Genomic DNA, 142977 nt, shown 5'->3' with positions numbered 1-142977 from the left:
CTTGTCTTTAACAGGAAATCCTGGGGCCCGAGGCCTGCCAGTTTGGTCAGTGGCAGCCAGAGGTTTTGACATCCAGTGACAGCAGTTATCCCACCTTGGAGAACTGGAACGACCTCGGATATGAGCCACGGCAGCTTCTCTCAGATTGATGATTCTGTGGTAAGAAATGTTTCTTTCCTTAGTAATGTTTTGGTCACAGTCACGAAGAACTTACCTACACAGAGCAGATAAGCAGGCACTTCTTTTATTCCAGTGCTGGGGAACACAGGGGATCGCTGCGCCAAAGACCTGTTCACCCACAGGGACAACACAACACATTTACACCATTTGTTAGCACTGGTCAAAGTTGCACAGAATGCTGCTTCCTAATTCTACCTTTGCAATCACTGGCTTCCAGTTGTCTCACTTGATCTATATTCCTACTCTAAGGAAATCGTTGGTTCACTTCACTGACTTCTTGGACTACAAAGAGGGGAGGGTTACTGTTAGCATAGGGATGCTATTTCCTGGAAGTCATTATCATGTCCCCAGCCCACGCGGAGTGATGCTGAGCGGGTTCCTCTGGTGGCCGTCGATACTCTTCCTCACTGTGTCCCAGGACTGAACCCCATTCCTGCGCGTGCTCATCTCATCTTCGGCTGATCTTTCCTAACCCTTTCCTCACTGCCCTGTTCTCCTGTTTCTGAACAATTGCTGCCAACCAGATAATCTCCACACTGTGCATCTCTTCAAGGCTGTAAATAGCGATGGAGTATTTTTGTGCTGATTCTGTCTATGTGCCATTATCTCCAGCAGTCTCTAGACATTTTTTAATCCTCGTGGGGGATTTTCTGTAGAAGTGAAGGAGCAATAACTTTGAACATCTAGTGCACATTTATTCTCTGTGTTATAAAACAGGACTCCTATGAATGGCACGTATTAACTGGGCGGTGTAAATACGGATTTGCTGCAATTTGATCATTCTCTGGCTTTCTGCATTTTCTGTCATACCCAACAAAGTAAGATAGAAATTGCAGCCAAGTGTTGGATGGCTTTACATTAGCCAAGGCTATTCATAGTGATCCTGCTTCCTGCTTCTCTCCCTGTCAGGAAAGTGATGCTTGAACCTTGCCACCACAGTCTCTGTTTCCAGTGACTTGAAGTACAGTGTGACCTAAACCAGGACATGGGGAGAGCTGTGCACCTCTTCAAGGCTGGAAATAGTAATCACTGGCAAATGGCAGCCTTGAAGAGATGCAGAGCTTGTAACAGTGCCCGCGTGGCTGAAACCGTGCTGCCAGACAGCACCCACACTGACATGGCTGCCAGACAGCACCCACAGTGACATGGCTGCCAGACAGCACCCACACTGACATCACTGCCAGACAGCACCCACACTGACATGGCTGCCAGGCAGCACCCACACTAACATGGCTGCCAGGCAGCACCCACACTGACATGGCTGCCAGACAGCACCCACACTGACACGGCTGCCAGACAGCACCCTCACTAACATGGCTGCCACACCCCCTGTCTCGGGCTGTGCTGCTGCTCCTCGGGCTCTCACAGCTCCGCTCCCACCAGCACAGGGTGTCTCCTTTCCCGGGCGGCTGTTCCATTCCCCACAGGAGGGGGGAGTTTCTCACCCTCCAGCCTCTCCCCACCCCCGGCACCCCCTCTCCCTGCAGCTCCGCTACCCCGCCCAGCCGGGGCTTTTGGTATCTGCCACAGCCTGGGCAGCAAGTCCCTGCCGGAGCCATCTTGGCCTCGTGTGGAGCTGGCAGCCCCAGAGCTTCAGGCCCTCAGTCCCTGGTAAGTTCACCCCTCTTTTCCACCCCCTTTTCTTTGTGATGGCAAATTTTTGTGCAAATTTCATGCTGCAACGGAGAGAGACGAGACACAGCTTGATGCAAGAAAGAGTTCACAGCCTAAAGGCTCCATCCCATTATCTGTTAACCTGGCAGCGCTTGAGGCTTTGATTCTCAAACAGCATGCCACAACTCACAATACTTTTACCTAACAATCCTCTTACCTCACAATCCCTTTACCTCACAATTCCCTTACCTCACAATGCATTTACCTCACAACACCCTTACCTCAAAATCCCCTTAATTTACAATCTCCTTGCCTCACAATCCCCTTGCCTCACATTCCCCTTACCTCACAATCCCCTTGCCTCACAATCCCCTTGCCTCACAATCCCTTTACCTCACAATCCCCTCACCTCACAATACCATTTACCTCACAATCCCCTTGCCTCACAATCCTCTTACCTTACAATCCCCTTACCTGACAATCCCTTTACATCACAATCCCCTTACCTCACATTCCCCTTACCACACAATCCCCTTACCTCACATTCCCTTGCCCTCACAATCCTCTTAACTCAAAATCCTCTTAAATCACAATCCCTTAACCTCACAATCCCCTTACCTCACAATCCCATCACCTCACAATCCCCTAACAGCAAAATCCCAATACCTCACAATTCCGTTACGTCACAATCCCTCTACCTCACAATCCTCTCACCTCACAATCCCCTTGCCTCACAATACCTTTACCTCACAATCCCCTTCCCTCACAATCCCCTCACCTCACAATCCCCTTACCTCACAATCGCTTTGCCTCACAATCCCCTTACCTCACAATCCCTTTACCTGAAAATCCCCTTGCCTAATAATCCCCTCAACTCACAATCCCATTACCTCACAATCCCTTTACCTCACAATCCATTTACCTCACAATCCCCGTAACCTCACAACGCCTTTACCTCACAATCCCCTTTCCTGACAATCCCTTTACCTCACTGTCCCCTCAACTCACAATCTCTTTACCTCACAATCCTGTTGCCTTTCACAAGGCGCGGTGACCTGGTTCAGGAATGGCAACGGCGCCACACTCTGGCAGCACGGTCCATCAGCTCACAGACACCAATGTGCTGGACGGCAAATGGTGTTTATTAGCCAGAGGCACGGGGCTTTATACCCCAGGGCTGTGATGCCACTCCCATCCTCTCACCTTACCAGCTACTTGCTATTGGTTACCTGTGGAGGGGAGAGGTCCTACCTTTCCGTACAGCGCGACATCTTCCGACCGCAAAGCCCTATCTATCGACATTTCCCCCCTCCCTATGCCTACTAAAACTACTTACAGTGCGAGTAAGATTTTGGTTGGATTGATCTAGTAATCAGAAAGTAACATTTAACAAAAATATTTACGACTATTCTTTGGAGTATTTTGTGATCCTGACATCTCCCTAACACCCATTCCCACGGTCGATGTTCGTACAAACCCGTAGACGGCACGACAAACCCTAAAAGTAAAATCATACAGAGACATTGTGGCCCTTTGCCACGGGGGCTGTTTTGCCGTTGTTTGGATTCCTCTTGTTTAGGAGTCTTGAATGCAGACAGGATGCTTGCTGACTTGTCGTCCTCCTCGGCCACCTGGGTGTATCGGTCACGGGGGCGCCCGATGATCTGATCCTGTGGATAAAAACTCACAGTTTCCATTAGTTTAATTCCGGAGGTCTGGCTGAATGGATTTAAGTGGACACCATTTAATTCTGCCGTCTTTTTTAACAGCAGCATACCCTCGTCCCGTAAGGAACAACCTCCACCCCTGTTCCCATTCTCCCAGATCATTCCTGACTACAACTGGTGGGCCTTCTTCAAGTGCCCGAGTGGCCCAATGCTTTTGGGTAGGACTGTTTACCTCCTCTCCTCTGGGGAACAGATTCAGTGCTAACAGAGCAGTTGCCAACAGGCGTGCTTGGTCTCCTGTAGGAATGGCATTGGTGAAACCCTCTGCCTTTGCTAACACTTCTAATTTAGATTTTACTGTTTGGTTCGCTCGCTCGACCATGGCTTGCCCTGTGCTATTATACGGGATTCCGTACGTTAAGGTAGTGCCCCATTTCTGAGTACCCTGTCTTTCAATAGGGCTAAAGCGTCCCTTCCCAACAAGGGTAGGGCTCCTGACATGACATATGGAAAGAGGGTGATGGTTTTTTCTGGTCCCTTTTCAGTATGGAGTGTGATTGCTATCAATTGAGCACTCTTTCTGGCTTGAGTTAATCCCCCAACTCCTCCCACCATGGGGGCATTTTCCAGTTTCCAGTGTGGGGGCCAGTGCGTTTCGGGGATGACTGTGACGTCTGCTCCAGTATCAATTAAAAAGGGAACACTGATGGTGGTGTCATTTAAAGTATTGTAAAGGGAGCAGACTCCCCACACCACCGACGGGTCATCACATTTTACAGCCAGGGCCACCCTGGGGTCCCGACCCCAGAGGGTAGTCCCTGCTGTCCCTGAGGCAAAGGTAGGTCTGCCTGCAATGTTGGTTGGGCTATATAATTGGCCGCTTCTTGAGGGGGCAACAAGTTCAGAATCGCCTTGCCCCATTGGTGGCTGATATAATTGGGCCGCCTCATGTCCCACTCGGGAGAGAACTGGGTGCGACCCGAAAGTCCCCTCCCTTTGAAGTTTCCCTGATTGTTACCCCTGCAATCCTTGGCAAAATGTCCCCTCCTCCCACAAGACCAACATGGTCCTCAGTTTGGCGTGGGGGGAGCGCTATTGGCGGATTTCCAGACTGAGGGCAATTTCTCCCGATGTGACCTGCCTGACCACATTTAAAACACACCACTGCCTTGGCTACTAGGGCGTGAACAGCTGCCTGGATTGGCACTAAATGTTCTTTCCTCGCAACATGCTTAATCATGTCCGCAATATTTGACCCTGCTGGTAGTGATCGGAGAATTTCTCTGGTTGCCGAATTACACTGCTGACGTCAGCATTCTGCTACGACCGGGCCTTTTGCTTCTGGAGGCAGCGCTGACGAGTGTACTGCTGCTTGGAGGCGATCCACAAATTGTGTGAAGCTTTCGCTTTCACTCTGCTTTATTGTGGCCCATGGTGATGGCCTAGCGATGGCTCTAGAGACTGCGCGAATAGCTTCTCTGGCAGCACGAGTAGTTGTCACGACCTCAGAGGCCCGTAAGCCCTGTACTTGTGCCTGAGGGGTAAGCATTGCTGGATCTGTACCCAGTAGCCGCTGCAGGCTAGAGTTACGCAGAACATGATCGTCCCCAACTGCTTGGGCCAGTAGCCTCGCACAGTTCTCCTCCCATTCTTGTTTAAAAACGATCATTCCTGCCCCGTCAAAAATCAGTCTACAAGTTTGTTTTATATCAAAGGGAAGTAGGTCATCTCCTCCAAAAACCCCATCTATGAGAGTGGAGACCATGGCCGAATTAAGCCCCTTATCCGCAATTGCTGTAACGATCGCTTGTGTATCCTTAGGGTTTAGTGGCGAGTGAGCCCTCTGTCTCCCGGGCATCACCCGGACCGGGAACGCTGACGCGGCAGATGGTGCCCAGTCGGCACAGGCAATTTGTATCTTTTTCCAATCCGTAAGAGGAATATTTTCTCCTAATGATTCTTTTTTAATTTGGATGGGAATATTTTTGCTTTTGATTTTGCCTATTCTGATTTCCTCCTCCTCTTCTGAGCTGGAATTGGTTACGAGCTGCTCGCCCTGACTAGTATCTGACTCTGAGCCAGAACTCGACTGACCGGCCACTTCCTGTTTTCCCCTCCTTTTTGTCGGGCTCCAACCCCGCCCACCAGCTTTGTGGGTGGGTCTTTGTTCCCGACCCCTCGACACGCCCCTCCTCCTCGGCGGGTTCTGATTGGCTCTCAGCCTGTCACTCAGTCTTTTGTCCTTCTCTATTTCTACCGCCCTTCTCTTCCCCTTCCCTTTCATGGGAGCTCACCAGCTCTGGAATTTCCTCCCTTTTCGCGCCAAAAGTATTTTTGTCCCTCCCTTCTTTTCCGCCGGCGCCTTCTTGGGGAGCACGTGGCGGCGGACATTTTTCCTGAGATTCTGATCTTTTAGCGGCAGCCCTGGCCTCCTCGGCTAGCCCACCCCAGAGAGATTTTGCTCGCTCCTGCCCCTCCATAGGCAGATCGGTGTTCGGGGATGGAGGAGGCTTATCGCCCTTTCAATCTTTGTGCTCGGCAGGCTTATCACTGTCTGGAGGCTGCAAAGTTTGTGTAGCCGCCCTCCAAGTGTCCTGCTCTTGTATAGCCTTCCGGAGGGCCTGTACGACCCTCCCCCACGATTTCAGATTTTTCCCACTACCTGAGGACATAGTTTCCTCAGCCAAAGCATTAGTACACTTTCCCCACACCTCAGGATGGAGAATATCAACTGGCTGGTCAATGACCCTGATTTCTAAAAGTCTTGCAATGATGAGAGTAAAAGCTTTAGCCTTACACTCAATACCCCACTGTGTACGCAATCCCAATACGACCTTCACAAGGGCTTCCGTCCTCCTTGTGGGTCCGAGGGCGTTCCCTGCACCGGGCTGGTCCTGCCGCTCCGGCCGCCATTCACCTGAGGCAGGCGAGTTTCCCGGGTTTCGGCACCTCTTGTTGCCTTTCACAAGGCGCAGCGACCTGGTTCAGGAACGGCAACGGCGCCACACTCTGGCAGCACGGTCCATCAGCTCACAGACACCAATGTGGTGGACGGCAAATGGTGTTTATTAGCCAGAGACACGGGGCTTTAAACCCCAGGGCTGTGATGCCACTCCCATCCTCTCACCTTACTGGCTACTTGCTATTGGTTACCTGTGGAGGGGAGGGGTCCTACCTTTCTGTACAGCGTGACATCTTCTTACCACAAAGTCCTATCTACCGACAGTCCCCTGTCCCCAGGCCTATCTTTAGAAAATGAAATTGGACTTTTCTGGGGGATTATTTTCAGTCAAATTAAAATGTTTGTTGATGCTGAAAATATTAGTTAGTTAGGACTGTGAAAGAAATGGACTTGTGCTCTATCCTGTGTTAGCTGACATCATCACATTAGTAAAACTCTTTCTAGAAGACAGTGTCTGCTTAAAAGTCCCTCTGCATCTGTACAGAAGTTGAGAGGCAAGAATAAACTGATGATAGTGGCTGCACACTAACAAGCTTCCAGGGCAAAGTCACTGAGTGTGGAGGCCCATGGCAGGAAGGAAGATTCCTGGAGGTTTAGTAGAGGCTCCTCAGGGCTGTGGATGATGAAACTCGTTCAGAACATTGACACGTGCCTCCCTGAATGCTGATTGGAGCAGGAAATCAGGGAGCAATTTCAGGATGACGAAGTGAGAAGATACAGACGTGCTGTGTCATGGAGCCACTTGCATGTGTCCTGTCACACCACAGGGCCCAGTGGTCCTCCAATGCCCAGTGAAATGGGGAGGCTTTTGGTCACCAGCTGAAGTTAGTCTCTGGTCACCGTGAGGGTGGAAGCTTGCAGAGTGCCTACACACCCTGTCTCTTCAACCTGGCACTGCCCAGAGTACCCTCCACCTTTTCCTGTATCCTAATCCTGGAGCACTCACCTATCACCCTACTCTAAATGCCAACACCATAGTTGAAACCCTCACCAGATGCCTGAAGCTTAACCCATCCCTAATGCTGAAGCCACCCTCCCCACATCTTCAACCCTTCTCCAAAATGTTTCCTAAAGAGCTACAATGAGGGCAGGGATTGTGAAGGAAAGGCCAGGGAGATGAGGTTTGGGGCAAGAGGAAGAAGGTGGCATTGCTGGTGATGATACTTCTGCTGGAGGAAGCTGGTCGGTGAGGAGCAACATTGTGAGGTGCTTGAGATGCCTGAGAGCTTCATCCAAGAGCGAAGGGACCGTGGGGAAGGACAAGGAAGCAGAACATGAAAGGGACAGCACTTGATCCCTACTCTTGACATGCCAGCCTTGATCTTGGCCCTTCCTTCTAGCCCTAACCCAATCCCCTAAGCCACAAAGCTGAGCAGCCCTGAAATCACTTTCAAGTAGCACTAAGCAGAAACACAAATCCTCACCCTGAGCCTCACCCAAACTGTAAAGGGGGAACCCTGATGCTTAGCCCTGTGAGGTCATTGAACCCTTGGAGGAGAAAGGTGAGGTGGCATCTATCTTTGAAGGGCTTGTAGGACACAAGGGGAGTGGTGGGTGGGGAAGGGACTTTTATTTCATCTGTGCCTCAGAATCTGAATAGTGACAGCCTGATTGCAGAAAGCTCATGTCTTGGGTTGTGACATTGCTTCTTCCTGACATCTCACAGGATGGGTCACTCTTGCAGGTTCTCCTCCTGCTGGTGGATTTCAATCACCTTGTAAAAGGAGAGTGGGGACTGGTAGCAATCCAGGAGTATCCTGGGTTTCATCAAAGATGACTCCTGAGGTAACAGACCTACGAGAGAGTAGATCTATTGGTTACCAGTTAGTCAGTAGGACCCCCAAGGAAACTGCCCTCAGCACCAAAGAAGCAGAGAAGAGCTGGCAGATGTTTTAAGATGCTGTCATGGTTTTACCCCAGCTGAGGGCCAAGATCCACGCAGCTGCCTGCTCCTTAAATGAAAAGAGCAGGGAAAGAGAGAAGAGGGGGTGGGGGCGTGGGTGTGTATGAGAGGCAAAGGAAGGGAAAAGGAAGGGGCAAATAACCCCAAAACCAAGAAACTAAGAGGCCCGTGGGTTGGGATAAGGATAGTTTACTAAGATAGCAGAAAGATAAAATATAACAATGCTAACAGGACTTTAGAGCAAAAATATATGAAGCTGTTGATACACAATGCAGTTTCTCACTGAACCCACAGCTCAGGCCGTGCCACCCAGAGCCGTCCCAGAACCCGACCGTCCCACAAGAACCGCGCGTCCCGGAGCCGCCCCAGGCCTTCCTCCTGTCAGCCCCCCGATATCCTGGTCAGGATGTAATTGGCATGGAATACTCTCTTTGGTCAGCTCGGTCACCTGTCCTGGCTTTGCCCCTCCTTTCCCATGAATAGAGAAATACGAAGAGCTGAGAAATTTCTTGACTGTCTGACAGCAACTAAAAACATCAGGGTGTTACCAGCACTGCTTTCATTTTAACTCTCAAACACAGCATCCCATCCCCTGCTACAAAAGAAGTTAACTCCATCCTGACCAAAACCAGGACAGCTATATAACACTGTGCCACTCACTAATAAACGCCATTTGCCGTCCACCACATTGGTGTCTGTGAGCTGATGGACCGTGAGGCCAGAGTGTGGCGTCGTTGCCGTTCCTGAACTGGGTTGCCACGCCACAAAAGGCAACAGGAGGCCCAAGGTCAGTCTCTGGGGTTTTGGAGTCGGGGCTACAGAGGATCCAGACACTCTAACAGAAAGGTAAATACTGGCAGCACATGAAGGGGTTCGAGCCACTTCAGAAGTGATTGGGACTGAAGCCCAGCTCCTCCTGGCACCCAACTGCCAGTGCTGGGCTGGATGTTCAAAGGGAAGTCCCCTCCTACACAGCATGCCACTCATGCTACGTGGAGCAAGTGGGTCACACTTATCACACAGCAAGATTGAATAAGAAACCCCAATCACCCAGGAACCCTGGAAGTGATCACAGACTGGCCAGAGGGAAAGATTTTGGAATATTACCAGAGGAGCAGGTGACACGTGCTGAAGAGGCTTCAGTGTACAGTGAACTGACAGAAAATGAGAAGAAAAATGCCCTGTTCACCAATGGGTCCTGTCACATTTCTGGTAAACATCAGAGGTGGAAGGCTGCTGTATGGAGTCCTACACAACCAGTTGCAGAAGCTGCCTATGGAGAAGGCAAATCCAGCCAGTTTGCAGAGGTGAAAGCCATCCAGCTGGCTTTAGACATTGCCAAAGGAGAAAAAAGGCCAAATATTACATATTTCTCTATACTATTTCCTGGATGGTGGTCCAGAGTAGATGGTCTAAATAATAAATGATGTCATGAACCTCCCCAGGACTCTGAAAACATAAGATCTGCGCATGGTGTAGATGGTGTGGAAACAGGAGTGGATAATGTCCTGGTTCTGGCCAGGCCAGAGCTCACCTCCCCTGGCAGCCAGCACAGGTGACCTGAGTTTGCCTGGGCTGTTTTTCACACCACCTGAAATCACTTCCCCATCCAAGGTACTGGCTGAGGAGGGGTGGTCATGGCATGCTGCAGCACTCTGTTATTGATGGGTTTGTAATGTACTCTGTGCTGTCACTGGGCGTGAGTGCAATTGGGGCTGTTATTGTTCCCCTTTTATGGTGCTTTTGTCAGTAAACTGTCCTTATCCCAACCCACAGAGGGTCTGTCTGTTTTCAGGCAGACCTAATGCAAAGAGAGCACAGGTCTGGGTCACACAAGTTCAGGAGAAGCTGCATTAGGAATGGGATGGAGGTGCACTATTTTATTATAGATTAGACAGAAAAGAAGGAAAAAACCTTCCACAACGTGGTGCAGTTTATTGCTGCTTAGAAACACCAGACACACTAGTAATCAGTTTCCACAAAGCATCCTTGAGCTCCTGGTTCCTCATGCTGTAGATGAGGGGGTTCACTGCTGGTGGAACCACCGAGTAAAGAAATGCCACTACCATATCCAGCACAAGGGAGGAGATGGAGGGGGGCTTCAGGTAGGCAAACAGGACACTGCTGACAAACAGGGAGACCACAGCCAGGTGAGGGAGGCAGGTGGAAAAGGCTTTGTGCCGTCCCTGCTGCGAGGGGTTCCTCAGCACAGCCCTGAAGATCTGCACATAGGACACCACAATGAACACAAAACACCCAAAACCTAAACAGATACTGACGACAATGATTCCAATTTCCCTGAGGTAGGCATCTGAGCAGGAGAGCTTGAGGATCTGGGGGATTTCACAGAAGAACTGGTCAAGGGCATTGCCATGGCAGAGGGGCAGTGAAAATGTATTGGCTGTGTGCAGAATGGAATAGAGAAACCCACTGGCCCAGGCAGCTGCTGCCATGTAGACACAAGCTCTGCTGCCCAGGAGGGTCCCGTAGTGCAGGGGGTGGCAGATGGCAACATAGCGGTCATAGGCCATGACAGTGAGAAGACAGAGCTCTGTTGCAATCAAAAAAAAAAAAGAAAAAGAGTTGAGCCACACATCCTGTATAGGAAATGGCCCTGGTGTCCCACAAGGAATTGGCCATGGATTTGGGAACAATGGTGGAGATGCAGCCAAGGTCAGTAACAGCGAGGTTGAGGAGGAAGAAGTACATGGGTGTGTGGAGGTGGTGGTCACAGGCTATGGTGATGATGATGAGGCCATTGCCCAGGAGAGCAGCCAGGTAGATGCCCAGGAAGAGGCAGAAGTGCAGGAGCTGCAGCTCCCGTGTGTCTGCAAAGGGCAGGAGGAGGAACTGGTTGATGGAGCTGCTGTTGGACATCAGCTGCTGTCAAGAGTGGAGACCTGTCCAAGGAGGAAAAGACACAGTGAAAAGTGATGGAACACTTCTTTTAGGAAAACATCTTCTAATTCTTAGGGAATGCCCTCAGATTGACTCCCTGCATTCAGGAGGACTTTTGTCAGGTCCCTTTTGGGAGGTCTGCTTTGTGCTGGCATGAGCGTGCCACTGCTGGGAAGAGGGTCAGCTGTGGGCTCTGGAGAACTCAGTCCTGCCTGGCAGCAGTCAGTAAATAGAAGGATGGTGTGATCTCAGACTAAATGCCCTGTGGATAGGAATGAGCTTTTCAGCACTGTCACTCCTATTTCACCTGAGGGCAGAGCAGAGCTTTGGTAATGGTGGGACAAAGGCAGCAAGGACAGGAAGGGAAACAGTGAGAAATAGTCCAGCCAGGGCTGCAAGGACAGGGACAGACAGACAGGTACTCGCAGGTTTCTCAGACTGAAAACGTGGAAGTCTTGTCTCAGAGTCTGTGCTGGGTGGCAGAAACCAGGGGGTTGCTGTGGGAAAGTATCAGCACACTGTGTGATGTCAGGTAGGTACCAAATCCCACTGCCAGGGCAATGCTGGGAGCAGCTCACTCTTCCTCCTTGCCAATGTATCTGCTAACTGCAGCTGTCCCTGCAGATGCTTCTCTTTGCCCATGTCACCTCTGCTCTGTGCTCACAGACCTCATCCAAATTACCCTGTGCTCAGCTCTGCTCTGCAGACCCCTCCTGGTATCAGGGCACTGCCCTGTGGAACCTCTGTGTGTGCAGGGCTCAGGAGATGCTCTGACAAGTCCTAATGACCAATGAGTTTGCACTGCCTGATGCAAAGTTATCAGGAAAAGTTCAGCTCCCACTTCCCATCCAGTCCACAAGAGCAGAAAATTCAAAGTAAAGTCTCTTTACCTGGAGTGGAAAATTCATCCTTGGTGTTCTTGAAAAGTCCCTGGGAAGTTGCCAGGGATCCGCTGGAGCTGGGAGCAAACCTGTCCTACACAGCACACTGACAGCAGAAGGACCCTACACTGTCTTTCCATGGGTCACACTTTAAACTCACAGCTTCTTTCTGCACTGCTGATAGAAGTCCAGCAGGCAGGCTGAGTTCTGACCCTGGCAGCAGCAGAGTCCCTGCCACAGCACACAGACCCTGGGGTGCAGGGACCCTGCTCACTAGGACAGCCCTGGGCATCCCTGGGTGCACACGCTGCTTCACACCTCTGCAGCCATGCCCAGGAGAAGACAGCTGTCCTGCCCTGGTCCTCTGATGGGGCAGAAGGACATCCCTTCCAGGCAGCACTTTCTGCTCCTAGAGAGAACCTGTCCTCCTGACAGACCCCACACACTGCCCCATGTCCCAGCTTTAGGAGATCCCTCCAGGAACAGAACCTGCATTGCCCTGCACCCACAGACATACCAGGCAGAGTGCTTTGGAGATTTCTCCTGCAGTGAGCTCTCAGTATCCATCACCTCTCTAAGCCTCACAGGTCTCCCCTCGATGCCTACAGGCAGTGTCCCCAGCCCTGTGTGCTTGGTAGAGGAGCTGCTCCTGGGCAGAGCTGTCTCTCTGGAGCACTGCTGGGTTGCAGTGAGCTCCCTCCATCCCAGGAGCCTGGCCAGCTCAGCAGAAGACCAGTTCTTCTAGGCTCCCTCCTGGTGCCTCAGGCCTCATGGGGATCGCTCTGTGATCTCATCTCTGATGTTCCCTCCCTCAGCTGGGGAGAAATCCTTCTGTCCAGCAGAGTTCTTTCTCCTGATCAAACCAGAGCTGGGCAGGACAATCACTTTTCCTTGTCTCCCCATGAGACAGGACCTCCAGGCAGGGACAAGCAGGGGTGTCTGACCCCCTGCAAAGGTTAAGGAGCATGGCTGCCTGGGAGCTGCTGGTCCCAGTGCCCATGGGAATTACTGAGAGTGGAGGCCAGGAAAGAGTTGCTAAGACACCAACCCCTGTTGTCACCTGAAGGGCCAGAGGTGAAGCCAGGTCCAATCAAAACTCACAGCGACTCTAGAGGGGGATAAAGTCCCTGTAGTGTGCATTAAAACCAGTTGGCAAAACAGTCCAGGTTATTCCTGATACAGGCAAAGACAAACCCATTTGTGGGATTGCTTTAACTCAGGGACCTGAGTGCACTTGGTGGGTGATGAGAAAGGATGAGGAAGTCCAGTGTGTACCCCAAGGGGTTTTAGTTCTAGGTGAGGACAGCCACTAAATTGTTGGTGTATAACAAAATCGCTCAATGGCAGATGGTCTAAATAATGGATAAATAATGTTATAAACCTCCCCAGGACTCCGAAAAAGTGAGATCCAGGCATGATGTCGATGGTGTGGAAACAGGGGTGGATAATGTCCTGGTTCTGGCCAGGCCAGAGCTCACCGCCCCAGGCAGCCAGCACAGGTGAGATGAGTTTGCCTGGGTTGTTTTCCACAACCCCTGACATCACTTCCCCAACAAAGGAAATTGGGCTGGTTGGAGAGGGGTGCTTGTGGCATGGTGCAGCACTCTGTTATTGTTGGGTTTGTAAGGTACTCTGTGCTATCACTGGGTGTGAGTGCAATTGGGGCTGTTATTGTTCCCCCTTTTATGGTGCTTTTGTCAGTAAACTGTCCTTATCCCAGCCCACAGAGGCTCTGTTTGTTTGTCCTCCAGGAGTGAGCAAACAGCATGTGTTGCTCAGCCATTGTTTGGGGCTGAACCACCACAGTTTCCAAGCCACAAACAGTGAGCTTCTGTAAGAGAAAGTTCTGGAAATCTGTGCCCAAGGCCTGGCTAAAGTCAAGGTAGACAACATCCAGAGCCCTTCCCTTGTCCAAGAAGCAGGTCACTCTGTCATAGAGGGAGATTCAGTGGGTCAAACAGGAGCTGCCCTTATGAACCTAAGCTGACTGGGCCTGATCACCTGGGGGTGCTTCATCAAACCAACCTAGGGCTTGCTCAGCATCTCAGCTGCTTGTACATTGCCTTTGCCTACCAGCCAACATGGCCTCCAGTTACCTGTTCTAACGAGTCCCTGGGGAGGCTCAGCCAGCAATGGCTCTCAGCGGGACTCATTAATACTTCAGGGTACTTTGGCTTCTGCTTTTGACATGGAGATTTTTGTGTAATTTCCTCTCAGTACCTGAGCTTCAAGGACTCAGCACCAAATGCACCACAGGGATCATTAAAAGTAAAAAGCAAACCCTGACGAGCTATGTCAAGTCTTCAAGAGATGTACAGATCATTGAAGCTGTTTCAAAGGGAGCTCAGAATAAAACTGATTTCTTTTTAAAGGTGTAGGATATTATTTTCACTTCAGAGGACAGGTGATAACCCCTGACTGAGATAGATTCAGGGTGCCTCCTAAGGAGGTCTGGGCTGGTCTGAAAAAAGGTCCCTTGAGGCAGTGGGGACAACCTTGCTGCACATCTCCACAAGCCCACCATGACTCTCACCAGCCAACTGGGACTTGCATCCCTTGTCCTTACATCAGGTCTCTCTGCTGCACTCCACAGTGGGGCATTACAGCCCCTCTGTACCAGCTCCCCTGCTTTCCTTAGAGAACTGGCTGCACACAGGCAGCACACAGGGAGTTATGTTCCCACCAACAGAAGAAACCTGAGAAGATCCACCATTAAATTAAACACTCCTCACTCTGTGCCAAGTGCAATCTGCCACCAGTGAGGTTCACCTGCCACAAAGCTTAACCAGGTGAGAAATGTTTTTGTGAGGAAGGAGACTGTGAAATCACCACAACTCAAGAGCTGGCTAAAGACAGAATGAGTCAGACAACTGCCAGGAAGGCAAGGGTTTAACTCCCTGAAACTCAGAGCAGCAGCTGGATGGTTGAGAGGTGTCTGAATGGTCCAAGGGGAAGGGGAAGGGAAATCTAGAGAGCAACCAGAAGCACTGGTGTGCAGATCCACTGTTGGAACAATGGTCAATTGACTTTGGACAGGTAGAACTATGTGACAGACAGGGGAGATTAAATGCACAGCGGTCCTGTTTCAGGCCAGGCAAGAGTTCACCTCCCCAAGCAGCCAGCAGAGGTGAGCTAAGTGAGCAGGGGTGACCTGAGTTAGCACAGCTGAGCTGAGTTAGTCCAGGCTGTTTTCCACACCACCTGACATCTCTGCCCCATAAAAGGGGCTGGTTGGGGAGGGACACTCATGGCTTCCTTAACGACAATCTGAATATGGCTGGGGCATTTGGTTGGTCCTTGCACTGTGCAGTACCTTGTGATCCTTTGGTCAGTAAAGTACTCTGTGTTATCACTGGATGTGAGTGTAGTTTGTGATGTGCTGTTATCATTTGTTCACAGTGATTTTGTCAGTAAACTGTCCTCCTCCCAGCCCACAGAGTGTCTGTCTGTTTCTCCTCCGGGAGTGAGCATTATAACCTGACCCTTGTACATGACTACCAAGGGAACGGTCCTAAAATTACCTGATGCCATTTTAGGACTCTACCAGTGTCCACCTTCAAACACACTGAACATCCAGAAATATCTCCCAAACAAAACGTGCGAGGGATGAAAGATGGGTCTGGACTACAGCCTCCCCAGGTAGCACACTAGCAGCACCAGGAACCTTGGGGCTCAGGGCTTTCCTTAGAAAGGGAACAATCCTGACAGTGCCTGATGTCACTTTTGGGCTCTACCAGTATACACTTTCCAACTGCTAAACGAACAGCAGTAGATCCTTAAAAAAAGCTTTGAGGGATGAAAGATGTTCCTGGATTGAAAGCTCCTGAGATAATCCACAAGCAGCCCCAGTACCCTTAGGGCTCAGGGCTTTCATAGACAACAGAATCTTCCTGGCAGTGCTTGACATCATTTTTCGGGCTCTAACAACGTCCAGGTTTGAAACTGCAAAACGTCCAGCAATAAATCCCCCAAAAGAAAATCAAGGGCTGAGAGATTGTCCTGCCTTGAAACCTCACTAGGTAGCCCACTATCAGCTCCAGTTATACTTGGACTCAGGTCAGTCCTTATGAAGGGAATGGTTGTAACAGTTCCTGATGTCATTTCCAGGCTCTACCAGCATCCAAATTGGAAACTGCTAAACGTCCAGCAATATCTCCCAAAGAAAAAGTGAGAGGGTTGAAAAAAGTTGCTTGGAATGGAACATGCCCAGATAGCCAACTAGCAGCCCTAGTAACCTTGGGGCTCAGAGATTTGCTTGCTAGGAGAACAGTCCTAAGGCGGGATTCCAGTCACTTCCAGGCTCTGCTACCATCCAGCTTCAAAACTACTAAAGCTCCAGCAATAACTCCATCCTAAATAAAATTTGAGGGATGAAAGATGTTCGCTGGCTGAAACCTCCACTGTGAGAGGCGAGTAGCCCCAGTAACCCTTGAGATCAGGGCATTCCTTGCCATGGGAACAATCCTAACAGAGTCTGATGTCATTTTCAAGCTCTACCAGCGACACCCTTAAAATATTCTAAATGTAGAGCAATAGTTCCCCAACCAAAGGTGTGAGGAATTGAAGAGGTTCCTGACCTGAAACTCCCCCAGGTAGCCCATGAGGAACCCCATTAATCTTGAGGCTCAGGGCATTCCCAGACAGGGAACAGTACTAACAGGGCCTGATGTCAATTTACAGATCTACCTGCATCCACATTCAAAACTTCTACATGTAACACAATAGCACCAAAGCAAAAGGTGTGGGGACTGAATCCTCCCCAGGCACTGCACTAGGAGCACTGGTAAGCTTGGAGCTCAGGGCATTCCTAGCCACGAGAATGGTCCTAAAAAACCCTGATTTCATTTTCGGCATCTACCTTCATCGACCTTCAAACATGCTGAACGTCCAGCCATAGGGTCCCAGGTTCTTTAACACCAATTGCTGTCATTTTGTTAGAGGGAACACAATTTGGAGAGATACCTGCATGCACACATGTGCACTGTTAACAAAATGGAGCTGCACTTCAAACTGACCTTGACAAACTCCAGGATTTCCAGACCAGAAAGATCAAGAAGGTTTCCAACCAGAAGAGATCATCTCCTGCTGACCATATTTTGTCTGGGCTGGAATTAATTCTCATGTTTGCAGCCCCCAGAGTTCTGTGGGGTGGATTTGTAAGCAAAAAAGTCTAACTAAATGGATTTGTTCCTTGCTGAGCAGGGCTTGCACAGCATCAAGGGCTTTGGACTAATTTTGCTCCAGAAATGAGTCAACTGGGAGTGCCCAAGTGCCGGGAAGGGGACAGAACAGGCCCAGCTGACCATAACTGACCAAAGGAATTCTCCATACTGTATGACTACAAGAGTGAGCCCACTGTTGTGTTGCACTTGTTGTCTGCAAAGGTGGCCTGGTTTCAGCCAGGATAGAGTTGATTTTCTTTCTGACAGTGGGTGTAATGCCGTGTTTGGGAGTTCAGGTGAGAGCAATGCTGATAACACAGGGATGGTCGAGTTGTGTCCAAGCAGTCAGGGACTTGTCAGGTTTTTATGCTGCCCTGTTTCCAAGAACACGAGTTGCACCCAGGGAGCTGGGCGGGGACACAGCCAGGACACAGCCAGGTGACCCAAACTGGCCAAAGAGCGTATTCCATTCAATTGTGTCATGCTCAGATGATGGCTGGAGGGGAGAGGATCGTACAGATCCAGGACATGCAGTTTTGGGGACTGTCCAGGTTCAGGACAGCTCTGAGCTGCTCCCCCTGAGCTGTGCGGTTCAGTGAGAAACTGCACTGTGCAGCCCCAGTTTGTATATTGTGCTACAAAGTCCTGTTGTTGTTGTCAGTCTCTCTCTGCTGGCCCAGTAGACTGTCCTTATCCCAACCCACGATGTTTTGGGTGTTTTGGTTTCCTTTTTATTCCCTTCATCCCAGCCACAATCCACCCCCACACCCTGTTAAAGAGAGAGAGTAGCTGTGTGGTACCCGGCCCTCAGCTGGGATGAAACCATGACCAAAGGTTCCAGCACAACACCCCCACATCAAGGCAGCTCAGACATGATGGGTGGAGAACCGGGCACAAGAAGAATTTGGTCATTCCAGGGGATGCCATAGCAGTCAGAGGTGCTGAACAGGGATCTGGCCATGAGCACATTGGGCTGCACTGGGAGGAGCATGGCCACACAGACAAGGGCCCTTCTTGTCCATCTGGATGCAGCACTTGTGAGGCCACTTCTGGAGCAGTCAGTCCCAGTATGGGGCTCCCCAGTCTGGAGAAATGGGGAGGAACACTCGTGCGGGCAGTAAAAGTCTGCCAAGTTACAATTAGGTGTCTTGTGTGCAGGGGCTGAGTGACCATTGCTTCTTTAGGTCAGGGAAGGGGACGCTAAAGGAAGCCCTGTCTGTGGTATGTGGAAAGAATATAGGTTATCAAATACACAGAAACAGCAGCTTTGAAGGTCAGAGTGGACATGAGGATAAAGAAATGTCATTCTGAGGGCAGTGCTGTGGTGCAAGAAGTCACTCAGTGAAACTGTGGATGAGCTGGTGGCTTTGTGATTAGGGAAACAGCTGGTGAAGGGGAAACAGCAGCATAGGCAGGGACATCATAGGGTGAGAATGAGGATGGGAAGGACAATGCTTGCCTGCAGCATGCAGTGAAACAGGTATAGCCTAAGAGCAGTGTGGGATGGGCCGTGGTGCAGATGGCCAAGGGTGCCAGCCAGGCTAAAAAGGGCCTGATAGAAATCAGGTCTCTGCCACATTCTCTATGGCTGATGGCCCTGCCACAGAGGCCTCAGAGGAGACACATTGTCCTCATGGCCACGGAGCATCGTTACATCCTTGAACCCACCACACGAGAGGACACCATGTGTCATACCCCTGTCCTTCCCTTGGCATCGCACTCCCCACATCAAATGGATGAGCTCTGAGACACAGGTGAGGGTCAGGATTTCCCTGCCCAAAAGCTAGAGGTCAGTGCTTGGCATTTCTGGTTCATCAGACCAAGCCAGGGTGTCCTCAGCATCAGAGCTGCCTGTGCTTTGCCTGGGTTTGTCCTCATGGCCTCCAGTTGTCTGCTCTAATGAGCCCCTGGGGAGCCTTTGTCAGGAATGGCTCCTACTGGGGTTCCAGAATGCTTCAGTGTACTTTGGGCATTACTCCTGACTTAACTTCTGGAGAGGTTTCATCATTCTCTGCTTGGTATCTGAGTCTGTAGAGTCAGAAGAAAAGACACCATGGGGCATCTTAGCATCCAGAAAGCCCTTACAAGCGTAACTCTTCCAGTCATTTTCATTAAAGAACTCAAGACTTCTACAACTACTTGGATTTTAGTTGGGTCCTTAGTGATGAAGATTTCAAAGGAATTTCCCATGAAGGACCTTTTTCAGTCACGGGTATTTTCTGTCCTGGCTCAGTTGATAGAAGCAGTGACAGCAGCATTATGGGATGGATATGGGTCTGCTAAGGAGATCTGGACAGGCAGGAAAAGCAGTCTCTGGAGATCTAACCCTGCCTGGAGACCCTTGCTCTTCCCCAAGCCCAGCAGGTCCTTCACTGGCTTCCTGGGACACCCAACGCTTTTCCTCACATAATCTGTGCTCACAGGCACAGACAGATTTCTCTGACAACAAACAGCAGTTCAACATGACACAGTTTAATACCCATGAAATCTCTCTCCTCAGCTGCTGCCACGGCCAAGCAGCGTGTGAAGGGGCTCAGCTTTCAGAGGAGATTCTCTCCCAGAACAGTTTTATTCATATATATATTTATATAAAGGTTACTTATTAACAGAGAAGAAGATCAGTTGGTTGTTGCTGAGAAACATCCAGTCATCAGTTTCCACATGGCATCCTTGAGCTCCTGGTTCCTCATGCTGTAGATGAGGGGGTTCACGGCTGGTGGAAACACCGAGTAAAGGAATGCCAATATCAGGTCCAGAAACAGAGAGGAGATGAAGGGGGGCTTCAGGGAGGCAAAAATGGCAGTGCTGACAAACAGGGAGACCACGGCCATGTGAGGGATGCACGTGGAAAAGGCTTTGTGCCGTCCCTGCTGCGAGGGGATCCTCAGCACAGCCCTGAAGATCTGCACATAGGACACCACAATGAACACAAAACACCCAAAAGATAAACAGGCACTGACCACAATGATTCCAATTTCCCTGAAGTAGGCATCTGAGCAGGAGAGCTTGAGGATCTGGGGGATTTCACAGAAGAACTGGTCAAGGGCATTGCCATGGCACAGGGGGAGTGAAAATGTATTGGCTGTGTGCAGCACAGCATGGAGAAACCCACTGGCCCAGGCAGCTGCTGCCATGTGGACACAAGCTCTGCTGCCCAGCAGGGTCCTGTAGTGCAGGGGGTGGCAGATGGCAATGTAGCGGTCATAGGCCATGACAGTGAGAAGACAGAACTCTGTGGAGATAAAAAAGGAAAAGAAAAAAATTTGAGCCACACATCCTGTGTAGGAAATGGCCCTGGTGTCCCACAAGGAATTGGCCATGGATTTGGGAACAGTGGTGGAGATGAAGCCAAGGTCAGTAAGAGAGAGGTTGAGGAGGAAGAAGTACATGGGGGTGTGGAGGTGGTGGTCACAGGCTATGGTGATGATGATGAGGCCATTGCCCAGGAGAGCAGCCAGGTAGATGCCCAGGAAGAGGCAGAAGTGCAGGAGCTGCAGCTCCCGTGTGTCTGCAAAGGGCAGGAGGAGGAACTGGCTGATGGAGCTGCTGCTGTTGGACATCTGCTGCCATCAAGTGTGGAGACCTGTCCAAGGAAGAAAAGGCAGTAAGAAGTTAGGGAATAATTCTTTGAGGAAAACCTCTTGTAACTCTTAGGGAATACCCTGAGATTCACTCTCTGTTTTAAGAAAGACTCTTGGCAGGTCCCTTTTGTGCTGCCTCTAGTGTGCTACTACTGGGAGGAGGGTCAGCTGTAGCTCTCAAGATCTCAGTCCTGCCTGGCAGCAGTCAGGAAATAGAATCACAGAATCACAGAATCACAGAATCTTAGGGGTTGGAAGGGACCTCAAGAGATCATCGGGTCCAACCCCCCTGCCAAAGCAGGCTCCCTATCTCATATTACACAGATAGGCATCCAGACGAGACTTGAATATCTCCAGAGAAGGAGACTCAACCACCTCCCTGGGCAGCCTATTCCACTGCTCCATCACCCTCACTGTGAAAAAGTTCTTCCGCATGTTGGTGCGGAACTTCCTATGCTCCAGCTTGCAGCCATTGCCCCTAGTCCTGTCCCCACAGACCACTGAAAAGGGGCTGGCCAGATCCCCCTGCGTCCCAAGTCTAAGATATTTATAAACACTAATTAGGTCTCCCCTAAGCCTTCTTTTCTCCAGGCTGAACAGACCCAGCTTACTCAGCCTTTCCTCATATGGGAGATGTTCCAGGCCCTTAATCATCTTCGTGGCCCTTCTCTGGACTCTCTCCAGGAGATCCCTGTCTTTTTTATACCATGGAGCCCAGAACTGGACACAGTACTCCAGGTGGGGCCTGACCAACGCAGAGTAGAGGGGGAGGATCACTTCCTTCGACCTGCTGGACATACTCTTCCTGATGCATCCCAGGACCCCATTGGCTCTCTTCGCCACCAGTGCGCACTGCTGGCTCATAGCCAACCTGTCATCAACCAGGACCCCCAGGTCCTTCTCCACAGAGCTCCTTTCCAGCAGGTCATCCCCCAGCCTGTACTGATACAGTCGGTTGTTCCTCCCCAGGTGCAAGACTTTACACTTGCTCTTGTTGAACCTCATCTGGTTTCTCCCAGCCCAGCTCTCCAGCCTGTCAAGGTCTCGCTGGATGGCAGCGCAGTGTTCCTGTGTGTCAGCCAATCCTCCCAGCTTTGTATCATCGGCGTACTTGCTGAGGGTGGATGCTATACCCTCATCAAGATCGTCAATGAAGATATTAAACAGGACTGGACCCAACACCGAGCCCTGGGGAACACCGCTAGTCACAGGCCTCCATTCAGATTCTACTCCACTGATCACAACCCTCTGAGCCCGGTCCGACAGCCAGTTCTCGACCCACCTCACTGTCCACTCATCTAACCCTTGTTCCCTCAGCTTCTCTATCAGGATGTCGTGGGAGACAGTATCGAAAGCTTTGCTAAAGTCAAGGTAGACGACATCCACTGCTCTCCCTCCGTCCACCCAGTTGGTGATGACATCATAGAAGGCTATGAGATTGGTCGAGCACGATTTCCCCTTGGTGAATCCATGCTGACTACTCCTCATAACCTTCTTCTCTTCCAGTTGTTTGGAGATGGCATCCAAAACAAACTGTTCCATCACCTTTCCAGGGACAGAAGTGAGGCTGACTGGCCTGTAGTTACTGGGATCCTCCTTCTTGCCTTTTTTAAAGACTGGAGTCACATTGGCTATTCTCCAATCTTCAGGCACTTCTCCTGTAGTCCAGGACCTATTGAAGATGATAGAGAGTGGCTCCGCAATCACCTCCGCCAGTTCTCTCAGCACACGTGGGTGTATCCCATCTGGACCCATGGATTTGTGTGCATCCAATCCTTTGAGTCGCTCCTGGACTACCCCTACCTCAACTAGAGGTGAGCCGTTCATTCCCCAACCACTGCTACTTTCGTCTGGTATCTGTGGGTCCCGAGAAGCCTTCGGAGTAAAGACCGAGGCAAAGAAGGCATTCAGTATCTCCACCTTCTCATCATCTCCCGTTACCAAGACACCCGCCTCATTCAACAAGGGACCTACATTATCCCTGGTCATCCTTTTACTATTCACATACCTGAAAAAACTCTTTTTATTATCTTTTATGTCCCTTGCCAGCTTAATTTCTAAGCAGGCTTTAGCCCTCCTAGTTGCATCCCTGCAGGCCCTGGCAACATCCTTATATTCATCCCATGATCCCAGACCCTGTTTCCACAGTTTATAGGTCTTCTGCTTCCCTTTGAGTTTACTCAAAAGCTCCCTGCTTATCCACGCAGGTCTTCTACCTCTCCTTCCCGATTTCTTACTCAAAGGGATGCACCTATTCTGTGCTTGGAAGAAGTGCTGTTTGAATGTTAGCCAGCTCTCGCAGGCTCCCATTCCTTCAAACAGAGCAGCCCAAGGGATAGCTCCTATTTAATTTCGGAGGAGATCAAAGTTAGCTCTTCCAAAATTCAGGGTAGCTGTCCTACTTTTTGGCTTGCCTCTTCCACTCAGGATCTTGAACTCGATCATTTCATGGTCACTTTGTCCTAAGCTGCCCCCGACCTTCACCTCCCTAACGAGCCCATCCTTGTTAGTGAAAACAAGGTCCAGCACCCGCCCTCTCCTCGTAGGTTCCTGCACCATCTGTATCAGGAAGTTGTCTTCCATATGCTGCAGAAATTGCCTGGACTGCATACGACTGGCCGTATTGCTTGCCCAGCAAATATCTGGGTAATTGAAATCCCCCATAATGACCAGCGCCTGCGATCTTGAAGCTACTTCCAATTGCTTGAAAAATGCACTGTCAACCCACTCCTCTTGATCAGGGGGCCTGTAGTACACACCCACGACTACATCACACATACTGGCCTGCCTTTTAATTCTTACCCACAAGCTCTCGACAAGTGGTTCGTCCCTACCCAGCTGGAGGTCAATACACTCTAGGTGCTCTCTAACATAAAGAGCAACTCCTCCACCTCGTCTCCCTAGCCTATCTTTCCTAAAAAGCACGTAGCCATCCATGGTAGCATGCCAGTCATCCAGGCTGTCCCACCACGTCTCAGTGATTGCAATGAGATCGTGGCCCTGTGACCGCACAAAGATCTCCAATTCTTCTTGTTTGTTCCCCATGCTACGTGCGTTTGTATAAAGGCATTTTAGTGGGGCAGCAGATGCAGATATCCCCAATAGCTCACAGCGAGTTTTTCGATAGGGGATGGGCAAAAGCGGCTCCACTGAGGAGTTCACGGGGTAATCCACAGAGTTATCCCTACTCTCATGTGGAGCAACATCCCCAAGTCTGCCATTGTGTTGTTGGCATTTATCTATTTCCTCCATCAACTCGTGCTGTGACTCCCAAAGCACCTGCCTTACCCCAGCGGCCTTTGTAATATCCCCTTCCCCCTTCCTAACTAGTTTAAAGCCCTATCAATGAGCCCTGCCATCTCCTGAGCTAGGATCCGCTTTCCTCTATGGGACAGGCGAGCCCCATTAGCAGTACTCATGTCCGGAGCAGAGTACACCATCCCCTGGTCAAAAAACCCAAACTTCTTGTGCAGGCACCAGCCTTTCAACCACTGATTCAATTCATGTGTTCTCCTGACCCACTCTGAACCCCACCTCCCACAAGTGGGGATAGAAGAAAATATTATTTGGGCACCCGTCCCCCCAACAAAGCGCCCTAGGTCACGAAATTCACTCTTGATAGTGCGCAGGCTACACTTTGTGATTGCATCCCTGCCTGCTTGAACTATCCACAGTGGGTAATAATCAGAGTGACTCACCAGCCCTGGGAGCCTTCTGGTAATATCCCTGACCCTGGCTCCAGGAAGGCAGCACACCTCCCTACGTGTAGGGTCTGGTCTACATATGGGGCCCTCCGTCCCACTGAGGAGGGAATCCCCAACCACAACTACCCTTCTTTCTTCTTGCTTTGCTGAGGCAGTCACAAGGCGTGCAGATACTCGCCTCGCTCTGGGCTTTCGCTTCCTCTGAGGTAGAGGGACTGTATTCATCTCCTCACATACCTCCTCTTCAACTTCCAGGGCTCCAAACCTATTGCATATGGGGACCTGGGGGAGCGGGGTAGGTAGGCGGGGGGAGTGCCTATGGCAGCGAGTAGGGACTGCCTTCCAGACCTCCACAGGGTTTGGGTCACTCCCATTTACCTGGCTAGGGCTGGGCAGGGGGACCGCCTTCAGTAGTGTGGAATCTACCTGGCACTCTTCCCTCTTGGATGCCAGGGAGCTACACCACCAATCAATCTCCATCTTGCATTCCCGAATGGATGGTGTGGTCTCAGACTAAATCCCCTGTGGATAGGAATGAGCTGAGGAGTGCTTCTTCTGTCAGAACTCCCTGACATTGCTGCTGCAGTGCCAGTGAAACCTTCCCTTCAGTGCAGACTAGGAAGAGCAGGTCTGCCAATCAGCCCTCTTCGGAGCTGCCCAGTGCCGGACACTCTGTGATCACTCCCGGGTGTTCCCTGTAGAATATTATTGTCTGTACTCTCAGGGAGTTACCAAATCTTTTCTGTCATGGCATTTCTTGGAGCAGCTCCTTCTCCCTCCCTGACAATGTCTCTGCTGCCTGGAGCTGTCCCTGCAGCTGCTTCTCTTTGCCCATGTCACCTCCTGCTCTGTGCTCACAGACCTCATCCAACCTGCCCTGCGCTCAGCTCTGCTCTGCAGACCCCTCCTGGCATCAGGGCACTGCCCCGAGGAACCTCTGTGTGTGCAGGGCTCAGGAGATGCTCTGACAAGTTCTAATGACAAATAAGTTTGCACTGCCTTCTTAAAAGTTACCAGTTAAAGCTCTGCTCCCACTTCTCACCGAGTCCACAAGAGCAGAAAAATTCAACGCAAAGTCTCTTTCCCTGGAGAAGAAAATGCATCCTTGATGTTACTGAAAAGTCCCCAGGAAGTTCCCAGAGATCAGCTGGAGCTGGGACCAAATCTGACCTGCACAGCACAAGACCCAACACTGTCCTTCCATGGGTGACACTTGCCACTCACAGCTTCTTTCTCTGGTGATGCTGATGGAAGCCCACCAGGCACCTGTGTGTGCAGGGCTCAGGTGACGCTGGAATGTGTAATGAGTTTTCATTTTATGTTCTTGAGTGGGGAAATAAGTTCTCATCTCCCACAGTCAGCACAGCCCACAGGAGAGAAAAAGTCAAAGCAAAGACTCTGTCTACAGGAAAATGCTTCATTGATATTGTTCTTCAAAGTCCCTGAAGAATTTCTCAAGGATCATCTGGAGCTGGGAGCAAAGCTGACCCATGGAGCTTTTTCTTACAGCAGAAGGACCTTCCCTGGGTCCCTCCTCCCACCCAGAGCTGCTGTCTGTGGTTTGAAGCCCATGAGCCAGGCTGAGTGCTGACCCTGGCAGTAGGAGCATTTCTTCCCCAGCACACAGCCCCTGGGGTGCAGGGACCCTGCTCTCAAGGACAGCTCTGGGCACCCCTGGGTGCACACGCTGCTTCACACCTCTGCAGCCATGCCCAGGAGAAGACAGCTGTCCTGCCCTCTCCCTCTGATGGGGCACAAGGGCATCCCTTCCAGGCAGCACCTTCTGGTCCTATAGAGAACCTGTCCTCCTGACAGACCCCACACACTGCCCCATGTCCCAGCTTTAGGAGATCCCTCCAGGAACAGAACCTGCATTGCCCTGCACCCACAGACATACCAGGCAGAGTGCTGTGGAGATTTCTCCTTCAGTGAGCTCTCAGCATCCATCAGCTCTCTCAGCCTCACAGGTCTCCCCTCAGTGCCTACAGGCAGTGTCCCCAGCCCTGTGTGCTTGGCAGAGGAGCTGCTCCTGGCCAGAGCTGTCTCTTTTCAGGAGCTGCTGGGTTGCAGTGAGCTCTCTCCATCCCAGGAGCCCAGCCCAGCTCACAGCAGAGGATCAGGCAAATACGTCACATACTCCATTCCCCAGAGTCTCCTGTGAGGTGTCCCTGGAGCTCCAAGGAAACTACTTGGAAAGACACTAAGTCTTTACTGACTTTCTCTTCCTTGGGTGGGGAGAAACCCTTCTGTCCAGCAGAGTGGTTTCTCCTGATCAAACCAGAGCTGGGCAGGACAATCACTTTTCCTGGTTCTCTTGTAAGACACGATCCCCATGTCGCAACTCTTTCCCCCTCTTGGAGTCACTCTAGACCCCTCATCCTTGCTTTACAGCCCTGGGGCTGGAAGGGGATGCAGCTCTGACCTATGGCTGTCACAAACCCACCTGTGCTGGGATTCCTCTTGTCACAGTTCTGGTGGCAAAAATAGGCTCCTTCTGTCTGGGAGCTGCTGTTCCCAGCTCCCATGGGAATTACTGGGGGCAGAGACAAGTTTCCAAGATCCCCTTCTCCATGAGAGTGGACTTGATCTGATGGAAACTGTGTGTCACCCCCATTCGCCTGTACCCAAAACTGAAGACCAGGAATGACTCTTTGGGAGCCCATGACAGAGGCTTCTGCTCCTCGTGCACACCTGGGAGTTTGTGAGATAAATCAAGATTGTAGTTTTCCATGTTATAAATCTCTCCTCACTCCTGTCTTTTACTTCTGAAAACACTTTTCCATACCCAGAGGCAGCAGATGTCCAACAGCAGCTCCATCAGCCAGTTCCTCCTCCTGCCCTTTGCAGACACACGGGAGCTGCAGCTCCTGCACTTCTGGCTCTTCCTGGGCATCTACCTGGCTGCTCTCCTGGGCAAGAATTTAATGATCAATACTATAGCCTATGACCATTGACTCCACATGCCCATGTACTTCTTTCTCTTCAACCTCTTGTAGAAGGGAGTTGACCCAGGTGCTCACCAAAGCTGCTCTATCACTCCCCTTCCTCTGCTGCATAAGGGAGAGAAGATGTAACAAAAGGTCAAGATAAGGACAGGGAGAAATCATGCAGAGGTCATTCACCAGAGTTACTCTCAATAAACCCATCTAATTCATTACCCAATCAAAGAGAGCAGAGGAATGGGAAAGATAAATAAATTAAAACACCCACTCACATCCCTCCCTGTTTTTCCCAGTGTCCCCTTCACTCTCCAATTCTCTCCTTCCTCTAACTGAGCAGCACAGGAGGATGGGGAATGGGCATTGGGGTCAGTTCATCACACATTGTCTCAGCTGCTCCTTCCCCCTCATGGGAGGACTCCTCACAGTCTCCCCGTGCTCCAGCATTGGGTCCCACCCACAGGAGACAGTCCTGCATGAACCCCTCCAAGTTCTTCCCACATGGCTTCAGATCATCACCAACTGCTCCAGGGTGGGTCACTTGAATGGGCTGCCCTCCTTCAGCACCAGACTGCTCCAGCCTGGGTCCTCCACATCCCTGCCAGCAAACCTGCTCCAGCACAGGCTTCCTATGAGGTCACAGCCTCCTTCAGGTGTCTGCACCTGCCTAAGCGTGGTGACGTCTACAGGCTGCATGTAGAATCACTGTTCCACATCATGTAGCATGGGCTGAGGGGGAACAGCCTCATTCACCATGGTCTTCTGCATGGGATGCAAGGGTATCTCTGCAATGAGGCTGGGAGGACCTTCTCCCCCTACTTCACCGACCTTGTTATCTGCAAAGTTCCTTACACTTTCTCTCTCCTTTCTCTGACAGCAAAAAGACAGATAATTTTTAATTTCTTATTAAATATATTGTCACAGCAAATATATTTTCACTGCCCCTCTGCCATGGCAATGCTGCTGACCAGTTCTTCTGTGAAATCCCCCAGATCCTCAAACTCTCTTGCTCACTGGCCACGCTCAGGGAAATTGTGGCCAGAGCTTGTTTGGCTTTTGGGTGTTTTTGTGTTCATCGTGGTGTCCTATGTGCAGATCTTCAGGGCTGTGCTGAGGATCCCCTCGGAGCAGGGATGGCACAAAGCCTTTTCCACATGCCTTCCTTACATGTGAGTAGACTCCTCCTTTGTCAGCACTGCCATGTTTGCCTACCTGAAGAGCCCCTCTAAATATCCTCCCTATTTACAGATTAACAGATTCACAGAATTGGAGTTGGAAGGGACCTCCAGAGATCATCAAGTCCAAGCCCCCCCTTCAAAAGCAGAGTCCTCGGACGGGTCGGACAGGTCGGCATCCAGATGGGTCTTGAATATCTCCAGAGAAGGATACTCGACTACCAACTCAGGAGACTGTCCCGGGGCTCTGTCACCTTTCCTTTGTTCCAACTTGGAGCCGTTGGCCCCTGTCCAGTCTCCAGAGACCACTTAACCTGGTAGAGGTATTTCTTTACATGGTGGTTCCACTGGCAGTGAACCCCCTCATCTACAGCATGAGGATCCAGGAGCTCAAAGATGCCGTGTGGAAACTGAGGACTGGATGTTTCTAAGCAGCAATAAACTGATCATTTTCTTCATTGTATTGTTGGCCCTGTCGATTTAATGAAATGTAATCATGCTGAATAGATTGATGGAGATGCAGCTTAAGAGACAATTAATATAATTTTAATATAAGAATTATCGTGTTTTTAAGAATAGATTTGTTTTGGATTTTAGTAGATGTGGTTTTGCCCCAGCTGAGAGCTGAGCACCAGACAGTTCCTTGTTCTTTAAAAGGAAGAAGGTGGGGGGACAAGTTGGAAGGGAGGGAGAGGAAAGGGAGAGGGAAAAAACCCAAATCCAAGGAAACAAAACCTCACAGGTTGGGATAAGGATAGTTTACTAGAATAGCAGAAAGAGAGATATAACAATTATAACAGGATTTTGTAGCAAAATATATGAAACTGATGATACACAATGGAGTTTCTCACTGAACCACACAACTCAGGCCGTGCAGCCCAGAGCTGTCCTGAAAACTGGACCATACCAAAAAAACTGCATGTCCTGGAGCTGTCTCCTTCTCCTCCCACCAGCCCCCCTTTTATGCTGAGCATGATGTAATTGGCATGGAATACACCCTTTGGCCAGTTCGGGTCACCTGTCCTGGCTGTGTCCCCTTCCTTCTCCTTAGTAGGGAAATAGGAACAACTGAAAAGTCCTTGATTGCTTGGCAACAACCAGAAACATCAGGGTGTTATCAGCACTGCTCTCATCCCAACTCCCAAACACGGCATTCCACCCGTTATTAGAAAAGAAATTAACTCGATCCCAGCTGAAACCAGCACACTGACATAATTTCCCTGACAAAGGCGCTGGTTGGGGAGGGGTGGTCATGGCATGGTGCAGCACTCTGTTATTGTTGGGTTTGTAAGGTACTCTCTGTGCTATCACTGGGTGTGAGTGCAATTTGGGCTGATATTGCTCCCTTTTTATGGTGCTTTTGTCAGTAAACTGTCCTCATCCCAACCCACAGAGGCTCTGTCTGCTTCTCCTCCAGGAGTGAGCGAGCACCATGTGGTGCTCAGCCATTGCTTTGGGCTCAACCACCACAGTTTCCAAGCCGCAAGCAGTGAGCTTCTCTAAGAGAAAGTTCTAGAAAACTGTGTCTAAGGCCTTGCTAAAGTCAGGTAAACAACATGCACAGCCCTTCCCTTGTCCAGGAAGCAGGTCACCCTCTCATAGAGGGAGATCCAGTGTGACAAACAGGACCTGCCCTTAGGAACCCAAGCTGACTGGGCCTGATCACCTGGGGGTTCTTCATGAACTGGTTAATGCCTCTCAGGATGATCTGCTCCATCAGCTTCTCTGGGACTGAAGTCAAACCATCAGGCCTGTAATTTCCCTGATCATCCTTCTGTTCCTTCTTATATAGGGGGTTACATCGACTGATTTCCAGTCTTCTGGTACCTCTCCAGTCAGCCAGGACTGATGGAAAGTGGCTTGGTGAACCTCCCTTGCTAGTTTTTTCAGCACCCTTGGCTGCATCCCATACAGCCCCACAGATCTGTGCACATCTCTGTGGTGCAGCAGGACCATCTCCTCCTGGATTGAGGTGGGCTCATTCTGCTCCCTGTCCCTGTCTCCTAGCTCAGGGAATTGGATTCTCTCTGTACAACTGCTCCTATTACTAAAGACAGTGGCAAAGATTTCATTAAGCACCTCAGCCTTGGCCTCATCTTTCAACAATGTTTCCTCCTGAATCTGATAGATGATGGAGGGTCTCCCTGGTCTTTCTTTTATTTAAATGGAGGACAGATGAATTTCTAGCTGGGCTTTGGACCAACAATGAGGAGAAACTCTCATCCTGTTGTTCTTCCTTCAGTGTTACACACCCCACAATGCCCCAGGAAGAGCCTGAGCAATGCCTGAGGGGCAGGACCTGTCTTCCCTGGGGCTGGGGGTCAGGGCTTGGCCTTTCTGCTTCACCAAACCAACCCAGGGCTTACTCAGAATCTCAGCTGCTTGTACATTGCCTTTGCCTACCAGCCAACATGGCCTCCAATTACCTGTGCTAACGAGTCCCTGGGGAGGCTCAGCCAGCAATGGCTCTCAGCGGGACTCATTAATACTTCAGGGTACTTTGGCTTCTACTTTTGACATGGAGTTTTTTGTGTGATTTCCTCTCAGTACCTGAGCTTCAAGGACTCAGCACCAAATGCACCCCAGGGCTCATTAAAAATAAAAAAGAAGACCTAACGAGCTATGTCTCTTGATGAAATTATCTTCAAATCTTCAAGAGATGTGCATACCATTGAAGCTGTTTCAAAGGGAGTTCATAGGAAAATTGATTTCTTTTTAAGGTTGTAGGTTATTATTTTCACTGTAGAGGAGAGATGATAACCTCTGACTGAGATTGATGCATGTTGTCTCCTAAAGAGGTCTGGACTGCTCAAAAAAAAGGTCCCCTGATGTCTGGAACAGTGGTGACAACCTTGCTGCACATCTCCACAAGCCCACCATGACTCTCACCAGCCAACTGGGACTTGCATCCCTTGTCCTTACATCAGGTCTCTCTCTGCATTCCACAGTGGGGCATTACAGCCCCTCTGTACCAGCTCCCCCTGCTTTCCTTAGAGAACTGGCTGCACACAGGCAGCACACAGGGAGTTATTTTCCCACCAACAGAAGAAACCTGACAAGATTCACCATTAAATTCAACACTCCTCACTCTATGCCAAGTGCATTCTGCCACCAGTGAGGTTCACCTGCCACAAAGCTTAACCATGTGAGAAATGTTTTTGTAAGAGGAAGCAGACTGTGAAATCACTGCAGCTCAAGAGCTGGCTAAAGACAGAATGAGTCAGACAACTGCCAGAAAGGCAAGGGTTTAACTCCCTGAAACTCAGAGCAGCAGCTGGATGTTTGAGAGGTGTCTGAACGGTCAAAGGGGAAGGGGAAGGGAAATCTAGAGACCAACCACAAGTGCTGGTGTGCAGATCCACTGCTAAATGGTGATTTCAGACAGAGTCAAAGAATCTCCTGAGTTGGAAGGGACCCATAAGGATCATAAAGTCCAACTCCTGGCTCCACACAGGGCCAGCCAAGTCAGAGCACGGAACTGAGCGCATCATCCAGATGCTTCTTGAACTTGGTCAAGCTCAGTGCTGTGACCCCTTCCCTGGGCAGCCTGTTCCAGGGCCTGACCACCCTCTCAGTAAAGAACCTCTCCCTCATATCTAGCCTAAACCTCCCCTGTCACAGCTTCATGCTGTTCCCTCAGGTTCTATCCCTGGCTACGAAAGAGATATCAGTGCCTGCCCCCTCTCTCCCCCTCCTCAGGATGCCACAGACTGCAATGAGGTCTCTCCTCAGTCTCCTTTTCTCCAGACTGAAAAAGCAAGGGACTTGTCGTGGTTTCACCCCGGCTGAGGGCCAAGATCCACGCAGCTGCCTGCTCCTTAAAGGAAAAGAGCAGGTTAAAGGGAAGGGGGGGGTGGGGGGGGTGGGTGAGAAGTAAGGGAAGGGAAAAGTACAACCAGGTCCTTGAGCAAAAGCAATCCCAGACATGGGTTTACCTTTGCCCGAAGCAGGGATGACCCAAACCGTCTTCCCTAATATACTCTTCATATGCACCACTGGGACTCTGTCTCCTTCCACAGTACGTGGAAATTTTGACTGGGCAGGACCAGCTCGATTGGTGGATCCCCTAGAGTTAACTAACCACGTGGCTTTGGCTAAATGTGTATCCCAGTGTTTGAATGTTCCACCACCCATCGCTTTCAGGGTAGTCTTTAAGAGCCCATTATATCGTTCAATTTTCCCAGAGGCTGGTGCATGATAAGGAATGTGGTACACCCACTCAATGCCATGCTCTTTGGCCCAGATGTCTATGAGAGTGTTTCGGAAATGAGTCCCGTTGTCTGACTCAATTCTTTCTGGGGTGCCGTGTCGCCACAGGACTTGCCTTTCCAGACCCAGGATTGTATTCCGGGCAGTGGCATGGGGTACGGGATATGTTTCTAGCCAGCCGGTGGTCGCCTCCACCATCGTAAGCACGCAACATTTCCATGGCGGGTTCATGGGAGGGTGATGTAATCAATCTGTCAGGCCTCCCCATATCTGTATTTCATCCACCGGCCTCCATACCAAAGGGGCTTCAAGCGCTTCGCTTGCTTGATTGCGGCACACATCTCACACTCATGGATAACTTGTGCAATAGCATCCATGGTTAAGTCCACCCCTCGATCCTGAGCCCATCTATATGTTTCATCTCTCCCTTGATGACCTGAGGAATCATGAACCCATCGAGCTATGAACAATTCACCTTTGCGTTGCCAGTCTAGATCTACCTGAGCCACTTCAATCCTAGCAGCCGTATCTACCTGATGGTTGTTTTGATGTTCCTCCATGGCCCGACTCTTAGGCACATGGGCATCAACATGACGTACCTTTACAACGAGCTTCTCTAACCGGGCAGCAGTATCTTGCCATAAGTCAGCAGCCCATATGGGTTTGCCTCTACACTGCCAGTTGTTCTTTTTCCACTGCTGCAACCAACCCCACAGGGCATTGGCTACCATCCATGAATCAGTATAAAGGTAGAGCATTGGCCACTTTTCTCTCTCAGCAATGTCCAGGGCTAACTGGATGGCTTTCACCTCAGCAAACTGGCTTGATTCACCTTTTCCTTCAGTGGCTTCTGCTACTCGTCTTGTAGGACTCCATACAGCAGCTTTCCATCTTCGATGCGTTCCCACAAGGTGACAGGAGCCATCAGTGAAAAGGGCATATTGCTTCTCATTCTCTGGCAGTTTATTGTAAGGTGGGGCTTCTTCAGCCCGTGTTACCTCCTCATCCTCTGGTGACATCCCAAAATCTTTGCCTTCAGGCCAGTCTGTGATCACTTCCACAATTCCTGGGTGATTAGGGTTTCCTATTCGAGCCTGCTGAGTAATCAGTGCAACCCACTTGCTCCACGTAGCATCAGTGGCATGATGTGTAGAAGGGACCTTCCCTTTGAACATCCAGCCCAACACTGGCAGTCGGGGTGCCAGGAGGAGCTGGGCTTCAGTTCCAATCACTTCTGAAGCAGCTCGAACCCCTTCATAGGCGGCCAGTATTTCCTTTTCTGTTGGAGTATAATTGGCCTCAGAGCCTTTGTAGGCCCGACTACAAAACCCCAGCGGTCGACCTCGAGTCTCCCCTTGTGCTTTCTGCCAGAGACTCCAGGTGGGTCCATTCTCCCCGGCCGCAGTGTAAAGCACATTTTTAACATCTGTCCCTGTCCGGACAGGCCCAAGGGCCACTGCATGGACTATCTCACGTTTGATCTGCTCAAAGGCTTGTTGCTGCTCAGGGCCCCTTTGGAAATCATTCTTCTTCCGAGTTACGTGGTAAAGTGGGCTCACAATGAGACTGCAGTTTGGGACATGCATTCGCCAAAAACCTATGACACCTAAGAAAGCTTGTGTTTCCTTTTTGTTGCTTGGTGGAGACATAGCTGCTATTTTATTGATAATGTCCATTGGGATCTGACGACGCCCATCCTGCCATTTTATTCCTAAAAACTGGATTTCTTGCGCAGGCCCCTTGACTTTACTTTGTTTTATAGCAAAACCAGCTTCTAAAAGGATTTCAATTATCCTTTTTCCTTTCTCAAATACTTCCTCTGCTGTATTGCCCCATACAATGATGTCATCAATATACTGCAGGTGCTCTGGGGCTTCACCCTTTTCCAGTGTAGTCTGAATCAGTCCATGGCAGATGGTGGGACTGTGTTTCCACCCCTGGGGCAGACGATTCCACGTGTATTGGATGCCCCTCCAGGTGAAAGCAAAATGTGGCCTGCACTCTGGCGCCAGTGGTATTGAGAAGAAAGCATTTGCAATATCAATTGTGGCATACCACTTGGCTGCCTTTGACTCCAGTTCATACTGCAGTTCCAGCATGTCCGGTACAGCAGCACTCATACCTGGAGTGACTTCATTTAGGCCACGATAATCCACTGTCAGCCTCCACTCTCCATCAGACTTCCACACTGGCCATATGGGACTGTTAAAGGGTGAGCGGGTTCGACTGATCACTCCTTGACTCTCCAGTTGACGAATCAGCTTATGGATGGGGATCAGGGAATCCCGGTTAGTACAGTATTGTCTCCTGTGCACTGTCGTTGTAGCAATTGGTACTTGCTGTTCTTTAACCTTCAACAACCCCACAACAGAAGGATTGTCCGAGAGTCCAGGCAAGGCACGCAATTGTTCAATTTCTTCTGTCTCCAAAGCAGCTATTCCAAAAGCCCATCGGTACCCTTTTGGGTCTTTAAAATACCCTCTACGGAGATAATCCATACCTAAAATGCATGGAGCTTCTGGGCCAGTCACAATTGGGTGTTTCTCCCAGTCCTTCCCAGTTAAGCTCATTTCAGCCTCTAACACAGTCAATTGTTGGGATCCCCCTGTCACTCCAAAAATGCTAACAGGTTCTGTCCCAACATGATTCGATGGCATTACCATACACTGGGCACCAGTATCCACCAGAGCCTTGTACTCTTGTGGGTCTGACGTGCCAGGCCGTCGGATCCACACAGTCCAATAAACACGGTTATCCCTCTCCTCCACCTGGCTGGAGGCAGGGCACCTCTATTGTTGCTGACTGTGTTGGCTGTTCACTGGTGCAACGTTCTTCCTGTCAGAATCACGTTGTGCAATTCTTTTACCTCGCAGCTCATTCACTCGTGCTTGAAGGGCTGAGGTGGGCTGCATACCCCACTTCATCATGTCCTCACCATGGTCACGCAGGTAAAACCACAGCGTCTCTCGCGGTGTGTACCTACTGTATCCTCCCTTCTGGGACGATGGACGCTTTCTCCCAATAGCTGCAACATGGCTGCATACGGGTTTGGAGATGGACACATTTTCGTCAAGTCGTTTGACCAGTTTCTCTACTGCTGCAATGACAGAGAGAGAAACATTGTCCTGATATCTCCGAAGGTGGCCGGACACCTCAGATACGGTTGGTGGATATGTATCACTCCAGTCCATTGTTGCCAATGAATTGGTGTGCCCTGCTGGTGCACTTCGTACAACCTTACGCCACATATCTGGGGTGCATAGGATGTCATCAGGATCAGAGGGAAGCTGTGAGTTGTCCAGATCATAATAAATTACCTCCCGTACAGCTAATTCTCTCAGGTGCTGGATAACTGCCTCTAGGTTGTTACACTTGGGTGTTTGACATGTAATGTATTCCTTTATGGGATACCTTTCCCTCACACTTGACAGTAGTCGACTCCAGAGGCTGAGGATTTCAGGCTTTTCCCCAATTGCCTTATCAATGCCTCCTTCTCTAGCTAGGGATGCCAACTGCTTGGCCTCCCTGCCATCTAATTCCAGACTACTGGCTCCGTGATCCCAGGATCGGAGCAACCAAGTGATGATGTGCTCACCTGGGCGGCGGCTGAAATCTTTTCGAATTTCACGCAGTTCACTCAGGGACAGGGATCTTGTGACAACAACCTCACCCTGAGATGGTTGAGATGGAACAACCTTATCCCGGGATGGTTGAGATGGCTTTTCCTTATCCTGAGATGGTTTGGATGGCTTTGCCTTATCCTGAGATGGTTTGGATGGCCTTACTTCATCCTGACATTCATCGGATGACTCAGCTTTATCCTGACATTCATCAGATGACCCCACTTTATCCTGACCTTCATCAGGTGGCCCTGATTCAATTTCATCCTCATCCTCATCCTTCACTACAGGAACAACTCTCTTTGTGTATTTCCTCTTTAGTACGGGAGCAACAGACACTGATGTGTGGTGATTTTTTGTTTTACCAGCAGTATCTGCTGTAGGGGCAGCGGTAGCTGCAGCATCAGTTGGGCAGGTTGCAGTAGCCACAGTGCTAGTCACAGAAGTTACAGTGGCCTCAGTGTTAGTCCCAGTGATTACAGTAGCTGCAGTTTCTGCTGGTCTGTTTTCCTTCCTTTCCCTCTGCCAGTGCTGACTGCTGTCAAGCAGTGTTTGGTAAATAGTGGCCAGGGCCCAGCACAGTGCAGTAAGCTGTGCATCTCTGGGAAACTTACGGCAATTTCTTTTCAGATATGCAGTCACTTTATCAGGGTCCTGTAACTGTTCGGGAGTGAAACTCCAAACCATCGGGCGTGAGACAGTGCCTAGGTAGTTGCCCATACTCTGCCACATGCCCTGCCACTCGTGATTATCTGGCCTCGCAGAACACTCTTGAGTGGTATTCATAACCCTGTGCTTAATATTGAACAAAAGCAGAACCATATTCACCAAACATAACAACAGCAAAATGCTAGTTTGAATATTACAGGGATATTGGAAATTTTCAAAAGCTGTTACCAGAGCTGTTGTATTGAGCCCAAAGGAAGAGAAAGCAGAGTAGATATTTCTTTCTCTACTCCCACCATACCAGCTGCCGTTACTAACTCCTCCCTGTCCAAAGAATGGACAGGGCAGCAAAATTTCATACAAGTACCAGAACAAGTTCACAATCATCGATATCACTGCATCATAGACTGCTGTCATAAAGTACACCAAAAGGAGGTACGGGAACGAAAACAGGAGCCGCAGCCCCAAGATTTTAAAAGATCCTGCTAGGATTGCATACAGCAGACGGTGGTTTTGCTGCCACAGCTGTGAGCACAGCCTTGTGAGTAAATACCAGAGCATCGTGACCAGAGACTGCTTAAACCAAAGTGCTTATCACAACTTTGTCTTAATTACAATAGGGTCAGGGTCAGATCTACCGTTATCTCAACCTTTCGGGCCCGACGTTGGGAAGCAAAAAGACTGTTGTGGTTTCACCCCGGCTGAAGTGATCTCTGAAGCCGAGATCCACGCAGCTGCAGAGAAAAGGGAACGGTGTTTGTGTGTGTGAGAGAGAGGTAAGGGAAGGGCAAAGGAAGAGGAAAGGGCAAATAACCCCAAAACCAAGAAATAAGAGGCCCATGGGTTGGGATAAGGATAGTTTACTAAGATAACAGAAAGATACAATATAACAATGCTAACAGGACCTTAGAGCAAAAATAAATGAAGCTGTTGATACACAATGCAGTTTCTCACCAAACCACACAACTCAGGCCGTGCCACCCAGAGCGTCCCGGAGCCGCCCTAGGCCTTCCTCCTGTCAGCCCCCCAATATCCTGGGCAGGATGTAAGTGGCATGGAATACTCTCTTTGGCCAGTTGGGTCACCTGTCCTGGCTTTGCCCCTCCTTTCCCATGAATGGAGAAATACGAAGAGCTGAGAAAGTCCTTGACTGTCTGACAGCAACTAAAAACATCAGGGTGTTACCAGCACTGCTTTCATTTTAACTCTCAAACACAGCATTCCATCCGCTGCTACAAAAGAAGTTAACTCCATCCTGACCAAAACCAGGACAGCTATATAACACTGTGCCACTCACTAATAAACGCCATTTGCCGTCCACCACATTGGTGTCTGTGAGCTGATGGACCGTGAGGCCAGAGTGTGGCGTCATTGCCGTTCCTGAACTGGGTCGCCACGCCACAAAAGGCAACAGGAGGCCCAAGGTCAGTCTCTGGGGTTTTGGAGTCGGGGCTACAGATGATCCAGACACTCTAACAGAAAGGTAAATACTGGCAGCACATGAAGGGGTTTGAGCCACTTAAGAAGTGATTGGGACTGAAGCCCAGCTCCTCCTGGCACCCCGACTGCCAGTGCTGGGCTGGATGTTCAAAGGGAAGGCCCCTCCAACACAACATGCCACTCATGCTACATGGAGCAAGTGGGTCACACTTATCACACAGCGGGATTGAATAAGAAACCCCAATCACCCAGGAACTCTGGAAGTGATCACAGACTGGCCAGATAGAAAGATTTTGGAATATCACCACAGGAACAGGTGACATGTGGTGAAGAGGCTTCAGTGTACACTGAATTTCCAGAAAATGAGAAGAAAAATGCCCTGTTCACCAATGGGTCCTGTCACATTTCTGGTAAACATCAGAGGTGGAAGGCTGATGTATGGAGTCCTACACAACCAGTTGCAGAAGCTGCCTATGGAGAAGGCAAATCCAGCCAGTTTGCAGAGGTGAAAGCCATCCAGCTGGCTTTAGACATTGTCAAAGGAGAAAAAATGCCAAATATTACATATTTCTCTATACTATTTCCTGGATGGTGGTCCAGGGTAGATGGTCTAAATAATAAATGATGTTATGAACCTCCCCAGGACTCTGAAAATGTAAGATCTGGGCATGATGTAGATGGTGTGGAAACCGGAGTGGATAATGTCCTGGTTCTGGCCAGGCCAGAGCTCACCTCCCCTAGCAGCCAGCACAGGTGACCTGAGTTTGCCTGGGCTGTTTTTCACACCACCTGGCATCACTTCCCCATCCAAGGGACTGGCTGAGGAGAGGTAGTCATACCATGCTGCAGCACTCTGTTATTGATGGGTTTGTAATGTACTCTGTGCTGTCACTGGGTGTGAGTGCAATTGGGGCTGTTATTGTTCCCGTTTTATGGTGCTTTTGTCAGTAAACTGTCCTTATCCCAACCCACAGAGGCTCTGTCTGTTTTCAGGCAGACTTAATTCAAAGAGAGCACAGGTCTGGGTCACACAAGTTCAGGAGAAGCTGCATTAGGAATGGGATGGAGGTGCACTATTTTATTATAGATTAGACAGAAAAGAAGGAAAAATCCTTCCACAACGTGGAGCAGTTTATTGCTGCTTAGAAACACCAGGCACACTAGTAATCAGTTTCCACAAAGCATCCTTGAGCTCCTGGTTCCTCATGCTGTAGATGAGGGGGTTCACTGCTGGTGGAACCACCGAGTAAAGAAACGCCACTACCATATCCAGCACAAGGGAGGAGATGGAGGGGGGCTTCAGGTAGGCAAACAGGACACTGCTGACAAACAGGGAGACCACGGCCAGGTGAGGGAGGCAGGTGGAAAAGGCTTTGTGCCGTCCCTGCTCAGAGGGGATCCTCAGCACAGCCCTGAAGATCTGCACATAGGACACCACAATGAACACAAAACACCCAAAACCTAAACAGATACTGACCACAATGAGTCCAATTTCCCTGAGGTAGGCATCTGAGCAGGAGATCTTGAGGATCTGGGGGATTTCACAGAAGAACTGGTAAAGAGCATTGCCATGGCAGAGGGGCACTGAAAATGTACTGGCCGTGTGCAGCACAGCATGGAGAAACCCACTGCCCCAGGCAGCTGCTGCCATGTGGACACAAGCTCTGCTGCCCAGGAGGGTCCCGTAGTGCAGGGGGTGGCAGATGGCAACGTAGCGGTCATAGGCCATGACAGTGAGAAGATAGAGCTCTGTTGTGATCAAAAATAAAAAGGAAAATAGTTGAGCCACACATCCTGTGTAGGAAATGGCCCTGGTGTCCCACAAGGAGTTGGCCAGGGATTTGGGAACAGTGGTGGAGATGCAGCCAAGGTCAGTAACAGCGAGGTTGAGGAGGAAGAATTACATGGGGGTGTGGAGGTGGTGGTCACAGGCTATGGTGATGATGATGAGGCCATTGCCCAGGAGAGCAGCCAGGTAGATGCCCAGGAAGAGGCAGAAGTGCAGGAGCTGCAGCTCCCGTGTTTCTGCAAAGGGCAGGAGGAGGAACTGGCTGATGGAGCTGCTTCTGTTGGACATCTGCTGCCGTCAAGAGTGGAGACCTGTCCAAGGAGGAAAAGACACAGTGAAAAGTGATGGAACACTTCTTTTAGGAAAACATCTTCTAATTCTTAGGGAATGCCCTCAGATTGACTCCCTGCATTCAGGACTTTTTTCAGCTCCCTTTTGGGAGGTCTGCTTTGTGCTGGCTTGAGCGTGCCACTGCTGGGAGGAGGGTCAGCTGTGGGCTCTGGAGAACTCAGTCCTGCCTTGCAGCAGTCAGTAAATTGAAGGATGGTGGGATCTCAGACTAAATGCCCTGTGGATAGGAATGAGCTTTTCAGCACTGTCACTCCAGTTTCACCTGAGGGCAGAGCAGAGCTTTGGTAATGGTGGGACAAAGGGAGCAAGGAAAGGAATGGAAACAGTGAGAATCAGTCCAGCCAGGGCTGCAAGGACAGGGACAGACAGACAGGTACTCACAGGTTTCTCAGACTGAAAACATGGAAGTCTTGTCTCAGAGTCTGTGCTGGGTGGCAGAAACCAGGGGGTTGCTGTGGGAAAGTATCAGCACGTTGGGTGATGTCAGGGAGGTACCAAATCCCCACTGCCAGGGCAATGCTGGGAGCAGCTCACTCTTCCTCCTTGCCAATGTATCTGCTAACTGCAGCTGTCCCTGCAGATGCTTCTCTTTGCCCATGTCACCTCTGCTCTGTGCTCACAGACCTCATCCAAATTACCCTGTGCTCAGCTCTGATCTGCAGACACCTCCTGGCATCAGGGCACTGCCCCGTGGAACCTCTGTGTGTGCAGGGCTCAGGAGATGCTCTGACAAGTCCTAATGACCAATGAGTTTGCACTGCCTGCTGCAAAGTTATCAGGAAAAGTTCAGCTCCAACTTCACAGCTAGTCCACAAGAGCAGAAAATTCAAAGTAAAGTCTCTTTACCTGGAGTGGAAAATTCATCCTTGGTGTTCTTGAAAAGTCCCTGGGAAGTTGCCAGGGATCCGCTGGAGCTGGGAGCAAACCTGTCCTACACAACACACTGACAGCAGGAGGACCCTACACTGTCCTTCCATGGGTCACACTTTAAACTCACAGCTTCTTTCTGCACTGCTGATAGAAGTCCAGCAGGCAGGCTGAGTTCTGACCCTGGCAGCAGCAGAGTCCCTGCCACAGCACACAGACCCTGGGGTGCAGGGACCCTGCTCACTAGGACAGCCCTGGGCATCCCTGGGTGCACACGCTGCTTCACACCTCTGCAGCCATGCCCAGGAGAAGACAGCTGTCCTGCCCTGTCCCTCTGATGCAGCAGAAGGGCATCCCTTCCAGGCAGCACTTTCTGGTCCTAGAGAGAACCTGTCCTCCTGACAGACCCCACACACTGCCCCATGTCACAGCTTTAGGAGATCCCTCCAGGAACAGAACCTGCATTGCCCTGCACCCACAGACATACCATGCAGAGTGCTGTGGGGATTTCTTCTCCAGTGAGCTCTCAGTATCCATCACCACTCTCAGCCTCACAGGTGTCCCCTCGATGCCTACAGGCAGTGTCCCCAGCCCTGTGTGCTTGGCAGAGGAGCTGCTCCTGGCCAGAGCTGTCTCTCTGGAGCACTGCTGGGTTGCAGTGAGCTCCCTTCATCCCAGGAGCCTGGCCAGCTCAGCAGAAGACCAGTTCTTCTAGGCTCCCTCCTGGTGCCTCAGGCCTCATGGGGATCGCTCTGTGATCTCATCTCTGATGTTCCCTCCCTCAGCTGGGGAGAAATCCTTCTGTCCAGCAGAGTTCTTTCTCCTGATCAAACCAGAGCTGGGCAGGACAATCACCTTTCCTTGTCTCCCCATGAGACAGGACCTCCAGGCAGGGACAAGCAGGGGTGTCTGACCCCCTGCAATGTTTAAGGAGCATGGCTGCCTGGGACCTGCTGGTCCCCGTGCCCATGGGAATTACTGAGAGTGGAGGCCAGGAAAGAGTTGCTAAGACACCAACCCCTGTTGTCACCTGAAGGGCCAGAGGTGAAGCCATGTCCAATCGAAACTCCCAGCGACTCTAGAGGGGGATGAAGTCCCTGTAGTGTGCATTAAAACCAGTTGGCAAAACAGTCCAGGTTATTCCTGCTACAGGCAAAGACGAACCCATTTGTGGGATTGCTTTAACTCAGGGACCTGAGTGCACTTGGTGGGTGATGAGAAAGGATGAGGAAGTCCAGTGTGTACCCCAAGGGGTTTTAGTTCTAGGTGAGGACAGCCACTAAATTGTTGGTGTATAACAAAATCGCTCAATGGCAGATGGTCTAAATAATGGATAAATGATGTTATGAACCTCCCCAGGACTCTGAAAAAGTGAGATCCAGGCATGATGTCAATGGTGTGGAAACAGGGGTGGATAATGTCCTGGTTCTGGCCAGGCCAGAGCTCACCGCCCCAGGCAGCCAGCACAGGTGAGATGAGTTTGCCTGGGCTGTTTTCCACACCACCTGACATCACTTCCCCATCAAAGGAAATTGGGCTGGTTGGAGAGGGGTGCTTGTGGCATGGTGCAGCACTCTGTTATTGTTGGGTTTGTAAGGTACTCTGTGCTATCACTGGGTGTGAGTGCAATTTGGGCTACTGTTCCGCTTTTATGGTGCTTTTGTCAGTAAACTGCCCTTATCCCAACCCACAGAGGCTCTGTCTGTTTCTCCTCGGGGAGTGAGCGAGCAGCATGTGGTGCTCAAGCATTGCTTGGGGCTGAACCACCACAGCTTCCAAGCCACAAGCAGTGAGCTTCTCTAAGAGCAAGTTCTGGAAAACTGTGTCCAAGGCCTTGCTAAAGTCAGGTAGACAATAAACACAGCCCTTACCTTGTCAAAGAAGCAGGTCACCCTCTTATGGAGGGAGATTCAGTGGGTCAAACAGGACCTGCCCTTATGAACCCAAGCTGACTGGGCCTGATCACCTGGGGGTTCTTCATGAACTGGATAATGCTGCTCAGGATGATCTGCTCCACCAGCTTCTCTGGGACTGAAGTCAAACTATCAGGCCTGTAATTTCCCTGATCAGCCTCCTGTTCCTTCTTATATAGGGGATTACACTGACTGATCCAGTCAGCCAGGACTGATGGGAAGTGGCTTGGTGGCTCTTTCAGAACCCTTGGGTGCATCCCATTCAGCCCCACAGATCTGTGCACATCTCTGTGGTGCAGCAGGACCATCTCCTCCTGGATTGAGGTGGGGTCATTCTGCTCCCTGTCCCTGTCTCCTAGCTCAGGAAATTGGATTATCTCTCTACAACTGCTCCTATTACTAAAGACAGTGGCAAAGATTTCATTAAGCACCTCAGCCTTGGCCTCATCTATCCACAATGTTTCCTCCTGAATGTGATAGGGGATGGAGGGTCTCCCTGCTCTTTCTTTTATTTAAATGGAAGACAGATGAATTTCTCGCTGGGCTTTGGACCAACAATGAGGAGAAACTCTCATCCTGTTGTTCGTCTCCCAGCATTATACAACCCATGATGCCACAGGAAGAGCCCAGAGTAATTCCTGAGGGACAGGACCTGTCTTCCCTGGGGCTGGGGGTTAGGGATTGGCCTTTATACTTCATCAAACCAACCCAGGGCTTGCTCAGCATCTCAGCTGCTTGTAATTTGCCTTTGCCTACCAGCCAACATGGCCTCCAGTTACCTGTTCTAACGAGTCCCTGGGGAGGCTCAGCCAGCAATGGCTCTCAGTGGGACTCATTAATACTTCAGGTACTTTGGCTTCTACTTTTAACATGAACGTTTTTCTGTAATTTCCTCTCAGTACCTGAGCTTCAAGGACTCAGCACCAAATGCACCGGAGGGCTAATTAAACTAAAAAGCAAGCCCTAACGATCTATGTCTCTTCATGTAATTATCTTCAAGTCTTTAACAGATGTACAGATCATTGAAGCTGTTTCAAAGGGAGCTCAGAATAAAACTGATTTCTTTTTAAGGGTGTAGGTTATTATTTTCACTGTCGAAGAGAGATGACAACCTCTGACTGAGATTGATCCAGGGTGCCTCCTAAGGAGGTCTGGACTGGTCTGAAAAAGGGTCCCTTGAGGTCCGGCACAGTGGGGACAACCTTGCTGCACATCTCCACAAGCCCACCATGACTCTCACCAGCCAACTGGGACTTGCATCCCTTGTCCTTACATCAGGTCTCTCTGCTGCACTCCACAGTGGGGCATTACAGCCCCTCTGTACCAGCTCCCCTGCTTTCCTTCGAGAACTGGCTGCACACAGGGAGTTATTTTCCCAACAACAAATAGAACCTGACAAGATTCACCATTAAATTAAACACATCTCACTCTATTCCAAGTGCAATCTGCCACCAATGAGGTTCACCTGCCACAAAGCTTAACCATGTGAGAAATGTTTTTGTGAGAGGAAGGAGACTGTGAAATCACAGCAACTCAAGAAAACATGTCCTTAGGCATGGCTGTGTCATCAGGAGAGGGTGAAACACCTGCCTGACCAGGGACATGAAAGAGCCAGACTGGTGGTGATGCAGGTACAGGGAAAGGGGAGTTTTTGTATGCAGCCCAGTAGCAGCCCCAGTATCCCTGAGGCTCAAGGTTTTCCTTAGAAAGGGAACAGTCCTAAATTTGACAAATGCTGCTTTTGGGCTGCTCTTCCCTGTCCTTATTCAATCTCCTGAGCCTCTTAATGTATATTTTCTGCCCTGTCCAACTAAGAAGGGGAGTAATAGACTGACTTTGGTGGGTGTCTGCCCTCCAGCCAGGACTAAACCACGAGAACATTAATAACAGAAGGAGCACCAGGGCGGATCTCCCACCTTTATTGAATGGGGGGGGGAACCGTTGTGGTGGAGGATGAAGAAAAAAGGCTGATGTCTACATAGTAAAGCCTTCATCACTGTCTCCACAGCATCCTCCTGGAGAAATCTGAGCACCTTACCAGGGAGACATAATGCAAAGAGAGCACAGCTTTTTGTTACAGAATGTCTGCATCACACAAGACCATGAGATCCTGGGTTAGCAATGGGATAAATGTGAACCATGTTAGTATAGAAGAGATTCCCTTGAAGCCCCTGGTGAAGTCCATGGTCAGTGAGGTTGTTCCTCCACCGCCCATTCTGGATGATGTGGAACACTGATTCTACCTGCAGCATGTAGACATCCCCACACTAGAGCGTGTGGAGACACCTGAAGGAGGCTGTGACCTCATAGGAAGCCTGTGCTGGAGCAGGTTTGCTGGCAGGGCTGAGAGGACCCAGGCTGGAGCAGTCTGTTGCTGAAGGAGGGCAGCCCATTAAAGTGACCCACCCTGGAGCAGTTGGTGATGATCTGAAGCCATGTGGGAAGGACTCACATTGGAGGAGTTCATGGAGGACTGTGTCCTGTGGGAGGGACCCAAAGCTGTAGCAAGGGGAGACTGTGAGGAGTCCTCCCATGAGGGGGAAGGAGCGGCTGAGACAATGTGTGATGAACTGACCCCAATGCCCATTGGTGGGGGGTGTTTTAATTTATTTTTCTTTCCCATTCCTCTGCTCTCTTTGATTGGGTAATGAATTAGATGGGTTTATTGAGAGTAACTCAGGAGAGTGACCGCTGCATGATCTCTCCCTGTCCTTATGTTGACCTTTTGTTACATCTCCTCTCCCCTATGCAGCTGAAGAAGGGGAGTGATAGAGCAGCTTTGGTGAGCACCTGGGTCCACCCACTTCAACAAGAGGTTGAAGAGGAAGAAGTACATGGGCATGTGGAGTCAATGGTCATAGGCTACAATAATGATCATGAAACTCTTGCCCAGGAAGAGGCAGAAGTGCAGCAGCTGCAGCTCCCATGTGTCTGCAAAGGGCAGGAGGAGGAACTGGCTGATGGAGCTGCTGTTGGACATCTGCTGACTCTGGGTATGGAAAAGTGTTTTCCGAAGTAAAAGACAGGATTGAGGAGAGATTTATAACAAGGAAAACAAAAATACTTGATTTGCCTCTCAAATACCCAGGGAGAGCAGAAGCCTCACCCATGGGGTCCTAAAGAGTCATTCCTGGTCTTCAGTTTTGAGTACAGCAAATGTGTGTGACATGCACTTTCCATCTGATGAGGCTCACTCTAATGGAGAAGAGTTAATGACAACTTGCCTCCACCACCAGTAATTCCTAAGGGAGCTGGGATCAGCAGCTCCCATACAGAAGGTGCCTATATGTGCCACCAGAACTGGGGCAAGTGGAATGGAAACTCCAATGGGTTTGTGGCAGCCATAGGTCAGAGCAGTAAGTCCTTCCAGCCCCAGGGCTGCAAAGCAAGGATGAAGGGTCTGGAGTTACTCGACTGACTCCCTTCCATTCACAGGGGGAAAGAGACCCCTCCTTGTCCCTTCCTGTGGGTCGTGTCTCATAGAGAGACAAGGCAAGGTGATTCTTCTGCCCAACTCTGGTTTGACCAGGAGAAAGGACTCTGACAGACAGAAGGATTGCTCCCCAGACAAGGGAGGGAACATTACAAAGGACTTCAGTATATTTCCAAGTTAGTTACTTGGACCTCCAGAGACACAACGGAGGACAGAGGGGATGGAGAATATGATGTCTTCACCTGCTCCTCTGGTGGGAGCTGGGCTGGGCTCCTGGGATGGAGAGTAGGAGCTCAGAAATATTGCAGTGCTGAAGAGAGACAGCTCTGCCCAGGAGCAGCTCCTCTGCCAAGCACACAGGGCTGGGGACACTGCCTGTAGGCACCAAGGGGAGACCTGTGAGGCTGAGAGAGCTGATGGATGCTGAGAGCTCACTGGAGGAGAAATCTCCACAGCACTCTGCCTGGTATGTCTGTGGGTGCAGGGCAATGCAGGTTCTGTTCCTGGAGGGATCTCCTAAAGCTGGGACATGGGGCAGTGTGTGGGGTCTGTCAGGAGGACAGGTTCTCTATAGGACCAGAAAGTGCTGCCTGGAAGGGATGCCCTTCTGCTGCATCAGAGGGACAGGGCAGGACAGCTGTCTTCTCCTGGGCATGGCTGCAGAGGTGTGAAGCAGCGTGTGCACCCAGGGGTGCCCAGGGCTGTCCTAGTGAGCAGGGTCCCTGCACCCTGCGGCTGTGATCATGGGAGGGACTCTGCTGCTGCCAGGGTCAGCACTCAGCCTGCCTGGTGGGCTTTACACAAGCATAGAGACAGCAACTATGGGTTATAGGAGTGACCCAGGGAAGGTCATCATAAGGTCCATCTGCTACAAGAAAAGGCTGCCTGGGTCAGCTTTGCTCCCAGCTGCAGCTGATCCTTGAGAAATTCCAAAGGGAACTTCAAGAACAACATCAAGGAAGCATTTTCTTGCCAGGCAGAGTCTTTGCTTTGACTTTTCCTCTCCTGTGGGCTGTGCTGAGTGTGGTGTATTAGAACTTATTTCTCCTCTCAAGAATGTCCACATCAGAGGATTTCCTGATCTCTGCACACACAGAGGTTCCCAGGGCAGTGCAATGATGCCAGGAGGGGGTTGCAGAGCAGAGGTGAGCACAGGGCAGACTGGATCAGTTCTGTGAGCACAGAGCAGGATGTGATATGGGCAGAGAGGGACAGCTCCAGGGACAGCTCCAGGCAGCAGAGACATTGTCAGGGAGGGAGAATAAAGGAGCTGCTCAACAAAATGCTCTGGCAGTGCGGATTTGGGACGTCCCTGATATACCCCACTGTGCAGACACTGATGTTGATCAGGGAACACCAGGGTGTGATCAGAGAGCACCCAGCACAGGGCAGTTGAGACCAGGGCTGATGGACAGACCAGCTCTCCCCACTCTGCATTCAGGGGAAGGTTTCACTGGCACTGCAGCAGCAATGTCAGGGAGTTCTGACAGGAGAAACACTCTCAGGTACAGGCACGTGAAAAAAAGCTCCAAAGCTCTGCTCTGCCCTTGGGTGAAACTGGAGTGAAAGTGCTGAAAAGCTCCTTCCTATCCACAGGGGATTTAGTCTAAGATCACACCATCCTTCAATTTACTGACTGCTGCCAGGCAGGACTGAGTTCTCCAGAGCCCACAGCTGACCCTCCTCCCAGCAGTGGCACGCTCGAGCCAGCACATTGCAGACCTCCCAAAAGGGACCTGACAAAATTCTCCCTGAATACAGAGAGTCAACCTGAGGGCATTCCATAAGCAGTGGAAGGGATTTTCCTCAAGGAAAGATTCCCTAATTTCTCTTTGCCTTTTCCTCCTTGGACAGGTCTCCAAACTTGATAGCAGCAGAAGTCCAACAGCAGCTCCATCAGCCAGTTCCTCCTGCTGCCCTTTGCAGACACACGGGAGCTGCAGCTCCTGCACTTCTGCCTCTTCCTGGGCATCTACCTGGCTGCTCTCCTGGGCAATGGTCTCATCATCATCACCATAGCCTGTGACCACCACCTCCACACCCCCATGTACTTCTTCCTCCTCAACCTCCCTGTTACTGACCTTGGCTGCATCTCCACCACTGTTCCCAAATCCATGGCCAATTCCTTGTGGGACACCAGGGCGATTTCCTACACAGGATGTGTGGCTCAACTATTTTCCTTTTTATTTTTGATCACAACAGAGTACTGTCTTCTCACTGTCATGGCCTATGACCGCTACGTTGCCATCTGCCAGCCCCTGCACTACGGGACCCTCCTGGGCAGCAGAGCTTGTGTCCACATGGCAGCAGCTGCCTGGGCCAGTGGGTTTCTCTATTCTGTGCTGCACACAGCCAATACATTTTCAGTGCCCCTCTGCCATGGCAATGCTGTTGACCAGTTCTTCTGTGAAATCCCTCATATACTGAAGCTCTCCTGCTCAGATGCCTACCTCAGGGAAATTGGAGTCATTCTCTTCAATGTGTGTTTAGTTTTTGGCTGTTTTGTGTTCATTGTGGTGTCCTATGTGCAGATCTTCAGGGCTGTGCTGAGGATCCCCTCGCAGCAAGGACGGCACAAAGCCTTTTCCACCTGCCTCCCTCACCTGGCCGTCGTCTCCCTGTTTCTCAGCACTGCCCTTTTTACCTACCTGAAGCCCTCCTCCATCTCCTCCCTTTTTTTGGACCTGGTATTGGCATTTCTTTACACAGTGGTTCCACCAGCAGTGAACCCCCTCATCTACAGCATGAGGAACCAGGAGCTCAAGGATGCCGTGTGGAAACTGATGACTGGATGTTTCTAAGCAGCAATAAACTGCTCATCTTCTTCCCCATATCACTGGTCATGTAACACACATTAGGACCAGTCTGTATTTAGTATTTTAGGATTTTTGGGTGCTGTGCGGGCTTTTTCCCTCTATTTTGTCTCTGATGTAATAACACCTTCATCCCATTCCTCATGCAGTATCTCTGGTCTTGTTTGACTCAGACATGGCAGCAGAAGAAACACTCCCCTTCCCCTGTACCTGGCTCACCACCGGTCTGCCTCTTTCATCTCCCTCGTCATTCAGGTGTTTCCACTTCTCCTGACGGCACAGCCATGCCTAGGGACATCTTTTCAGTAGACTGGATGGATGTGTGCACTTTACTTTGATCACAGGATTCCACCTCCACTTTCTCTTTGTTCATTGAAATCCCAATCATCTCTCTGGTTTCTGCTTTGAGTTCCAAAGTTTTGACAAGTGACCTTTCTATGTATTTTATTAAAACTGTTCTGGGAGAGAATCTCCTCTGAAAGCTGACCCCCTTCACACGCTGCTTGGCTGTAGCAGGCAGCTGAGGAGAGAGATTTCATGGGTATTAAACTGTGTCATGTTGAACTGCTGTTTGTGGTCAGAGAAATCTGTCTGTGCCTGTGAGCACAGATGATGCCAGGAAAAGTGTTGGGAGTCCCAGGAGGCCAGTGAGGGAACTGCTGGGCTTGGGGAAGAGCAAGGTTCTCCATGCAGGCTTGGATCTGAAGAGACTGCTTTTCCTGCCTGTCCAGATCTCCTTAGGAAACTGACACCCATTGCATAATGTGGCTGTCACTGCTTCTATCAACTGAGCCATGACAGAAAATACCCGTGAAGAGAAAATATCCTCCATTGTAATATTCCTTTGAACTGTTCATCATTAAATACCTAACTGTAATCCAATTATTTGTAGAACTCTGGATTTTTTTAATGAAAAGGACTTGAACAGATATGCTTTTTAATCCTTTCTGTATTTCCATGAGCCCTATTGTATATCTGCTTCTGAGTCCATAGACCCCAGATACTAAGAGAAGAGTGAAGAAACCTCTTAAAATGTCAGTCAGACCTAATGCCCAAAGAACCTCGAAGCGTTCATGAGCCCTACTGTGAGCCATTACAGACAAAGCCTCCCCATGAACATCTTACACCTCACAACTGGAGGCCATGAGGACAAACCCAGGCAAAGCACAGGCAGCTCTGATGCTGAGAACACCTTGGCTTGGTCTGATGAAGCAGAAATGCCAAGTGCTTATCCCTAGCCTCTGGGCAGGGAGATCCTGACCCTCACCTGTGTCTCAGGGCTCTTATATTGGATGTGGGGAGTGTGATGCCAAGGGTAGGACAGGGGTATGACACATGGATGCCTCCCTACTTTGAGTTCAAGGAGGCAATGATGTTCCATGGCCACGAGAACAATGTGTCTCTTCTGAGGCCTCTGCAGGGACATCAGCCACAGCCAAGTGCTGTGATCTCATTTCTATCAGGCCCTTTCAGCCTGGATAACACCCTTGACCTTCTGCACCACAGCCCATGTGACACTGCTCCACACCTGTGCCTGTTTCCCTGCAGGCACCCAACCCATTTCCCCATTTTGTTCTCACCCCATCATGTCCCTGCCTGTACTGCTGTCTCTCCCTCCTTGCCAGCTGTTCCCAGATAAACCAAGCAACCAGCTCATCCACACTTCCTCCAAGTAACTCCAAGCACCACAGCACTACCCTCAGAATGACATTTCTCCATGCTCATAACCCATCTGCACCTCTAGTTTTAATTGCCATTAATTTGAAAAGGAACTTTCAAGCTCTCTGAGCTACCCCTACACTCTCCTCAGACTCCCCTTCCCCAGGCTAAAGAAGCCCGGGTCTCACAGCCTCTCCACACAAGACTCCTAACCCTATCTTGGCAGAATTTCTCTCAACCTTGTGACAGTTCCTCCACACTCGTCTTGACCACCCCCCACACACACACACAGACACTCCTGGACTCTCTGCTGGTGTCCTCCAGTGCTGAGTCAAACAGTAAGTGCCTTTGCCTGGGTGGCCATACTGCTCCCAGTGCTGCCCAATGTGCTCACGGCCAGGTTCCTGTGTAGCAGCCCTGGCTGCTATGGCATCCCTCAGAACGCCCAAAGCCTCCTCCTTGACACTGCTGCTCCACCAGTCATGTCTGAATTCCCTTGATGTGCGGGTGTTGAGGTTTAACCCTGCTCACTGATGATGTCATCATGCATGGGAGATTCTTTTGGGCAGTTGGCACCAGCTGCCCTGGCAGTCCTCCCTCACAACAACCAGTGCTCCCTGAGCTTACTTTCTAGTGGAGCAGCACGCAAATCAGGAAGGGCCTTGATGCTGTGCAAGCACTGGGCAGCAATGAATAAATTATCATGTGTCACCAATGCTGGATTGGTCACAAAACAGGATGATGTGTTGGTTCTACCCCCTGTTCTGGTTATCCCCTGATGCAGAACATCACAAGATCAGAAGGAGCAGATCAGCTTTGGTTGGAAAAGTTCTTGAAGTTTCTCTTTGTAAAACCACAGAGGATTTTGCCAGGGTCTGCTGGAAGTGAAGCTCCGTTGTGTCAGTGGTTGATGCGTGCGTGTAGAAGCCTCAACTGACTTGTGGTGCCTCAGCAAGAGGCATTAAAGGACATGATAGAAAATAAATGAAAAGAGGAGAGAGTAATTTAAATGCTTCCAGTGGTTGAGCCCCAAACAGTGGCTGAGCACCACACACCACTGGCTCACTCCCAGAGGAGAAAGAGACAGAACCTCTGTCGGTTGGGATAAGGAGAGTTCACTGAAAAAACCACCATGAAACTAGAACAATAAACAGCCCATTAGACTCATACCCGGTGAGAACACAGAGTACCTTACCCACCTGAGGATTACAGAGTGCTGCAGGACAGAAGGACCAACCCAAAAGCCCAGCTGCACTCACACTGCCCTGGAGGCACCCAGGAGTGGTGTCCAAACCAGCTCCTTTATGGAGAAGTGATGTCAGGTGGTGTGGAAAACAGCCAGGGCTAACTCAACCTCCCCAAGCAGCCAGCACAGGTGAGATAACTGCGGCCTGACCGGAACCAGGACATTATCCACCCCTTTTTGCACACCATCTACATCATGCCCAGAAGGGTTTGCCTCTGCACTCCCAGTCGCTTTGTTTCCATTGCTGAAACCACCCCCACATGGCATTGGCCACCATCCAGGAGTGAGTATAGCGGTAGAATTTTGGCCACTTTTCTCATCTGGCAATGTTTAAAGCCAGCTGGATGGCTTGTACCTCTGCAAACTTGCCCTCTAATCTTGTTCATCATATTTGCTGTTTACTTCTTTCAAAAAAAGTCTGAGCAGTCCATTCAAGAGGATCACAGGCACAATGACAGTCTGGTGGGCTGTCTACTGGAAACTGGTGCAGCATTCTTCCTGGAGAAATCTCTTTTTGTAACTCTTTTTCATTGCAGCTTGTCAGGATTGGAGGTGGGTTTCCCATCTCACCTCCTCATGTCTTCACCATGGTCATGCAGAGAGAACCACAGGATGCCTCTTGGTGTGTACTTTTTTCTGGAACAGGGGAAGGCCTGCTGCAGGTAGCTGAAATTGTTGTCTGCCCAGGTGGGCAGTAGGACATATCCTCTTTGAGTTGTCAGACCTCTCAAGACAACTTATCCACAGCTGAGACAAGAGAGGAACAAAGACTTTCTTCAAGTAGATGGAGTTGGCCAGACACCTCAGCTGCTGTCGGTGCTTCTTCCTTTCCCCAATCTATTACTGCCAGTGAGTTGGCATATGATGCTGGTGCACTCCACACAGACTTACACCACATGGGTGAGGAACATTGGACTTCATCAGGATTGGTGGGTAGCTGCAGATCATCAGGATCATAGTAATTCATCTCTCACATGGCTAATCCCCTCAAATACTGCATACTCTGCTCTGTGGTCATCCACTTGACTGGCCAACACATGACGTCTTCACTGAACTGGTACCTTTCCCCCACACTTGACAGAAGTGGCCTCCAGAGGCTGAGGGCTTGAAACTTCTTTCCAATCACCTTGTCAATAACTCCTTTTCTGAACAGGGATCCCAGCTGCTTGGCCTCCCTGCCTTCTAATTCCAGGCTGCATGCCCCATTGTCCCAGCATCGGAGTAGCCAGGTGATGACGTGCTCACCTGGAAGGCAGCTGAAATCTTTTCTCATTTCTCCCATCTCACTCATGGACAAGGGTCAGGTTATAATGCTCACTCCTGGAGGAGAAACAGACAGACCCTCCGTGGGTTTGGAGGAAGACAGTTTACTGACAAAATGTGAAAAAATGATAACAGCACATCACAAACTACACTCACATCCAGAGATAACACAGAGGACTCTACTGACCAAAGGATCACAAGGTACTGCACAACACAAGGACAAACCAAAGGCCCCAGCCACACTCAGACTGTCCTTAAGGAAAACATGAGTGCCTCTCCCCAACCTGCCAACTTGATGGGGGAGAGATGTCAGGTGGTGTGGAAAACAGCCTGGACTAACTCAGCTCAGCTGTGCTAACTCAGGTCACCTCTGCTAACTTAGCTCACCTCTGCTGGCTGCTTGGGGAGGCTAACTATTGCCTGGCCAGAAACAGGACAGCTGTGCATTTAATCTCCCCAGTCTGTCACATATTTCTACCTGTCCAAAGTCAACTCACCATGTCTGAAATCATAGTTCCATCAATGGATCTGCACTCCAGTGCTTCTGGTTGCTCTCTAGATTTCCCTTTCTCTTCCCCTTTGACCATTCAGACACCTCTCAACCATCCAGCTGCTGCTCTGAGTTTCAGGGAGTTAAACCCTTGCCTTTCTGGCAGTTGTCTGACTCATTCTTTTGTCATTAGCCAACTCTTGAGTTGCAGTGATTTCACAGTCTCCTTCCTCTCACAAAAACATTTCTCACATGGTTAAGCTTTGTGGCAGGTGAACCTCACTGGTGTCAGATTGCCCTTGGCATAGAGTGAGGAGTGTTGAATCTAATGGTGAATCTTGTCAGGTTTCTTCTGTTGTTGGGAAAATAACTCCCTGTGTGCTGCCTGTGTGCAGCCAGTTCTCTAAGGAAAGCAGGGGAGCTGGTACAGAGGGGCTGTAATGCCCCACTGTGGAGTGCAGCAGAGAGACCTGATGTAAGGACAAGGGATGCAAGTCCCAGTTGGCTGGTGAGAGTCATGGTGGGCTTGTGGAGATGTGCAGCAAGGTTGTCCCCACTGTGTCAGACCTCAGGGGGCCATTTTCCACAACAGTCCAGACCTCCTTAGGAGGCACCCTGGATCAATCTCAGTCAGAGGTTATCACCTCTGCTCTGAAGTGAAAATAATAACCTACACCCTTAAAAAGAAATCAATTTTACTCTGAGCTCCCTTTGAAACTGCTTCAATGATCTGTGCATCTCTTGAAGACTTGAAGATAATTACATCAAGAGATATGACTCAGGGCTTGCTTTATACATTTAATGAGCCCTGGGGTGCATTTGGTGCTGAGTCCTTGAAGCTCAGGTACTGAGATGGAAATTACACAAAAATCTCCATGTCAAAAGCAGAAGCCAAAGTACCTGAAGTATTAATGAGTCCCTCTGAGAGCCATTGCTGGCTGAGCCTTTCCAGGGACTCGTTAGCACAGGTAATTGGAGGCCATGTTGGCTGGTAGGCAAAAGCAATGTACAAGCAGCTGAGATGCTGAGCAAGCCTTGGGTTGGTTTGATGAAGCAGAAAGGCCAAGCCCTGACCCTCATCCCATGGAGGACATGTCCTGTCCCTCAGGCATTGCTCAGGCTCTTCCTGGGTCAGCATGTGTTGTGTAATGCTGAGGGAAGAACAACAGGATGTAGAGTTTCTCCTCATTGTTGGTCCAAAGCCCAGCTAGAAATTCATCTGTCCTCCATTTAAATAAAAGAAAGAGCAGGGAGACCCTCCATCCCCTATCAGATTCAGGAGGAAACATTGTGGATAGATGAGGCCAAGGCTGAGGTGCTTAATAAAATCTTTGCCACTGTCTTTAGTAATAGGAGCAGTTGTACAGAGAGAATCCAATTCCCTGAGCTAGGAGACAGGGACAGGGAGCAGAATGAGCCCACCTCAATCCAGGAGGAGATGGTCCTGCTGCACCGCAGAGGTGTGCACAGACTGAATGGGATGTAGCCAAGGGTGCTGAAAGAGCTGGCAAGGGGGGTTCACCAAGCCACTTTCCATCATTCCTGTCTGCCTGGAGAGAAACCAGCAGATTGGAAATCAGTCAACATAACCCCCTATATAAGAAGGGAGAGAAGGATGATCAGGGAAATTACAGGCCTGAGAGTTGGACTTCAGTCCCAGAGAAGCTGATGTAGCAGATCACCCTGAACAGCATTATGCAGTTCATGAAGAACCCCCAGGTGATCAGGCCCAGTCAGCTTGGGTTCATAAGGGCAGGTCCTCTTTGAGCAACCACATCTCTCTGTATGACAGTGTCCTGCTTCTTGGACAAGGGAAGGGCTCTGGGTGTTGTCTACCTTGACTTTAGCATGGCCTTGGACACAGTTTCCCACCACCTTCTCTTAGAGAAGCTCACTGCTTGTGGCTTGGAAACTGTGGTGGTTCAGCCCCAAACAATGGCTGAGCACCACATGCTGCTCACTCACTCCCGGAGGAAAAACAGATGGAGCCTCTGTGGGTTGGGATAAGGACAGTTTTCTGACAAAAGCACCATAAAAGGGGACCAATAACAGCCCCAATTGCACTCACACCCAGGTATAGCACAGAGAGTACCTTACAACCCCAATAACAAGAGAGTTCTGCACCTTGCCATGACCACCCCTCCCCAACCATCTCCTTTGATGGGGAAGTGATATCAGGTGGTGTGGAAAACAACCCAGGTGAACTCAGCTCAACTGTGTTTGCTGTTTGGGGAGGTGAGCCTGGCCTGGCCAGAACCAGGACATTATCCACCTCTGTTTCCACACCATCTACACCATGCCCAGATCTTACATTTTCAGAGTACTGGGGAGGTTCATAACATCATTTATTATTTAGACCATCTACCCTGGACCACCATCCAGGAAATAGTATAGAGAAATATGTAATATTTGGGCTTTTTTCTCCTTTGGCAATGTCTAAAGCCAGCTGGATGGCTTTCACCTCTGCAAACTGGCTGGATTTGCCTTCTCCATAGGCAGCTTCTGCAACTTGGCGTGTGGGACTCTATACAGCAGCCTTCCACCTCTGATGTTTACCAGCAATGCCACAGGACACATCGGTGAACAGGGCATATTTTCTCTCATTTTCTGGCAGTTCACTGTACAGTGAGGTCTCTTCAGCACGTGTCACCTGTTCCTCCGGTGATATTCCACAGTCTTTGCCTTCTGGCCAGTCTGTGATCACTTCCAGGGTTGTTCCTGGGTGATTGAGGTTTCCTATTCAATCCTGCTGTGTGATAAGTGTGACCCACTTGCTCCACGTAGCATGAGTGACATGGAGCATATAAGCGGCCTTCCCTTTGAACATCCAGCCCAGCACCAGCAGTCGGGGTGCCAGGAGGAGCTGGGCTTCAGTCCCAATCACTTCTTAAGTGGCTCAAACCCCTTCATGTGCTGCCAGTATTTCCTTTTCTGTTAGAGTGTCTGGATCCTTTGTAGCCCCGACTCCAAAACCCCAGAGACTGACCTTGAGCCTCCCCTGGTGCTTTCTGCCAGAGTCCAGATAGGGCCATTCTCCCAGGCTGACCTGTAGAACACATTTTTTACATCTGGCCCAGTCTGGACAGGCCCAAGAGCTACTACACAGACCATCTCCTGTTTGATCTCTTCAAAGGCTTCTCACTGCTCATTGGAAATCGGTCTCTTACCAGGTTACATGGTAGAGAGGGCTGACAATGAGACTGTGGTTTGGGATATGCAATCTCCAGAAAACCACAGTGCCTAGGAAAGCTTGTGTCTCCTTTTTGTGGGTGGATGGAGACATAGCTGCTATTATGCTGATAACATCCACTGGGATCTGATGACACCCATCCTGCTATTTTATTCCTAAAAAGTGGATTTCTTAAGCAGGCCTTTTGCCCTTACTTGGTCTAATGGCAAAACCAGCTTTAGCAGAATTCAGATCATTTTCTTCCCTTTCTCAAACAATTTCTCTGCTGTGCTGTCCCATGCCATAACATCATCAGTATACTGTAGGTGCTCTGGGGCTTCATCCAGCTCTAATGCAGACTGGATCAGTCCATGGCAGATGGTGGGGCTGTGTTTCCAGCCTTGGGGCAGTTGATCCCAAGTGTCCTGGATCCTCTTCCAACTGAAAGCAAACTGTGGCCTGTATTCTGCTGCCAAAGTGACAAGAAAACAACATGTGCAATGTCGATTGTGGCGTAGCACTTGGCTGCTTTTGACTCCAGTTCATACTGGTGTTCTAGCATGTCTGGCACAGCAGCACTCAGAGGCAGCGTGACCTCATTCAGGGCACAATAATCCAGTGCCAGCCTCCACTCTGCACTGGACTTCTGCACTGGCCAGATTGCACTGCTGAAGGGTGAGCGGGTTCTACCAATCACTCCCTGACTCTCCAGTTGATGATCAGTTTCTGAATGGGAATCAGGGAGTCTCTGTTGGGTGTGGTATTGTTGCCTTTGCACCATCATGGTAGCAACTGGTACTCGCTGTTATTCAACCTTTAGCAACCCTACAACAGAAGGGTCTTCTGACGGTCCAGGCAGAACAGAGAGTTATTCAATGTCTTTTGTCTCTGAGGCAGCTATTGCAAAAGCCCACTGGTACCCTTTTGGGTCTTTGAAGTGCCCTCTCCAGAGGAAGTCTATACCCAGTATGCACAGAGCTGCAGACCATCAGGATCACACTAAATCATCTCTCACATGGCTAATCCCCTCAGATAATGGATATCTCTCTCCATGGTCATCCACTGGTCTGGCCAATACACAGCATCTTCAATGAACTGGTTCCTTGCCCTTACACTTGATAGAAGTCACTTTCAGAGGCTGAGAACATGAGATTTCCTTCCAATTGCCTTGTTACTGCCTCCTTCTCTGGACAGGGATCCCAGGTGCTTGGCTTTCCTGCCTTCTCCCTGCTGTGTGCCCCATTGTCCCAGCATGGGAGTAGCCAGGTGATGATGTGCTCCCCTGGAAGGTGGCTGAAGTCTTTTCTCATGTTTCTCAGCTCAAGGACAAGGATCAGGTTATAACCTCTGGTATTGCCTCTTCGGGTCCTTGGAATGGTCCCAGTTCATCATCATCTTTCACAATGAGGACTGATTTCTCCATGTATTTCTTCTTCTGGATAGAGGTGACTGACAGGCATACTGGTTGGCTGTCTGGATCAGCTCTGGGGTTGGCCTCTGAGGTTTGAGTACCCATGGTGCTTGTTGGGGAGACTGCAGGAGCTGCACTCTCTGAGGCACGGGTAGCTCCAGTGCCTGTTGGAAGGGTTCTTTCTGGCTCAGCTGTGGTGGTGGTTTCTGAGGCCTGGGCAGCCACAGTGCCTCTGGATCTTTTTTTCTTGTCTAGGTAATTTTTCATGCCCTCCCACACCCCATGCCACCCCTGACCCTTCAGCCCAGGGAAGACCTCTTGGCAATATTCTTGGAGCAGTTGTTGGTAACACATAGGTCCAGACAGACATTCAGGAGAGCAAGACACATATGCTGGTCTGAACATCCCAGGGATAGTCAACGTTCTCAACAGATGCTGTAAAAAGCCTAAAGGGAAAAGGGGAGGGAAAAGCACCCCTCACCTCATCCTCTACTGTTATCACAACCCTTCAGGCCCCACCTTGGGCTCCAAAAAGGGCTGTGGTGGTTCAGCTCCAACCAGTGGCTGAGCAGCACATGCCACTCACTCACTCGCACAGGAGAAACAGAAAGAGCCTCCGTGGGCTGGCCTAAGGACAGTTTACTGACCAAATCACCATGAAAGGCAAGTAGCCCACAGTGAATTTCACTTATACACAGTTATGACCCAGTAACTGCACAACATAATGACCAACCCGATGACTCAGCTGCACTTGCACTGCCCTGGAGGCACCAGGAGTGCCCCTCCCCAACAAGCCCCTTTTGTGGGGGAGTGATGTCAAGTGGTGTGGCAAACAGCCTGGGCTAACTCAGCTCACCTGTGCTGCCTGCCTGGAGAGGTTATTTCTGCCCTGGCAAGATCCAGGACAGGTGGAATGGGATTGGGATGGGGATGGTATTGGGATGATGTAGCCAAGGCACCCATTGCACAGATGGTGTGTCAGTTTGCCAGGGTTGTTTGCCTGTGCAGCTGTAAAGTCACAGGCTGTAGGAGGTGATAACTGTCCTACGACCTGCTCAAATCCTTCCACAAACCCTACCAGCCAGGGACTGGCTGCTGAGGGAGGAGGAAATGTTAGAGAGACTGTAACAATGATCATTAAACTGCTGCCCAGAGGAGCAGACAGGAAGATGCCAAGGAAGAGGCAGAACGGCAGGAGCTGCAGCTCCCATGGGAGCAGGAGGAGGAACTGGCTATTGGAGTTTCTGTTGGACATGTGGTGCTTCTGGGTATGGATGGTCCTAACTGTGACCATCTGGTGTCTTTTCATTTGGCCAAAGGAATTCCCCACCAGGCTCAAAAATGCTCCTCATCCCAGGCAGCATTGCTCTATTGGACCTTGTACCCACTCATGTCTCTTGGACCACCTCTGGCCCTTCAGCTGACAACAGGGGTTGGTGTCCGAGCAACTCTCTCCTGGCCTTCATACTCAATAATTCTCATGGGCACTGGGACCAGCAGGTCCCAGGCAGCCATGCTCCTTATCCTTTGCAGGGGGTCAGAGACCCCTGCCTGTCCCTGCCTGGGGGTCCTGTCTCATGCAAAGACAATGAAAGGTGATTGTCCTGCCCAGCTCTGGTTTGATCAGGAAAAAGGACTCTGCTGGACACAAGGATTTCTCCCCAGCCAGGGGAGGGAAAGTCAATGAGAACTTCAGTTTCTTTCCAAGAAGGTTCCCTGGAGCTCTAGGGAGGAGTCCAGAGGGGATGGAGTGTACGATGTCTTCACCTGCTCCTCTTCTGTTAGCTGGGCTCCTGGGATGAATAGAGGGAGCTCAGAAATATTGCAGTGCTGCAGAGAGACAGCTCTGCCCAGGAGAAAGACTGATTGCTTGGACACAACTAAAGCCTCCCTGTTATCAGCAGTGTTCTCATCCTAACACCCACACATGACACCACACTGGCTGCTAGAAAGAAAGTCAAATGTATTGCTCCCAAAATTAGGCCGCCTTTGTAGACAACAAGTGCAACACAATGGTGGGGTCACTCCTGTGCCCTTCCAGGCACTAGTGCACTCCTAGTTGACTCATTTCTGGAGCAGAACTAGAAAAAAGGCCTTGATGCTGTGCAAGCCCTGCTCAGCAAGGAACAAACATGTTTATTTAAACTTTATGACTTACAAATCCAAACACCAGAACTATGGGGGCCACCAACATGAGAATTAATTCCAGCCGCAGAGAAAATACGGGCAGGAGGAGAAGATCTCTTCTGGTTGGAAATCTTCCTGATGTTCCTGGTCATCAAATCCCAGAATTTCTCAAGATCTCTCTGAAGGGAATCTCTATTTTACTAATGGTTCACATATGCTTGCAGATGGCTCTCTAACTTACGGTGCTTTTAACAAAATGCCAGCAATAGGTGCTAAAGAACCTGGGACTCTATTGCTGATTGTTCAGCATGTTCGAGAGTGGATGATGGTAGAGCCTGAAAATGACATTTTTAGGACTGGTCCTGTGGCTAGGAATGACCTGAGCCCCAAGGTTTTTAAGCCCTTGCACCTTTTGCCATGGAGCTGGTGCTGGACATTGAGCAGTTTCAAAGGTGGACACTGTTGAAGCTGGAAAATTATGTTGGGCAGAGTTACATCCACTCCCATGGCTACAAAAGCCCTGACCCCCATGTTCCTGGGGCTGCTAGTGGGATACCAGGGGATATGTAAGGCCATGAACATCTTTCATCCCTCACACCTTTAGTTTGGGATGTATTGCTGTGCATTTTGCAGGTTCAAAGGTGGATGCTGATATAGCCAGAATTAATATCAAGCAATGTTATGACCCTTCTTTTGTCTCTGAACACTCTGAACCCTAAGGTACTGGGGCTGCCAGTGATCTACCTAGGCAGGTTTCATGCCAGGAGAATCTTTCATCCCTCACACTTTTGTTAGGGATCTCTTGCTGTTTGTTTAGCAGTTTGAAGGTGTATGCTGGTAGAGCCCCAAAATGACATCAGACTGTTCCCTTTCTAAAGAAAACCTTGAGCCCCAGGGCTACGGGGGCTGCTAGTGGGATACCCAGGCAGGTTGAAGGTCAGAAACATCTTTCACACCTCAAACTTTGTCTTTGGGAATTATAGCTGGACTTTTTATGTTTTCAACGGTGGACACTGTTAGAGCTGGAAAAAGACAACAGGCAAATTTCATACCATTGCATTGTCTATGAAAACCCTGTGCCCCATGGTTACTGGGGCTGCTAGTGGGCTACAAGGAGAGTTTTCAGGCCAATAAGATTTTTATGCCCTTGCATGTTATGTTTGAGGCTACTGCTTTACATTTAGTGTGTCATGTTGGATGCTGGGAGAGCCTGTGAATGTCCACAGGCACAGTTAGGAAAGGTAAGCCCTGAGCCTTAAGCCTACTTGGGCTGCTAGTGAGCTACCTAGATAGGTTTCAGGCCAGGAACATCTTCCAGCACTCAAATCTGCTTTGCAGCCCTACTATACATTTAGCACTTTCTAAGGTGGACACTAGTTGAGCCTGAAAATGAAAACAGGAGCTTTTAGGATCATTCCTCTGTGTAGGAACCACAGAATCACAGAGCCACAGCACGACCAACGCTGGACTCTTTCAAGGAGTTCCCTGTCATTCTTGAACTGAGAAGCCCAGAACTAGACACAACATTCCAGGTGCGTTCTCACCTGGGCAAGGAGGAGAAAGACTTCTCTTGACCTACTGAACACACCCCTTCTAATACACCCCAGGATGCCATTGGCCTTCATAGCCAGGAGGGCACATTGCTGGCTCATGCTCATCCCGCAGCAAATGAAGGGGGTCAGCGTTCAGAGGAGATTCTCTCCAAACCAACTTCTGTTCAGATAGATAGAAAGGTCACTTAACAACACACTAAAATTCTGAGAGAATGTCCTGGTTTTGGTCAGGATGGAGTTAATTTCATTTGTAACAGCAGATGAATGCTGTGTTTGAGAGTAAAATGGGAGTAGTGCTGATAACACCCTGATGTTTCTAGTTGCTGTCAGACAGTCAAGGACTTTCTCAGCTCTTCATGAGAAAGGAGGGGCGAAGCCAGGACAGGTGACCGAACTGACCAAAGAGAGTATTCCACGCCAGTTACGTCCTGCCCAGGATATCGAGGGGCTGATGGGAGGAAGGCCTGGGGCGGCTCCGGGACGCGCGGTTCTGGGGGACGGTCGGGTTCTGGGACGGCTCTGGGTGGCACGGCCTGAGTTGTGTGGTTCGGTGAGAAACTGCATTGTGTATCAACAGCTTCATATATTTTGCTTTGAAGTCCTGTTAGTATTGTTACATTGTATCTTTCTGTTATCTTAGTAAACTATCCTTATCCCAACCCACGGGCCTCTTAATTTCTTGATTTTGGGGTTATTTGCCCCTTTCTATTCCTTTTCCCTTCCCTTACTTCTCACCCCCCTTCCCTTTTCCCTTTAACCTGCTCTTTTCCTTAAAGGAGCAGGCAGCTGCGTGGATCTTGGCCCTCAGCCGGGTGAAACCACGACAGTCTTTTTGGCGCCCAACGTGGGGCCCGAAAGGTTGGGATAACGGTAGATCTGACCCTGACTGGATTGTAATTAAGTCAAAGTTGTGATAAGCACTTTGATTTAAGCAGTCTCTGGTCACGATGCTCTGGTATTTACTTACAAGGCTGTGCTCACAGCTGTGGCAGCAAAAGCACCGTCTGTTGTATGCAATCCTAGCAGGATCCTTTAACATCCTGGGGCTGCGGCTCCTGTTTTCGTTCCCGTACCTCATTTTGGTGTATTTTATGAAAACAGTTTATGATACAGTGATATCGATGATCACGAATGTGTTCTGGTATCTGTATGAGATTTTGCTGCCCTGTCCATTCTTTGGACAGGGAGGAGTTAGCAATGGCAGCTGGTATGGTGGGAGTACAGAAAGAAATATCTACGCTGCTTTCTCTTCCTTTGGGCTAAATACAACAGCTCTGGTAACAGTTTTTGAAAATTTCCAATATCCCTGGGATATTCAAACTAGCATTTTGCTGTTGTTATGTTTGGTGAATGTGGTTCTGCTTTTGTTCAATATGAAGCAAAGGTTTATGAATACCACTCAAGAGTGTTCTGCGAGGCCAGATAATCACGAGTGGCAGGGTACGTGGCAGAGTATGGGCAACTACCTAGGCACTTTCTCACGTCCGATGTTTTGGAGTTTCACTCCCGAACAGTTACAGGACCCTGATAAAGTGGCTGCATATCTGAAAAGAAATTGCCGTAAGTTTCCCAGAGATGCACAGCTTACTGCACTGTGCTGGGCCCTGGCCACTATTTACCAAACACTGCTTGATAGCAGGCAGCACTGTCAGAGGGAAATGAAGGAAAACAGACCAGCAGAAACTGTAGCTACTGTAACTACCGGGACTAACACTGAGGCCACTGTAACTTCTGTGACTAGCACTGTGGCTACTGCAACCTGTCCAACTGATGCTGCAGCTACTGCTGCCCCTACAGCAGATACTGCCGGTAAAACAAAAAATCAACCCACATCAGTGTCTGTTGCTCCCGTACGAAAGAGGAAATACACAAAGAAAGTTGTTCCTGTAGTGAAGGATGAGGATGAGGATGAGGATGAGGATGAGGATGAGGATGAAATTGAATCAGGGCCACCTGATGAAGGTCAGGATAAAGCAGGGTCATCTGATGAATGTCAGGATAAAGCGGGGTCATCTGATGAATCTCAGGATAAGGCAGGGCCATCCAAACCATCTCAGGATAAGGCAAAGCCATCTCAACCATCCCGGGATAAGGTTGTTGTCACACGATCCCTGTCCCTGAGCGAGCTGCGTGAAATTCGAAAAGATTTCAGCCGCCGCCCAGGTGAGCACATCATCACTTGGTTGCTCCGATGCTGGGATCACGGAGCCAGTAGTCTGGAATTAGATGGCAGGGAGGCCAAGCAGTTGGCATCCCTAGCTAGAGAAGGAGGCATTGATAAGGCAATTGGGGAAAAGCCTGAAATCCTCAGCCTCTGGAGGCGACTACTGTCAAGTGTGAGGGAAAGGTATCCCATAAAGGAATACATTACATGTCAAACACCCAAGTGTAACAACCTAGAGGCAGTTATCCAGCACCTGAGAGAATTAGCTGTACGGGAGGTAATTTATTATGATCTGGACAACCCACAGCTTCCCTCTGATCCTGATGACGTCCTATGCACCCCAGATATGTGGCGTAAGGTTGTACGAAGTGCACCAGCAGGGCACACCAATTCATTGGCAACAATGGACTGGAGTGATACGTATCCACCAACCGTATCTGAGGTGTCCGGCCACCTTCGGAGATATCAGGACAATGTTTCTCTCTCTGTGATCGCAGCAGTAGAGAAACTGGTCAAACGACTTGACGAAAATGTGTCCAACTCCCAACCCGTATGCAGCCATGTTGCAGCTATTGGGAGAAAGCGTCCATCATCCCAGAAGGGAGGATACAGTAGGTACACACAACGAGAGACGCTGTGGTTTTACCTGCGTGACCATGGTGAGGACATGATGAAGTGGGGTATGCAGCCCACCTCAGCCCTCCAAGCACGAGTAAATGAGCTGCGAGGTAAAAGAATCGCACAACGCGATTCTGCCAGGAAGAACGCTGCACCAGTGAACAGCCAACACAGTCAGCAACAATAGAGGTGCCCTGCCTCCAGCCAGGTGGAGGAGAGGGATAACCGTGTTTATTGGACTGTGTGGATCCGATGGCCTGGCACGTCAGACCCACAAGAGTACAAGGCTCTGGTGGATACTGGTGCCCAGTGTACGATAATGCCATCGAATCATGTTGGGACTGAACCTGTTAGCATTTTTGGAGTGACAGGGGGATCCCAACAATTGACTGTGTTAGAGGCTGAAATGAGCTTAACTGGGAAGGACTGGGAGAAACACCCAATTGTGACTGGCCCAGAAGCTCCGTGCATTTTAGGTATGGATTATCTCCGTAGAGGTTATTTTAAAGACCCAAAAGGGTACCGATGGGCTTTTGGAATAGCTGCTTTGGAGACAGAAGAAATTGAGCAATTGCGTGCCTTGCCTGGACTCTCGGACAATCCTTCTGTTGTGGGGTTGTTGAAGGTCGAAGAACAGCAAGTGCCAATTGCTACGACGACCGTGCACAGGAGACAATACCGTACTAACCGGGATTCCCTGATCCCCATCCATAAGCTGATTCGTCAACTGGAGAGTCAAGGAGTGATCAGCCGAACTCGCTCACCCTTTAACAGTCCCATATGGCCAGTGCGGAAGTCTGATGGAGAGTGGAGGCTGACAGTGGACTATCGTGGCCTAAATGAAGTCACTCCAGGTATGAGTGCTGCTGTACCGGACATGCTGGAACTGCAGTATGAACTGGAGTCAAAGACAGCCAAGTGGTATGCCACAATTGACATTGCAAATGCTTTCTTCTCAATACCACTGGCGCCAGAGTGCAGGCCACAGTTTGCTTTCACCTGGAGGGGCATCCAATACACGTGGAATCGTCTGCCCCAGGGGTGGAAACACAGCCCCACCATCTGCCATGGACTGATTCAGACTACACTGGAAAAGGGTGAAGCCCCAGAGCACCTGCAGTATATTGATGACATCATAGTATGGGGCAATACAGCAGAGGAAGTATTTGAGAAAGGAAAAAGGATAATTGAAATCCTTTTAGAAGCTGGTTTTGCTATAAAACAAAGTAAAGTCAAGGGGCCTACGCAAGAAATCCAGTTTTTAGGAATAAAATGGCAGGATGGGCGTCGTCAGATCCCAATGGACATTGTCAATAAAATTGCAGCTATGTCTCCACCAAGCAACAAAAAGGAAACACAAGCTTTCTTAGGTGTTATAGGTTTTTGGCGAATGCATGTCCCAAACTACAGTCTCATTGTGAGCCCACTTTACCACGTAACTCGGAAGAAGAATGATTTCCAGTGGGGCCCTGAGCAGCAACAAGCCTTTGAGCAGATCAAACGTGAGATAGTCCATGCAGTGGCCCTTGGGCCTGTCCGGACAGGGACAGATGTTAAAAATGTGCTTTACACTGCGGCCGGGGAGAATGGCCCTACCTGGAGTCTCTGGCAGAAAGCACAAGGAGAGACTCGAGGTCGACCGCTGGGGTTTTGGAGTCGGGCCTACAAAGGCTCTGAGGCCAATTATACTCCAACAGAAAAGGAAATACTGGCCGCCTATGAAGGGGTTCGAGCCGCTTCAGAGGTGATTGGAACTGAAGCCCAGCTCCTCCTGGCACCCCGACTGCCGGTGCTGGGCTGGATGTTCAAAGGGAAGGTCCCTTCTACACACCATGCCACTGATGCTACGTGGAGCAAGTGGGTTGCACTGATTACTCAACGGGCTCGAATAGGAAATCCTAATCGCCCAGGAATTGTGGAAGTGATCACAGACTGGCCTGAAGGCAAAGATTTTGGCATGTCACCAGAGGATGAGGAGGTGACACGGGCTGAAGAAGCCCCACCTTACAACAAATTGCCAGAGAATGAGAAGCAATATGCCCTTTTCACTGATGGCTCCTGTCGCCTTGTGGGAAAGCAACGAAGATGGAAAGCTGCTGTATGGAGTCCTACAAGACGAGTAGCAGAAGCTACTGAAGGAAAAGGTGAATCAAGCCAGTTCGCTGAGGTGAAAGCCATCCAGTTAGCCCTGGACATTGCTGAGAGAGAAAAGTGGCCAATGCTCTACCTTTACACTGATTCATGGATGGTAGCCAATGCCCTGTGGGGTTGGTTGCAGCAGTGGAAAAAGAACAACTGGCAGCGTAGAGGCAAACCCATATGGGCTGCTGACTTATGGCAAGATATTGCTGCCCGGTTAGAGAAGCTCGTTGTAAAGGTACGTCATGTTGATGCCCATGTGCCTAAGAGTCGGGCCATGGAGGAACATCGAAACAACCATCAGGTAGATAAGGCTGCTAGGATTGAAGTGGCTCAAGTAGATCTAGACTGGCAACGCAAAGGTGAATTATTCCTAGCTCGATGGGCTCATGATTCCTCAGGTCATCAAGGGAGAGATGCAACATATAGATGGGCTCGAGATCGAGGGGTGGACTTAACCATGGATGCTATTGCACAAGTTATCCATGAGTGTGAGACGTGTGCCGCAATCAAGCAAGCGAAGCGGTTAAAGCCACTTTGGTATGGAGGACGGTGGATGAAATACAGATATGGGGAGGCTTGGCAGATTGATTACATCACCCTCCCACGCACCCGCCATGGCAAGCGTTATGTGCTTACGATGGTGGAGGCAACCACCGGCTGGCTAGAAACATATCCCGTACCACATGTCACTGCCCGGAATACAATCCTGGGTCTTGAAAGGCAAGTCCTATGGCGACACGGCACCCCGGAAAGAATTGAGTCAGACAATGGGACTCATTTCCGAAATGCTCTCATAGACACTTGGGCAAAAGAGCATGGCATTGAGTGGGTGTATCATATTCCTTATCATGCACCAGCCTCTGGGAAAATTGAACGATATAATGGACTCTTAAAGACTACCCTGAAAGCGATGGGTGGTGGAACATTCAAACACTGGGATACATATTTAGCCAAAGCCACGTGGTTAGTTAACTCTAGAGGATCCACCAATCGACCTGGTCCTGCCCAGTCAAAATTTCCACGTACTGTGGAAGGAGACAGAGTCCCAGTGGTGCATATGAAGAGTATTTTAGGGAAGACAGTTTGGGTCATCCCTGCTTCAGGCAAAGGTAAACCCATGTCTGGGATTCCTTTTGCTCAAGGACCTGGTTGTACTTGGTGGGTAATGCAGAAGGATGGAGAAGTTCGATGTGTACCCCAGAGGGATTTGATTTTAGGTGAGAATAGCCAATATAATCAATAAGGTAAAGATTGTATTATAATAATTGCTCTGTACAGTCATTATTGCTATTATTGCTGTATGTTGTTGTATGTTGTACCAATGGAGTTACAGCCGGAGTCATACAAGTCAATGAAGGAAGAGTGCCACGACGACGGGACCAAGACCTGGTGTTCCAAGAACTTTTTCCTCCTTCCCTTTGAAAATGAACATCTTTGATTCACAGACTATGAACATGGACCATGTCAGCTGTATCGGCCGAGAGCCCGAGATACAACGATCCAGTGACGCATACTGACACCACGAGAGACTGTTACGACGAATGAAGCCTGAAGATCATCATGGACTAAATGTTCATTCACTCAACAAACTCAGAGGAATGGACTAAGGGAAGAATACCTGTATGCACATATGTGCGTATACATGTGTGCACACATATATGTGTGTCTGAAACAAGAAATGGTTGGATTTGGTCATGACGTAAATGGTATGGAATAAGGGGTGGATAATGTCCTGGTTTTGGTCAGGATGGAGTTAATTTCATTTGTAACAGCAGATGAATGCTGTGTTTGAGAGTAAAATGGGAGTAGTGCTGATAACACCCTGATGTTTCTAGTTGCTGTCAGACAGTCAAGGACTTTCTCAGCTCTTCATGAGAAAGGAGGGGCGAAGCCAGGACAGGTGACCGAACTGACCAAAGAGAGTATTCCACGCCAGTTACGTCCTGCCCAGGATATCGAGGGGCTGATGGGAGGAAGGCCTGGGGCGGCTCCGGGACGCGCGGTTCTGGGGGACGGTCGGGTTCTGGGACGGCTCTGGGTGGCACGGCCTGAGTTGTGTGGTTCGGTGAGAAACTGCATTGTGTATCAACAGCTTCATATATTTTGCTTTGAAGTCCTGTTAGTATTGTTACATTGTATCTTTCTGTTATCTTAGTAAACTATCCTTATCCCAACCCACGGGCCTCTTAATTTCTTGATTTTGGGGTTATTTGCCCCTTTCTATTCCTTTTCCCTTCCCTTACTTCTCACCCCCCTTCCCTTTTCCCTTTAACCTGCTCTTTTCCTTAAAGGAGCAGGCAGCTGCGTGGATCTTGGCCCTCAGCCGGGTGAAACCACGACAGAGAATCATTTATTAGACATCTGACAGATGGGAAGTTTTCCAAGTCTCGGAAGTCACTGGAGAGCTGAGCAGCATCGAAATGACCAAAGAGCAAGCAGAGGTGGAAAATCACTGAGAAAAGTGAAGCGCATACATGTATCTAGGCTACTGAGAAGACTAAACAACCACCAAAATTCATACTAAATACAGACTGGTCCTAATGTGAGTTCCATGGCCAGTGATATGCCAAAGATGAGCTGCTTAGAAACATCCAGTCCTCAGTTTCCACATGGCATCCTTTAGCTCCTGGTTCCTCATGCTGTAGATGAGGGGGTTCACTGCTGGTGGAACAACAGAGTAAAGAAATGAAAATACCAGGTCCAGAAATAGGGAGGAGATGGAGGGGGGCTTCAGGTAGGCAAAGATGGCAGTGCTAAGGAACAAGGACACTGCAGCCAGGTGAGGGAGGCAGGTGGAAAAGGCTTTGTGCTGTCCCTGCTGCGAGGGGATCCTCAGCACAGCCCTGAAGATCTGCACATAGGACACCACAATGAACACAAAACACCCAGTAGCAAAAGAGGCACTGACCACAAGGACTCCAGTTTCCCTGAGGTAGGCATCTGAGCAGGAGAGCTTGAGGATCTGGGGGATTTCACAGAAGAACTGGTCAACAGCATTGCCATGGCAGAGGGGAAGTGAAAATGTGTTGGCTGTGTGCAGCACAGAATAGAGAAACCCACTGGCCCAGGCAGCTGCTGCCATGTGGACACAAGCTCTGCTGCCCAGGAGGGTCCCGTAGTGCAGGGGGAGGCAGATGGCAACGTAGCGGTCATAGGCCATGACAGTGAGAAGAAAGAGCTCTGTAGAGATCAAACATACAAAGAAAAAGAGTTGAGCCACACATCCTGTGTAGGAAATGGCCCTGGTGTCCCACAAGGAATTGGCCATGGCTTTGGGAACAGTGGTGGAGATGCAGGCAAGGTCAGTAACAGCGAGATTGAGGAGGAAGAAGTACATGGGGGTGTGGAGGTGGTAGTCACAGGCTATGGTGATGATGATGAGGCCATTGCCCAGGAGAGCAGCCAGGTAGATGCCCAGGAAGAGCCAGAAGTACAGGAGCTGCAGCTTCCTTGTGTCTGCAAAGGGCAGGAGGAGGAACTGGCTGATGGAGCTGCTGCTGTTGGACATCTGCTGCCATCAAGTGTGGAGACCTGTGCAAGGAGGATAAGGCAGTGAGAAGTTAGGGAACAATTCTTTGAGGAAAGCCTCTTTCAATTCACACTGACTCTCTGTATTCAGGAAGACTTTTGGCAGATCCCTTTTGGGAGGTCTGCTTTGTGCTGGCTTGAGTGTGCCACTGCTGGGAGGAGGCTCTGGAAAACTCAATCCTGCCTTGCAGCAGTCTGTAAATAGAAGGATAGTGTGATCTCAGACTAAATCCCCTGTGGATAGCAATGAGCTTTTCAGCACTGTCACTCCAGTTTCACCGAGGGCAGAGCAGAGCTTTGGAACTGTGATTTTCTCCTGACTGAGAGCTGAGGAATCCAGTCTCACAGGGCAGAGCTCCAAAGCCCTCCTGTGGTCTCATCCTACCCAAGGAGGATCTCAGCTCCCCGCTCCCGGCCAGGGACACACAGGGCTCAGTGCATCTGCCCACACACAGGTGATGAGTGCCATTGTCACGGCCTCTGTTCCGAGATGTCTCCTGCATGGGGCTCCTCTCTGGGGCACAAGAGTCCCTGGGAGAGCGGTGCCATTGTGGGAGGCAGCTGCAGCCCAGCAGGAGCTGCCTGGAAAACCTCAGTCCTAATGATGGGGATCCTGAAGTGAGGGTCAGCTCAGTGCCAGCCCCACCAATGGATGTCTTTGGAGCCCCAGGAAATGGTGGGAGAAAGGCAACAAGGACAGGAGGAGAAACAGCGAGAAACTTTCCACAGACAGCTAGAAGGACAGGCACTCGGAGATTTCTTCTCTCTGGGACAAGGACCCTGCACCATATTTCCATGCGTCAGACTTTACATCCACCGCTTCTTTCCACAGTGTGAATGCAGCCATGCCCAGGAGAAGACAGCTGTCCTGCCCTGTCCCTCTGATGGGGCACAAGAGCATCCTTTCCAGGCAGCACCTTCTGGTCCTATAGAGAACCTGTCCTCCTGACAGACCCCACACACTGCCCCATGTCCCAGCTTTAGGAGATCCCTCCAGGAACAGAACCTGCATTGCCCTGCACCCACAGACATACCAGGCAGAGGCTGTGGATATTTCTCCTGCAGTGAGCTCTCAGCATCCATCAGCTCTCTCAGCCTCACAGGTCTCCCCTCGGTGCCTACAGGCAGTGTCCCCAGCCCTGTGTGCTTGGCAGAGGAGCTGCTCCTGGGCAGAGCTGTCTCTCTGCAGTGCTGCTGGGTTTCCATGAGCTCCCCCCATCCCAGGAGCCTGCCCAGCTCAGCAGGAGAAGACCAGTTCTTCTAGACTCCCTCCTGGGAGATTCATGGATCCTCCATGGGGATTGTTCCATGATCTCACCTCTGACATTCTCAGGATCTTCCTGTCCAGGGGCTTGGGGTCAACACTGGCATTGCTGCTTCATCAGACCAAGCCAGGGTGTCCTCAGCATCAGAGCTGCCTGTGCTTTGCCTGTCTTTGTCTTCATGGCCTCCAGTTATCTGTTCTAACGAGCCCCTGGGGAGGCTTTGTCAGGAATGGCTCCCAGTGGGGCCTGTTATTGCTTCAAGGTGCTTTGGGCATTACTCCTGACTTGAACTTCTGGAGAGGTTTCTTCGTTCTTCTCTTTGTAGCTGAACTCTCTGGACTTACCAGAGACACCATGAGACTCATTAATATCCAGAAAGTTCCGCGACGGAGAGAGACAGCCACAGCTTGATGCCAGCAAGAGTCGGTTCATTGCACAGAACCATTCCTGTTTATATGCTCTGCAGACGGCTGCTTTCTTTCAAACATACCCTGTTTCTGGGCTACATCTGATTGGTCAAAGTTTTACTGTCACAGCAGCATCTCTATCTTATTCTAATAGAACTTCTAAACCCTCCTCAGACAGCAGATACACCTTAACAATAGAGGACACTCTTTCCTGGAGCCTGTCCCAGCAGGGGGCCGGCAACGATGCTGCCACCTTGTTTAGTTTCCCCGAGGTTCATGGCCTAAAGGCTCCATCCCGTTATCTGTTAACCTGGCAGTGCATGTGGCTTTGTTTCTCAAGGTGCAGGCCACACCCCACAATCCTCTTACCTCACAATCCCTTTACCAAACAATCCCTTTACGTCACAATCCCCTTACCTCACAATCTATCTGTCAATCAATTCTGTGACTTCATAATCCCCTTAACTCACAATCATCATACATCACAATCTTTTTAGTACACAATCCCTTTACCTCACAATGCCCTTAACTAACTCACAATCCATTTACCTTACAATCCCCTTACCTCACAATCCTCTTACCTCATAATACCCTTAACTCACAATCCCTTTACCTCACAATGCCCTTACCTCACAATCTCTTTACCTCACAATCCCCTTACCTCATAATCCCTTTTCCTCACAATCCCCTTACCTCACAATCCCCTTACCTCACAGTCTCTTTACCTCACAACCCTTTACCTCAATATCCCCTTATCTCCAAATCCCCTCACCGCACAATCTCCTTTCCTCACAATATATCTGTCAATCAATTCTGTGACTTCATAATCCCCTTAACTCACAATCCCCTTACCTCACGATCCCATTGCCTTACAATCCCCTTACCTCACAATCCCTTTATCTCACAATCCCTCTTCCTCACAATCCCCTTACCTCACAAACCCCTTACCTCATAATCTATCAATCTCATTACGTCACATCTATCAATCCACCTTCTTACCTCACAATCCATCAGTCTATTGCCTTACATCACAATCTCATTGCCTCACAGTCCCCTTATGTCACAATCTCTGTATCAATCCCCTTACCTCACATTCTATCAGTCTCTCATACCTCTCATTTATCTCTCAGACAATGTTCTTACCTCACAATCTATTGATCTCTCTATCGTCTTACCTCACGATCTATATATCAGCCAACTTCTTCACCTCACATCTACCGATCAGTCAATCCCTATAGCTCATTCTTCAATCTATCAGTCAATCCCCTTGCCTCACAATCTATCTATCTATCTATCTATCTATCTATCTATCTATCTATCTATCTATCTATCAGTCACAGAGTCACAGAATTGTAGGGGTTGGGGGGGACCTCAAGAGATCTTTGGGTCCAACCCCCAGCCAAAATAGGTTCCCTAGGACAGGTCGCACAGGTCAGTGTCCAGAGGGGTCTTGAATATCTCCAGAGGGGGACACTTCACAACCCCCCTGGGCAGCCTGTCCCAGGGCTCTGTCACCCTCACTGGGAAAAAGTTTTTCCCCATGTCGGTGCAGAACTTCCTGTGCTCCAACTTGTAACCATTGCCCCTTGTTTTACCCCCACAGACCATTGAAAAGAGGCTTAAAATATTCCCCTGGGTCCTACAATTCAGATATTTATAAACACTGATAAAATCCCCTCTTAACCTTCTTTTCTCAAGGGTGAATACCCCCGGGTGACTCAGCCTTTCCTCATAGGGGAGATGCTCCAGGCCTTTAATTGCCTTTGTAGCCTCCGCTGGACTCTCTCCAGGAGATCCCTGGCTTTTTTGTCCTGGGGAGCCCAGAACTGGGCACAACACTGCAGGTGGGGTCTGACCAGGGCAGAGCAGAGGGGGAGGATCACCTCCTTTGACCTGCTGGCCACTTTCTTTTTTATGTCCCCCAGGATCTCATTGGCTCTCTTAGACACCAGGGCACACTGCTGGCTCATGGCCAACCTGTCACCCACTGGCACCCCCAGGTCCTTTTCCACTGAGCTCTTCTCCAGCAGGTCATCCCCCAGCCTGTACTGATTCCAGCGGTTATTCCTTCCCAGGTGATGATGTCAGGCAGTGTTAGGAACGATCCCTTGGTAGGGACAAAAATGAGTTCCAAGGGTACTGGGGCTGCTACTGGGCTACCTCGCATGGTTGCAGGACAGCAACATATTTCTGCCCTCAGTCCTCTTGCTTGGGACCTACTACTGGACATTTATCAGTTTGAAATATGGATACTGTTAGCACACGAAATGACATAGGCATTGTTAGGACCATTCCCTTGCCAAGGAAAGCCCTGAGCTCCAAGGTTATTTGGGCTGCTATTGGCTTCCTTGGGAGGTTTCAGGCCAGGAACATTGTTCAGTACTTAAAGCTTTTGTTTTGGAGCTGTACCTGGGCATTTAGCAGTTTCTAAGGTGGACACTGGTAGAGCATTAAAAGGATATGAGGAGCTTTTAGGAACATTCCCTTGGGTAGGAATCATAGAATCAGAGAATCACAGAACGTTAGGAGTTGGCAGGGACCTCAAAAGATCATCTAGTCCAACCTCCCCTGCCAGAGCAGGATCACCCAGACTAAATCACACAGGAATGCATCCAGGCAGGTTTTTAGAGTCTCTAGAGAAGGAGACTCCACAACCTCACTGAGCAGTCTGTCCCAGTGCTCCATCACCCTCACAGGGAAAAAGTTCCTCCTTACATTCATATGGAACTTCCTCTGCTCCACCTTTCACCCATTGCCCCTTATCACTGGCCATCACTGGACACAGTACTCCAAGTGCGGCCTGACCAGGGCAGAGTAGAGGAGGAGGATCACCTTCTGTGATCTGCTGGCCACACTCCTCCTGATACACCCCAGGATCCCATTGGCTCGCTTAGCCACCAGTGCACACTGCTGGCTCATGGCCAACCTGTCATCAACCAGGACCCCCAGGTCCTTCTCCATAGAGCTCTTCTCCAGCAGGTCATCCCCGAGCCTGTACAGAAACAAACGGTTGTTCCTTCCCAGGTGCAAGACTCTACACTTGCTTTTATTGAACCTCATCTGGTTTCTAACTGCCCAGCTCTCCAGCCTGTCCAGGTCTCTCTGGATGGCAGCACAGTGTTCCTGCGTGTCAGCCACTCCTCCCAGCTTTGTATCATCGGTGTACTTGCTGAGGGTGGATGCTATTCCCTCATCAAGTTCATCAATGAAGATATTAAACAGGACTGGACCCAACACCGAGCCCTGGGGAACACCGCTAGTCACAGGTCTCCAGTCAGATTCTGCTCCACTGATCAGAACCCTCTGGGCTCAGTCCAACAGCCAGTTTTCAACCCACCTCACTGTCCACTCATCTATCCCGTGCGCTCTCTCAGCTTTGTTATCAGGATGTCATGGGAGACAGTATCAAAGGCCCGGCTGAAGTCAAGGTAGACGACATCCACTGCTCTCCCTCCATCTACCCAGCCTGTCATGAGATCGTAGAAGGCTATGATATTGGTCGAGCACCATTTCCCCTTGGTGAATCCATGCTGACTACTCCTCATGACCTTCTTCTCTTCCATTTGCTTGGAGATGGCATCCAGAACAAGCTGTTCCATTACCTTTCTGGGGACAGAGGTGAGGCTGACTGGCCTGTAGTTACTAGGTTCCTCTTTCTTGACCTTTTTAAAGACTGGAGTGACATTGGCTATCCTCCAGTCTTCAGGCACTTCTCCTGTCCTCCAAGACCTGTTGAAGATGATAGAGAGCAGCTCAGCAATCACCTCCGCCAGCTCCCTCAGCACACGTGGATGCATCACATCCAGGCCCATGGATTTGTGTGCATTAATCCCTTTGAGCCACTCCTGGACCTCCCCTACCTCAAACAGAGGGAAGCTCTTCATTTCCCAAACACTCCTGCTTTCATCCAGGATCTGTGGATCCCGAGGGGCCTTTGAAGTGAAGACCTAAGCAAAGGCCGCATTCAGTATCTCCACCTTCTTTACCAGGACACACGCCTTGTTCAGCAAGGGACCCACATTATCCCTGGTCATCCTCTTACTATTCACATATCTGAAAAAACCCTTTTTATTATCTTTTATGTCCCTTGCTTGCTTCTTTTCCATGCGGCCTTTCGTCTTCCTAGTCGCGTCCCTACAGGCACTGACAGCATCCCTATATTCTTCCCAAGTGCTCAGACCCTGTTTCAACAGTTCATAAACCTTCTGCTTCCCTTTGAGTTTACCCAATAGCTCTGTGTTCATCCACACGGGTCTTCTGCCTCTCTTTGCTGATTTCTTACTCAAAGCGATGCACCGGTCCTGTGCTTGGAAGAAGAGTTGTTTAAATGCTACCCATCTCTCTCAGGCTCCTTTACCTTCTAACAGTGTAGCAAATGGGACAGCTCCTAATAGGTTGTGGAGGAGATCTTGCTCTTCCAAAATTCAGGGTAGTTATCCTGCTTTTTGGCTTGATTCTTCCACACAGGATCTTGAACTCGACCATTTCATGGTCACTTTGTCCTAACCTGCCCCTGACCTTTACCTCCCTAATGAGCCCGTGCTTGGCATTTTCCTCTACTGCATTACTGCTAGTCTCATGACATTGACACATGGTGGCCTCCACAGGATGGGTTTAAGGAGGCAATGATGCTCCATGGCCATGAGGACAATGTGTCTCCTCTGAGGCCTCTGTGCCTCTGAGGCATCAGCCATAGCCAAGCGGGCAAAGACCTCATTTCTATTGGGGCCTTTTAGCCTGGCCAGCACTCTTGGCCATCTGCACCACAGGCCATCCCGCACTGTCCCACAACTGGGCCTGTTTCCCTGATGGCTGCAGGCACCCAATGACCTTCCTCAACTTGTTCTCACCCCACCATGTCCCTGCCTGTACTGCTGTCTCTCCCTCCTCACCAGCTGTTCCCAGAAAAACAAAGCCACCAGCTCATCCACACTTCCTCCAAGTAACTCCAAGCACCACAGCACTACCCTCAGAATGGCATTTCTTCATGCTCATAACCCATCTGCACCTCTATTTTTAATTGACATTCATTTGAAAAGGAAATTTCAATCTCTCTGGAGCTACCCCTATACTCTCCTCAGACACTCCTTCCCCAGGCTAAAGAAGCCTAGGTCTCACAGCCTCTCCACACAAGACCCCTAACCCTATCTTGGCAGAATTTCTCTCAACCTTGTGACTGTTCCTCCACACTCGTCCTGACTGGGGACCCCCCCCACTCCTGGACACTCTGCTGGTGTCCACACCAGTGTTGAGTCAAACTGAACAGTAAGTGCCTTTGCATGGGTGGTCATACTACACCCAGTGCTGCCCAATGTGCTCATGGACAGGTTCCTGTGTAGCATCCCTGGCTGCTATGGCATCCCTCAGAACGCCCAAAGCCTCCTCCTTGACACTGCTGCTCCACCAGTCATGTCTGAATTCCCTTGATGTGTGGGTGTTGAGGTTTAACCCTGCTCACTGATGATGTCATCATGCATGGGAGATTCTTTTGGGCAGTTGGCACCAGCTGCCCTGGCAGTCCTCCCTCACAACAACCAGTGTCACTGAGCTTACTTTCTAGTGGAGCAGCATGCAAATCAGGAAGGGCCTTGATGCTGTGCAAGCACTGGGCAGCAATGAATAAATTATCATGTGTCACCAGTAATGGATTGGTCACAAAAAAGGACGATGTGTTGGTTCCACCCCCTGTTCTGGTTATCCCCTGATGCAGAACATCACAAGATCAGAAGGAGCAGGTCAGCTCTGGTTGGAAAAGTTCTTGAGGTTTCTCTTTGTAAAACCACGGAGGGTTTTTCCAGGATCTGCTGGAAGTGAAGCTCTGATGTGTCAGCAGTTAATGCGTGAGTGTAGAAGCCTCAACTGACTTGTGGTGCCTCAGCAAGAGGCATTAAAGGACATGATAGAAAATAAATGAAAAGAGGAGAGAGTAATTTAAATGCTTCCGGTGGTTCAGCCCCAAACAGTGGCTGAGCACCACACACCACTGGCTCACTCCCAGAGGAGAAAGAGACAGAACCTCTGTCGGTTGGGATAAGGAGAGTTCACTGAAAAAAGCACCATGAAACTAGAACAATAAACAGCCCATGACACTCATACCCGGTGAGAACACAGAGTACCTTACCCACCTGAGGATTACAGAGTGCTGCAGGACAGGAGGACCAACCCAACAGCCCAGCTGCACTCAGACTGCCCTGGAGGCACCCAGGAGTGGTGCCCAAACCAGCTCCTTTATGGAGAAGTGATGTCAGGTGGTGTGGAAAACAGCCAGGGCTAACTCAACCTCCCCAATCAGCCAGCACAGGTGAGATAACTGTGGCCTGACCAGAACCAGGACATTATCCACCCCTTTTTGCACACTATCTACATCATGGCCAGATGGGTTTGCCTCTGCACTCCCAGTCGCTTTGTTTCCATTGCTGAAACCACCCCACATGGCATTGGCCACCATGTAGGAGTGAGTATAGCGGTAAAATTTTGGCCACTTTTCTCATCTGGCAATGTTTAAAGCCAGCTGGATGGCTTGTACCTCTGCAAACTTGCCCTCTAATCTTGTTCATCATACTGTCCTTCCCAAAAAAGGCTGAGCAGTCCCTTCAAGAGGATCACAGGCACAATGACAGTCTGGTGGGCTGTCTACTGGAAACTGGTGCAGCGTTCTTCCTGGAGAAATCTCTTTTTGTAACTCTTTTTCATTGCAGCTTGTCAGGATTGGAGGTGGGTTTCCCATCTCACCTCCTCATGTCTTCACCATGGTCATGCAGAGAGAACCACAGGATGCCTCTTGGTGTGTACTTTTTTCTGGAACAGGGGAAGGCCTGCTTCAGAGTGCTGCCCAGGTGGGCAGTAGGACATATCCTCTTTGAGTTGTCAGACCTCTCAAGACAACTTATCCACAGCTGAGACAAGGGAGGAACAAAGACTTTCTTCAAGTAGATGGAGTTGGCCAGACACCTCAGCTGCTGTCGGTGCTTCTTCCTTTCCCCAATCTATTACTGCCAGTGAGTTGGCATATGATGCTGGTGCACTCCACACAGACTTATACCACATGGGTGAGGAACATTGGACTTCATCAGGATTGGTGGGTAGCTGCAGATCATCAGGATCATAGTAATTCATCTCTCACATGGCTAATCCCCTCAAATACTGCATACTCTGCTCTGTGGTCATCCACTTGACTGGCCAACACATGACGTCTTCACTGAACTGGTACCTTTCCCCCACACTTGACAGAAGTGGCCTCCAGAGGCTGAGGGCTTGAAACTTCTTTCCAATCACCTTGTCAATAACTCCTTTTCTGAACAGGGATCCCAGCTGCTTGGCCTCCCTGCCTTCTAATTCCAGGCTGCATGCCCCATTGTCCCAGCATCGGAGTAGCCAGGTGATGATGTGCTCACCTGGAAGGCAGCTGAAATCTTTTCTCATTTCTCCCATCTCACTCATGGACAAGGGTCAGGTTATAATGCTCACTCCTGGAGGAGAAACAGACAGACCCTCCGTGGGTTTGGAGGAAGACAGTTTACTGACAAAATGTGAAAAAATGATAACAGCACATCACAAACTACACTCACATCCAGAGATAACACAGAGGACTCTACTGACCAAAGGATCACAAGGTACTGCACAACACAAGGGCAAACCAAAGGCCCCAGCCACACTCAGACTGTCCTTAAGGAAACCATGAGTGCCTCTCCCCAACCAGCCAACTTGATGGGGGAGAGATGTCAGGTGGTGTGGAAAACAGCCTGGACTAACTCAGCTCAGCTGTGCTAACTCAGGTCACCTCTGCTAACTTAGCTCACCTCTGCTGGCTGCTTGGGGAGGCTAACTATTGCCTGGCCAGAAACAGGACAGCTGAGCATTTAATCTCTCCTGTCTGTCACATATTTCTACCTGTCCAAAGTCAACTCACCATGTCTGAAATCATAGTTCCATCAATGGATCTGCACTCCAGTGCTTCTGGTTGCTCTCTAGATTTCCCTTCCCCTTCCCCTTGGACCATTCAGACACCTCTCAACCATCCAGCTGCTGCTCTGAGTTTCAGGGAGTTAAACCCTTGCCTTTCTGGCAGTTGTCTGACTCATTCTGTCTTTAGCCAGCTCTTGAGTTGTGGTGATTTCACAGTCTCCTTCCTCTCACAAAAACATCTCTCACATGGTTAAGCTTTGTGGCAGGTGAACCTCATTGGTGGCAGATTGCCCTTGGCATAGAGTGAGGAGTGTTGAATCTAATGGTGAATCTTGTCAGGTTTCTTCTGTTGTTGGGAAAATAACTCCCTGTGTGCTGCCTGTGTGCAGCCAGTTCTCTAAGGAAAGCAGGGGAGCTGGTACAGGGGGGCTGTAATGCCCCACTGTGGAGTGCAGAGAGAGACCTGATGTAAGGACAAGGGATGCAAGTCCCAGTTGGCTGGTGAGAGTCATGGTGGGCTTGTGGAGATGTGCAGCAAGGTTGTCACCACTGTGTCAGACCTCAGGGGGCCATTTTCCACAACAGTCCAGACCTCCTTAGGAGGCACCCTGGATCAATCTCAGTCAGAGGTTATCACCTCTCCTCTACAGTGAAAATAATAACCTACACCCTTAAAAATAAATCACTTTTACTCTGAGCTCCCTTTGAAACTGCTTCAATGATCAGTCCATCTCTTGAAGACCTGAATATAATTACATGAAGAGACATAGCTCGTTAGGGCTTGCTTGTTAGTTTAAAGAGCCCTGGGGTGCATTTGGTGCTGAGTCCTTGAAGCTCAGGTACTGAGAGGAGATTACACAAAAAACTCCATGTCAAAAGCAGAAGCCAAAGTACCCTGAAGTATTAATGAGTCCCACTGAGAGCCATTGCTGGCTGAGCCTCCCCAGGGACTCGTTAGCACAGGTAATTGGAGGCCATGTTGGCTGGTAGGCAAAGGCAATGTACAAGAAGCTGAGACGCTGAAGAAAGCCCTGGGTTGGTTTGATGAAGCAGAAAGGCCAAGCCCTGACCCCCAGCCCCAGGGAAGACAGGTCCTTGTCCCTCAGGCATTGCTCAGGGCTCTACCTGGGGCATCGTGGGGTGTGTAACGCTGAGAGAAGAACAACAGGATGAGAGTATCTCCTCATTGTTGGTCCAAAGCGCAGCTAGAAATTCATCTGTCTTACATTTAAATAAAAGAAAGAGCAGGGAGACCCTTCATCCCCTATCAGATTCAGGAGGAAACATTGTGGAAAGATGAGGACAAGGCTGAGGTGCTTAATGAAATCTTTGCCACTGTCTTTAGTAATAGGAGCAGTTGTACAGAGAGAATCCAATTCCCTGAGCGAGGAGACAGGGACAGGGAGCAGAATGACCCCACGTCAATCCAGGAGGAGATGGTCCTGCTGCACCACAGAGATGTGCATAGATCTGTGGGGCTGAATGGGATGCACCCAAGGGTGCAGAAAGAGCTGGCAAGGGGGGGTCACCAAGCCACTTCCCATCAGTCCTGGCTGACTGGATCAGTCAGTGTAATCCCCTATATAAGAAGAAACAGGAGGCTGATCAGGGAAATTACAGGCCTGATAGTTTGACATCAGTCCCAGAGAAGCTGGTGGAGCAGATCATCCTGAGCAGCATTATCCAGTTCATGAAGAACCCCCAGGTGATCAGGCCCAGTCAGCTTGGGTTCATAAGGGCAGGTCCTGTTTGACCCACTGAATCTCCCTCTATGAGAGGGTGACCTGCTTCTTTGACAAGGGAAGGGCTGTGTTTATTGTCTACCTGCCTTTAGCAAGGCCTTGGACACAGTTTTCCAGAACTTTCTCTTAGAGAAGCTCACTGCTTGTGGCTTGGAAACTGTGGTGGTTCAGCCCCAAGCAATGCTTGAGCACCACATGCTGCTCGCTCACTCCCCGAGGAGAAACAGACAGAGCCTCTGTGGGTTGGGATAAGGGCAGTTTACTGACAAAAGCACCATAAAAGGGGAACAATAACCCAAATTGCACTCACACCCAGTGATAGCACAGAGTACCTTACAAACTCAACAATAACAGAGTGCTGCACTATGCCACAAGCACCCCTCTCCAACCAGCCCAATTTCCTTTGATGGGGAAGTGATGTCAGGTGGTGTGGAAAACAGCCCAGGCAAACTCATCTCACCTGTGCTGGCTGCCTGGGGCGGTGAGCTCTGGCCTGGCCAGAACCAGGACATTATCCACCCCTGTTTCCACACCATTGACATCATGCCTGGATCTCACTTTTTCAGAGTCCTGGGGAGGTTCATAACATCATTTATCCATTATTTAGACCATCTGCCATTGAGCGATTTTGTTATACACCAACAATTTAGTGGCTGTCCTCACCTAGAACTAAAACCCCTTGGGGTACACACTGGACTTCCTCATCCTTTCTCATCACCCACCAAGTGCACTCAGGTCCCTGAGTTAAAGCAATCCCACAAATGGGTTCGTCTTTGCCTGTAGCAGGAATAACCTGGACTGTTTTGCCAACTGGTTTTAATGCACACTACAGGGACTTCATCCCCCTCTAGAGTCGCTGGGAGTTTCGATTGGACCTGGCTTCACCTCTGGCCCTTCAGGTGACAACAGGGGTTGGTGTCTTAGCAACTCTTTCCTGGCCTCCACTCTCAGTAATTCCCATGGGCACGGGGACCAGCAGGTCCCAGGCAGCCATGCTCCTTAACCTTTGCAGGGGGTCAGACACCCCTGCTTGTCCCTGCCTGGAGGTCCTGTCTCATGCAGAGACAAGGAAAGGTGTTTGTCCTGCCCAGCTCTGGTTTGATCAGGAGAAAGGACTCTGCTGGACAGAAGGATTTCTCCCCAGCTGAGGGAGGGAACATCAGAGATGAGATCACAGAGCGATCCCCATGAGGCCTGAGGCACCAGGAGGGAGCCTAGAAGAACTGGTCTTCTGCTGAGCTGGCCAGGCTCCTGGGATGAAGGGAGCTCACTGCAACCCAGCAGTGCTCCAGAGAGACAGCTCTGGCCAGGAGCAGCTCCTCTGCCAAGCACACAGGGCTGGGGACAATGCCTGTAGGCATCGAGGGGACACCTGTGAGGCTGAGAGTGGTGATGGATACTGAGAGCTCACTTGAGAAGAAATCCCCACAGCACTCTGCCTGGTATGTCTGTGGGTGCAGGGCAATGCAGGTTCTGTTCCTGGAGGGATCTGCTAAAGCTGGGACATGGGGCAGTGTGTGGGGTCTGTCAGGAGGACAGGTTCTCTCTAAGACCAGAAAGTGCTGCCTGGAAGGGATGCCCTTCTGCCCCATCAGAGGGACAGGGCAGGACAGCTGTCTTCTCCTGGGCATGGCTGCAGAGGTGTGAAGCAGCGTGTGCACCCAGGGGTGCCCAGGGCTGTCCTAGTGAGCAGGGTCCCTGCACCCCAGGGTCTGTGTGCTGTGGCAGGGACTCTGCTGCTGCCAGGGTCAGAACTCAGCCTGCCTGCTGGACTTCTATCAGCAGTGCAGAAAGAAGCTGTGAGTTTAAAGTGTGACCCATGGAAGGACAGCGTAGGGTCCTCCTGCTGTCAGTGTGTTGTGTAGGACAGGTTTGCTCCCAGCTCCAGCGGATCCCTGGCAACTTCCCAGGGACTTTTCAAGAACACCAAGGATGAATTTTCCACTCCAGGTAAAGAGACTTTACTTTGAATTTTCTGCTCTTGTGGACTGGATGGGATGTGGGAGCTGAACTTTTCCTGATAACTTTGCAGCAGGCAGTGCAAACTCATTGGTCATTAGGACTTGTCAGAGCATCTCCTGAGCCCTGCACACACAGAGGTTCCACGGAGCAGTGCCCTGATGCCAGGAGGGGTCTGCAGAGCAGAGCTGAGCACAGGGTAATTTGGATGAGGTCTGTGAGCACAGAGCAGAGGTGACATGGGCAAAGAGAAGCATCTGCAGGGACAGCTGCAGTTAGCAGATACATTGGCAAGGAGGAAGAGTGAGCTGCTCCCAGCATTGCCCTGGCAGTGGGGATTTGGTACCTCCCTGACATCACCCACAGTGCTGATACTTTCCCACATCAACCTCCTGGTTTCTGCCACCCAGCACAGACTCTGAGACAAGACTTCCATGTTTTCAGTCTGAGAAACCTGCGAGTACCTGTCTGTCTGTCCCTGTCCTTGCAGCCCTGGCTGGACTGTTTCTCACTGTTTCCCTTCCTTTCCTTGCTCCCTTTGTCCCACCATTACCAAAGCTCTGCTCTGCCCTCAGGTGAAATAGGAGTGACAGTGCTGAAAAGCTCATTCCTATCCACAGGGCATTTAGTCTGAGATCCCACCATCCTTCTATTTACTGACTGCTGCCAGGCAGGACTGAGTTCTCCAGAGCCCACAGCTGACCCTCCTCCCAGCAGTGGCACGTTCAATCCAGCACAAAGCAGACCTCCCAAAAGGGACCTGCCAAAAGTCCTCCTGAATGCAGGGAGTCAATCTGAGGGCATTCCCTAAGAATTAGAAGATGTTTTCCTAAAAGAAGTGTTCCATCACTTTTCACTGTGTCTTTTCCTCCTTGGACAGGTCTCCACTCTTGACGGCAGCAGATGTCCAACAGCAGCAGCTCCATCAGCCAGTTCCTCCTCCTGCCCTTTGCAGACACACGGGAGCTGCAGCTCCTGCACTTCTGCCTCTTCCTGGGCATCTACCTGGCTGCTCTCCTGGGCAATGGCCTCATCATCATCACCATAGCCTGTGACCACCACCTCCACACACCCATGTACTTCTTCCTCCTCAACCTCTCTGTTACTGACCTTGGCTGCATCTCCACCACTGTTCCCAAATCCCTGGCCAACTCCTTGTGGGACACCAGGGCCATTTCCTACACAGGATGTGTGGCTCAACTATTTTCCTTTTTATTTTTGATCACAACAGAGCTCTATCTTCTGACTGTCATGGCCTATGACCGCTACGTTGCCATCTGCCACCCCCTGCACTACGGGACCCTCCTGGGCAGCAGAGCTTGTGTCCATATGGCAGCAGCTGCCTGGGGCAGTGGGTTTCTCCATGCTGTGCTGCACACGGCCAGTACATTTTCAGTGCCCCTCTGCCATGGCAATGCTCTTTACCAGTTCTTCTGTGAAATCCCCCAGATCCTCAAGATCTCCTGCTCAGGTGCCTACCTCAGGGAAATTGGACTCATTGTGGTCAGTATCTGTTTAGGTTTTGGGTGTTTTGTGTTCATTGTGGTGTCCTATGTGCAGATCTTCAGGGCTGTGCTGAGGATCCCCTCAGAGCAGGGACGGCACAAAGCCTTTTCCACCTGCCTCCCTCACCTGGCCGTGGTCTCCCTGTTTGTCAGCAGTGTCCTGTTTGCCTACCTGAAGCCCCCCTCCATCTCCTCCCTTGTGCTGGATATGGTAGTGGCGTTTCTTTACTCGGTGGTTCCACCAGCAGTGAACCCCCTCATCTACAGCATGAGGAACCAGGAGCTCAAGGATGCTTTGTGGAAACTGATTACTAGTGTGCCTGGTGTTTCTAAGCAGCAATAAACTGCTCCACGTTGTGGAAGGTTTTTTCCTTCTTTTCTGTCTAATCTATAATAAAATAGTGCACCTCCATCCCATTCCTAATGCAGCTTCTCCTGAACTTGTGTGACCCAGACCTGTGCTCTCTTTGCATTAAGTCTGCCTGAAAACAGACAGAGCCTCTGTGGGTTGGGATAAGGACAGTTTACTGACAAAAGCACCATAAAACAGGAACAATAACAGCCCCAATTGCACTCACACCCAGTGACAGCACAGAGTACATTACAAACCCATCAATAACAGAGTGCTGCAGCATGGTATGACTACCCCTCCTCAGCCAGTCCCTTGGATGGGGAAGTGATGTCAGGTGGTGTGAAAAACAGCCCAGGCAAACTCAGGTCACCTGTGCTGGCTGCTAGGGGAGGTGAGCTCTGGCCTGGCCAGAACCAGGACATTATCCACTCCGGTTTCCACACCATCTACATCGTGCCCAGATCTTACATTTTCATAGTCCTGGGGAGGTTCATAACATCATTTATTATTTAGACCATCTACCCTGGACCACCATCCAGGAAATATTATAGAGAAATATGTAATATTTGGCCTTTTTTCTCCTTTGGCAATGTCTAAAGCCAGCTGGATGGCTTTCACCTCTGCAAACTGGCTGGATTTGCCTTCTCCATAGGCAGCTTCTGCAACTGGTTGTGTAGGACTCCATACAGCAGCCTTCCACCTCTGATGTTTACCAGAAATGTGACAGGACCCATTGGTGAACAGGGCATTTTTCTTCTCATTTTCTGGAAATTCAGTGTACACTGAAGACTCTTCACCACATGTCACCTGTTCCTGTGGTGATATTCCAAAATCTTTCCCTCTGGCCACTCTGTGATCACTTCCAGGGTTCCTGGGTGATTGGGGTTTCTTATTCAATCTTGCTGTGTGATAAGTGTGACCCACTTGCTCCATGTAGCATGAGTGGCATGTTGTGTTGGAGGGGCCTTCCCTTTGAACATCCAGCCCAGCACTGGCAGTCGGGGTGCCAGGAGGAGCTGGGCTTCAGTCCCAATCACTTCTGAAGCGGCTCGAACCCCTTCATGTGCTGCCAGTATTTACCTTTCTGTTAGAGTGTCTGGATCCTCTGTAGCCCCGACTCCAAAACCCCAGAGACTGACCTTGGGCCTCCTGTTGCCTTTTGTGGCGTGGCAACCCAGTTCAGGAACGGCAACGACGCCACACTCTGGCCTCATGGTCCATCAGCTCACAGACACCAATGTGGTGGACGGCAAATGGCGTTTATTAGTGAGTGGCACAGTGTTATATAGCTGTCCTGGTTTTGGTCAGGATGGAGTTAACTTCTTTTGTAGCAGTGGATGGAATGCTGTGTTTGAGAGTTAAAATGAAAGCAGTGCTGATAACACCCTGATGGTTTTAGTTGCTGTCAGACAGTCAAGGACTTTCTCAGCTCTTCGTATTTCTCTATTCATGGGAAAGGAGGGGCAAAGCCAGGACAGGTGGCCAAACTGACCAAAGAGAGTATTCCATGCCAATTACATCCTGCCCAGGATATTGGGGGCTGATGGGAGGAAGGCCTGGGGCGGCTCCAGGACACGCGGTTCTTGGGGGACGGTCGGGTTCTGGGACGGCTCTGGGTGGCACGGCCTGAGCTGTGGGTTTGGTGAGAAACTGCATTGGGTATCAACAGCTTCATATATTTTTGCTCTAAAGTCCTATTAGCATTGTTGTATTTTATCTTTCTTTTATATTAGTAAACTATCCTTATCCCAACCCTTGGACCTCTTAGTTTCTTGGTTTTGGGGTTATTTGCCCCTTCCTTTTCCCTTCCCTTGCCTCTCCCCCCACCTCCCCCCCCCCCTTCCCTCTTCCCCTGCTCTTTTCCTTTAAGGAGCAGGCAGCTGCGTGGATCTTGGCCCTCAGCCAGGGTAAAACCACGACAGCATCTGAAAACATCTGCCAGCTCTTCTCTGCTCCTTTGGTGCTGAGGGCAGTTTCCTTGGGGGTCCTACTGACTAACTGGTAACCAATAGATCTACTCTCTCGTAGGTCTGTTACCTCAGGAGTCATCTTTGATGAAACCCAGGATACTCCTGGATTGGTACCAGTCCCCACTCTCCTTTTACAAGGTGGTTGAAATCCACCAGCAGGAGGAGAACCTGCAAGAGTGACCCATCCTGTGAGATGTCAGGAAGAAGCAATGTCACAACCCAAGACATGAGCTTTCTGCAATCAGGCTGTCACTATTCAGATTCTGAGGCACAGATGAAATAAAAGTCCCTTCCCCACCCACCACTCCCCTTGTGTCTTACAAGCCCTTCAAAGATAGATGCCACCTCACCCTTCTCCTCCAAGGGTTCAATGACTTCACAGGGCTAAGGGTCAGGGTTCCCCCTTTACAGTTTGGGTGAGGCTCAGGGTGAGGATTTGTGTTTCTGCTTAGTGCTTCTTGAAAATTATTTCAGGGCTGCTCAGCTTTGTGGCTTAGGGGATTGGGTTAGGGCTAGAAGGAAGGGCCAAGATCAAGGCTGGCATGTCAAGAGTAGGGATCAAGTGCTGTCCCTTTCAAGTTCTGCTTCCTTGTCCTTCCCCACAGTCCCTTCCCTCTTGGATGAAGCTCTCAGGCATCTCAAGCACTTCACAATGTTGCTCCTCACCAACCAGCTTCCTCCAGCAGAAGTATCATCACCAGCAATGCCACCTTCTTCCTCTTGCCCCAAACCTCATCTCCCTGGCCTTTCCTTCACAATCCCTGCCCTCATTGTAGCTCTTTAGGAACCATTTTGGAGAAGGGTTGAAGATGTGGGGAGGGTGGCTTCAGCATTAGGGATGGGTTAAGCTTCAGGCATCTGGTGAGGGTTTCAACTATGGTGTTGGCATTTAGAGTAGGGTGATAGGTGAGTGCTCCTGGATTAGGACACAGGAAAAGGTGGAGGGTGCTCTGGGCAGTGCCAGGTTGAAGAGACAGGGTGTGTAGGCACTCTGCAAGCTTCCACCCTCACGGTGACCAGAGACTAACTTCAGCTGGTGACCAAAAGCCTCCCCATTTCACTGGGCATTGGAGGACCACTGGGCCCTGTGGTGTGACAGGACACATGCAAGTGGCTCCATGACACAGCACGTCTGTATCTTCTCACTTTGTCATCCTGAAATTGCTCCCTGATTTCCTGCTCCAATCAGCATTCAGAGAGGCACGTGTCAATGTTCTGAATGAGTTTCATCACCCACAGCACTGAGCAGCCTCTACTAAACCTCCAGGAATCTTCCTTTCTGCCATGGGCCTCCACACTCAGTGACTTTGCCCTGGAAGCTTGTTAGTGTGCAGCCACTATCATCAGTTTACTCTTGCCTCTCAACTTCTGTACAGTTGCAGGGGGACTTTTAAGCAGACACTGTCTTCTAGAAAGAGTTTTACTAATGTGATGATGTCAGCTAACATAGGATACAGCACAAGTCCATTTCTTTCACAGTCCTAACTAACTTATATTTTCAGCATCAACAAACATTTTAATTTGACTGAAAATAATCCCCCAGAAAAGTCCAATTTCATTTTCTAAAAATGGGCTTGGGGACAGGGGACTGTCGATAGATAGGGCTTTGCGGTCGGAAGATGTCGCGCTGTACAGAAAGGTAGGACCCCTCCCCTCCACAGGTAACCAATAGCAAGTAGCCAGTAAGGTGAGAGGATGGGAGTGGCATCACAGCCCTGGGGTTTAAAGCCCCGTGCCCCTCGCTAATAAACACCATTTGCCGTCCACCACATTGGTGTCTGTGAGCTGATGGCCCGTGCTGCCAGAGTGTGGCGCCGTTGCCGTTCCTGAACCAGGTCGCCGTGCCTAAACAAAGGCAACAGGATTGTGAGGTAAAGGGATTGTGAGTTGAGGGGACAGTGAGGTAAAGGGATTGTGAGGTAAGGGGATTGTGAGGTGAGGGTATTGCGAGGCAAGGGGTTTGTGAGGTAAAGGGATTGTCAGGCAAGAGGTTTGTGAGTTAAGTGGATTGTGAGGTAAAGGGATTGTCAGGTGAGGGGGTTGTGAGGTAAGGGGATTGGGAGTTGAGGGGATTGTGAGGCAATGGGATTGTGAGGGCAAGGGAATATGAGGTAGGGGGATTGTGAGGTAAGGGGATTGTTATGTAAAGGGATTGTCAGGTAGGGGGATTGTGAGCTATGATGATTTTGTGGTAAGGGGATTATGAATTCACAGAATTGATTTACAGATAGTTTGTGAGGAAAGGGGATTGTGAGGTAAAGGGATTGTGAGGTAAGAGGATTGTTAGGTAAAAGTATTGTGAGTTGAGGCATGCTGTTTGAGAATCAAAGCCTCAAGCACTGCCAGGTTCACAGATAATGGGATGGAGCCTTTAGGCCATGAACTCTTGCTTGCATCAAGCTGTGTCTCATCTCTCTCCGTTGCAGCATGAAATTTGCACAAAAATTTGCCATCACAAAGAAAAGGGGGTGGAAAAGAGGGGTGAACTTACCAGGGACTGAGGGCCTGAAGCTCTGGGGCTGCCGACTCCACACGAGGCCCAGATGGCTCCGGCAGGGACTTGCTGCCCAGGCTGTGGCAGATACCAAAAGCCCCGGCTGGGCCGGGGAGCGGAGCTGCAGGGAGAGGGGGTGCCGGGGGTGGGGAGAGGCTGGAGGGTGAGAAACTCCCCCCTCCTGTGGGGAATGGAACAGCCGCCCGGGAAAGGAGACACCTTGTGCTGGGGGGAGGGGAGCTGTGAGAGCCCGAGGAGCAGCAGCACAGCCCGAGACAGGGGGTCTGGCAGCCATGTCAGTGTGGGTGCTGTCTGGCAGCCATGTTAGTGTGGGTGCTGTCTGGCAGCCATGTCAGTGTGGGTGCTGTCTGGCAGCCATGTTAGTGTGGGTGCTGTCTGGCAGCCATGTCAGTGTGGGTGCTGCCTGGCAGCCCGGTTTCAGCCACGCAGGCACTGTTACAAGCTCTGCATCTCTTCAAGGCTGCCAGTTGCCAGTGATTACTATTTCCAGCCTTGAAGCACAGCTCTCCCCATGTCCTGGTTTAGGTCACACTGTACTTCAAGTCACTGGAAACAGAGACTGTGGTGGCAAGGTTCAAGCATCACTTTTCTGACAGGGAGAGAAGCAGGAAGCAGGATCACTATGAATAGCCTTGGCTAATGTAAAGCCATCCAACACTTGGCTGCAATTTCTATCTTACTTTGCTGGGTATGACAGAAAATACAGAAAGCCAGAGAATGATCAAATAGCAGCAAATCTGTATTTACACTACCCAGTTAATACGTGCCATTCTTAGGAGTCCTGTTTTATAACACAGAGAATAAATGTGCACTAGATGTTCAAAGTTATTGCTCCTTCACTTCTACAGAAAATCCCCCATGAGGATTAAAAAATGTCTAGAGACTGCTGGAGATAATGGCACTTAGACAGAATCAGCACAAAAACACTCCATCGCTATTTACAGCCTTGAAGAGATGCACAGTGTGGAGACTATCTGGTTGGCAGCAATTGTTCAGAAACAGGAGAATAGGGCAGTGAGGAAAGGGTTAGGAAAGATCAGCCGAAGATGAGATGAGCACGCGCAGGAATGGGGTTCAGTCCTGGGACACAGTGAGGAAGAGTATCGACGGCCACTAGAGGAACCCGCTCAGCATCACTCCGCGTGGGCTGGGGACATGATAATGACTTCCAGGAAATAGCATCCCTATGCTAACAGTAACCCTCCCCTCTTTGTAGTCCAAGAAGTCAGTGAAGTGAACCAATGATTTCCGTAGAGTAGGAATATAGATCAAGTGAGATAACTGCAAGCCAGTCACTGCAAAGGTACAGCGGCTGTGTGCAGTGGGGCTGGGGTCAGGCCCACAGGGTTGGGGCACCCCCATGGGAGCCAGAGACCAGCCCTCAGTGTGCAGGTTTGGAGCGGAGCCCAAATCTGGCATGTCTGGGGCTTGAAATCCAGCTCATGGGGCCACTCCTGGGGCTCGGAGGTGAGACTGGAGTCCTGAATGTCGGGGCTCCAAGCTGGGCTTGGGGCTCAGAGCCTGTCGCAGCTTTGTGTAGCTGGGTACTGGCAGAGAGTGGGGGGGCTGCAGGGGTGTCTGCTGCAAGGAGCACCCAGAAGCTCTCTGCAAACACCAGCTGCCTCAGGGCCTGTGCCCTTGTTAAGGCCAGTCCAGAGTTAACCTCCCCAAGCAGCCAGCACTGGTGGGCTGAGTTAGGCTGGGCTAACTCATAACTGGAGAGTCAGGGAGTGATTGGTAGAACCTGCTCACACTTCAACAGTCCAATGTGGCCAGTGAAGAAGTCCTATGGAGAGTGGAGGCTGACAGTGGGCTATCTTGACCTGAATGAAGTCACGCCACCTGTGAGTGCTGCAGTGCCAGATATGTTGGTACTCCAGTATGAACTGGAGTCAAAAGCAGCCAAGTGGGACGGCACGATCGACATTGCAAATGCTTTTTGCTCGATTCCTTCAGCAGTGGAGTGCAGGCCACAGTTTGCTTTCTCTTGGAAGGGAATCCAGTACACCTGGAATCGACTGCCCCAGGGCTGGAAACGCAGCCCCACCATCTGCCGTGGACTGATGTTAGAGCAGGGTGACGCCCCAGAGCACCTACAGTACATTGATGACATCATTGTATGGGGTCACGGGGCAGATGAAGTTTTTGAGAAAGGAAAGAAAATAATCCAGATTCTGCTAAAAGCTCGTTTTGCCATCAAACAAAGTAAGGTCAAGGGACCTGCTCAGTTTTTAGGAATAATAAATCCAGTTTTTAGGAATGAAATGGCAATGTCTCCTCTGACCAACACAAAGGACACACAAGCACTGTGGGTTTGTGGCAAATGCATATCCCCAGCTACGGTCTCATTGTCAGCCCTCTCTACCATGGAACAGATCAAACAGGAGACAGTCCCTGCAGTAGCCCTTGGGCCTGTCTGGACAGGGCCAGGTGTCAAAAACTTGCTCTACACCACAGCTGGGGAGAATGGCCCTACCTAGAGTCTCTGTCAGAAAGCACTAGAGGAGACTTGAGGCCGACTGCTGGGGTTTGGATTCAGGGCTGCAAAGGATCCGAGGCCCATGATACACTGACAGAAAAGGAAACACTGTCAGCATATGAAGGGGTTCAAGCCACTTCAGAAGTGATTGGAACTGAAGCCCAGCTGCTCCTGGCACCTCGACTGCTGGTGCTGGGCTGGATGTTCAAAGGGAAGGTCCCACACATGGAGCAAAAGGGTCGCATTTATCATGCAGCGGGCTCAAATCAGAAACTCCAATCATCCAGGGATCCTGGAAGTGAGCACAGACTGGCCAGAAGGCAAAGATTTTGGGATATCACCAGAGGAGGTGATGCATGCCAAAGAGGCCCCTTTGTATAATGAACTGCCAGAAAATGAGAAAAAATATGCCCTGTCCAGCGATGGGTCCTGTCGTCTTGTTGGCAAACATTGGAGAAGGAAGGCTGCTGTATGGAGCCCCACACAACAAGTTGCAAAAGCTGCCAAAGGAGAAGGTGAATCCAGCCAGTTTGCAGAAGTTAAAGCCATCCAGCTGGCTTTAGACATGGCCAAACGAGAAAAGTGGCCAAAATTGTACCTCTGTAGTGACTCCTGGATGGTGGCCAATGCCCTGTGGGGGTGGTTACAGTGATGGAAACAAAGCAACTTGCAGCGCAGAGGCAAACCCATCTGGGCTGCTCCATTGTGGCAAGACATCTCTGCCCAGTTAGAGAACCTGACTGTAAAAGGATGGTGTGGAGATGCCCACGTAGCCAAGAGCCGAGCAACCTGAGAACATCAAAACACCCAGCAGGTCCATCAGGCTGCTGAGATTGAAGTGGCTCAAATAGACCTCGATTGGCAACGTAAGGGCAAATTATTATAGCTTGCTGGGCCCATGACATCTCAGGCCATCAAGGAAGAGATGCCACATACAGATGGGCCCATGACTGACTGGTGGATTTGACCATGGACACTGTCTCTTCGTATTTCTCTATTCATGGGAAAGGAGGGGCAAAGCCAGGACAGGTGGCCAAACTGACCAAAGAGAGTATTCCATGCCAATTACATCCTGCCCAGGATATTGGGGGCTGAGGGGAGGAAGGCCTGGGGCGGCTCCGGGACGCGCGGTTCTTGGGGGACGGTCGGGTTCTGGGACGGCTCTGGGTGGCACGGCCTGAGTTGTGTGGTTTGGTGAGAAACTGCATTGGGTATCAACAGCTTCATATATTTTTGCTTTGAAGTCCTGTTAGCATTGTTACATTGTATCTTTCTGTTATCTTAGTAAACTATCCTTATCCCAACCCACGGGCCTCTTAATTTCTTGATCTTGGGGTTATTTGCCCCTTTCTATTCCTTTTCCCTTCCCTTACTTCTCACCCCCCCCCCCCCCCCCCCTTTCCCTTTAACCTGCTCTTTTCCTTTAAGGAGCAGGCAGCTGCGTGGATCTTGGCCCTAAGCCGGGTGAAACCACGACAGGGCAGTAAAAGTATGCCAACTTACGATTAGGGGTCTTGTTTGGAGAGGTTGAGTGACCATTGCTTCTTTAGGTCGGAGAGAGGGGAGGCTAGGGGAAGCCCTGTCTGTGGTATGTGGAAAGCACATAGGGTATCAAATCCACTGAAACTGCAGCTTTGAAGGTCAGAGTGGACGTGAGGATAAAGAAATGTCACTGTGAGGACAGTGCTGTGATGCGAAAAGTCAGTCAGAGGAAGTGTGGATGAGCTGGTGGGTTTGTGCTTGTGGGAACAGCTGGTGAGGATGGAGAGAGATCAGAACAGGCAGGGACATCATGGGGTGAGATCAAGGTTGGGAAGGGTGCTGGGTGCTTGCAGCCTACAGGGAAACAGGCACAGGTGTGGGGCAGTGTGGGATGGGCAGTGGTGTAGAGGGACAAGGGTGCCAGCCAGGATGAAAGGGCCTGATAGTAACGAGGTCTTTGTCCCCTTAGCTGTGGCTGATGTCCCTGCCACAGAGGCTTCAGAGGAGACACATTGTCCTCATGGCCACAGAGCATTGTTTTCCCCTTGCACTCACCCCAGAGTAGGCCTCCATGTGTCACATCCCTGTCCTTCCCTTGGTGTCACACTCCCCACATCCCAAGGAAGAGCCCTGAGGCACAGGTGGGGGTCAGGATCTCCCTGCCCAGGGGCTGAGGGTCAGTGCTTGGCATTTCTGCTTCATCAGACCAAGCCAGGGTGTCCTCAGCATCAGAGCTGCCTGTGCTTTGCCTGGGTTTGTCCTCATGGCCTCCAGTTGTCTGCTCTAACGAGCCCCTGGGGAGGCTTTGTCAGTAGTGACTGTCGGTGGGGCCTGTTAGTGCTTCAAGGTTCTTTGGGCATTATTCCTGACTAAACATCTGGAGAGGTTTCATCATTCTTCTCTTGCTACCTTGAGGTCTGTTGACTCAGAATAAAACACACCATGGGGCTCATTAACATCCAGAAAGCCCTTACAACCATGGCTCTTCAAGTCATTTTCTTTAACAAAAAATTAGCCTTGTACAACTAATTGGAGAGGTTTTATTTGAGTGATGAAAACTTCAAAGGAGTTTCACAATGGAGGGTTTTTCCGTAGGAAAAATGTTTCTGTCACATCTCAGATCATGGAAGAAAGTTCAGCAGCATGCTGCAATGGGGGCTGGTCCAGAGGTCACCTAAAGAGATCTGGACCGGCAGAAAAAGCAGTCTCCTTAGACCCAACCCTGCATGCAGAACCTTGCCCTTCCCCAAGCCCAGCAGTTCCCTCCCTGGCCTCCTGGGACTCCCAACACTTTTCCTCCCATCATCTGTGCTCACAGGCACAGACAGATTTCTCTGACAACAAACAGCAGTTCAACATGACACAGTTTAATACCCATGAAATCTCTCTCCTCAGCTGCCTGCTACGGCCAAGCAGCGTGTGAAGGGGGTCAGCTTTACCAGTGCTCCCAGTGCACAACCTGGGGAGGTTTAGGTGCTCTTGCTGGACATTTTGCATTTTTGAAACTTGACGCTGCTGGAGCAGGCAGATTATGTCAGGCACTTGTAAGGAATGTTCCCTTTGACAAGGACAGTCCTGAGCTCCAACATTCCTAGGGCTGCTAATGGGATGTCTGAGTTTGATGCTGGAAGAGACTGAAAATGACATCAGGCACTATTAAGATCGTTCCCTCAGCTACAAAAGCTCTGAGCCTCAAGGTTACTGGGGCTGCCTTTGGGCATGCTGGGGAGTTTTCAGACTCCCAAGATATTTCAGCCCTCAAACCTTTTGTTGTGGAACTATTGCTGGGCATTTAGCATCTTTGAATGTGGACGCTGGTAGAGCTGGAAAATGATGTCTGGTGTTATAGGACAATTCCCATAGCCAGGAATGCCCTTTGCCCAAAGTTTACAAGAGCTGATTGTTGGCTAACTGATAGGGTTTCAGCCCAGGAACATCTTTCAGCCTTCACAGATGTATTTGGGAGCTATTGATGTTTAGAATTTTCAAAGGCGGAACCTAGTAGAGCCACAAAAATTGTGTGGGGCAACCGTAGGACTGTTCCCCTGGCTAGGAAAGCCCTGACCCCCAAAGATACTGGGGCTACAAGTGGGCTACCTGGGGAGGTTTCTAGAAAGGAAATTTTTTCAGCCCTTGCAACTTTTGTTTGCGACCTACAATAATGGTGGGAGATTCTCCCTGGTAATCCTTTTGTTATTAATGAATTTATAGACTTAATACCAAAAGGATTACCAGGGAGAATCTCCCACCTTCACTGGATCAGGGGGAACCACTGTGATGGAGGATGAAGAAAAGGCTGATGTACTTTGCCTAAGTCCTTAGTAGTAACACCATTGGTCTCCTGATACCCAGACCCTGAGTGGAAAGATGGGGATGGGAAGTGGACTGAAGTCCCATCATCCATGGGCAACTGGTTACTGACCTGCTCAGCCACTTAGATCCATGCGAGTTGATGGATCTGGATGGGAAACACCCCAAGGTACTGAGGGAGCTGGTGGATTTCCTCCCCAAGCCACTTTCCCTTAATTACCAGTACTCTTGGCTGACCAGGGTGGTTCCACCTGACTGGAAGCTGGCACATGTGACACCCATCTACAGGAAGGGACAGAGGGAGGTCCTGGGGAATTACAAGCCTGTCAGCCTGACCTTGGTGCTGGGGAAGCTGCTGGAACAAATCATATTGCATACCATCATGCAACACATGCAGGACACTCAGGCCATCAGGCCCAGTCAGCATGGGTTTAGGAAAGACAGATTGTGCTTCAAGCTGCTGATCTTCTATGACAAGGTGACCTGCTTAGTGGATGAGGGGAAGGCTGTGGATGTGATCTACCTGGACTTCAGTGAAGCCTTCATCAGTTTCCCCCAGGGCACCCTGCTGAAGCCTCTGTTCATGGATTAGATGGGTATACTCTTTGCTGGGTTAGAAACTGGCTGAAGGCTGGGCCCAAACAGCTTTGGTGAATGGAGTTAAATCCAGCTGACAGAACATCACATGTGGTGACGTTGAGATGCTGGATTGTGTCCAGAGAATGGCAGAGTAGACAGTGAAAGGTTTGCAGCACAAGACCTGTGAGGATCAACTGAGGGAACTGGGGCATTTTAGTCTTCAGAATGCTGAGGGAGACCTTATCACTCTCTACAAGTACCTGCAAGAAGGATATAGAGAGGTGCAGGTTGGCCTCATATCTAAGGTAACAAGCCATAGGATGACAGGGAATGGCTTGAAATGATACTAGGGGAGATTTAGGTTAGACATCAGGAAGAATTTCTTTATGGAAAGGGTATTCAGCTATTGGAACAGGCTGCCCAGGGACATGGTGGAGTAACCATCCCTGGAAGTATTACAAAGGTGTTCAGATGTTGTGCTTGATGACATAGTCTGGAGGTGGACTAAGCAGGGTTAGACTGTGGTTGGACTTTGTAAAAGATTCTGTGACTTTATGTTTGTTACACTTCAAGGAAATTCCTGTTCTGTCATGGTGGGAAAGCATTGCCATTTCAGACAAGTTGTCAAGTGATTCAGGCAATGAAAATGTTCTTATAAATATTTAATAAATGTCAGGAGAAATTTTAAGAAAGAAAAATTTGTGCAACTTTTCAGACAGCCATGATGCAAAGAGAGCACAGCCCTCATGGTCAGCGATAAGCAGAAGAAGATGAGCAGTTTGTTGTTGCTTAGAAACATCCAGTGCTCAGTTTCCACATGGCATCCTTCAACTCCTGGTTCCTCATGCTGTAGATGAGGGGGTTCACTGCTGGTGGAAAAACCGAGTAAAGAAATGACAATACCAGGTCCAGAAATAGGGAGGAGATGGAGGGGGGCTTCAGGTAGGCAAAGAAGGCAGTGCTGAGAAACAGGGAGACCACGGCCAGGTGAGGAATGCAGGTGGAAAAGGCTTTGTGCCGTCCCTGCTGCGAGGGGATCCTCAGCACAGCCCTGAAGATCTGCACATAGGACACCACAATGAACACAAAACACCCAAAATCTAAACAGGCACCGACCACAATGAGTCCAATTTCCCTGAGGTAGGCATCTGAGCAGGAGAGCTTGAGGATCTGGGGGATTTCACAGAAGAACTGGTCAAGGGCATTGCCATGGCAGAGTGGCAGTGAAAATGTATTGGCTGTGTGCAGCACAGCATTGAGAAACCCACTGGCCCAGGCAGCTGCTGCCATGTGGACACAAGCTCTGCTGCCCAGGAGGGTCCCGTAGTGCAGGGGGTGGCAGATGGCAACGTAGCGGTCATAGGCCATGACAGTGAGAAGACAGAACTCTGTGAAGATCAAAAATAGGAAGAAAAAGAGTTGAGCCACACACCCTGTGTAGGAAATGGCCCTGGTGTCCCACAAGGAATTGGCCAGGGATTTGGGAACAGTGGTGGAGATGAAGCCAAGGTCAGCAACAGAGAGGCTGAGGAGGAAGAAGTACATGGGGGTGTGGAGGTGGTGGTCACAGGCTATGGTGATGATGATGAGGCCATTGCCCAGGAGAGCAGCCAGGTAGATGCCCAGGAAGATGCAGAAGTGCAGGAGCTGCAGCTCCCGTGTGTGTGCAAAGGCCAGGAGGAGGAACTGGCTGATGGAGCTGCTGCTGTTGGACATCTGCTGATGTCAGGTATGGAGACCTGTGAAAAGAGGAAAAGACACAGTGAGAAGTGATGGAACTCTTCTTTTAGGAAAACGTCTTCTAATTCTTAGGGAATGCCCTCAGATTGACTCTCTGTATTCAGGAAGAATTTTGTCAGTTCCCTTTTGGGAGGTCTGCTTTGTGCTGGATTGAACGTGCCACTGCTGGGAGGAGGGTCAGCTGTGGTCTCTCCAGAACTCAGTCCTGCCTGGCAGCAGTCAATAAACAGAAGGATGGTGTGATCTCAGATTAAAGCCCCTGTGGATAGGAATGAGCTTTCCAGCACTGTCACTCCAGTTTCACCTGAGGGCAGAGCAGAGCTTTGGTAATGGTGGGACAAAGGCAGCAAGGACAGGAAGGGAAACAGTGAGAAACAGTCCAGCCAGGGCTGCAAGGACAGGGACAGACAGACAGGTACTCGCAGGTTTCTCAGACTGAAAACGTGGAAGTCTGGGTGCAGAGTCTGTGCTGGGTGGCAGAAACCAGGGGGTTGCTGTGGGAAAGTATCAGCACGGTGGGTGATGTCAGGGAGGTACCAAATCCCACTGCCAGGGCAATGCTGGGAACAGCTCACTCTTCCTCCTTGCCAATGGCTCTGTTGCCTGGATCTGTCCCTGCAGACGCTTCTCTTTGCCCATGTCACCTCCTGCTCTCTGCTCACAGACCTCATCCAACCTGCCCTGCACTCAGCTCTGCTCTGCAGACCCCTCCTGGCATCAGGGCACTGCCCCGGGAACCTCAGTGTGCAGGGCTCAGGAAAAGCTCCAAAGTCTTAATAAGATTTGAGTTTTCATTGCATATTCTTTGGGGAGAAATAAGTTCTCATCTACCACAGCACAGCCCACAGGAGAGGAACAGTCAGAGCAGACACTGCCTTGCAGGAAAATGCTTCCTTGATATTTTTTTTTCAAAGTCCCTTTGGAATGTCTCAAGAATCAGCTGGAGCTGGAAGTAAAGCTGACCCAGGCAGCATTTTCTTACAGAAAAGGGAAACTGTGCTGCCCGTCCCTGGGTCACTCCTTTATCCCACAGCTGCTGTCTCTATCACTGTGGAAAGCCCAGCAGGCAGGCTGAGTGCTGACCCTGGCAGCAGCAGAGCCCCTGCCCCAGCACACAGACCCCAGGGCACAAGGACCCTGCTCACAAGGACAGCCCTGGGCACCCCTCTGCAGCCATGCCCAGGAGAAGACAGCTGTCCTGCCCTGTCCCTCTGATGGGGCAGAAGGGCATCCCTTCCAGGCAGCACTTTCTGGTCCTATAGAGAACCTGTCCTCCTGACAGACCCCACACACTGCCCCATGTCCCAGCTTTAGGAGATCCCTCCAGGAACAGAACCTGCATTGCCCTGCACCCACAGACATACCAGGGAGAGGCTGCAGAGATTTCTCCTCCAGTGAGCTCTCAGCATCCATCAGCTCTCTCAGCCTCACAGGTCTCCCCTCGGTGCCTACAGGCAGTGTCCCCAGCCCCGTGTGCTTGGCAGAGGAGCTGCTCCTGGGCAGAGCTGTCTCTCTGCAGCACTGCAATATTTCTGAGCTCCCACTTTCCATCCCAGGAGCCCATCTCAGCTCCCAGCAGAGGAGCAGGTCAAGACATCATACTCTCCATCCCCTCTGGGCTCCTCCCTGGAGCTCCAGGGAACCTTCATGGAAAGAGCCTGAAGTTCTCACTGACTTTCCCTCCCTTGGCTGGGGAGAAATCCTTGTGTCCAGCAGATTCCTTTCTCCAGATCAAACCAGAGCTGGGCAGGACAATCACCTTTCCTTGTCTCTGCATGATACAGGACCCCCAGGCAGGGACAGGCAGGGGTCTCTGACCCCCTGCAGAGGTTAAGGAGCATGGCTGCCTGGGAGCTGCTGGGAATTAATGAGGGTGGAGGCCAGGAGAGAGTTGCTCAGACACAAACCCCTGTTGTCAGCTGAAGGGCCAGAGGTGGTCCAAGAGACATGAGTGGGTTCAAGGTCCAATAGAGCAATGCTGCCTGGGATGAGGAGCATTTTTGAGCCTGGTGGGGAATTCCTTTGGCCAAATGAAAAGACACCAGATGGTCACAGTTAGGACCATCCATACCCAGAGGCACCACATGTCCAACAGCAGCTCCATCAGCCAGTTCCTCCTCCTGGCCTTTACAGAACCCATGGGAGCTGCAGCTCCTGCACTTCTGCCTCTTCCTGGGCATCTTCCTGACTGCTCCTCTGGGCAACAGTTTAATGATCATTGTTATAGTCTCTCCAACATTTCCCCCTCCCTCAGCAGCCAGTCCCTGGCTGGCAGAGTTTGTGGAAGGATTTGAGCAGGTCATAGGGCAGTTATCACCTCCTACAGCCTGTGACTTTACAGCTGCACAGGCAAACAACCCTGGCAAACTGACACGCCACCTGACCGATGGGTGCCTTGGCTACATCATCCCAACCCCATCCCCATCCCAATCCCATCCCATCTGTCCTGGATCTTGCCAGGGCAGAATTAACCTCCCCAGGCAGGCAGCACAGGTGAGCTGAGTTAGCCCAGGCTGTTTTCCACACCACTTGACATCACTCCCCCACAAAAGGGGCTTGTTGGGGAGGGGCACTCCTGGTGCCTCCAGGGCATTCAAAGTGCAGCTGAGTCATCTGGTTGGTCATTATGTTGTTCAGTTACTGGGTCATAACTAGGTATAAGTGAAATTCACTGTGGGCTGTTCTCCTTTCATGGTGATTTGGCCAGTAAACTGTCCTTAGGCCAGCCCATGGAGGCTCTGTCTGTTTCTCCTGTGGGAGTGAGTGAGCGGCATGTGCTGCTCAGCCACTGGTTGGAGCTGAACCACCACAGACCTTTTTGGAGCCCAAGGTGGGGCCTGAAGGGTTGTGATAACAGTAGAGGATGAGGTGAGGGGTGCTTTCTCCTCCCCTTTTCCCTCTAGGATTTTTGCAGCATCTGTTGAGAACGTTGACTATCCCTGGGATGTTCAGACCAGCATATGTGTCTTGCTCTCTCTCCTGAATGTCTGTCTGGACCTATGTGTTACCAACAACTGCTCCAAGAATATTGCCAAGGGGTCTTCCCTGGGCTGAAGGGTCAGGGGTGGCATGGGGTGTGGGAGGGCATGAAAAAATACCTAGACAAGAAAAAAAGATCCAGAGGCACTGTGGCTGCCCAGGCCTCAGAAACCACCACCACAGCTGAGCCAGAAAGAACCCTTACAACAGGCACTGGAGCTACCCGTGCCTCAGAGAGTGCAGCTCCTCCAGTCTCCCCAACAAGCACCATGAGTACTCAAACCTCAGAGGCCAACCCTAGAGCTGATCCAGACAGCCAACCAGTACGCCTGTCAGTCACCTCTATCCAGAAGAAGAAATACATGGAGAAATCAGTCCTCATCGTGAGAGATGCTGATGAACTGGGACCATTCCAAGGACCCGAAGAGGCAATACCAGAGGTTATAACCTGATCCTTGTCCTTGAGCTGAGAGACATGAGAAAAGACTTCAGCCGCCTTCCAGGGGAGCACATCATCACCTGGCGACTGCGATGCTGGGACAATGGGGCAGGCAGCAGGGAGAAGGCACGGAAGCCAAGCAGCTGGGATCCCTGTCCAGAGAAGGAGGCAGTAACAAGGCAATTGGAAGGAAGTCTCAAGCTCTCAGCCTCTGAAAGTGACTTCGATCAAGTGTAAGGGCATGGTACCAGTTCATTGAAGATGCTGTGTATTGGCCAGACCAGTGGATGCCCATGGAGAGAGATATCCATTATCTGAGGGGATTAGCCATGTGAGAGATGATTTAGTGTGATGCTGATGATTTGCTGCTCTGTGCATACTGGGCATAGACTTCCTGCAGAGAGGGCACTTCAAAGACCCAAAAGGGTACCAGTGGGCTTTTGGAATAGCTGCCTCAGAGACAGAAGACATTGAACAAGTGTCTCTTCTGCCTGGGCTGTCAGAAGACCCTGCTGTTGTGGGGCTGCTAAAGGTTGAAGAACAGCGAGTACCAGTTGCTACCATGATGGTGGACAGGCAACAATACCACACCCAACAGAGACTCCCTGATTCCCATTCAGAAACTGATCATCAACTGGAGAGTCAGGGAGTGATTGGTAGAACCCGCTCACCCTTCAACAGTGCAATCTGGCCAGTGGGGAAGTCCAATGCAGAGTGGAGGCTGAGGCTGGACTATCGTGCCCTGAATGAGGTCACGCTGCCTCTGAGTGCTGCAGTGCCAGACCTGCTGGAACACCAGTATGAACTGGAGTCAAAAGCAGCCAAGTACTACGCCACAATCGACATTGCAAATGTGGTTTTCTCTGCTCCTTTGGCAGCAGAATCCAGGCCACAGTTTGCTTTCAGTTGGAAGAGAATCCAGTACACCTGGGATCGACTGCCCCAGGGCTGGAAACGCAGCCCCATCATCTGCCATGGACTGATCCAGTCTGCATTAGAGCTGGATGAAGCCCCAGAGCACCTACAGTATATTGATGATGTCATGGCATGGGACAACACAGCAGAGGAATTCTTTGAGAAAGGGAAGAAAATGATCTGAATTCTGCTAAAGCTGGTTTTGCCATCAGACAGAGTAAGGGCAAAGGACCTGCTTAAGGAATCCACTTTTTAGGAATAAAATAGCAGGATGGGTGTCATCAGATCCCAGTGGATGTTATCAATACAATAGCAGCTATGTCTCCATCAACCAACACAAAGGAGACACAAGCTTTCCTAGGCACTGTGGGGTTCTGGAGATTGCATATCCCAAACCACAGTCTCACTGTCAGCCCTCTCTGCTGTGTAACCTGGTAAGAGAACGATTTCTAATGAACAGTGAGAAGCCTTTGAAGAGATCAAACAGGAGATAGTCCATGCAGTGGCCCTTGGGCCTGTCCAGACTGGGCCAGATGTAAAAAATGTGTTCTACAGGTCAGCCTGGGAGAATGACCCTACCTGGAGACTCTGGCAGAAAGCACCAGGGGAGGCTCAAGGTCAGTCTCTGGGGTTTTGGAGTTGGGGCTACAGAGGATCCAGACACTCTAACAGAAAAGGAAATACTGGCAGCACATGAAGGGGTTTGAGCCACTTAAGAAGTGATTGGGACTGAAGCCCAGCTCCTCCTGGCATCCCAACTGCCAGTGCTGGGCTGGATGTTCAAAGGGAAGGCCCCTTCTACACAACATGCCACTCATGCTACGTGGAGCAAGTGGGTCACACTTATCACACAGTGGGCTGGAATAGGAAACCTCAATCACCCAGGAACCCTGGAATTGATCACAGACTGGCCAGAAGGCAAAGACTGTGGAAAATCACCAGAGGAACAGGTGACACGTGCTGAAGAGGCCTCACTGTACAGTGATCTGCCAGAAAATGAGAGAAAATATGCCCTGTTCACTGATGTGTCCTGTGGTATTGCTGGTAAACATCAGAGCTGGAAGGCTGCTGTATGGAGTCCTACACAACCAGTTGCAGAAGCTGCCTATGGAGAAGGCAAATCCAGCCAGTTTGCAGAGGTGAAAGCCATCCAGCTGGCTTTAGACATTGTCAAAGGAGAAAAAAGGCCACATATGTAGCTCTATACTGATGCCTGAATGGTGGTCCATGGCAGATGGTCTAAATAAAAAATGATGTTATGAACCTCCCAAATACTCTGAAAATGTAACACACCTGGTGTTGAAACAGGGGTGGATAATTTCCTGGTACTGGACAGGCCATAGTTCTCCTCCCCAAGAAGCCAGCACAGCTGAGCTGAGTTTACCTGGGCTGTTTTCCATACCACCTGACATCACTTCCCCATCCAAGGGGCTGGTTGGGGAGGGGTGGTCATGGCATGCTGCAGCACTCTGTTATTGTTGGGGTTGTAAGGTACTCTCTGTGCTATCACTGGTGTGAGTGCAATAGGGGTTGCTATTGTTCCCCTTTTTATGGTGCTTTTATCAGTAAACTGTCCTTATCCCAACCCACACAGGCTCATTCTGTTTCTCCTCCTGGAGTGAGCAAGCAGCATGTGTTGCTCAGCCATTGTTTGGGGCTGAACCACCACAGTATCCAAGCCACAAGCTGCGAGCTTCTCTAAGAGAAAGTTCTTGAAAACTGTGTCCAAGACCTTGCTAAAGTCAAGGTAGACAACATGCAGAGCCCTTCCCTTGTCCAAGAAGCAGGTCACCCTGTCATACAGGGAGATCCAATTGGTCAAACAGGAGCTGCCCTTATGAACCCAAGCTGACTGGGCCTGACCACCTGGGGGGTTTTTCATGAACTGGTTAATGCTGCTCAGGATGATCTGCTACATCAGCTTCTCTGGGACTGAAGTCAAACCATCAGGCCTGTAATTTCCCTGATCATCCTCCTGTTCCTTCTTATATAGGGGGTTACACTGACTGATCCAGTCAGCCAGGACTGATGGAAAGTGGCTTGGTGAACCCCCCTTGCCAGCTCTCTCAGCACCCTTGGCTGCATCCCATTCAGCCCCACAGATCTCTGCACATCTCTGTGGTGCAGCAGGACCTTCTCCTCCTGGATTGAGGTGGGCTCATTCTGCTCCCTGTCCCTGTCTCCCAGCTCAGGGAATTGGATTCTCTCTCTACAACTGCTCCTATTACTAAAGACAGTGGCAAAGATTTCATTAAGCACCTCAGCCTTGTCCTCCTCTCAACAATGTTTCCTCCTGAATCTGATTGGGGATGGAGGGTCTCCCTGCTCTTTCTTTTATTTAAATGGAGGACAGATGAATTTCTAGCTGGGCTTTGGACCACCAATGAGGAGAAACTCTACATCCTGTTGTTCTTCCCTCAGCATTACACACCCCATACTGCCCCAGGAAGAGCCTGAGCAATGCCTGAGGGACAGGACCTGTCCTCCATGGGATGGGGGTCAGGGCTTGGCATTTCTGCTTCATCAAACCAACCCAGGGCTTGCTCAGCATCTCAGCTACTTGTACATTGCCTTTGCCTACCAGCCAACATGGCCTCCAATTACCTGTGCTAACGAGTCCCTGGGGAGGCTCAGCCAGCAATGGCTCTCAGTGGGACTCATTAATACTTCAGGTACTTTGGCTTCTGCTTTTGACATGGAGTTTGTTGTGTAATTTCCTCTCAGTACCTGAGCATCAAGGACTCAGCAACAAATGCACCCCAGGGCTCATTAAAAATAAAAAGCAAACCCTAACAAGCTATGTCTGTTCATGTAATTATCTTCAAGTCTTCAAGAGATGTACAGATCATTGAAGCTGTTTCAAAGGGAGCTCAGAGTAAAATTGATTTCTTTTTCAGGATGTAGGTTATTATTTTCACTGTAGAGGAGAGGTGACAACCTCTGACTGAGATTGATCCAGGGTGCCTCCTAAGGTGGTCTGGACTGGTCTGAAAAAGGGTCCCTTGAGGCAGTGGGGACAACCTTGCTGCACATCTCCACAAGCCCACCATGACTCTCACCAGCCAACTGGGACTTGCATCTCTTGTCCTTACATCAGGTCTCTCTGCTGCACTCCACCGTGGGGCATTACAGCCCCTCTGTACCAGCTCCCCTGCTTTCCTTAGAGAACTGGCTGCACACAGGCAGCACACAGGGAGTTATTTTCCCACCAGCAGAAGAGACCTGACAAGATTCACCATTAAATTCAACACTCCTCACTCTATGCCAAGTGCAATCTGACACCAGTGAGGTTCACCTGCCACAAAGCTTAACCCTGTGAGAGATGTTCTAGTGAGGAAGGAGACTGTGAAATCACCACAACTCAAGAGCTGGCTAAAGACAGAATGAGTCAGACAACTGCCAGAAAGGCAAGGGTTTAACTCCCTGAAACTCAGAGCAGCAGCTGGATGGTTGAGATGTGTCTGAATGGACCAAGGGGAAGGGGAATCTAGAGACCAACCACAAGTGCTGCTGTGCAGATCCACTGCTAAATGGTGATTTCAGACATGGTCATAGAATCTCCTTGGGATCCATAAGGATCATCAAGTCCAACTCCTGGCTCCACACAGGGCCAGCCAAGTCAGAGCACGGGACTAAGCGCATCATCCAGATGCTTCTTGAACTTGGTCAAGCTCAGGGCTGTGACCCCTTCCCTTGGCTGCCTGTTCCAGTGCCAGACCACCCTCTCAGTAAAGAACCTCTCCCTCATATCTAGCCTAAACCTCCCCTGTCACAGCTTCATGCTGTTGCCTCGGGTTCTATCACTGGCCACCAAAGAGAGATCAGCACCTCCCCCTTCTCTCCCCCTCCTCAGGATGCCTCAGACTGCAATGAGTTCTCCCCTCAGCCTCCTTTTCTCCAGGCTGGACAAACCAAGGGACTTCAGCCTCTCCCCATGAGACTTCCCCTCCGGACTCTTCATCATCCTCATTGTCTCCTCTGGACACTTTCCAATATTTTAATGTCCCACTTGTACTGTGGAGCCCAAAACTGCACCCAGCACTTGAGGTGAGGCTGCACCAGCACAGTGTAGAGCGGGACAGTCCCCTCCCTGGACCGGCTGGCAATGCCATGCTTGATGCACCCCAGGATATGCTTGGCTCTCCTGGCTGTCTGGGCACACTGCTGGCTTGTGTTCAACTTGCTGTCTACCAAGACCCCCAAATCCCTCCAGCATCTGACCCCCCAGTCTGTATGTGCAGCCAGTGCTGCCCCTTCCCAGGTGCAGGATCTGGTGCTTGCCCTTGTTAAACTCCATGGTGTTGGTGACTGCCCAGCTCTCTGACCTGTCCAGGTCTCTGCAAGGCTTCTCCACCCTCAACAGAGTCAACAGCTCCTCCCAATTTGGTGTCACATGCACATGTACTTAAGACACCCTCCAGTCCAGTTGTCTGGACATTTATGAAAACATTAAAAAGAATCAGAGAATCACAAGGTTGGAAAAGACCTTTAAGATCATCAAGTCCAACTGTTCCCATCCTGAGCTAAACCAGATCCCTGAGTATCTCATCTACCCCTTTTTTTGAACACATCCATGGAAGTTGACTCAACCCCTTCCCTGGGCAGCCTGTTCCAGGCCCTGACAACTCTTTCAGTAAAAAATTCTTCCTCACATCTGATCTGACCCTGCCCTTGTGCAGCTTGAGCCCATTTCCTCCTGTCCCCTGGCTGATGAGACCATCGCCCACCTCTCTGCACCCTCCTGGCAGGGCAGTGAGAAGGTCTCCCCTCAGCCTCCTCTTCTCCTGGCTGAACACCCCCAGCTCCCTCAGCTGCTCCTCAGAGGATTTGCCCTCCAGCCCCTTCCCCAGCCTCATTACCCTTCTCTGGACTCGCTCCAGGACCTCAATGTCCTTCTGATGCTGAGGAGCCCAGAACTGGACTCAGCACTCAAGGTGCAGCCTCACCAATGCCCAGTACAGGGGCACAATCCCCTCCCCAGACCTCCTGGCCACACTGTTTTTGATACAAGCCAAGATGCCGTTGTCCTTCCTGGCCTCCTGGGTGTTGCAGAATGGCTTGAGAAGCCAGGCCATGAGCCTGTGGAGCAGCTGCCCAAGCAGTCGCCTGTGTAGCTCAGTCAGACCAGGCCCCACGCCGTGTTGGTGAGCACAGAAGGGTCAACAATCGGTCAGGGTGTTCTTGTGCATCGTGCAGCAAGGACACAAGATGTGGGAGCAGGAGGTGTGATAAGGATTCAGTGCTCCTGGGACTGAGAAAGAGACATGATTCCCAGGCTGACAGATGGGTGGGGTATGTAAATGTAACCTTTAGCTAAGAGCCAATTAGAATACGACAAGTACAACACGTGGTAGGAACAGTATCAAAGGAAGGGTGTGCTTGCCATGAAGTTGAAGTTGCTTTATCAATCACACTGATTGGCAGCATCTTCCCTCTCGTCGTGGCACCCATCCTTGGTAATAGTCTGGTAATAGTCTCTTCCCTTGAGGGAATTTTGGGGAAAATGTGGGAATTAGGGAATTTGGGGGGAAAATAGAGGATTTTGGAGGAAACATGAGGATTTTGGGGAGATATGAGGATTTGGGGGAATTCCTGGCTCCTTGGGCATAGACAACATTCTGGAGTGACTAAAGGTGAAGCTGGATGAGTCGTGGCCGGGATTCTGGGAAGAATTTGGGTGACATTCCAATGGTTTTGGAGTTTCTGCTTGAACAAGACCTGGATCTTTGTGCCAGGATGCCAGGGAGATGCCAGGAGGTGGGGACATGTCAATGGGGTGGTGACCACCGTCAGCACCACCACCACCATCTCTGGCACAGTAGTCGGTGGCCGTGTCATTGTCATTGACTGATGATGCGTATCGGGCGTCCCAACCATCTCCAGCCCCTTCCCAGGGAATCCCTATGCCCTGGGATCTTTGATGGTTGGATCAAGAGTTGACCCAGTTGACCCAGCCCTTGGCCATTGGCCTCCGGCTTTGACTGTTTCCCTCCAACATCAACCCCTTTCACCCCAACACTCAACGATCACCCCAACCCTCAACTGGTCACCCCAACCCTTTACTCCCTCAGTGTCAGGGCATTCTCTCTTTCCCTCCCCCTCCAGAGGATCATTTGGGTTTCTTGACAGTGGGAGAGATTTTGCTCTGTGTGGGACTCCACATCAGTGGCTTTGGCAGCAGAGAGGCAGCAGGAGCCCCAGTGAGAAGGGAAATTGGGTTCCCCATTCTGGTTCCCCCATGTCCAGGCAGCCCTGCAGCAGCCCTACTGCTGCCATCAGCTGAGCACATCAGCAGAGGGGGTGCTGCTCTGTGAGGGTGGGTTTAGAAAGGGCACAAATGCCAGACTGGGACAGGGGTAAGGGAGGAGGGGGGAACATGAGGAAAGATCCCAGACACACCAGGGTCAGTGAGGAAGGAGGGGGAGGAGGAGTTCCCTCCCACAGAGTTGAGAAGGAGAAAAATACCCCTTCCTACCCCAAAGGCTTTTAATAGGAACAAGTGGGGAGGCAGAGAGTAACCACAGGAGAATAAACAGAGAGCAAACCACGGGCTGTTTCTGCTGCCCCTGGGAGAAGGGAGATGGGTCCCTGGTGCTCAGGGCTCTCCCAGCTGCACAGACCTCTCCTGCCTCCTGGCTGCACCCAGCTGCATGGCCGGGCCGGGCTGTGCTGGCCCAGGGCTCAGGGGCTGCTGTGCACTGAGCTCTGGTGTCACAGCCTTGGTGTCCTCAGGGGGATGTGCCAGAGACACCTCGTCAGCATCGTCATAGCCTGTGCTGTCCTGGGGAGGGGACCAGGCATCTGCCTCAGCTCCAGGGGCCTCAGCACGTCTCTGGGGGTGCAGGTGTGTCCCTGCAAGCAGCAAGACAGCCCACTGAGTGATTGTCCCACGAGGTGCCCATCCTGACCTGTACATCACCTTCCTCCCTTCTCCTCACCAGTGCAGAAATATTCACCTCCCTCTTCCACCAAGGGTCCCCCCCCAAGGAAAACACCCAGGGCAGGTTGGTCTATTGCCAGACTGTGGGCTCTCAATATGGCAGCAATTCATCTGGCACCACAGGAACCCACAGCACTGCCTGTCCCTCTCACCTCCAGGTGCATCCCTGGGACCAGCTCCATCCTCTGGTGCCCTGGGCATTTCCCAGTCTCCTTGCCCAGACACTGGATCCTCCCCAGGCTCAGAAACCTCCCTGGCATCGTCAAAGCCATCTGCTGGGTCATCTCTGCGCAGGACAGGCATGTCTGAAAGGAGAAGGGAGATGCTGACAGTGAGAAGACACATCCTGCAGAGCAGAGGAAGGGAGGAAGGGCAGGGACATGGGCCTCAGAGACTGGATTTGGCAGCACCAGAGGATTCCCCTGCCCATTTCCTCCCCTGCTGCTCACGGTGACACTGGTGTCCATCACCAGTGTGCAGGGAGGAGAGACCCACCCCTTCCTGCTCCCCATTACCTGGTGCTGATCCTGGACCATCCTCCTCCTCAATGTCCTCATAGTGGGTCTGCATCTTGTTCAGGGACCCCTCTGAGTAGGAGCCTGGGGAAAGTGATGGAAGTTTTATGGGGTGAGTTCTGCTGACCCAGCTTGTGCTCAGTGCTGCTGGGGACAGGGGACCCACCGAGCCAGGGCTGCATTGGATGGCGGGTCAGGAGTTTCCTTGCTCTCCTGGGAAAAACCCCAACTCACAGGGGCTCCCAGAGCTGCCCCAGGACAGCCCCTTCCCTCACCCCTCAGCTGACAATGGGATGTGGGGACACACAGAGAGGGGCTGTCCACTGGCTGGGACAGGATGAGCTGGTGAGGATGAAGCTTTTCTGCAGCCCCAAAACCTGTCTGCTCTCCCCACAGAACCCACAGCCCCAGTGCTGCAGGGACCTTGGGCCAGGGGGCTGCAGGGGGTCAGTCTTAGGTGGGGGCCAGGGGAAAGAGCCTTAGAGATATGGCCCCCATGAGGGACCCACACCCACCTGATATGCTGAACCTTGCCTGCTTCTCCAATGCTGGGCTGTACCCGATCTCTTCATACAGGGCCTCAGGGAAGGGCTTCCAGGCTCGCTCAGAGGCTGCAGACAAGAGGCAGGTCTGGCTCAGGGATGTGGCTCAGGGATGGGCAGTGAAGGGATGGATCCTGATCCGCTCCCCCTGCCCTGTTCCCCCAGCTCAGCCCAGGGCTGTCCCCACAGCACAGCCCCACTGTGCTGTTCAGTCACTGTTGCCACTTCCTCAGGAAGGGCAATGTCCCCATGGAGATGGTCATGGGCAGTGACACCCTCATCATCCCTCAGAGACAGCCCTTGTGCCCCTCTGGAACCTGGATCCTGTTCCTGGTGCTGAGCTTGGAGCAGCTCCTGCCTTTCCTCTCCCCTGGAGCTGTCCACTCTCTGCCCAGTGGATCCATTACACAGCCCCTGCCCTGCTGGGGGGAGGTAAGGGTTGGGTGGAGGAACAGCCAGGGGTCCTGATGCTGAAAGGATGGGAGGTGCTGCCCAATGATTCTCCCAGCATCTCGCACCCCCAGAGCCCCCTCCCCATATACCCAGAGCACTACCCGTGGCACATCCTCATCTATCCCCCTTTATCCCATCTCCCCAGCCCAGCTGTGCCATTTCTCTCCTGGCCCCATCCCTGACTCCCCCCACGTCTGGACTCTCTCTCCCCCTTACTGCTGGTTGCCCATGGTCAGGCAGTCAATGGGGTGATACATAGGACTGTGGGCAGCACACACTCCTGTCCCCCAGCTCTGCCTGTACCACTCACTGACACCCCACAGCACCCCTGGCCTTGCCAACACCCATCTTCACCTGGGAGCATGGAGAACAAACCCACCTTTGCGCCCAGCCCTGGCGCTCCACGCTTGCCCAGCCAGGAGGGCCAGGAGCAAGCAGAGAAGGGCTCCCAGGATGATACAGATGATGACAAGCAAGGACTCTCTCCTGCTGCTTGTCACACGGCCGCGGGTGGCATCTGCACAGGCAGGAAGCCAGAAATAGCAGCCCCAGGGCTGGGAGAGGTGGGGGGCTGTGACACCACAGTCCTGACCCCGTGATACCGGGGTAAGGGACCCCAGAGGTGAGTGATGGGGAAGGTTCCACCATTCTGGGGACTGACAGCCCTCCCTAACCCCACCCCACCCCCACTGCTGACCCAGTGACACCTTTTGGGAGTTTCCCACCTCTGCAAGGAGCCCCTTCCCCCTGGCTGTGGGTCACAGCCCGGCCCTGGGAAGAGCCAGCGCTGACACACAGGACAGGTTACCTGCTCGGGGGGTTGGTGCTGTGGTCCTGGGTGCAGCTGCAGAGGAAGAGAAGGAGAGCTGTGGATTAACTGGGATACTGCAGCGCTGGGTAATTGGTACTGAGGGGCTGGTTACTGGGGACACTGGTGGGGTGGTTGCTGGCAATACTGGTGGGACTGCCATGGGGCTCTCCCAACCAGTATGCACCCACCCCCAAACCAGTATGAACCCCCAAAAAAACATGATATAACCCCAAAACTAGTATGAACCCTCCAAACCAGTACAGAACTACCCAAACCCAGTATAGACGCCCTAAAACCAGTAAAACCCCCAAGACAAGTATGAAACCCCAGAAACCAGTATAGAACTCCCAAGAGTAGTATAAAACCTCACAAACCAGTATGAATTCCCTAAACCAGTATGGACTGCCAAAATCAGTATAGAATCTCGCAAATCAGTATAGAACACCAAATCAGTACACAACGCCCTCAAACCTGTATGAACCCCCAATAAAACCAGTACAGAATCCCCTCAAACCAGTATAGACCCCCCTGAAAACCAGTATGTACCCCCCAGATCAGTACGAACACCCCAAAACCAGTATAGCACCCCTCAAACCAGTATAGAACCCTGAAAAACAGCTGCAGAGGAGAAGAAGGAGAGCTGTGCTGAGAGGCTGGGTGTGCAGGTCCTGGGGAGCCTCCTCTCTGACACTCCGGGGGTGTGTGCATGTGTGCAGACATCCCTGGCACATCCCACCCACACTGGCCCTCCTGTGGGGCTGCTCCTTCAGAGGTGGCCAGGCAGAAGCCCAGGGCCCTGCTCGGGGCCACGGGCAGGACAGTGCAGCCCCCGGGAGATGCTCACCAGAGCAGTTCACGGCAGCGTCCTCCTTATGCCGGCAGGCGCCGCTGTCCCCGGGCCGGGCCCAGCAGTGCTGCAGAGATGGCTCTGTGCCCCGGCACTCCACCTGCTCCAGCCAGATGGGGCCCGTCCCCTTCCCAAACGCCGCCTCGCCCAGGGCAGACACTGCGGGGCCACAGCCCAGCTGCCGGCACGCCACTGCCGCGTCCAGCATGTCCCAGGAGTCGTCGCACACCGTCCCCCAGGAGCCGCGGTGCCAGACCTCCACTCTGCCCGAGCACCCGCTCTCGCCTCCCACCACACGGATCTTCTCCCTGTCTGGAGAAGGCAGAGACCCCTCAGGGCTCCAGGGCAGCAGGCAGAGCCCTGCCAGGGGAGAGGCCTGCAGAGGAGCAGCTACCTGTGCAGCTCGTGGAGTTTGGGCACGTGGATTCCAGGGCTGGGGCCTTTCCTGGCTGTCTACCTGTAGAAGGAAATGTTGTGGTGAGGGGCTGCAACAAGGGGGTCATGTGGCAGAGAGAGGGGCTGAGTTCTGCCTGTGCATCCCTAAGTCACTCAAGGGACACACCCGACAATGTGGGGGACCTTGACTGCCCAGCCCCAAAGGGAGCCTGGTTCACAGAGGGCAGGATAGGGGACACTCTTTGGAGAGTGTCTCTTTGGAGAAAGAGACCTGATGGGTCTCTTCTGAGACCCCTTCTGCAGACTCCTCTGCCTCCCCCAGGCACTGCTGGCAGCCTGGCTGCCCGCTGCTGCTAAATGTGGGGGTCTGAGAGCTGAAGGCTCCTTTGTGCCACCACCAGCAGCAGAAGGGTCTGGCATGGAAAAGAAAAGCCCCCGTGGGCTCTGTCTGTGTCTGACGGTGCCCAGAATGGAGCAGGAGCTGGGGATGCTGGTGCCCGGGTAGCTCAGAGTTACCCTGGCAGGTGATGTGGGTCTCATCGCGCAGGTCAGTGCAGGACTGTGGGTGCCAGGGAGTGGAGGGACACTGCCAGAAGGAGCTGTGACTCTTCCCACACTCCACACGATCCAACCAGGCAGGGCCACTCATCATTCCATAAGTCAGGAATGGATCCAAGGATACTGCATCCCCGCAGCCCAGCTCCTTGCACGCCAGAGACACCGTTTGGGGAGTCATTGAGTTGGAGCAAATGCTCCCCCAGGTCCCGTTATAGAAAACCTGCAGGCGCCCGGAGCAGCTGCCGTTGTTCTCCAGCCTCAGGGCCACAAACTCTGTGAGGAGAGAGGCCAAAAGGAAAAGGATGGTGCAGGGATGTGGGATCAGGGGTGTCCATCTAGTCCTCAGGTCCTCAACATGAAAAGACATGGCCAGACAGTCCCCCTGGCAGCCCCTGACAGACAGACAACCCTTCCCTCCATTGTCTCCCCAGAGATGCCATGTGGGACAGAGAGGACCTGTGTGTGGGTGTCCCCAGCATGGGCTTGGGCAGGGGCTCAGCAGCAGCCAGGGACAGCCTCAGCCATTGCCGGCTCTCCCCTTGTCCCAAGCTCCCCTGTCCCTGGGCTCCCAGCACAGCTCCCAGCACAGACCTGAGCAGACGACTCCGGCGTCCTCTTTGTGCCCGCAGTCGGGCTGCCCCCAGGGCCGTGCTGGGCAGTCCCAGAGAGCAGCTTCGGCCCCCGAGCAGCTCACGCTGCCCAGCCAGACCTGCCCGGCGCCTTCCCCGAAGCCAGCAGAGCCAACGGCCTCCACCGCCCCTCCGCAGCCCAGCTGCTGGCAGACGACGGCGGCGTCGGGCAGGTCCCAGCCGTCATCGCAGACGCTCCCCCAGCTGCCCCGGTAGTAGATCTCCACTCTGCCTGCACAGCGCCCGGGCCCGTTCACCAGCCGCACCCGACGGCTCCCTGCAGCAGGAAGAAGCCCAGCTGCTGTCAGGGGATGGTGCCCACCCAGCCCAGAGCCCGGGGGGCCCTGCAGTGCCACTCACCCTGGCAAACGACCCCCACGTCCTCGGCAATCCCAGCTGCCAGCGCGCTCTCGGGCAGGGAGGTGTTGCAGAGGGTCAGGCTGGGCTCATGCCCTGCGCACCGCACCCCTCGCAGCCCCACAGGACCCGTCCCTCTCTCAGGCTTTGGGGGGTTGTAGGCTCTCTCTGCCTCTCCACACCGCAGCTGCCGGCACACCACGCTGGCCTCCTGCACGTCCCACTGGTCATCCAGGACTCGGCCCCAGGTCCCGCGCTGGAAGATCTCCACTCGCCCGTCACACCGGCTGCCTCCACCCACCAGCCGCAGGGCCCCGGAGCTGTCTGAGCCTGGGGAGAGCAGCCATGGCCCAGCCTCAGCAGCACCAGAGAGCCCAGAGACCTGCAGTGCCTCTCCAGGCTCTGGAAGCCTGATGGCCCCCTTGAGATCCATTGCCTGCCCAAGCACTCTGCATTGAGCTTCAGGAGCAGTTTTTCTCATGGTTGGTTTCCCAGGGACTGAGCCCTGTTGGGCAAGACACTCTCTTTGCTCTTGGTGGGGCACAGACACCCAACATGTCCCTGCTGAGGCAGATGGGGCAGCTCCTGCAGGAGGGAGTAGCAGATGGTTGGATGGCCTGGAGATGGGCAGCACCAGGAGAAGCCGTGCTCATCCTCTGCCCTGGCACTGCTGATACATGGGACACCCCACACATCTCTGCATCTCTGGGGATCAGGGACTGGGAACTGGTTTGACTCCAAGACTTCTGGTGGCTCCAGGGCCTGATCCCTGTCCCAGGAAGGCAGAGATGTCTGACCCTGTTCAGTGTCAGCTCTCCCACATCAGAGCGTTCAGTCGGAGCAGATCAAGCTCTCCAGATCACTCCAGGGGAAGGGAGGTTTTCTCCAGGGAGAAGTTCACCCTGTGGCTGCCATGGGATTCCTTGCTTTGGGTGGCCATGTCACACCCCAGGGGAAAATGGGGGTAAGACGCTGTTTTCCCAGCACTCACCTGAGCAAATGACAGCAGCGTCCCTGTCGTGGGAGCATGGGGAGGCTCCCAGGGCAGTCACTGGGCACTGTCCCAGCTGGGCTTCTGTCCCATCACAGTGGAATGACTCTCTCCAGGTGGGGCCGGTCCCTCTCCCAAAACGCCCTCCTCCAGGAAGGGCCTCAGCAAACCCGCAGCCGAGGTGGCGACAGAGAACGTGGGCGTCCAAGAGGTCCCAGTGGGAGTCACAGAGGGTGCCCCAGGTCCCCAGCACCTGGACCTCCACCCGCCCATCACAAGCTGTGCTGCCATTCACCAGCCTGAACCCTGTGTACTCTGGGGACAAAGACGAGAAAAAGGTCATTGGTTCTCTTCACCTATGGCAGTTGGAGGACTGGCCAGATGGACAGCCTTCCTTTCTCCTCCTTCTGCATTCTCTTAGGGCTGCAGAAAAAGACATCGTCCCTCCTGCTTTCATACCCAGCAATGTGCCCAGACCCCTTACTTGTGCATGTGACACTGGCATCATTGGCGTGGGTGCAGGGTGGATGTCTGGGGGACCCTGTGGGGCAGAAGGCGAGAGAGGATTCATTCCCCAAGCACTGCAGCTCCCTGTCCCAGATGGAACCAACACCTTCTCCAAAATGAGCTGCCCCAGGGATGGACAGGGCTACCCCACACTGCAGCTCTTCACAGACCACGTCAGCGGCTTTGGGACCAAAGTCCAAGTCACAGACAGTTTTCCACTGGTTCTCATCACGGATCTCCACTTGTCCTGAGCAGGGGCTGTCCCCTCCAACCAGCCGCACAAACCCTGGTGCAAGCAAAGACCCCTGTGAGTTCCCAGAGCCCTCTGGCAATGTGCTGAGCATGTCTCACCTCATCTCTCAGGTGGCTACAGGCAGCTCCCAGTGGGTGCTGATGGCACAAACCCACCAGAGTCCCTCCCTGCTCTCCAGAAATCAGCACAGCACCGGGGGCTGGCTGTTCTCCCACAGCCACAGGCACAGGCACCGCTCAGATAAACTGCTGCTCTTCTGGAGACCCTGGGCTGCTGGGCACGGGCCCCAGGCCCTGGATGGGCCCAAGGAGATGGTCCCAGGTGCTGTTGTCAGTGGCAGCCTGCTCTGCACCTACAAGCTCAGGGCCAGGCCCAGGAACCCCTTGGAGCCACCAGAAATGCCCCCCTCAGTCCCAGAGGGTTCTGCAGTGTGGGTGTACCCACAACCACTGTCTGCACCAGCCTCCAGCTCCAGCACCCACCCAGGGAGGGGTCCTCATCCAGGGCAAGAGCGTACCGCAGGTGTGCACAGCACCCATCTCCCTGCTTTAGGCACCCACAGAGGGTGGGCTGAGCCACATCAGGGGTCAGCCTGTTTCAGGTTCCTGCTGGGCTTTCCTTGGGGATGAGGACACTGGGGATGAGGACTGTGGCCAGTCACACTGCCGACAATCCCATCTCGGCAGTGTGACCAGCCACACCCAGCCCTTCTCCAGTACCCCCTTGTTTCCCTGAGGGCACAGCCAGGTCCCTTCCCCCATCCTGGCCGCAAAAGTGGGGAATGGGCTGCATCCTTACCTGAACATGTCACTCCAGCATCCCATCTGTGACTACAGCGCCCTTGACCTGAGCCTCTCTTTGTGCAGTCAGACAGGGCAGACTCGGTGCCACGACACTCAACACCAGCCATCCAAACGGGGCCAGATCCTTGCCCAAAGTGTGCAAGCCAATGAGCTGCAACAGCATTCCCACAGCGCAGCTGCTTGCAAACCACTGCAGCATCGGTCTTGTCCCATAAGTAATCACACACGGTCCCCCACTGTCCCTGTTGTTTCACCTCCACTCTTCCAGCACAGCATCCACCACCATTTTCCAGCCTCACCTCTGCAGCCCCTGAAACACAAACACGGGAACATTCAGGAGAGCACTGAGCCCTAGACCACATGTCTGGAGGTCCCTCCTGCCCAGGCCAAGTCATAGGTACCAGTGTGAGCCATCTCCCCTTCCACACTGTCCTCAGAGTTCTTCCACACTGTCTTCAGGGCAATGTGGAGGGTCCTTTTTCTCTCTGGGGCTTTCACAGGGCACCATCTCCCCACATGTCCAGACCCCTCTGCATGGCCCTGTGCCCCCAGGCCCACAGCTCCCTCTAGACCCAGAGAATCACAGGGAAAGGAACATGTTCAGTTGACTTGGGATACATCTTCCCCTCAGCTCAAGTGACACCACCAAAGATACCCCATTCCCAGGGATATCTTGGTGTTCCCAGTGGTGCCTGCTGGCCTTGTCTGTGGGACAAGGATCCTGCACTTACCTCTGCACAGATGAACCCAGAGCAGCAGACACAGCACCTGAGGGGACAGGAGTCCCTCCATCCCCAGCCTCAGCCTCCTGTCCTGCTGGAACAGCCCTGCAGCACCTCACTCCCTGTCACAGCTCCTGGGGCCCCACAGAGACGACAGTGATGAAAGGGTAATATATCTCTGTAGATGCAGACCCAGCTGCATGAGGAGCCAATCAAAGCGGCAGCACCTTTTTAGACATTATCTGGAGCTATCTCCCCTCTGACACAGCCCAGCCCTCCAATGAAATCCTCCAGCTCCGTTCATGACCATATATGAGGGACACAGAGGTCCCACTGCGCATGTCACTGTCATTGCGGCAGGGGATCATCATGGGACAAGCTGGGTGGGGAGGAGAAATGGGTCTGTCCCCCCTTGGTCCCTGCTGGGGCACTGGGAGCAATGAGCATCTCCTCTGCTGGGCTTATCCAAGAACCCAGAGCTAAGAATGTCCAGGCACCACTAAGCCATGGGAACCTCGGAGCTGGGAGTGCTCCGGGTCTGTGTCTGTGTCAGGCTGGAAAGGAAACAGCCCCTGCTCCTGCTCCAGCCCCGCTGTGCTGGGAGCAGCAGCTGGGAAAAGCCCTTGGCCAGGGGCAGAGCTCCACCCCAGGAGTGCTGGCTGGCCCCTTCCTCCCCGCAGAGCCCCACGGCGGGTCCCTCGCAGGAGCCCGGGCTGGGCCATGTCCCTGCCCTGGCAGCAGACACGCAGCCCAGGGGCTCAGCCGTGTCCCTGGCTGTCAGCGTGTCACCCAGGGGCCGTTATTCCCCAGGGCAGAGCGGGAGCTGGAGCCTGCAGGTGCACAAACCACAGCCCACGTGACCTCGCAGCGCTCGCCCTGCTCCCCCCGGGCAGCAGCCTGTGGTTTCCTGCTGGCACCGTGCCCAGGCACATCCCTGCAGTGCCCTGAGACACCCCCAGCCCCACTGCTCCAGCCAGGGCTGCAGCTCCTGAGCCCTGGGATGCCCCTCTGATGCACAGGGCTGCTCTGCACCGAGCCCATGGCCACAGGGTCCAATCAGTGACATTTCTTCACACCCTCCTACTGCCACCACTGTGTGCTCTTCAGTAAACTTGATGGTAACCTCACATCACTCCCATTGCCATCATACTTGTGGACAGGATGAGAGACATGGGTTTCTTTTGCATGTTGAAAGCTCAGAGAATTACTGCAGTGGCTGGAGAAAGCTTGGAAGTGGCTTTCAGAGATGACTGCATATTTCTTTGTGGGGGAAAGGGCAGGAGTGTCACAGTTCTTTGTAGTTGGGTACTGGCAGAGAACGGGGCTGTTGGGGTGAGCTGCAGAAAATGACTGCTGTAAAAAGCAGCTAGAAGTTCTGTAAAAGAGAATAAAAAGTCCTTCTATTGATATATTAACAGTAGAAGGAAGGTCAAGGAGAATTTCCAGCCCTTATTGGATGCAGGTGACAAAGGGATGAGGATAAGGCTGAGGTACTTAACTCCTTTTTTACCTCAGTCTTTAATAGTAAAATTGAATATTCCCTGAGTACTCATCCTCAGGAACTGGCTGACAGGGAGGGGAAGAATAACAAAGCTCCCATGATTCAGGTGGAAATGATTAGTGACCTACTTGGCCAGTTAGACACCCACAAGTCAATGGAGCCAGATGGGATCCACCCGAGGGTACTGAGAGAGCTCTTAGATGTGCTTGCGAAACCCCTTTCCATGATCTATCAGCAATCCTGGCAGACTGGGGAAGTTCCACTCTACTGGAGGCTACAGATGTGACACCCATAGACAAGAAGGGCTGGAAGGAGGATCCGGGGAACTACAGGCCTGTCAGCCTGACCTCAGTCCCAGGGAAGATCATGGAGAGGGTCATCTTGGGACCTATCATGCAGCACATGTGTGATGACCAGGGGATAAGTCTCAATCAACATGTGTTTAACAGAAGGCAGATCCTGTCAAACACCTGATCACCTTCTATGACAAGGTGACCCGCTTAATGGACTAGGGGAAGGCTGTGGGTGTGTCTGCCAGGACTTCAGTAAAGCCTTTGACACGGTTTCTCACAGCATTCTGACTGAGAAACTGGCTGCCACTGGCCTTGACAGGTGGACCCTAAGCTCGGTTACAAACTGGCTGGATGGCCGGGCCCAAAGGGTGAATGGAACCAAATCCAGCTGAGGCCGGTCACGAGTGGCACCCCCAGGGCTCAGTCCTGGGTCCAGTCTTGTTCAACATCTTTATCAATGACCTGGATGAAGGGATTGGATGCTCCCTCAGTCAGTTTGCAGATGACACCAAGCTGGGAGGAAGTGTTGATCTGCCTGAGGGTAGGGAGGCTCTTCAGAGGGATCTGAACAGACTGGACCGATGGGCTGAGACCAACGGGATGAGGTTTAACAGGGCCAAGGGCAGAGTCCTGCACTTTCCTTGTAAATCTCTCCATCTTCAACCTGGGATACATCTCAACCACTGTTCCCAAATCCATGGCCAGCTTCCTCTGGGACACCAGGGCCATCTCTCTTACATGGGATGTTCTGAACAGGTATTTTTGGTTTTTTTTCTGTTCTACAGCTGAGTACTATATTCTGACTGTCATGTCCTACGACCGCTACGTTGTCATCTGCCAGCCCCTGCACTACGGGACCCTCCTGGGCAGCAGAGCTTGTGTCCACATGGCAGCAGCTGCCTGGGGCAGTGGGTTTCTCTATTCTGTTCTGCACACAGCCAGTACATTTTCACTCCCCCTCTGCAAGGGCAATGCTCTTGACCAGTTCTTCTGTGAATTTCCCCAGATCCTCAAGCTCTAACACCTACTTCAGGGAGGCTGGGCTTATAGTTGTCAGTGTCTGTGAACAATTTGGGTGTTTTGTGTTCATCGTGGTGTCCTATGTGCAGATCTTCAGGGCTGTGCTGAGGATCCCCTCGCAGCAGGGACAGTACAAGCCTTTTCCACCTGCCTCCATCACCTGGCTATGGTGTCCCTGTTTCTCAGCACTGGCATGTTTGCCTACCTGAATCACACCTCCGTCTCCTCCACACCAATGAACCTGGTGGTTACTGTTCTGTGCTCAGTGGTGTCCCCAGCAATGAACCCCTCATCTACAGCATGAGGAACAAGGAGTTCCAGGTTGCACTGTGGAATCCATCCCAATGGAAGTTGCTTCATCAACAATAACCTGTCTCCCATTCTCTGCACATTTACCAGAATTTATCTTAGGCCAGGAGTCTTCTGCTTTCCCTTCCAATAATCCCACTCACAGAGAATTCTTTGCTTTACACTGCTTGTTCTGAGGTTTGATTCTGTGATTCTGACCACTGGATAACACTCTCCCAGACATTGCATTTCCAAGAGCTGCTCTTCAATCAAAGGGGATGTACTGCACTCTGGCTTTTCATCTTAGGACCATTCTCTTGGCTAGGAAAGCCCTGACCCCCAAGGTTACTGGGGCTCCTAGTAGGCTACCTAGGAGGGTTTCTGGCTAGGAAAGTTTTTCATCCCTTGCAAATTTTTTTGTGACCTACAATAAAGGTGGTAGATTCTCTCCTACCCCTCCTTTTATTAATAACTCTATAAATACATTAATAACAATGTTAATGCTATTAATAGTAGTTCTATAAATAAGTAATATTAACAATAATGGATGGGTACACCCTCGGCTGGGTAAGGAGCTGGCTGGAGGGCCGGGCTCAGAGAGTGGTAGTAAATGGAGTTAAATCCAGCTGGCGACCGGTCATGAGTGGTGCTCCCCAGGGGTCGGTGCTGGGGCCTGTCCTCTTCAATTGATGACCTAGATGAGGGCATTGAGTGCACCCTCAGTAAGTTTGCAGATGACACTAAATTGGCTGGGAGTGTGGATCTGCCTGGGGGTAGCGAGGCTCTACAGAGGGATCTGGACAGGCTGGAGAGCTGGGCTGAAGCCAATGGCATGAGGTTCAACAAGAGCAAATGCCGAGTCCTGCACTTTGGCCACAACAACCCCAGGCAGCGCTATAGGCTTGGGGCGGAGTGGCTGGAGGACTGTGTGGAGGAAATGGACCTGGGGGTACTGATTGATGCCCGGCTGAACATGAGCCCACAGTGTGCGCGGGTGGCCAAGAGGGCCAACGGCATCCTGGCTTGCATCAAAAATAGTGTTACTAGTAGGAACAGGGAGGTGGTTGTCCCCCTGTACTCAGCACTTGTGAGGCCGCATCTCGAGTACTGTGTTCAGTTTTGGGCCCCTCACTACAGGAAAGACATTGAGGCCCTGGAACGCGTTCAGAGGAGGGCTACTAAGCTGGTGAGGGGTCTGGAACACAGGCCTTACGAGGAGCGGCTGAGGGAGCTGGGATTGTTCACCCTGGAGAAGAGGAGGCTCAGGGGAGACCTTATAGCTCTCTATAACTTCCTGAAGGGAGGTTGTAGTGAGCTGGGGGTCGGCCTCTTCTCCCGTGTAGACAGTGACAGAACTAGAGGGAATGGTATCAAGCTGCGGCAGGGGAGGTTCAGGCTGGACATTAGGAAGCGCTGCTTCTCGGAAAGGGTAGTCAGGCACTGGAATGCACTGCCCAGGGAGGTGGTGGAGTCACCGACCCTGGGGGTGTTCAAGGAAAGACTGGATGTTGTATTGAGGGACATGGTTTAGTGGGAGCTAGTAGTAATAGGTGAATGGTTGGACTGGATGATCTTTTAGGTCTTTTCCAACCTTGATAATTCTGTGATTCTGTGATTCTGTGAAACAAAACCTCGCAGGATGGGTAAGGATAGTTTACTAGAATAGCAGAAAGAGAGATATAACAATGATAACAGGACTTTGTAGCAAAATATATGAAACTGGTGATACACAATGCAGTTTGTCACTGAACCACACAACCCAGGCTGTGCAGCCCAGAGCTGTCCCGAAAACGGGATCATCCCCAAAACTGCACGTCATGGAGCTGCCTCCTCCTCCTCCCACCAGCCCCCCTTTTATGCTGAGCATGATGTAATTCGCATGGAATACCCCCTTTGGCCAGTTCGGGTCACCTGTCCTGGCTGTGTCCCCTTCCTTCTCCTTAGTAGGGAAATAGGAACAACTGAAAAGTCCTTGACTGCTTGGCAAAAACCAGAAACATCAGGGTGTTATCAACACTGCTCTCATCCCAACTCCCAAACATGGCATTCCATCTGCTATTAGAAAAGAAATCAACTCCATCCCAGCCAAAACCAGCACTCTGACATAATTTCCCTGTCAAAGGGGCTGGCTGGGGAGGGGTGGTCATGGCATGGTGCAGCACTCTGCTATTGTTGGGTTTGTAAGGTACTCTCTGTGCTATCACTGGGTGTGCAATTTCGGCTGTTATTGTTCCCCTTTTATGGTGCTTTTGTCAGTAAACTGTCCTCATCCCAACCCACAGAGGCTCTGTCTGTTCTCCTCCTGGAGTGAGTGAGCAGCATGTGGTGCTCAGCCATTGTTCGGGGCTGAACCACCACAGTTTCCAAGCCACAAGCAGTGAGCTTCTCTAGGAGAAAGTTCTGGAAAACTGTGTCCAAGGCCTTGTTAAAGTCAAGGTAGACAACATCCAGAGCCCTTCCCTTGTCCAAGAAGCAGGTCACTCTGTCATAGAGGGAGATTCAGTGGGTCAAACAGGACCTGCCCTTATGAACCCAAGCTGATTGGGCCTGATCACCTGGGGGTTCTTCATGAACTGGTTAATGCTGCTCAGGATGATCTGCTCCATCAGCTTCTCTGGGACTGAAGTCAAACTCTCAGACTTGTAATTTGCCTGATCATCCTTCTGTCCCTTCTTTTATTGGGGGTTATGTTGACTGATCCAGTCAGCCAGGACTGATGGAAAGTGGCTTGGTGAACACCCCTTGCCAGATATCTCAGCACCCTTTCAGCCCCACAGATCTCTGCACATCTCTGTGGTGCAGCAGGGCCATCTCCTCCTGGATTGGGGTGGGGTCATTCTGCTCCCTGTCCCTGTCTCCCAGCTCAGGGAATTGGATTCTCTCTGTACAACTGCTCCTATTATTAAAGACAGTGGCAAAGATTTCATTAAGCACCTCAGCCTTGTCCTCATCTTTCCACAATGTTTCCTCCTAAATCTGATAGGGGATGGAGGGTCTCCCTGGTCTTTCTTTTATTTAAATGGAGGACAGATGAACTTCTAGTTGGTTTTGGACCAACAATGAGGAAAAACTCTCATCCTGTTGTTCTTCCCTCAGTGTTATACACCCCATGCTGACCCAGGAAGAGACTTAGCAATGACTGAGTGTCAGGACCTGTCTTCTCTGGGGCTGGGGGTCAGGGCTTGGCCTTTCTGCTTCATCAAACCAACCCAGGGCTTTCTCAGCATCTCAGCTGCTTGTACATTGCCTTTGTCTACCAGACAACATGGCCTCCAATTACCTGTGCTAACGAGTCCCTGGGGAGGCTCAGCCAGCAATGGCTCTCAGTGGGACTCATTAATACTTCAGGGGACTTTGGCTTCTGCTTTTGACATGGATTTTTTTGTGTAATTTCCTCTCAGTACCTGAGCTTCAAGGACTCAGCACCAAATGCACTCCAGGGCTCATTAAAATTAAAAAGCAAGCCCTAATGAGCTGTGTCTCTCTGTGTAATTATCTTCAAATCTTCAAGAGATGTACAGATCACTGAAGCTGTTTCAAGAGGAGCTCAGAGTAAAATTTATTTATTTTTAAGGGTGTAGGTTATTATTTTCACTGTGGATGAGAGGTGATAAACTGATTGAGATTGATCCAGAGTGTCTCCTAAGGAGGTCTGTAATGGTCTGAAAAAGGGTCCGTTGAAGGAGTAGGGAGAACCTTGCTGCACATCTCCACAAGCCCACCATGACTCTCACCAGCCAACTGGGACTTGCATCCCTTGTCCTTACATCTGGTCTCTCTGCTGCACTCCACAGTGAGGCATTACAGCCCCTCTGTACCAGCTCCCCTGCTTTCCTTAGAGAACTGGCTGCACACAGGCAGCACACAGGGAGTTATTTTCCCAACAACACAAGAAACCTGACAAGATTCACCATTAAATTCAACACTCCTCGCTCTATGCCAAGTGCAATCTGCCACCAGTGAGGTTCACCTTGAACAAAGCTTAACCCTGTGAGAGATGTTCTAGTGAGGAAGGAGACTGTGAAATCACCACAACTCAAGAGCTGGCTAAAGACAGAATGAGTCAGACAGCTGCCAGAAAGGCAAAGGTTTAACTCCCTGAAACTCAGAGCAGCAGCTGGATGGTTGAGCGGTGTCTGAATGGTCCTAGGGGAAGGAGAAGGGAAATTTAGAGAGCAACTCTCCTTATCCCAACCGACAGAGGCTCTGTCTCTTTCTCCTCTGGGAGTGAGCCAGTGGTGTGTGGTGCTCAGCCACTGTTTGGGGCTGAACCACCAGAAGGATTTAAATTACTCTCTCCTCTTTTTATTTATTTTCTATCATGTCCTTTAATGCCTCTTGCTGAGGCACTACAAGTCAGCTGAGGCTTCTACACGCACACATTAACCACTGACACATCGGAGCTTCACTTCCAGCAGACCCTGGCAAAACCCTCCGTGGTTTTACAAAGAGAAACCTCAAGAACTTTTCCAACCAGAGCTGATCTGCTCCTTCTGATCTTGTGATGTTCTGCATCAGGGGACAACCAGAACAGGGGGTAGAACCAACACATCATCCTGTTTTGTGACCAATCCAGCATTGGTGACACATGATAATTTATTCATTGCTGCCCAGATGCTGCCCATCAAGGCCCTTCTTGATTTGCGTGTTGCTCCACTAGAAAGTAAGCTCAGGGAGCACTGGTTGTTGTGGGGGAGGACTGCCAGGGCAGCTGGTGCCAACTGCCCAAAAGAATCTCCCATGCATGATGACATCATCAGTGAGCAGGGTTAAACCTCAACACCCGCACATCAAGGGAGTTCAGACATGACTGGTGGAGCAGCAGTGTCAAGGAGGAGGCTTTGGGCGTTCTGAGGGATGCCATAGCAGCCAGAGCTGCTTCACAGGAACCTGTCCATGAGCACATTGGGCAGCACTGGGAGCAGTACGGCCACCCAGGCAAAGGCACTTACTGTCAATTTGTCTCAGCACTGGTGTGGACACCAGCAGAGAGTCCAGGAGGGGGGTGGGGGGGGGTTGGGGGGGCGGTCAGGACGAGTGTGGAGGAACTGTCACAAGGTTGAAAGAAATTCTGCTAAGTTAGGGTCTTGTGTGGAGAGGCTGAGAGATCTGGGCTTCTTTAGCCTGGGGAAGGGGACTCTGAGGAGAGTATAGAGGTAGCTCCAGAGAGCTTGAAATTTCCTTTTCAAATAAATGGCAATTAAAAATAGAGGTGCAGATCAGTTATGAGCATGAAGAAATGCCATTCTGAGGGTAGTGCTGTGGTGTTTGGAGTTACTTGGAGGAAGTGTGGATGAGCTGGTGGCTTTGTTTTTCTGGGAACAGCTGGTGAGGAGGGAGAGACAGCAGTACAGGCAGGGACATCATGGGGTGAGAACAAGTTGAGGAAGGTCATTGGGTGCCTGCAGCCATCAGGGAAACAGGCCCAGTTGTGGGACAGTGCGGGATGGCCTGTGGTGCAGATGGCCAAGAGTGCTGGCCAGGCTAAAAGGCCCCGATAGAAATGAGGTCTTTGCCGCTTGGCTATGGCTGACGCCTCAGAGGCACAGAGGCCTCAGAGGAGACACATTGTCCTCATGGCCATGGAGCATCATTGCCTCCTTAAACCCATCCTGTGGAGGCCACCACGTGTCAATGTCATGAGACTAGCAGTAATGCAGTAGAGGAAAATGCCAAGCACGGGCTCATTAGGGAGGTAAAGGTCAGGGGCAGGTTAGGACAAAGTGACCATGAAATGGTCGAGTTCAAGATCCTGTGTGGAAGAATCAAGCCAAAAAGCAGGATAGCTACCCTGAATTTTGGAAGAGCAAGATCTCCTCCACAACCTATTAGGAGCTGTCCCATTGGCTACACTGTTAGAAGGTAAAGGAGCCTGAGAGAGCCGGGTAGCATTTAAACAACTCTTCTTCCAAGCACAGGACCGGTGCATCCCTTTGAGTAAGAAATCAGCAAAGAGAGGCAGAAGACCCGTGTGGATGAACACAGAGCTATTGGGTAAACTCAAAGGGAAGCAGAAGGTTTATGAACTGTTGAAACAGGGTCTGAGCACCTGGGAAGAATATAGGGATGCTGTCAGTGCCTGTAGGGACGCGACTAGGAAGACGAAAGGCCGCATGGAAAAGAAGCAAGCAAGGGACATAAAAGATAATAAAAAGGGTTTTTTCAGATATGTGAATAGTAAGAGGATGACCAGGGATAATGTGGGTCCCTTGCTGAACAAGGCGTGTGTCCTGGTAAAGAAGGTGGAGATACTGAATGCGGCCTTTGCTTAGGTCTTCACTTCAAAGGCCCCTCGGGACCCACAGATCCTGGATGAAAGCAGGAGTGTTTGGGAAATGAAGAGCTTCCCTCTGGTTGAGGTAGGGGAGGTCCAGGAGTGGCTCAAAGGGATTAATGCACACAAATCCATGGGCCTGGATGTGTTATATTCACGTGTGCTGAGGGAGCTGGCGGAGGTGATTGCTGAGCTGCTCTCTATCATCTTCAACAGGTCTTGAAGGACAGGAGAAGTGCCTGAAGACTGGAGGATAGCCAATGTCACTCCAGTTTTTAAAAAGGTCAAGAAGGGGGATCCGGGCAACTATAGGCCAGTCAGCCTCACCTCTGTCCCCGGAAAGGTAATGGAACAGCTTGTTCTGGATGCCATCTCCAAGCAACTGGAAGAGAAGAAGGCCATGAGGAGTAGTCAGCATGGATTCACCAAGGGGAAATGGTGCTCGACCAATATCATAGCCTTCTACGATCTCATGACAGGCTGGGTAGATGGAGGGAGAGCAGTGGATGTCGTCTACCTTGACTTCAGCCGGGCCTTTGATACTGTCTCCCATGACATCCTGATAACAAAGCTGAGAGAGCGCACGGGATAGATGAGTGGACAGTGAGGTGGGTTGAAAACTGGCTGTTGGACTGAGCCCAGAGGGTTCTGATCAGTGGAGCAGAATCTGAATGGAGGCCTGTGACTAGCGGTGTTCCCCAGGGCTCGGTGTTGGGTCCAGTCCTCTTTAATATCTTCATTGACGACCTTGATGAGGGAACAGCATCCACCCTCAGCAAGTACCTGATGATACAAAGCTGGGAGGAGTGGGGACAGGCAGGACACTGCGCTGCCATCCAGAGAGACCTGGACAGGCTGGAGAGCTGGGCAGTTAGAAACCAGATGAAGTTCAACAAAAGCAAGTGTAGAGTCTTGCACCTGGGAAGGATCAACCGTTTGTATCAGTACAGGCTGGGGGATGACCTGCTAGAGAAGAGCTCAGTGGAGAAGGACCTGGGGGTCTTGGTAGATGACAGGTTGGCCATGAGCCAGCAGTGTGCCCTGGTGGCTAAGAGAGCCAATGGGATCCTGGGGTGCATCCGGAGGAGTGTAGCCAGCAGGTGACAGGAGGGTATCCTCCCCCTCTACTCTGCCCTGGTCAGGTCCCACCTGGAGTATTGTGTCCAGTTCTGGGCTCCTTGGTTTAAAAAGGACAGGGATCTCCTGGAGAGAGTCCAAAGAAGGGCCACAAAGATGATTAGGGTCCTGGAACATCTCCCCTACGAGGATAGGCTGAGTAAGCTGGGAGTCTTCAGCCTTGAGAAGACTAAGGGGGGACCTAATTAAGGTTTATAATTATCTGAAGCAGGGGATGCAGGGGGAATCATCCAGCCCCTTTTCAGTGGTCTGTGGGGATAGGACAAGGGGCAATGGCTGCAAGTTGGAGCATAGGAAGTTCCACACCAACATGTGGAAGAACTTTTTCACAGTGAGGGTGACAGAGCCCTGGGACAGGCTGCCCAGGGAAGTGGTGGAGTCTCCATCTCTGAAGATATTCAAGACCCGTCTGGATGCCTATCTGAGAGATATGTCCTAGGGAGCTGCTTTGGCAGGGGGGTTGGACCCGATGATCTCTTGAGGTCCCTTCCAACCCCTACAATTCTATGATTCTATGATTCTATGATGTCTCCTGGAGCACCTCTTGCCTTCCATGCAGCCATGCTCCTGAATCTCTGCAGGGGGACAGAGAACCCTCCCATCCCTGTCAGGGTGTTCTGTCTCATGCAGAGGCAAGGAAAGGTGATTGTCCTGCCCAGCTCTGGTATGTTCAGGAGAAAGGGCTCTGCTGGACACAAGGATTTCTCCCAGGCTGAGGGTGGAAACATCAGTGAGAACTTCAATGTCATTCCTAGTAGGTTCCCTGGACGTTAAGGGTGGAGCCCAGAGGGAACCAAGGGTGTGATGTCTTCCCCTGCTGATCTGATATGAGCTGGGCTGGGCTCCTGAGATGGACAGTAGGAGCTCAAGAAATATTGCAGCGCTGCAGAGAGACAGCTCTGCCCAGGAGCAGCTCCTCTGCCAAGCACACAGGGCTGGGGACACTGCCTGTAGGCACTGAGGAGAGACCTGGGAGTCTGAGAGAGCTGACGGATGCTGAGAGCTCACTGGAGGAGAAATCTCCACAGCACTCTGCCTGGTATGTCTGTGGGTGCAGGGCAATGAAGGTTCTGTTCCTGGAGGGATCTCCTAAAGCTGGGACATGGGGCAGTGTGTGGGGTCTGTCAGGAGGACAGGTTCTCTCTAGGACCAGAAAGTGCTGCCTGGAAGGGATGCCCTTCTGCCTCATCAGAGGAACAGGGCAGGACAGCTGTCTTCTCCTGGGCATGGCTGCAGAGATGTGAAGCAGCGTGTGCACCCAGGGGTGCCCAGGGCTGTCCTTGTGATCAGGGTCCCTGCACCCTGGGGGCTGTGATCTGGGGCAGGGACTCTGCTGCTGCCAGGGTCAGCACTCAGCCTGCCTTGTTGGCTTTCCACAGGGATAGAAAAGGACCTGTGGGTTGAGGGAGTGACCAAGGGAAAAACAGAATAAAGTCCTTCTGCAGTAAAACAGCCTTGGTCAGCTTTGCTCCCAGCTCCAGCTGATCATTGAGAAATTTCAAAGGGAATTTGGAGAGCAACAGGGAAGCATTTTCCTGCCAGACAGAGTCTTTGCTTTGACTTTTCCTCTCCTGTGGGCTGTGCTGACTGCGGTGTATTAGAACTAATTTCTCCCCTCAAGAATGTCCACATCAGAGGATTTCCTGAGCTCTGCACACACAGAGGTTCCCCAGGGCAGTGCCCTGATACCAGGAGGGGTGTGCAGAGCAGAGCTGAGCACAGGGCAGGTTGGATGAGTTCTGTGAGCACAGAGCAGGAGGTGACATGGGCAGAGAGGACCTCCAACGACAGCTCCAGGCAGCAGAGACATTGTCAGGGAGGGAGAATAAAGGAGCTGCTTCCAGAAATGCCATGGCAGTGGGGATTTGGGACGTCCCTGATATACCCCACAGTGCAGACATTGATGTTCAACAGGGAACACCAGGGTGTGATCACAGAGCTCCCAGCACAGGGCAGCTGAGTCCAGGGCTGATGGACAGAGCAGCTCACCCCACTCTGCACTCAGGGAGAGTTTTCACTGGCACTGCAGCAGCAATGTCAGGCAGTTCTGACAGAAGAAACAGTCCTCAGTTGCAGTGAGGAGGAAAGCAAATCTCCAAAGCTCTGATCTTAGGTAGATTAAAACTGGAGTGTCAGTGCTGAAAAGCTCATTCCTATCCACAGGGGATTTAGTCTGAGTTCACACCATCCTTCTATTTACTGACTGCTGCCAGGCAGGACTGAGTTCTCAAGAGCCCACAGCTGACCCTCCTCAAGCCAGCACAAAAGGGACCTGCCAAAAGTCCTCCTGAATACAGAGAGTCAATGGGAATTGGAAGAGGTTTTCCTCCAAGATGATTTCCCTAACGACTCACTGTGCCTTTTCCTCCTCTGACAGGTCTCCACACTTGACAGCAGCAGATGTCCAACAGCAGCTCCATCAGCCAGTTCCTGCTCCTGCCCTTTGCAGACACACGGGAGCTGCAGCTCCTGCACTTCTGCCTCTTCCTGGGCATCTACCTGGCTGCTCTCCTGAGCAATGGCCTCCTCATCATCACCATAGCCTGTGACCACCACCTCCACACCCCCATGTACTTCTTCCTCCTCAACCTCTCTGTTCTTGACTTTAGCTGCATCTCCACCATTGTTCCCAAATCCATGGCCAATTCCTTGTGGGACTCCAGGGCCATTTCCTACACAGGATGTCTGGCTCAAATATTTTTCTTTGTATTTTTGTTCTCATCAGAGTTTTCTCTTCTCACTGTCATGGCCTATGACCGCTACGTTGCCATCTGCCACCCCCTGCACTACGGGATCCTCCTGGGCAGCAGAGCTTGTGTCCACATGGCAGCAGCTGCCTGGGCCAGTGGGTTTCTCAATTCTGTGCTGCACACAGCCAGTACATTTTCAGTGCCCCTGTGCCATGGCAATGCTGTTGAACAGTTCTTCTGTGAAATCCCCCAAATCCTCAAGCTCTCCTGCTCAGATGCCTACGTCAAGGAAACTGGAGTTGTTGTGTTCAGTTCCTGTTTAGTTTTTGGCTGTTTTGTGTTCATTGTGGTGTCCTATGTGCAGATCTTCAGGGCTGTGTTGAGGATCCCCTCGCAGCAGGGACGGCACAAAGTCTTTTCCACCTGCCTCCCTCACCTGACCGTGGTTTCCCTGTTTGCAAGCACTACTGTGTTTGCCTACCTGAAGCCCCCCATCCTCTCCTCCCTATTTCTGGACCTGGTAGTGGCATTCCTTTACTCAGTGGTTCCACCAGCAGTGAACCCCCTCATCTACAGCATGAGGAACAAGGAGCTCAAGGATGCCATGTGGAAACTGATGACTGGATGTTTTAAGCAGCAATAAAGTGCTCATATCAATAACAATGTAGTCTCTATTTAGTAGGATTTAATTTTTTGAAGTATTTTTTCCTTTTAGATTGTCTATGTTATAATTACATGGTGCACATTAGTCCTATTCCTAACACAGTATCTCTAGGTCTTCTTTGCTCCAGACAGTACGAAATGACAATGTATGCACAATTTGCAGCATATCTGCCTCCAAAGGGACACAATTTTTCCTTCTTTTATTTTATTATTTTATTTTTTTAAATTTACAAGCACCTCTTCTTCTCCTGAAACATTTGTCTACTTGTCTGGAGTGGCAATGCTTTCCTACAAGAGCAGAATAGGAATTGCCAGTATTGGTACCCACGGCAGCAGAAGAAATACTAACCTTCCCCTGTACCTGTCTTACCTCCAGTCTGTCTCTTTCATCTCCATCATCATGCAGGTGTTTCCACCCCTCCTGATGATGTGGCCATGCCTAAGGACAGCTTTTCAGCAGACTAGATGGACGTATCCTCACTGAATTCCACCTTCACTTGCTCTTTGGTCATTCAGATGCTGCTCAGTCTCCATTTCCTGCTTTGAGATTCAGAGAGTTGGAAAACATCCCATCTTTCAGAAGTCTAATGAACTGTTCTGTCAGCAAGTCAGTGTGTTGATAAGTGACCTTTCTATGTACCTGATTAAATCTGTTCTGGGAGAGAATCTCCTCTGAAAGCTGACCCCCTCCACACGCTGCTTGGCTGTAGCAGGCAGCTGAGGAGAGAGATTTCATGGGTATTAAACTGTGTCATGTTGAACTGCTGTTTGTTGTCAGAGAAATCTGCCTGTGCCTGTGAGCACAGATGCTGCCAGGAAAAGTGTTGGGAGTCCCAGGAGGCCAGTGAGGGAACTGCTGGGCTTGGGGATGAGCAAGGTTCTCCATGCAGGTTTTGATCTGAAGAGACTGCTTTTCCTGGCTGTCCAGATCTCCTTAAGACACCTCTGGACCAGCCCCCATTGCAGCATGCTGCTGAACTCTCTTCCATGATCTGAGATGTGACAGAAACATTTTTACCTAAGAAAAAATCCTCCATGGTGAAAATCCTTTGAAATTTTCATCACTCAAATAAAACCTCTCCAATTAGTCATACAAGTCTTATTTCTTTTAATTAAAATGTGTTGAAGAGCCATGGTTTTAAGGGATTTCTGGATGTCAATGAGCCCCATGGTGTCTTTTCTTCAGAGTCTACAGACCTCAAGATACCAAGAGGAGAATGAAGAAACTTCTCAAGAAATTCAAGTCAGGACTAATGCCCAAAGTACCTTGAAGCATTTACAGGCCCCACCGACAGTCACTACTGACAAAGGCTCCCCAGGGGCTCATTAGAGCAGACAACTGGAGGCCATGAGGACAAACCCAGGCAAAGCACAGGCAGCTCTGATGCTGAGGACACCCTGCTGGGTCTGATGAAGCAGCAATGCCAAGTGCTGACCCCCAGCCCCTGGGCAGGGAGATCCTGACCCCCACCTGTGCCTAAGGGCTCTTCCTTTGGATGTGGGGAGTGTGACCCCATGGAAGGACAGGGGTTTAATACATGGTGTCCTCCCCTGGCATGGGTGCAAGGAGGTAATGATGCTCCATGGCCACAAGGACAATGTTTCTCCTCTGAGGCCTCTGTGTCAGGGCCATCAACCACAGCCAAAGGGACAAAGACCTTGTTTCTATCTGGCCCTTTCAGACTGTTCAGCACCCTTGGCCATCTGTACCACAGTTCATCCTACAGTTCCCCACACCTGTGCCTGTGTCCCTGCAGGCACATTATCCCCTTCCCGACCATGCTCTCACCCCATGATGTCCCTGCCTGCACTGCTGTGTCTCCATCCTTGCCAGTTGTTCCCACAAACACAAACCCACCAGCTCATCCACACTTCCTCAAAGTGACATTTTACACCACAGCACTACCCTCAGAATGACATTTCTTTATCCTCACGTCCACTCTGACCTTCAAAGCTGCAGTTTCACCTTGACTTCCTTTCTTAGGTTCTTTCCCTGTAGCACAAGAGGGCTTCCCTCAGCCTCCCTTTCCCCAGGCTAAAGAACCCTGGGTCTCTCAGCCTCTCCACACAAGACCCCTAACTGTATCTGGTCAGACTTTCTGTGCCCACGTGAGTGTTTCTCCACATTCCACCAGACTGGGGAGCCCCACACTGGCACTGACTGCTCCAGAGGTGTCTTCACTGGTGCTGAGTCCGGATGGACAAGAAGGGCCCTTGTCTGCGTGGCCACACTCCTCCCAGTGCAGCCCAATGTGCTCATGGGCAGATTCCTGTTCAGCACCTCTGACTGCTATGGCAGCCCTTGCAATGCCCAAATTCTTCTCCCTGCAGCCTGTTCTCCACACGTCATGTCTGAGCCTGTCTTGATGTGTGGGTGTTGTGCTGGAACCTTTTGTCATGGTTTCATTCCAGCCAAGAGCTGGACATCAAGAGGCAAATTTCTCTCCAGGAGGATGATGTGGGGTGGGAGGGATTGGAGACAGGGGGAAGGGAGGGAAATGAAAACAAAAAACATAGTAAAACATACAACACTGGTGATTCCCGGTGCACTTTCTCACCAAACCACACAGCTCAGGCCCTACAGCTCAGAGCCCTGCGCTCCTACCCCCCACCAGCCCCCTTTATGCTGAGCTTGATGGAATTGGCATGGAATACCCTCTGTGGCCAATTTTAGGTCACCTGTGCAGGTTTGTCGAGGTCTTTTTGAAGGGAAACTCCATCTTTTTAATGGTCCACATGTGCTTGCAGGTGTCTCTCCAACTTGTGGTGCCTCCAATGAAATACCAGCAATAGGTGTTAGAGACCCTGGGACTCCATTGCTGGACGTTCAGCATGTTCCATGTTGGACTATGGAAGAGCCTGATAATGACTGCTGGCACTGTTAGGACTGTTCCCTTGGCTGGGAATTCATGATTCTCAAGGTTTATGGGGCTGCTTGTGTACTCCTGGGGAAGTTTCAGGCCAGGAACGTCTGTCATCCCTCACAACTTTTTGCTTGGGACGTACGGCTGGACGTTTAACAGGTTGGAAGGTGGGTGCTGGTATAGCTGGAACATATAGCACCATATTACTACCCTGAACCTCCCCTTTTCCCCCACAGATTCACCCATATCCACCCCCAGAACCCTTGTACAACATCCTCACACCCCTCCCATCACGCATGGGTGCCCCCACAATTAACCCTCCCAGCACCCCTGGTGGATCCCCAAAACCTAATTACCCCCACCCCTTCATTTTCACCTCCAAATCCCCTCATATCTCACCCAAACACTCCTCTACTCCCTCCAGATGCCCTCCCTTCTGCAATCATGGGTGCCCTCCACACCTTCATCCTGCCCCCCAGCCCACCCTTAACCCTTCCCAGGCACCCTGGCAGGCACCCCCCACCCCCCTGTATCCCCCTTGACCCCCTGCTCCCCCCAAAGAAATCCCACTCATACACCCCCAGCACTGCCTACACCACCCCCAGGCTCCCTACAGAACCCACGGGTGCCGCCCCTCACTCCCCAGCACTGTGTTAAACCCCCAGCACCACTGGTGGTCCCCCAACACTCCCCATAACCCCAAACCTCCTATTTTCCCCCTCAAGTCCCAACATATCTCTCCCCAGTACGCACTATACCTCCCCCCAAAACACCTCCCCAACCACCTATGGGTTTCCCCCAATTTAACCCCCACATCCAGCCCAGCCTTAAACCTATCTAGTACCCCTTGTTGCCCCTCAAATGCCCCCATAAACCTCAAACTCCACCCTTCCCCCCAAAAATCCTCCCATGTCCCCCGCAGAACTACCCTGACTCCCCCACACCCCACCTCCCCAGCACTAATGGGTTCCTCAGCACCACATAAGCCTCCTCAGCCAAACATTAATAACCCAGCAAACTCTATACCCACCAGCACCACATTACTCCTCCAACCCCCTTCCTTTTCACCTTCAAATTACACCATACCTTCCCCCAAGACCCTGCCTCAACCCCTACACCCCCCCAGCAACAGTAAGTGTGTCCCCACCACCACCTTTCCAGCCCTATCTTAACTCCCCAAGCATGTTTATACCCCCAAACACCATGTAACCCTGTAAAACCCTGCTGTAGCAGGGGGCAATATGGTGCTGAGGGGGTGTGCAAGTAAGTGCTTGGCAGGAGAAAGGTCTCCTTTATGCCAGTGCTGAGATCAGCCATGTTCAGTCTTGAATGGGCCATCTTGCTTTGCCTCATCCTTCTTCTGCTGGCTCATTTTGCTCCTGGGAATGAGCTGTTGTTCCTGAGCTTGTTCATCTGCAGAAGGGAAGGGACTGGCATGGATAGAAATAAAGCAGGTGTGTTTGGAATAGCAGGAAAGGGAATGAGGAGAAAATGCCTTTGCCCTACACTGTCAAAAGCCCAACACCAGCCCCACCCCCCGCTAAAGTAAGGAAATGGGAATGGCACTTCTGAAGGTAAAGGAGACTTTGCAACAGGTGATAGAAGTAGTGCCACAGAATCACAGAATCACAGAACACTGGGGGTTAGAAAGGACATTGAAAGATCACACAGTCCAACCTTCCCTGCCAGAGCAGGATCATCTAGGCTAAATCATACAGGTGGCTTTGAATGTCTCCAGAGAAGGAGACTCCCCAACCTCTCTGGGCAGTCTGTCCCAGTGCTCCATCACCCTCACAGTCTAAAAGTTCCTCTTTACATTCACATGGAAGTTCCTCTGCTCCAGCTTGTACCCATTGCCCCTTGTCTTATCACTGACCATCACTCTCAGAAGAGCCTGGCTCCGTCCTCCTGAATCTGACCCTTTATATATTTATAAACATGAATAAGGTCAGCCCTCAGTCTCCTCTTCTCCGAGCTCAAGAGGCCCAGCTCCCTCAGCCGTTCCTCATAAGGAAGGTATTCCACTCCCTTAACAATCTTGGTGGCCCTGAGCTGGGCTCTTTCAGCCCACAACACACCTCGAGTGCTGTGTCCAGTTCTGGGCTCCTCACCATAAGAAAGACACTGAGGTCCTCGAGCAAGTGCAGAGAAGGGCAACCAGGCTGGGGAAGGGGCTGGAGGGCAAATCCTATGAGGAACGGTCGAGGGAACTGGGGCTGTTTTGATTGGAGAAGAGGAGGCTGAGGGGACACCTCATCACCACCTACAACTACCTGAAGGGAGGTTGTTGAGAGGTGGGCAATAGTCTCATCAGCCAGGTAACAGGTGATAGCACAAAGGGAAATGGCATGAAGCTGGGCCAGGGCAGGTTTAGATTGGATATTAGAAAAACATTTTTACTGAAAGAGTTGTCAGGGCCTGGAACAGGCTGCCCAGGGAGGGGGTTGAGTCACCTTCCCTGGATGTGTTCAAAATAAATGGTAGATGAGGTAGTTAGGGATATGGTTTAGCATAGGGTGGGAATGGTTGGACTCAATGATCTTAAAGGTCTTTTCCAACCTTGTGATTCTGTGATTCTTTCAAGGAGTTCTCTGTCCTTCTTGTAACTGAGGGGCCCAGAACTGGACCAAACATTCCAGGTAAAGTCTTACCAGGGCAGAGAAGAGTGGGAGAAAGACCTCTCTTGACCTAGTAAGAGCACCCCTTCCAATACACCCCAGGATGCCATTGTTCCTCTTACCCAGGAGGGCACATTGCTGGCTCATGGTCATCCTACTGTCTACCAGGACCCCAGGTACCCCGTCACTCTCCAACAGGCCATTCCCCAACTGTTGCAGATGGGATAGGTAAGAGGGATGCGCTTCACTCTTAAGAGAGAGGCAATAATGTGTTTATTGATATAAACATAAAGGGATCATGGAAGAAAGTTCAGCAGCATGCTGCCATGGATGCTGGTCCAGAGGTCTCCTAAGGAGATCTGGACAGGCAGGAAAAGCAGTCTCTTCAGACCAAAACCTGCCTGGAGAACTTTGCTATTCTGACAGAGCAGCAGTTCCCTCACTGGCCTCCTGGGACTCCCAACACTTTTTCTGGCATCATAGAATTGAGTTGTAGGGGTTGGAAGGGACCTCGAGAGATCATCGGGTCCAACCCCCCTGCCAAAGCAGCTCCCTAGGACATATCACTCAGATAGGCATCCAGACGGGTCTTGAATATCTTCAGAGATGGAGACTCCACCACTTCCCTGGGCAGCCTGTCCCAGAGCTCTGTCACCCTCACTGGGGAAAAGTTCTTCCGCATGTTGGTGCGGAACTTCCTATGCTCCAGCTTACAGCCATTGCCCCTTGTCCTATCTCCACAGAGCACTGAAAAGGGGCTGGCTGATTTCCCCTGCATCCCCTGCTTAAGATAATCTAAAAACCCCCTTTTTATTATCCTTTATATCCCTTGTCTGCTTCATTTCAAAGGGGGCTTTAGCCTTCCTAGTTGCATCCCTACAGGCCCTGACCACATTCCTGTATTCTCCCCAGGTGCTCAGACCCTTTTTCCACAATTCATAGATCTTCTGCTTCTCTTTGAGTTTACCCAATAGCTTCGTGTTCATCCATGCAGGTCTTCTGCCTCTCTTTCCCGATTTCCCGCTCAAAGGGATGCATCGTTCCTGTGCTTGGAAGAAGCACTGTTTGAATAATAGCCAGCTCTCACAGGCTCCCATTCCTTCCAACAGCGTAGCCCATGGGATAGCCCCTATTAAGTAGTGGAGGGGATCAAAGTTAGCTCTTCCAAAATTCAGGGTAGCTATCCTACTTTTTGGCTTGCTTCTTCCACTCAGGATCTTGAACTCGACCATTTCATGGTCGCTTTGTCCTAAGCTGTCCCCGACCTTCACTTCCCTAACGAGCCCGTCCTTGTTAGTGAAAACAAGGTCCAGCACCCGCCCTCTCCTCGTAGGTTCCTGCACCATCTGTAGCAGGAAATTGTGTTCAACACACCGCAGAAATTGTCTGGACTGCACACGACTGGCCGTGTTGCTTGCCCACCAAATATCTGGATAGTTGAAGTCCCCCATAAGGATCAGTGCCCGGGATCTTGAGGCTACTTCTAACTGCTTATAGAATGCGCTATCAACCTGCTCCTCTTGATCAGGGGGCCTATAGACACTCTCACAACAAGGTCACCCATGCCACTTTGCACCTTGATTTTAACTCACAAGCACTCGACGGATGGTTCATCCTTCCCCAGGTGTTGGTAGTTGGGGCCTGACGGTCGGAAGATTTCGGGCTGTACGGAAAGGTAGGAACCCCCCCCCTCCTCAGGTAACCAATAGTAGGCAGCCGGTGATGTAAGTGGACGGAAATGACATCGTAAACCTCGGCTATATAACACTGTGCCACTCACTAATAAACACCATTTGCCGTCCCCCACGTTGGTGTCTGTGAGCTGATGGCCCGAGCGGCCAGAGTGTGGCCGCCGTGCCGTTCCTGAACCAGGTCGCCACGCCTAGAGAGGCAACAGCCAGGTGGAGCTCAATACATTCCAGCTGCTCTCTCACATAAAGAGCAACTCCTCCACCTCGCCTCCCTAGCCTGTCTTTCCTAAAGAGCACATAGCCATCCATGACAGCGTGCCAGTCGTCCAGGTTGTCCTGGGGATTCCATCCACTTTCTGTCCCCATCTTTTCACTCAGGGGTCTGCGTATCAGTAGACAAATGGTATTACTACTAAAGACTGAGGAGAAAAGGCCTCAGCCTTTTCTTCATCCTCTGTCACAATTAGGTAATTATAAATTCAATTAATTTGCTATTTGTTCTTATAGAGTTAATAACATAAGTAGGGCCAGGGAGAATATCCCTCCTTTATCGTAGGTCGCAAACAAAAGGTTCGAGCGCTGAGCAAGTTTCCTGGTCAGAAACCTCCCCAGGTAGTCCACAAGCAACCCTGGTATCCTTGGGGCTAAGGTCATTCCTGGTCAAGGGAATGGTCCTAATAATGCCAGATGTCATTTTCAGGCTCTACAGGCATCCACATTCAAAAATGCAACACGTCCAGCAACAGCTCCCAAAGAAAAGGTGTGAGGGCTGAAAGATGTTTCTGGTCCGAAACCTCCACAAGTAGTTGTCAGGATCCAAAACCAGACTAATTTGGCAGAGGTTGCACACCATTGTGTTCCAAAAGACCTTAGGTTGCTCTGGGTGGCTTGGGGCACCTGGGCTTAACTCCTGAGTAATGCCCAACTAGGAGTTTTGTCATGACCAGGTCTTCATAATTTTCAGGAACAGAATTAAGACTCAAAACCGAGTCAAGGGTCAAGTCACTTTATTTGGCCAACAACAAGTGTGCAAGAGAAGAGGGGGGAAAGAAATGCGATATCTACCACCATGGAGCTGCAGTGTCCTGTCAGTCCAGTGTCTTCAGGTCTGGTGGGGCAACGTTCCCTCCATGTCGGTCACCTCTGTTCTTTTATTGTGTTGTATTCACTCCTTCCAGGAATCAATCAGCATATTGCAAGAGCTACTTTGTTTAGCTGCACCCCCCACTCAGTGGTGGTGTGTCTGCCCAATACCATCACTGGGAGGTTTTTGGTGGTCTTCAGGGGTGCCTGTGCCCCTGTCTCTTCCAGACCCCGGGTCTGGGCACATGCACAGTGGTTGGGTTAAAGTTAATCAGCTCTGCATTCAGGTCCATAGGAAGGCAGGATGCATCTGGTCTTGCGGTCTGACCGTTGCTCTACTGCTGACAGTGGTGAGAGCTGGTGGTGTAATGTTCCAGCAGTGTTGAGACAAACACCTGACACAGTCTCTTCATTGTTTGACACAGTCCCCTAGACCACCCTATGGCTCCACATGGCTGTTTCGTTCATGTTACGCCACGGTGGCATGAATGACAGGAGGTAAAGAGAGGAAGAAGGAAAAGAGACAGCATGGTCACAATAGCTAACAACATCCAATTAACTATTGCATTCTTACTTCTTAAAATGTAAATCTCTTCCTGCTGGAACAGGCTGCACGGAGAGGTGGTGGATGCCCCATCCCTGGTGGTGTTCAAGGCCAGGCTGGATGGGGCCCTGGGCAGCCTTGTGTAGCTCCAGTCCTGGAGGTTGGTGGCACTGCCTGTGGCAGGGGGTTTGAACTGTATGATCCTTGGGGTCCCTTCCAACCCAGACCAGTCTGTGATTCTATTATTATCAATTCAGAACATCTATGCTTTCTGGTACCTGTGTGGTTTTGGTGATACAAAACAGAGTGATTGTGGCCTTTGTGGTTCATGTGCTCTGCTGCCCTGGTCTATTCTGGTTGGGGTCGGCATACACAGTAGGAAAATGGATTTCCACACCCCCTTAGTCTAAGGCACATGTTTTGTTGGGGTCTCAAAACTTCTGTTCTAGATTTAAGCAAAGGCAAGTAAAAACACCCTATTTAATATGATCCATACTGCTGACAGTGTCGTTGGGCATTTCTTTAACGCCTTCAGGTGAAGCAGGAGTTACAAATTGCCTATTGGCTACGACATGTTGAATCAATTGTATAAAACATGGAATAATACGTGGCAAAAACAACAATGTGGTGAATCCACATGTCAAATAAATGTAATGTGACAATATTGCTCTTCACATTTGTGCCCCCTGATTGGCCAATAGATGGAGGGCATGAGCTGTGTCATTAGTAATAATTCCTACGATGGCTTGTAGACAAATAATGCAATTTAGATTATAGATTGGGTCTCGAGCAGCCCTAATCCATTCCTTAGGATTCTAGGTTGCAGGTCCAAAATGTTGTACGACACATTGGAGGGTCCACCTGTCTTTTCCCCAGGACTGGCTACTCCCACCTGCTACAGAAACATCAGTGGACCCTCGATATTGACTGAGGTCGTCATAGACCTTAATTCCCAAACGGAATGGTAACTTCCTGGTTGGTTATGCCAACCAGGTTCTGCCACAAGCCAAAGGGTTGGATTCCCTCAATATCTCAACTCACATACGATTCCTATTAGACCAAATGATATCAAATTTGTTTTGATGACCAGTTGCATTGACCCAATCCCAACTTAGCCATTGAGGGATGAGTTTTGCTCATCAGTGGTGTTGCTCAACACACACCAGAACATGTCACTTCTGACAGGAAAAGAGTGATTATAAGTTGCACAATTAATGGGTCGACACCCAGGGAAGATACAAGGATTTCCACACCTGAAGGTCCAATCACACACACTACAACCCACAAAACCTCCATTGTTGTCATTC

General features: G+C 51.0%; 5 protein-coding genes and 1 pseudogene across 6 annotated transcripts; 3 read left to right on the top strand and 3 right to left on the bottom strand.

Annotated features, from left to right (window-relative positions):
• Positions 1-10260: 10260 nt before the first annotated feature.
• Positions 10261-11203, bottom strand: LOC311202502 (olfactory receptor 14A16-like; annotated as a pseudogene). Its single transcript has one exon. The product of its transcript is annotated as an olfactory receptor 14A16-like (transcript).
• A 2319-nt stretch (positions 11204-13522) lies between these two features.
• On the top strand, positions 13523-49755 carry LOC311202501 (olfactory receptor 14A16-like; the record flags this gene model as incomplete). Its single annotated transcript, XM_084277086.1, has 2 exons — positions 13523-13531; positions 48826-49755. 2 exons carry the CDS (start codon positions 13523-13525, stop codon positions 49753-49755), a joined length of 939 nt encoding a protein of 312 aa, XP_084133212.1.
• A 20435-nt stretch (positions 49756-70190) lies between these two features.
• LOC311202500 (olfactory receptor 14J1-like) lies at positions 70191-71117 on the bottom strand (the record flags this gene model as incomplete). The annotated part of the gene is made up of 1 exon (XM_084277085.1): positions 70191-71117. One exon carries the CDS (start codon positions 71115-71117, stop codon positions 70191-70193), a length of 927 nt encoding a protein of 308 aa, XP_084133211.1.
• A 14201-nt stretch (positions 71118-85318) lies between these two features.
• On the top strand, positions 85319-86263 carry LOC311202499 (olfactory receptor 14A16-like; the record flags this gene model as incomplete). The annotated part of the gene is made up of 1 exon (XM_084277084.1): positions 85319-86263. The coding sequence occupies one exon, from the start codon at positions 85319-85321 to the stop codon at positions 86261-86263; it is 945 nt and encodes a 314-aa protein (XP_084133210.1).
• A 22821-nt stretch (positions 86264-109084) lies between these two features.
• LOC311202498 (scavenger receptor cysteine-rich type 1 protein M130-like) lies at positions 109085-118018 on the bottom strand (the record flags this gene model as incomplete). The annotated part of the gene is made up of 12 exons (XM_084277083.1): positions 109085-109162; positions 110870-110925; positions 111136-111219; positions 111651-111746; positions 112510-112647; positions 113786-114100; positions 115334-115648; positions 115732-116052; positions 116720-117034; positions 117204-117260; positions 117378-117512; positions 117997-118018. 12 exons carry the CDS (start codon positions 118016-118018, stop codon positions 109085-109087), a joined length of 1932 nt encoding a protein of 643 aa, XP_084133209.1.
• A 13899-nt stretch (positions 118019-131917) lies between these two features.
• On the top strand, positions 131918-132850 carry LOC311202497 (olfactory receptor 14A16-like; the record flags this gene model as incomplete). Its single annotated transcript, XM_084277082.1, has 1 exon — positions 131918-132850. One exon carries the CDS (start codon positions 131918-131920, stop codon positions 132848-132850), a length of 933 nt encoding a protein of 310 aa, XP_084133208.1.
• Between the last annotated feature and the right edge of the window lie 10127 nt (positions 132851-142977).

Source organism: Gallinula chloropus (genome assembly GCF_964237585.1).
Source record: "Gallinula chloropus genome assembly, chromosome: 30".
Taxonomy (NCBI): domain Eukaryota; kingdom Metazoa; phylum Chordata; class Aves; order Gruiformes; family Rallidae; genus Gallinula; species Gallinula chloropus.
This window is presented reverse-complemented; position numbering and strand designations above follow the sequence as displayed.